A 144,179-nucleotide genomic window follows, 5' to 3' on the forward strand; every position below is an offset into this window, starting at 1 on the left:
TTTGTCCTTTTCATATGTGTTCATTTTTTTTAATTGTATCCTTTGGTATATATGGTTGTGACTATTTTCTTCCACTATTTGATCTGAGGAAGTGGGTCTGGCCCACGAAAGCTCAGCATCTAATAAACCATCTTGTTAGTCTTTAAAGTGCTACATAGTCCTGCATTTTGCTTCAGCATGTAAGAGTGATAGAGATTTGCATTACCAAGCTCCCTCCACTTCTCTGTGTGGAGATAGGGTACAGAAGTGGGGGGAGGAGAGACACCCTGACATCAGCACCCCTTCTTCTCTCCCTTCCTCACCCAGCACAGGAAGCAGGAGGCTCCCAGGGGGGCAGCTCCAAGGCACAGGGCAGGAGCAGTATGACAGTGGTGAGAGGAGCAACTGAAGTGCCAGTGCTTGATAGCCTCCCGACCAAACAAGTCAGGATCACCTGTCAGAGACTCCAAGATCTACCAGATCTACTGGTTGGTGACCACTGTACTAGCACATGAAAAGAAGGAAGTTATCTTATCAAGTGGAAGTTAGCACTGGTCCTCCACTTGATAAATAGCTCTCTTATTTTCATAAGCTGCGAGGAGTCCTGTGGCACCTTATAGACTAACTGAAGTGTCGGAGCATAAGTTTTCGTGGGAAAAGACCCACTTCGTCAGATGCATGTAGTGGAAATTTCCAGAGGCAGGTATAAATATGCAGGCCAGAATCAGGCTGGAGATGACAAGGTGGATCCAGTCAAGAAGGATGAGGCCCACTTCTAGCAGCTGATCTGGAGGTGTGAATTCCAAGAGAGGAGAAACTGCTTTTGTAGTTAGCGAGCCATTCACAGTCTTTGTTTAATCCAGAGTTGATTGTGTCAAACTTGAAGATGAACTGTAGCTCAGCAGTTTCTCTTTGAAGTCTGGTCCTGAAGTTTTTTTGCTGCAGGATGGGCTACCTTTAGATCTGCAATTGTGTGTCCAGGAAGATTGAAGTGTTCCCCTACAGGTTTTTGTATGTTGCCGTTCATAATATCTGATTTGTGTCCATTGATTCTTTTATGTAGGGACTGTCCAGTTTGGCCGATGTATATAGCAGTGGGGCATTGATGGCACATGATGGCATATATAATGTTAGTAGATGTGCAGTAGAATGAACCAGTGACAGTATGGCTGATCTGGTTAGGTCCTATGATGGTGTTGCTGGTGTATATATGTGGGCAGAGTTGGCACCGAGGTTTGTTGCATGGATTCGTTCCTGAGTTAGAGTTATTATGGTGCGGTGTGTAGTTGCTGGTGAGAATATACTTCAGGTTGGCGGGTTGTCTGTGGGCAAAGACTGGCCTACCTTCCAAGGCCTTTGAAAGCGAGGGATCATTGTCCAGGATGGGTTGAAGATCACTAATGATGCGTTGGAGAGGTTTTAGCTGAGGACTGTAGGTGATGGCCAGTGGTGTTCTGTTGGTTTCTTTCTTGGGCTTGGCCCATAGCAGGAGGCTTCTGAGTACACGTCTGGCTCTGTCAATCTGTCTCCTCATTTCCTCGTGTGGGTATCATAGTTTACAGAATACTTGTTGAAGATCTTGTAGGTGTAGGTCTCTGTCTGAGGGTTTGGAGCATATGCGGTTGTACCTCAGTGCTTGGCTGTAAAGATTGGATCGTGTGGTGTGTCCGGGATGGAAGCTGGAGGCATGCAGGTAAGCATAGCGGTCGGTAGGCTATTTTCATGTGCTAGTATATTTATGCCTCTATTATTTCCACTCCAGTGAGTCTGATGAAGTGGGTCTTTGTCCATGAAAGCTCTTATGCCCAAATAAATCTGTAAGTCTTTACCGTGCCACAGGACTCTGTGTACTTTTTGCAGACACAGACTAACCCGGCAACCCCTCTGATACTTGTCACAAGGCAAGTACATTTCCCTGAAGATCATTTGTGAAAAATAAATACAAAAGTAAATAAAATCCCATTTGGCACTGTCTAGAACTTATGCAGGGAATAAATTATTTCACAATAGCCATACTTCATCTGTCATGTTCCAGGTGTACGCATCTAAATGGAGCTGTATAGGAATATTTTTGAAGTATCTAATTACAAAGCTGCATCCTTGTTTAACTAATCCTCCCCTTCCCCCCCTCCCCCACTGGATATGGAGACATACAGAAGACAGCCGCTACCATGGAAAAACAGCCCTTTTTGCTCATCTGGTGACTGATCCTTGTTTACATAAGGAACTGGTGCCACACTTACTCAGCAAAATGTTAACATGCTTCTCCAGCATTCCCACAGCAAGCAGAAAAACCCAGTCTCACAAAAAGAAATGATACACTATACATGTTCCAGCTGTCCCTGACAGTCACCACTCAGATCCCTCCTACAGACTAAATGCTTCCCTTCTTTTCTATTTGGGTGTTATCAGCCCCTTTGCCTCCCACTTCCTTGAAGTATGAATCTGGTTTGTTAGAGGACAGTGTGCAGATTAAAGGCAGCAGGATTTATTCACAGCATAAACTGGCATCAAACCCTGTTTACGGGTAAGCACAGCAACACATCACACATGTTTGCACTTCTGTGCTGGGTTAGTAAGTGCATTCCTGAATGCACAATGCCAGTGAGTAAGCATTCCTGTTCAGTCTGTCATTCTGTGCCAATGAGTGGGGCCAAACGGCCAGCTACCTGCTTTTGAAAGATGGAGCCACTGTAATAATAAAAGAGGAAAACAGGTACTTGAACTTATGTCCCCATTGTGTTTGTGCTGGAAGAAACATGTCGCGTTTGTGAGCTGCACGTAGAGGGTGACCATTGTTGACACAGACAGTGAAGAATCTCACTTTGCCAAAAGCTGGCTTATGCTACAATAATATACAGGCATGATTTTGTCAGTTTCTTCCCCCAATTCACAAAAGTGGGAAAGCCAGAACTATGCAGGTAAATGCCACTGACCCTCTGAAGAGTAGCAGCAGTTCTCTCAGGTCAGACTTTCCATTTGGGACAGAAATTTGTGACAAAGATAGAGTTTCTTCATGCAATTGATTTTTTTACAGATGCATGAGTCTTGTGTTCTGAAACACGATAACAAACAGGGCAACCCTTTTTGATGAAAATCTCCTATCCTGCGCTCCTATCCTGTCCTAAGAGACAGCTCTGTCTCCTCTCGCCCACCCCCAGGCATCCACAAGCCAGAAACTGTCTGCTTCTGCTTCTTTTCTGGAATATATGTTCTGGAGAGCCTGGGTTTCTAGCCTTAAAGACCCCCCATGTGTGTTAGTATGGACTTGCCATTTTCTGCAGAGTGGCATTTTGCTGTGGGTGACTGGGTCAATGACCCTTAATGGGCAGCCATTACCCTTTTTATAGCAATACTGTGGTGATGGGGACCAGAGAAGTGCTTAAGGAGGGTTTTGAAACCCATTTTTTGACTTGCCTTAATTATTTTTCAGGTTTTGATATTTGATTCAAGACTGCTAATGTCCTTTTAAATGGCAGATGGCAAGAGTGATTTTGTGGTCTCAGTACAGTTCTCAGAGATCCATCAATAAAACTAGCTCAGCTGGGTTTAAGTAGCACCTTTGTCATCAAAAGTAGAGAAAGAAAAGAGATTATGTAGGCCAGGGACAATGACCTGTTTCACCAGTTCTGCTCTGAGACAATATCAGGAGTATCAGGCACCTTTCATTATCACTCACAAAGCCAAAAGCATGTCTCAAACTTTAGATGAAGTTTCTTATGCAAATATGAGGTATTTTCATTTAAAAAAAACCCCAAGAGACCTAAATGAAACATATAGGCTATGTCTAGACTGGCATGATTTTCCGGAAATGCTTTTAACGGAAAAGTTTTCCGTTAAAAGCATTTTCGGAACAGAGCGTCTAGATTGGCACGGACGCTTTTCCGCAAAAGCACTTTCGCCATTTTCACGATCGGGGCTTTTTTGCAGAAAACAAATCTGAGCTGCCTACACTGGCCCTTTTGCGCAAAAGTTTTGCACAAAAGGGACTTTTGCCCGAATGGGAGCAGCATAGTATTTCTGCAAAAAGCACTGATTTCTTACAGTAGGAAGTCAGTGCTTTTACGGAAATTCAAGAGGCCAGTGTGGACAGCTGGCAAGTTTTTCTGGAAAAGCAGCTGATTTTCCAGAAAAACTGGCCAGTCTAGACACAGCCACAATGTGCTTTGCTAGAGGAGCGTGTATGCTGCATGTATTTATAGGGCATCAGTGCTGGTTAAAAGGACTGGGAGTATCCTGAGTTTAACCTATATGTATTATACCAGTGTTTCTTAAACTTTAAAACAATATTTTTTTTGTTACTGAGGGAAAAAAGAATCAAAAAGGTCAAGGGGAAAGTTACGAAGCCAAAAAAAAGGCGGCCATTTTGAATTCTGTTGTTCTCTGTGGCACACCTCTTACTGCCTCGCGGCACACTGGTGTGCCACAGAACACAGTTTAAGTAACACTGCATTATCCCCTGTGCAGTAAATGCTACAAAATAGAGGATCACCTATAATACTGTTATGTTGGCTGGGTGAGAAAAACCTTGTTGAAACTGGCAAGTTTAACAGTCAACTTCCACTCAGACTAAAACTATGGGAATAATTAAATGCCCTTTGTTTAGAGATTGCAGAAACAAGGGGAGACACTATGTGAAACAATGGTCATAGGTAAATCTGCTCAGAAATGTGACTTCCTGGGAAGAGGACTTTCACAGTGAGCAGAATGGAAATGCAAGGTGTGGGACTGGTTTTGATTGTGGATGTGTGTGTATGAAAACATGGGCAGCAACATCACAAAAGAAGACAGAGAAGGCGCAAAGCCCCAAAGTGTATGGCCTAGTTCAGTGCTTCTCAACCTTTTTTTATAAAGTACTCCTTTAATAATTTTTAAATACTCCCTTTAAAAATATAAATACGCCCAATACCTCTAGCTTTCAGACACACAAATATTTTTTCTACCATTGCAACACATTTGTTTAAACAACTTAATTGTAGCCAGGCGAGTGATGAAATTTGTGTGTGTAAAAAGTACACAAATAATAAAGTGCTTAAAACTTAAAACAAAAATAATTCAGTTTTTTCCAAATTTCAGTTGCGTTGACGTACCCCCCAGGGTACTCATACCACTGGTTGAGAAACACTGGCCTAGTCTACACTATGCCCACCCCCTAACTGATCTAAGCTATGCATCTTCACTTATGTAGCTGAAGTTGACATGCTTACCGTGATGTGTTTTATGTGGTAAGGTTGTCAGGGGCTACTCTTGCATAGACTCCGGCTGCTCTTCTCATCCTGGTGAAGTACTGGAGTTGAGAGTACTCACAGATTGATTTATCACATGTAAGCAGACACGATAAATCAACCGCTGGTGGATCGACAGCTGCAGTGATCCACATGTACTGAAGGCAAGCCCTATCTACACAGCAAATTTAAAACAGACAAAAAGGGCCTGCAGGGGCTCAGCTGCAGGACGGGAAGGTCCCAAAGCTCAGGATCCAGCCTGAGCCAAGAAGTCTACATAATAATGGCAATGAAATAGTCTTCCTTACAGACCAGCCCTGCGAGCCTGAAGCAGGTGACTCATGTCAGCTGTGGGTATTTCTTTGCTGTGTAGGCATAACTGGAAACTGCTAGAGAACCCTTGGTAGCATGGCTGAGAAAAAGGCAAGGAAGGACTGCCAGAGTGAAAGGGTCTTAGAAGTTTGAGAAAAGAAACTGTTTCCTCCTGTATTTAGGGAAATACAACATTGTGTACATTTTGTATATAAAGGACCGAATCAAAGAAATATCTGACTTTATCATCAATTTCTTCTAATGGAAACAACCTGCACGACCCTAAACTTAACTAAATGTTTGGATCAAAAAGAGGGTAACAGTATATTTATTACAAACAATAGATACCAGAGAAAAGATCTAAGGAAGTGATCAAATCATAACTTAAAGCAATAGTAGAAAAATCCAAATTCTTACTTAGTACTGTTCATGACAGCAGCATTTTTAGTCTATCATCTTGCAGATGGCTGGTGTTCCAGCTCCACCTTCTCCCTCGAATATATGCCAATTATTGTTCTCCATATTTTTCCATTCAAGTCTTTATAAATGTTGGCAATATCTTGGAGCTATAATTTCTTTGACCTTTTTCTATCTGGTTCTAGGCCTGAGGATGGCTTGGAGACTGCACAGGTGTAGGGATAACATATTAATGTATTGAAAATGATTCCTCCAAATGGAAGTGACTCTCCATAATTTGTTCCCCACAATTTAGTGTTTAGATTTATTATTAATTCTTATTCTTATTATTATTATTATTTGTTAAGATTGTTAAATGTTTAGATTTATTATTATTATTGTCCCTTTAGAATATAATGTATTAGGTCATGTAACTTAGAACTGTTAAGAATATAATCCTATGTAACCAGAAACAGCCCCCCCCCCCCCCCCCCCCCCCCCCCCCCCCCCCCGTGCTCCAGGGCATGCTCAAGCTTGTGCAAGGGGCTGCTTGAAATTGACATTGCAGAGATACATTGTAACAATGCATTGTCAAGCCACTAACTCTGCTAATTGACGCCTGTTCTCTTTAAAACATTGTAACTTTACTCAGCACTCAGAGAATGTTTTAAGCAATACCACCCAGAAACTTTCTGTAACTACAACTTTTATTATTATACAAAATACTGTATGAATGTATGAGAGAGTGCTTGGATGATGAATGAATGGCTCTGAGAGGTGCCAGCCTGAGAATACAGCAACAAAGGGCTGAAGAAGGCGTCAGGTGCCAGTGCAACCAAAAGGTGTCAAGTGGAGAAACTGGAGGTCCACCCGATGAGATCACTGATGAGCACCTGGCAGCCACCCTGGAGACATCAGCATGATACAGCAATTTCCATAGACTGGCATAGGAAGAAATTCCTATAAGAACTGGACTAAAAAACTATGGAATCAGAGTCCAAGGTTCTGCTGCCAGCCTACCAGGAGCTTCAGATGCGCATCTGATCAGGACTTCGCTCCCCACTACCATCACTTGTGTACAGAGTACCTGGCCAGTATCCTGTCACAAGCAACTTCCAGGCTGGTAACTATACACAGAACTTGAATGAATGGATGTATGAATGAATGGTTTATATATATATATAAGTGTATAAGGGTTAAGTAGTGTTAGGAATAAGTAGTTAAACAACGTTGTTTGCTTCTATCTTTTCTTTATTTTTTATTATTATCTTTACAATAAATGTGGCTTTTTGCCTTATCCCCCTCATAAGATCCTGCTTGCTTTTATTTGGTACAACACAGGTAGATCTCTCTCTGCATCCTATCAGGCCCTCAGCTGCTTTAGGACATAGAGAGCTTCCCTTGTTTTTGTGCATGGCACTTATGACCATTTTTTTAAATATAATCTATTTCTTTATTCTCTTTGGATGAGAATTTGGCAGTGCACACTGCGTGACCATTGCAAGCCCCTCAGTATGTCTTCATTGCAACCGTTCTGGGCTCTTACTCAGATTTTGCCTTTAATTCCAATCCCATCCACACATATAGTTCTTACCAGAGTTAGTGGACTCTCAGCGCAGGCCATCTGGCATGTGGATCAATGTTCCTGCTAATCTTTTCCATCCACGTGTGGATTTTTTCCATCCATATGCGGAATATTTTTTTCTATGTGCACTGAGGCATGTGTGCATGTGCGCTACCAGTAGAAACAAAACCTAACTGTGGGTGCACTGCTAATCAGCTGGGTGGCATTTGAATTTCTCCTGGGCTGCCGCCCAAGCACACTGCTAACACAGAAAACTGAAGCAGATAAACTGTAGGTTAGAATCCTAGTTCCATTTTCATTTGGAGTGGTAACCCTCTCCCCTCCACTGTGGTGGGGATGCAGGTTAAATCACCTGAGTGTTGATAGTCATCTAAAATCTTTCCACAATTCCCTCTCAGAATTGCCCAAAAGGTCAGATACGTTCGCCACAGTTCATACTGGGAAAGAATAATAGAGTTGTTCCAGTTACTGAAGCACAGAGAATTGCAGGCTGTGTTCCCAGAAGCTCAGTGACACACATAGGGGAATGCAGCACCAGTGAAGACCTGGTAGCGCCATAGGCATGGGAACTTGCTGTGTGGAGAGCCGGAACTTGGGGATCCTTTGGTAAGTGGAGATGTGGCCTGAGTGAGGGAGCCCAGCTGAGGAGGAACAAGGTTGGTTGGGATTATCAAGGCAGGAAATGTGCAGTAATCATTCCCTTGGAAGAGTGGGGAGGCGGGTTTGGGACTGGTACACTCGGGTAGGAATCATGAGTTGTAGCAAGCAGTCTAGGGGAGAAGCAATGGACAGACCTGTATTCCTCTCCTAGCCATTGAAAAAATGGCAGCAGAGTTGTCCAATTCAAGGAGGATTTGGAGTAGCCACCCCAGGTCCTGTGCCTTGGAGGGCCCTGTGGGGCCCAGGAGACTAGCAGGGGGCCTGGTGCCTGCAACAGGGGTTGGACTCTCCCCCTCACTCATTGGTGGCATCAGGAAACAGAGCAACCCTGCCTTACTGCTGTCTGCTCCCCACGCCTCTCCTCTGACAGCCGTGTTGTCAGAGGAAAGGGGTGGGACTGCTTCTGCACTCACCAGTGGTGGGAAGTCGAGTGATGTGGCTGGGAGAGCAGAGCACACTGGGGCCAGGTTGCTCTGCTTCCTGCTGCTGGCAGTGAGCACGCCCCACCCCCCACTGCTAATCCTGTGGGCCATGTAGCTCAAGGAAGGAGGTTTTGGGGAACGGGTGAAATAGGGGTGGAGCAGGGCAGGAAGAGGTGGTGCTTAGGGCAGAGGGGTATGTTGTCCTCGACTCCTCACCCCCACCAAGGTCTGGCCCAAAGTGGCATCTGAGGCAGTGACTAGGAAAACTGCCTAGGACTGCTGAAAAAAAGGATTCTGTTATACCCTGAAAGTAGGGAACACTGAGTGAGCGAGCTAGAGGGCTGAATCATGAAGAAGATGCTCTGGTTCCTGGACCGAGATAGAGGCTGCAGGGAAAGAGAGAGATCTGGAGTGATGGTGTGCAACTGTGGGACTGGGCGTTGCCCAGCTGAGCTAATCCCCAGAGTGGCCAGGAGGAGGCGCCATACTGCAGTGAGTGGAGCACCCTCTGACAGGGGTTAGGTCAATTAGCAGGACCAATACAGTTGCGCTATAGTGCATTTGGTGAAAATGGGTACTTTCCTGTTAGCAGTTACTCCAGCTTGGCAAGAAGCAAAAGTTACGGTGGGAGAGCCTTTACTGCTGAGTGTACAGTTGTTAAATATTGGTTAACTGAATAGTCGATTAACCTCATGAATTCTTATTGGTTACTCAACTCTGGCCCCACTCCCAAGGAGCCCCCAATCATTCCATGAAGCTGCTATGTATCAGAAGCAGCAGCGCAGGGTGCCAGGCGGGAGCTGGTCCATGAGGGGAGCTAGTTTAAAAAACAGCTGTGCTGTTGCCCTGCGCTGCTGCCTCTGATACAGAGGGGGCTGAGCTCCCCGAACCCGTGTGAGCCAGAACTCAGCTAGGCTGCCTGCCTGCATGGCTTCTAATACACTTTTAAATGCAGAGCCACAGTAGGGGTAGGTCCCAGACTCGGAGTGATCCAGGACTGAGCCAGGCTGCTGGCCAGCCTGTTAAAAAAATATACCTGCAAATGCATGTAGTCTATAGCATTAACCTATAAGCTTTTGCTTACTGGTTAATTGACTACACTATTCCATCCCTAAGACAGTGCAAAAATTGCATTGCTCAGGGGAGAAGGGAGTGACAGAAATTATTTTGTCTGAGGCAGTAGTGTAAACATGCCCTTAGTGATGATTGCAGCACTACAGCACTTACACTGTATTGAGGTAAGCAATCTTTTCAGCAAACTCTTGAGTTCAGCAGTTTAAACAGAGCTGAAGTATTGCAAATAACCACTGCAAAAGCAGCGTACGTCTACACATTAACCAATAACCTAACGTTATTCCAAAATAACATAGTCCACATCTACCCTACAAGCAGTTATTTCAACATAATGTCAAATAATGTCGAGCTTATGCAGACACCTGTAACCCTCATTTTATGAGTAAGGGAAGTCGGAGGAAGAGTGCTCTTTCTTGGACTTCCTGCTGTGAAGACAGAGCCAATAAGCTATTTCGACTTAAGCTACGCAATTGACGTAGCTCAAGTTGCATAGCTGATTTCGGCTTTAACCCTGCTGTGCAGACATACTTTAACAGGGTTTATTTGATATTAAGAAATGGATGGCATTGTTAGCATGAAACTGGGAGGTTTTATCTTTTGGACCAAGTAAAGAGATTATATATAGTATGACACTGCTATCTAGTGGCAATTGAATGAAATACTACTCGGTGGCAGACTTTAGATAATACAGCAATGTGGCAGAAAATTATGATGACATAATCTGTTTCTGGTAATACATGTTAGCAAGTTGATGAAGGCCAATATGTCTGCATTTGGGAATTTAAAACCACTTATTTTAGTTGCCTATATGAGGAAGGAGTTAAGCATACACAGCTTATGGACTTCTAAAGGTGCTCAGCAATGCCTCAAATCACAGCTAGGTGGGGAGTCTAACATGGAAGTAAGTGCCTAATTTTGCAGATCCAAAGTTTGAAAATGTTGACACTAAAGTACAGTTCTCTCTCTCTCTTTCACACACACAAAAGTAGTTTTCTCTCTCTCTCTCTCTCTCTCTCTCTCACACACACACACACAAAATGCAGATTGAATGTGTAACACACACACACACACACACACACACACACACAAAATGCAGATTGAATGTGTAATCTGCTCAGGACTGACCACCCTATCTAGTGGGTGGAGCAGGATCATGGTTATGGTTCAGCATCACGGAGGTCATAGATACAGCTTCTGTGCTGAGGGTAAAGTCAGCATCCAGGAGTCCACAACAGATTGCTAATATGTATGATACTGTTCAGTCACTTGGTGGCCCTGTGGATAAGGAGTACATGAGGGAGCGAAGCCAAAGGTCAGAAACAGAACCGACCTGAAGGCTAATTCAGAGCCAAGGTGGAGGAGCCAAATCTTTGATTAGAACCAAAGTGAGTATTAGTTTCCAGGCAAAGTGGCAAAGCTTAGACTGAAGCAGACAGGAGTCAAGGCTGGAATGGAACTGGACGCAGAATGGAGCAAGGATCTGGAATAGGGTTGCTAACTTTATAATTGCACAAAACTGAACACTCATGTCCTGCTGGACTCCTTTTCTGAGGCCTCGACCCTGCTCACTCCATCCCTACCCTCACTCCCCCACTTTCACTAGACTGGGGTAGGGAGTGTGGTTGCAGGAGGGGGGTGAAGGCTCTAGCTTGGGATGGGACCAGAAATGAGGGGTTCAGGATGTGGTAGAGGGATCTGAACTGGGGCAGGTGGTTATGGTATAGGGGAGTGAAGGGTGTGGGCTCTGGGAGGGAGCTGGGGCTGGGAACTGAGGTGCAGGCTCTGGGGTGGAGCCAAGGATGAGGGTTTTGGGATGCAGGAGGAGGCTCTGGGCTGGGGGAGTTGAGATGTTCAGAGGGGGCTCTGGGCTGAAGTAGAGGGCTGGGGTGTTATAAAGAGGCCAGTGATCAGTTGTTTTCCAAATGCACAGAAGGTAAGACAAGAAGTGATGTATTTATTCTGTAGGAGGGAAGATTTAGGTTAGCTATGGGTGTGTGTGTGGAAGCTTTCTAACTATAAGGATAATTATGCACTAGAATAGCCTTCCAAAGGCAGTGGTGAAATCCCCTGGTTTTGGAAGCTGTTAAGAACAAGAAAGACAAACACCTGTTAGGGATTATCTAGGTTTACTTGGTCCTGCCTCAGAATAGGTGACTGGACTACATGATTCTCTGCTTACCTTATCTTCACAACACAGTTATGAAAGTTGGTGGCATTATTATCCTTATTTTACAGACAGGGAATTGGTACAAAGAGATGACCAAACGTTCTGAAAAGAAAAACATGGCTTATAATTGGGAAGTATTTAAGAGCATTTTACTGGATGCCCCAAAAGCCACAATGTCACAACTGACAAAGGCGGCTACACTGGTTAAAAAAACAACCTGACTCAGAGGGGAAGTGAAAGCAACTATTAAATGATCCGTGCACACGCACACAAAACAAATGGTAAAAAGAAGAATTTGATTGCAGTGTATATAAATTAGACGCTAGGAATTATAGAAAATCGATAAGGGATACAAAATACACAAGAAGAAATCTATGCCCAAAAGATTTAAGGACAAGAAAAAGGAATTTTAAGTATATCAGTAACAAAGGGAATCCCAACAATAGTATTGGTCTATTATTAAAATATATTGGTCGTTATTAGATGGAAATGGTAGAATTTCAATAGCAGGACAGAAGCATTCAATACATATTTCTGCTCCGTTTTGGGAAAAAGCTAGAAGACGTATTCATATCTGATGATGGAATAACTTCCATTGCAAGAGTCACTCAGGAAAATTTAAACATTAGCTATTAAAAGTAGATATTTTCAAATAAGCAGATAAGTGTAACTTGTATTCAAGAATGTCAAAACTACTGGACAGGTAGCTCTCTGGATTATGATTGCCTATGTTCAGTAAGTCTCAGAACACAAGAGGACTGGAAAAAAATTAATTTTGTGTCAATTATTTAAAAAGGACGAATAGGATGACCTAGGATAGGTCTATTAGCCTGACATCAATTGCAAGCAATATAATGGAATGTCTGAGGCAGGATTCATGAAGACTTAAAGGATGGTAATATAATTAATGCCAATCAATATGGATTTATGGAAAACAGATATTGTCAAATTAATGAGATTTTTTTATGAGATTACAAGTTTGCTTGATGAAAGTAATGGTGTTGATATAATATTCTGGTACCACAGGATGTTTCTCTCTAAGGGTATGTCTACACTACAAAGTTAGTTTGAACTAACGGACGTTAGTTCGAACTAACTTTCATAGGCGCTACACTAGTGCTCCATTAGTTCGAATTTAATTCGAACTAACGGAGCACTTAGTTCGAACTAGGAAAACCTCATTTTACGAGGATTAAACCTAGTTCGAACTAGGTAGTTCGAATTAAGGGGTGTGTAGCCCCTTAATTCGAACTAGTGGGAGGCTAGCCCTCCCCAGGTTTCCCTGGTGGCCACTCTGGCCAACACCAGGGAAACTCGTCTGCCTCGCTCCCGGCCCCGGCCCCCTTAAAGGGGCACGGGCTGGCTACGGTGCTCGTGCCAGGTGCAAGCCTGCCAGCACCCAGCCAGCAGACCCTGCACCTGGCATGGATCGAGCCACCCACCCGATGCCCCCCAGCCCTCCCCCTCTTCCCGGGACCAGGCTGGCGGCTCCTGGGAGCTTGCCTGGGACCGCAAGAGGCGGGCACCCGCCTGGGCTAGTGCAGACATTGTGGACTTTGTCCACGATCTCTGCACTAGGCACAGGAAAGTGGCCGGCTAGGGCAGGAGAGCTGCCAGCCTGGCCACCCAGGAGCAGGTGTGCAAGAGAATCAAGGGGGTCCACTGAGACCCCCGACCCTGAGCCCTGAGCTTACAATGGCCGTCCTGGGTCAGACCAAAGGTCCATCTAGCCCAGTAGCCTGTCTGCCGACAGCGGCCAACCCTAGGGACCCTGGAGGGGATGGACCGAAGACAGTGACCAAGCCATTTGTCTCGTGCCATCCCTCTCCAGCCTTCCACAAACTTTGGGCAGGGACACCACTCCTACCCTCTGGCTAATACCACTCCATGGACCCAATCTCCATGACTTGATCTCACTTCCCTTTAAACTCTGTTCTAGTTGTAGCCTTCACAGCCTCCTGCAGCAAGGAGTTCCACAGGTTGACTCTTTACTTTGTGAAGAACAACTTTCTGTTACTAGTTTGAAGCCTGCTACCCATTCCTTTCCTTTGGTGTCCTCTAGTCCTTCTTTATGGGAACTAATGAAGAACTTTTCTGTATGCACCCTCTCCACCCAACTCCTGCTTTTAGAGACCTCTATCCTGTCCCCCCTCCATCTCCTCTTTTTTAAGCTGAAAAGTCCCAGTCTCTTTAGCCTCTCTTCATATGGGACCTGTTCCCAACCCGATCATTTTAGTTGCCCTCCCCTCTCCCAGCCTCTCTCTTCCCCTCTCCCACCTCCTTTTCCCAGTCTCCCCCAGTTTTGTTCAATAAAGACAGATTCCATTTTGGAAAACACGTTATCTTTATTTTGTACATCAAGAAGAGGGGCTAGGGAAGGGTAAGTGGAAGGAGGTGAGGGAGGAATGTGGCACAAGCCCCCAATGGGGAGGACTGGGCTGGCTCTGCCGGCTTCTGGGGGTGGAAGCTCTCCTGCAGCCCCCCCAATTGTCCCCTCTCCCCAGATGGCAGCCTGCGGCAAGTGCAGCCGGTTTGATGGCTGAGTGGTGTGACGTGCCCAGTGTGGGTAGTCCGGGCAATCCAAGCCAGGACTGCTTTGCAAGTGGGGCACCCGAGAACTGTCTGTCCGGGGTGGGGGTCGGGACCCTTTAAGCACAGCCCTCAGCTAGCCTGAGACAGCATCTCTACGCTCTAAGTCCTCCTCTGATGCCCTGCCGGCACTGCTTCCGGCCATCCTTAAGCCCGGTTCAGGGTCCACTTAATGTGGACATGCTAGTTCGAATTAGCAAAACGCTAATTCAAACTAGTTTTTTAGTCTGGATCCGTTAGTTCGAATTAGCTTAGTTCGAATTAACGTTGTAGTGTAGGCATACCCTAATTTTTTACAGTCAGTATGGCAGACACAAAATAGTTAAAAAAAACTAGCTAACTGATCAATATAAAAATAAATTTGCAAATGGGGAATCGCCACTCAGAGGGCATGTTCCTCATGTGCTTCTGCAGGGATCAGTTCTTGGCCCTACGTTTTATAACATCTTTATTAATGAACTGAAAGAAAACACAAAATCATTACTGAACAAGTTTGCAGATGACACAAAGATGGGGCAAGTGATAAATAAGGAAGACAACAGGCCACTGAGAGCTATCTGGGTCGCTTGAGTAAGCTCAACACAAGCAAACAATATGCATTTCTAAATGGCCAAATGTAAAAGCAGACATCTTTGAACAAAGACTGGAAGCTATACTTATAGGATAGGAATTTCTATTGTCAGAAGCAGTGACACTTAAAAAGACTTGGAGGGAAAGGGTTGATTATAGTGAATAATCAGTTAAACATGAATTCCTATGTGATTCTGTGGCCAAAAATGGAATCACAGAACTGGAGGGAACCTCAAGAGATCATCAAGTTCAGTCCCCTGTACTCATGGCAGAATCAAGTGCCATGTACACCGTCTCTCGCAGGCATTTGTCTAACCTGCTCTTAAAAATCTCCAATGATGGAGATTCCATAATCTCCCTAGGCAATTTATTCCAGTGCTTAACCACCCTGGCAGGAAGTTTTTCCTAATGTCCTATTTAAACTTCCCTCGCTGCAATTTAAGTCCACAGGCAACTTTAATTCTATCACGTCCTAAGATCTGTAGCCTAGGGGTGAAGAAAGATATAATTTATATGGATATGGCTTGCCCATCTGACTAGAAGGTTCCAGGTTTGTCTTTCTTTCCCAAGTCACAAAGGTTGAGGGCTATAAAGCTCTATTTCTGGAGGTAGATCTGGGGGGCCACAACAGCAGCCACGATTACAATGAGGATAGTACCAAATTAAAACAATTTTTATTGTGACTGGTATTAAGATGTCAAACAATACAAAGTACACAGCACTGATTGCAAAGATAAATTCAATCACCCTCGAGGGTAGCATTAACAAAGTTTGGTTATATAATTATACTTATAAGCATACAGAAATAGTTACCTAGTATAATGCCATACTCACATACCCTCTCCAACGCGTTGGAAGGGCCAGCCTCCCTCTGCTGCTGGGACTTGGAAAGTATGGAAAACTTAGAAGCAGAGAAACTTAGAAAAAATAAGTAAAGTGAAGTGAAGCGCTTTGATGTGAAGGAGAAAAATACTTGAAGCTTTTTCCTGTCTCCCAACTACTGCCATAGCATTTTATGGGCCTCTTTCCATCATTAATACCCAATCTCTTATGGCCATAAACAGATTTCCGCATCCTGAGATTTTGTGGGTACACATACTTGATTGGATGGTGATATTGGGACATCTTTTGAATACAGGCAGTCCCCGGGTTACGTACAAGATAGGGACTGTAGGTTTGTTCTTAAGTTGAATCTGTATGTAAGTCGGAACTGGCGTCCAGATTCAGCCGCTGCTGAAACTGATCCGTTTCAACAGCGGCTGAATCTGGACACCAGTTCTGACTTACATACAGATTCAACTTAAGAACCCCAGGCATCCCCAAGTCAGCTGCTGCTGAAACTGATCAGTGGCTGATTCCAGGAAGCCCGGGGCAGGAGCTTCCTGTAGTCAGCCACTGGTCAGTTTCAGCAGCGGCTGACTTGGGGACGCCTGGGGCAGAGCAGCTGGGGTGCTGCCGGGTTGGTCCAGTAGCGCCAAGGAGCGGTGTTGCGGGACCAACCGGCAGCGCCCCACCTGCTCTACCACAGGCCCGGGGCTTTGCTCCACGTCTCCCTGGTCTGCTGGGGGGGCCACTAGCTGCGCCCCCCCCCCCCCCAGTAGACCAGGGACACGGGGAGCAAAGCTGCAGTGGCGGCGCGGGACTCCGCCGCCGCTGCTGCTTTGCTCCCAGTGCCTCTGGTCTGCTGGGGACTGTCTCCAGCAGACCAGGGACACCGGGAGCAAAGCCGCAGCGGCGGCGGAGTCTCGCGCCTCTGAGCCTTTGCCAGAGCAAAGCCTCAGAGGCGCAGGACCCCTCCGCCTCCCCGGCTTTGCTCCCGGTGTCCCTGGTCTGCTGGAGACGGTCCCCAGCAGACCAGGGGCACCTGGAGCAGCTTTTCTCGCCCCGGAGGTCGAGGTGGCGGGACTGCTGCGCTCTGGGCGGTCCCGCTGCCTGCGAGCTCCGGGGCGAGAAAGCCCCGTTCGTAAGTGCGGATCCGACATAAGTCGGATCCGCGTAACTTGGGGACTGCCTGTATACATGAATATGATCACTCTATGTCCCTCTTGGACCCGTTCCCTGTGTTCTGACCCAGCTGAAAATTTCGCCAAAAAGCCCTTTACAATTTCTAAAGAGATATTAAGGATATTCAATTTAATTTCTAAAAAGATATTAACCAATTCTTACTACACCACACTACACTACTGCTAAAGCCAACTTCATACAGGATAAAATTCCTGCAAGTCTTGCATTACTAACAAAATATAATAAAAGGGATAATATAGATCTGCAGGCTACAAGTCTGAGTGCTTAACTATGCAACCTGAGCATTACTTTAGTTTAAGTTTTTTAATGTTATGTCCTAAAAATAAATAAATAAATAAATAAATACATAAATAAACACACACACACACACACACACACACACAGAAATTCCATTCTGTGGCACCAATACTCAGCTGAGGTTATCAACATAACTCACAACACAATCTCTACTACTTGAGTAAGCGGTGACAGTAATTGGCTAAGAATATGGATCAAGAACTAGAAGGTGATAAGTTTACCACTTTGCCAGTGGGCTTCATGGATACATGTTGATAGCAAATGAATATAGAGACTAAGGAGTCCATGGTTCTAATTCAAATTCTGTAGGCCCAGGAATATGCTCCAAAGGCTACATGCCCTTCTCTCTCTAGGTTGCTTCTGTCCTTTCCCAACAATCCCAAACCATCTTGTGTTCTTGTCTTCTTCCTGGCTCCTCTGTGTGCACACGGAAGTCTCCTTGTTCTCACTAAAACAAAAGGAAAAACTATGTAGCACTCATAGGCGTGTGCAGCACATTTCATTAGGGTGTGCACCAGGGAATTTTATTTTTTATTTTTTTTAAAGGAGAACATTAACTGAATACTCAGTCATAAAGGACATACTGCGGGCGAACAGGGGCTTTCTATACATTTCTACATTCGGAGCTTATTGCATAATACAACAATCTATACTTTAACACTAAAAGAGCATATCATGGGATTAAATTAAAACACTAAGCTACTTTTTTTGAGACACTAGGGTGTGCCTGGGCACAGCTATGGTAGCACTTTAAAGACTAATAAGATAGTTTAATAGGTGATGAGCTTTCATGGGCCAGACCCACTTCCTCAGCTCATATTCTGGAAGAGAATTGTCATGACCATATATACCAAAGGAACACAATGAAAAAAGTGAACATTATTAAACTGACAAATCAGATTTAGTACAGGAGGTGGGGTGAGGGAGAGGGAGGGAAGGAATAGCTATTTACGAGCCAATGAATGGCTACCCAGGGGTGATAAGTGGGGAAGCTCTTTTTGTAATGGTTAAGGTAATTGGAGTCTTTGTTAAGGCCCATTCGTAAAGTGCCCAATTTAAGCATGAAAGAAAGTTCTGCAGTTTCCCTCTGTGATGGGGTGTTCACGTCTCTTTGAAGCAAGATGCATGCAGCGAGGCTGAAATGAAACACTAGCCCCTGTCTAGCGTGGCGCGCTGAGGCTCACAGCGTGACCCACACTGCGGGGCACAGGGCAGGACCTGACACCCGCCAAAGCCCAGCTCCCGCGTGAACGTCTCAACGTAACGAGGCGGGCGGGGGGAGAAAACAGTTCTGTGCCCCGCCCCCTTCTCAGCAACGGCTCCTCCCGCCCTCAGCTTCTTGCCCTGGCCTCGGTTCTGTCCCGCTGGGTTTGTGACCTGGAGGGGGGAGGGGCAAACAGGTCCTTCCCCCACCCCTCGGCTTCTTGCTAGGTTTGTCCCTCGCGCCAACGCTCCCGCTCACCCAGCGGGGATGAGCAGGCGTCCCTGCGCGCGCGCGCGCTCAACTCTACAGCGCATGCGCGCGCACGGATGGCCGGGTTCCCGGGCTGTCCGCCGCTCTCGGCGGCGCCTGCCCCTGAAGTCTCGCGATCTTGGCTGTGAGCGGGAGAAGGGGGCGGGGCCGCCTGGTGTTCGGGGGGGCGGTGGAGGGGCGGGGGGTCTTCAGCCCCTGAGCCGGTTGTCGACACAAGATGGACCCCAGCCCCGCCCGCTCCGACGGCGAGGAGCCCTCCACCTCCGCTGCCTCCTCGCGGGAGCCCAGCGACGAGGAGGTACCGCCTGGGGGGCGGGCGCGCGCCAGAGTCTGGGGATGGGGGCGCCCGGCTCCTCTGCCAGCCCCGTCCCAGGACCCGGCCGGCCGCAGGTCCCTGCCCCCCCCCCCCCTGCGGCTACAGTCCCCAGGCCCCTCCGTCACCCTCCCAACTCTCAGACCTAGATCTGTGCGGAGACGTGGGTTAGTCTGCGCCCACCTGTACCGCCATCCTGGCTGTGCCCCGCTCTGCGTCCCTCGGCCCCATCCGCACTCCCCGTGCCCCTGGCCCAGCTACCACCTGACCGCGCTGGCCCAGCCTGTCCTGTCTTGCGGTGCCCTCAGCCCATCCATTTACACTCCCCCACTCCTCCCCATATTGCCAGCAGGCCCAGCAGCCCTATCCAGCCTCCATACCGTCAGCCCTGTGACCCAGCCTCTGCCCCCTTTGTGCCTTCAGTCCCATCCCTGCTCCACTCCCTACTGTCCATTCATATCTCCACCCTGTTTGCTTACCCTGCCAATCACGTCCCTGCCCTTGCACCCAACCCATCTGTTACCCCTCCACACAGTGTGCCAGCCCCTCTATATCCCCCTGTGCAGTGTGCATCTCTACAGCCTCTCCCTGTCTGTCAGCCCTCCCCATGGGTACCACCAGTCTCATTTTATAGCCTGGAAAAAGGACTTTGCTCACCTTACCTAGCTGGGAACAGGTTACCTATATGCAGAGCCATTTAGTGAAGCCTTTGTAAACAGTTACTTTCTGGATGAGATGGAGGAAGGAATGTGGGGAAGTTTGAGCTATTGGGATACACTTTTGAAGATGAGTGGGAAGGGTATGATACTTCAGTCCGTCCCCCCATTGACCGACCGTTCAATGTAGCTGACTCAAAGGAGTAGGGAGTGGCTTGCCAGTGGCTGTTGGCTGGTTCTTGGCTCTCAGGTTCTTCTGTTATTCCTTTCACTCAAAGCTACTTTCTTCTGCACATGCAGTTTAAATTGCTTTCATAATCCACATCAAGCAGCTCCAAAGAGCATGTGTGACTCTTACCTCTTCCCTTCAGTTTTCTGCAGAGATAGCAAGCCAGGACTCTGAGTGCACATCTACATAGTCGGACTCTGCTACAGTTCAAAAGTGGAAGCCCCACAGGGAGCGCGGGGCTCTTGTACATTTCAAAAGCAGAATCACAGCAGAACTGGTGTGAGCAGAGACTGCTTCAGTCCCCACTTGCGCTGTATCCCGCTGTGCCTCTACCTCCCCTGCCCCCCACAGAGACAGTGCTGGGGGGAACTGGCTTTTAAGCTGGCTCTCTCCCAGCACCAGGTCTTGCTTCTCCCTGTGCTGCCTCTCTCTGATAGAGGCAGCAAAGTGGGGGACAGGACTAGTTGATTAGTTGCTTACAACCCTAGTAGAGAGAAGTAAAAAAACATGTCGTAGTAGTAATTAGTTGGCTGTGAACTGTGTAGTATGTATCTGGAACATTAAAACTAAGGAACAATAAGGCTACGTCTACACTGGCCCCTTTTCCGGAAGGGGCATGTAAATTTCACTAGTCGTCGTAGGGAAATCCGCGGGGGATTTAAATATCCCCCGCGGCATTTAAATAAAAATGTCCGCCGCTTTTTTCCGGCTTTTAAAAAAGCCGGAAAAGAGCGTCTAGACTGGCCCCGATCCTCCGGAAAAAGTGCCCTTTTCCGGAGGGTCTTATTCACTACGACGACTAGTGAAATTTACATGCCCCTTCCGGAAAAGGGGCCAGTGTAGACGTAGCCTAAAGGTGTTAGAAGTGTGAGCAAGGATTACCTACACTACAGGGTACAATTTGTGCTATGAAGTTTTCCATCTGTCAACTGGCAAAAAAATCCCTGACACAATGTTTAGATGGAATAGTAGAAGTTGATATATGCTACTGAGAGATTAAATATTGTATTAGTCTTGATTATGTGTAAGAAGGTCACATGTTTCTAACAAAACAAAGCTTGTTGCTGCTGTATAGCACTAGTTCATTTGGAATCATGAATAGCTGAGAAATGCAAAGCTACACCTCCTATAGATTTGACTTCAGCAAAGTGCCCCCAGAGCTGGATTGCAATTCAGATGCATAAGCAACATGTTAGTGTCTGGAAGTCTTAGGTAATGACAGACTGGGTTAGTATACTTTGTCATTATGCTGGTTATACTTTGTGTCACGTTAATGCGTTGTTGTAAATAGCAATTTCAATGCTTTTATTAACTTCATCTAATTTTCAATAGTCACCTGGAATAGATTTTTTTTTCTTATATATAAACTCTACCACATGGCAACTAGGTGGATAGTTTTTACATATGTACCTGCAAACATTCAGCATAGGAAAGGCAAAATAAAAAAACAACAAAAGCAGCAGTATTTCTTATACCTCCCCATGACTTGGTTAGGCATTTGGCTTAGTTTAGAATGTACTGTTGCACTTTCCCACTAGCCTAGAATGCTTTCCCATAGCCTAAAGCTAGCATCTTTGTTAATTAGATCCCTGGGGTTACGCAAGTTGCACTGTTAAAGTTGTGACATATTTGGAGACTCCTCCATGATACGGAATACTTAACTACACAGACTTTGAATATATTCTCTAAGGTAGTGGTACTCTACCTATTTATCATTGTGGGCTGCATATGCAGTTCTTTGTTATCTGGGCTACATCCACACAATAAATATGCTATCTGAATGGCCCTGAGGATGACTTATGTGGCAGGTTGAGAACCACTGCTCTATTGACTAGGAATGAATGAGTTTAATTGGTTAACCCATAAGCTAATGCTTATTGGTTACTGGCACTGGTTATTCTTTTCTAAGGGCTTCTGGGAGCTGAGACACCCCAGGCGCAAGAGCACCACCTCTGCAACCCCATGGGACAGGGAACCCAAGCAGCCCTGCATGGTTGGAAGCTAAGGCAGTCCCTGAGGCTGCGATTAACCCTGTAACTGATAGAAATCTTATCGGTTACATGATTAATATTTTTAAAAAATGTTTTACGTCCCTACTATGGATTGCCTTACAAGACAAGGCTTACTGGTATACAACATATCCTTTTATTAATAAAGGTGCTTGTATTGGCATTCTTTTTTTGCTATAGCTTTTATCAATTCCTTAAATGAACTAGAGATGTTAAATATCGGTTATTTGAATAGTTGAGTAACCTCATAAATTCCCTAGTCTATAGTCCCTGGGGATGAGGCTGGCAGCCAGAGTACTCTGTCCCTACTCCTGAGGAGCCCCCTGCAACTCCGTGCTGCTGACTTTATATCAGAGGCAGCAGGACAGGGTGCCAGGCGGGAGCTGGTCTGTGAGGGGAGCCAGTTTAAAAACCAGGTCCCCTTGTGAACTGCCGCGCTGCTGCCTCTGATACAGAGGCCATAGTGCGAGATGGCAGCACCCTATGTCCGGTGCGGGGTGCTGAACTCCCAGACCTGGCATGAGCTGGAACTGAGCTGGGCTACCTGACTCCTAATACATTTCAAATGCAGAGCTGCAGTGGGGGTAGGTCCCGAACCCAGCGTGAGCCAAGACTTAGCTAGGCTGCTGGCCAGAGTGCTAAAAAATGTACTGGCCTGGGCGGGGAGGGGAGAGAGGAGGGAGGAGAGATACATGTAGTTTATAGCATTAACCTATAAGCTTTGGTTTACTAGTTAATCAATTACACCAGTGGTCCCCAACCTTTTTAGGTTGCCGGGCGCCAGGGGGCGTGGCCGTTTGCCCGCCGGGCGCCAGAGGGCGGGGACCGGGGGCGGCCCCCCCATCCATGCGCCCGGGGGCGGGGCCCCCCCATAGCTGCGCGCCCGGGGGCGGGGCCCCCTCCAAGGGCCGCGCACCCGGGGCCGGCGCTCCCTGGCCCCCCCTCCCTCCCGCCAAGTGCCGAGCGCCCGGAGCCGGCGCTCCCCCCCCCTCCCGCCGAGTGCTGCGTGCCTGGAGCCGGCGCTCCCCCCCCCCCCCCGCCAAGTGCCGCGCGCCCGGAGCCGGCGCTCCCCCCCCCCCCCGCCGAGTGCCGCGCGCCCGGAGCCGGCGCTCCCCCCCCCCCCTCCAGCCGAGTGCCGCGTGCCCGGAGCCGGCTCTCCCCCCCCCTCCCGCTGAGTGCCGCGCGCCCGGAGCCGGCGCTCCCCCCCCCCCGCCGAGTGCCGAGTGCCCGGTGCTCTCCCTGCCAAGCGCGCTCCCCCCGCAAGCGCCCGTGCGCCATGTGCCCGGGGCCAGGCCAGCCCCAAGCACCTGGCGGGCGCATTGAAATGCCCCCGCGGGCGCCATGGCGCCCGCGGGCACCGTGTTGGGGACCACGGAATTACACTATTGTATCCCTGGAATGAACAGCACTTGTTTGCTGATAGAACTGTCTATATTAGGACTTCTGCTAGTATAGATTTTTAAAAAAATAAATAAATCAAACCTGTAACCCACATTACCATGCTAACAAAAGTTTCTGATATAGACCTGAATACATTCTGATATAGACCTGATTAGGGTATCAAGTATCAGAGGGGTAGCCATGTTAGTCTGAATCTGCAAAAGCGGTGAGGAGTCCTGTGGCACCTTATAGACTAACCGAAGTGTTGGAGCATAAGCTTTCGTGGGCAAAGACCCACTTCGTCAGATGCATGATATGTGGATGCGATTAGGGTATGTGCTTTTGCTGGATGGCCTAAAAGAAAGTATTTTTTTGTATTCAAGTAAAATAGAAAATGTGTATATTTCTAAATGTAACCAAAAGGCAAGTACAAACATGATTCTCACCCCCAACTTTCCAATGACCACCACAAACAAGGTACAATATCCTTATGCGAAGTATAGCACTCTCTGTCCCCTTTAAAGCTTCCAGAAAGGAGGTGTTGGAAAGTTAAAGGTACTCGGGACCATGATTCCACTTGACTTCTTTGTCTTCCACATCAGCTTCTGGAAGCCATAATGTGCTGTGTACTTGTTTCTCAACTGACACTCCTTACACAGCTTTCCTGTTATTTCTTGTCTGTCACACTTGCAATTCCCAGTTCTTTTTTTGCCCGTAGAAATCCAAAGGGACACTGAAATGGGTTTTGCAAGTTTCACTCTGCTGTTACTTATAAATTCTTGACCAGGAGAGAACTGGAGCTATCTTTCTTCAGATTTGGGAAGGCGATAGTGCATTAGTTTTCATTCATGGGATTTTTTTTATACATATAAAGGCTAAGCTATTTCTAACAAAGATCTTGAGTTCTTTAGAATTCTTTCTTTCCAGGAGAAGTGTCCTTCTCACTTGCAACTAGATAGATAAGTCACCTATATTTACCCATCTCATTTGTTCCCTATAAGAATTGCAGGAAGCATCTCAAATTTTCTACTATCATTTTCACTTTTGTCTATTAGGAGTACAGGTTTTCTGTAACAAGAAGATTGTGTCCAATATTAGTGTTTGACAATGGTTTTCTCATCAAAGTAGAGTAATGTTGTATTTACACTTGGTGTATCATTATTAATTATTTATTTTCTTTTCCCTAAGTGAGAGGTCATGATGTTCAAATTAATTATCTACAACAGGGGTTTGTGGTAGTCATATGTCATCGTTGTGGTATCCTGACAGGTCTCCTGGTCCATCAGTGATAACCATTTGCCTGTGTGTATGCGCCTTCTCTGTATTGTGTTAACTTTTCACAAGTAGTCGATACAGCAGATTCCAGGAGAGCACAAAATCAGATAAGGATCAAAGACACCAGGCCAGATTTATTGTCAAAGTACAGTAATAGTTGTCAGTAGATTCAACCGAACCACTATGCATGACAATGGAACAGCTTAGTTAGTGCCAGAAATATGACGCTACCCCCTCGCTGGACAAAGACAACTAACTTCCTTGGGGTACACAGGTGCAAACAAGATAGTATCACTCCTGACTTAACAGGTTGCTAACCTCTGTTGTACCATTACCTCGTACATCGGGTTCGATCACTATCTATCATGCTGTCAGTTGAGAACCTTCCTGAACTTGGGTTGGTATGTTCCTGTTATCTGTGGAGTGTGTGTTGGTACCCAGATGTTTCTTCATGAAGTGTTCTGTTACAGCCCCTCTAAAATGTGCTTATGGCCTGTGCTTAGTACCTCTTAGATATTAGTATTTCTGTAATATTGACCCTGTTCTTGCCAACTTCTTTGAGCAGGGCCTGCCTCTTGCTCACAGCTAAACTTCGCTTTATATTAGCAGAGTCTTGACAATTGTGGTATAGGCCTCAGCCCTTACACCAGGCCTGTGATACACGGGCTTATATTTCAGGCCTTCACCTTACTACATGGTTCTCCACTTTTTCTTTTCTGGGGCCCCCGCCAACATGCTATAAAAAACATCATGGCTCACCTGTGCCTCAGTAACTGATTTTCTGCATATAAAAGCCAGGGGTAGCGTTTGAGGGTCACAAGCATGGTAATAGCTTTTGGCCTCATGATACAGTGGCACCTATAAAGCCACATGGCTCTGGTTTTGGCTTCAGCCCCAAATGGTGGACTCAGGGGCCTGGGCTTCAGCTTTCTAGCTTGGGCCCCAGAAAACCTAGTGCTGGCCTTTCTTGGTGGCCTCCCTGAAAATGGATCACAGCCCCCCAAGGGGCCTCAGATTTCTGGTTGAGAACTACCAATCTATGAAACTGAAAAAATATTGAGTCTTTTATGGTAGATAAATATTTAATGCTACCTACTCATTAGTACCATGTTTATCTTGGGACCTGCAATGCAGAAGTTAAGTGTTAGTGGTTTACGAAGTACCATTTAAACTATTCCTTACTCACCCTCTACATTTACTTATGCCACTCTACACTCATTGGATTTTTTTGTAAATTTAGTAAAACAATTGAATACCCTCCAAAGCATTTGAAGTACTGAACTTGACATAATTAAGCAAAGCAGAGCAGTCTTACATTCATGCCCAAACGGAACAAGACATCCTTTAGCATAATTATGATTCTCCAGTTTGTGTTCTTAAAAACAGCTGGACATGTTTAGTTAGTTAAGCATTTTCAAGAGCTGAATAAATATCAGGCTACCTGAAAAGCAAGTGAAAATGGCACTTAGAGTTGAATGTTTCATCATTTCACAGATTTCAGTATGAAATTGGTTCCATTTACAAGCATTGGGGTTTTTAAGCTATCAGCATAGTTTTCTCTAGTTTTAATTCCCAGACCTTTAAAATGATTATACAGGATCTGACCAATGGTCCATCTAGCTCAGTGTCCTGTCTTCTGACCGTAGCCAATACCAGGTGCTTCAGAGAGAATGAACAGAACAATCACTGAGTGATCCATCCCCTCACAGTTTCTGGCAATCTGAGGCTAAAGACACTAAGAGTATGCAGTTGCATCCATGCCCATCCTGGCTAATAGTCATTGACAGGGCTCGACAAGTAATGCAGTCTACTCGCCCGTGGCAAGTAGATTGCAACCTGAAAGAGCCGGGTTTGGGTGATCTGCGCTTGCGCAGAACGATCTGCGCATGTGCAGATCGCTGGACAGCGCAGCTGGCAAGCAGGGCTCGCCGCGGTTTGGTGAGCCCTAGTCATTGAGGTACTTATTCTCCAGTTAGTTAAAAGTTAGTTCTTTTTTGAGCTCGGTCTCAGTTTTGGCTTTTACAACATCTCCTGGCAAAGCGTTTCACTTGTTGACTGCGAATTGTGTGAAGAAGTACTTCCTTTTGTTTGTTTTAAGCTGCTGCTTATTAATTTGAGTGACCCCTAGTTCCTGTGTTATGTGAAGGAGTAAATAACATTTCCTTATTCACTTTCTCTACACCAATCATAATTGTATAGTCCTCTATTCTATTCCCCCTCAGTCATCTCTTTTCAGAGTTTAAAAGTCACAGTCTTTTAAATCTTTTTGTACAGAAGCTGTTCCATACCCCTCATAATTTTTGTTGGCCTCCTCTATACAGTTTCTAATACCAGTATGTCTTTCTTAGAAACTCAGGGGTGGTGCCCCCTGCTCACTATGCTTGCCATCCCCCCTCTTTCAGGGTAGGCAGCCCTGGCCCTTCCCTGGCTTCCAGGGAGAGCCAAGTCAAGGTGTAGCAGCCCTGGCCTGCCCTTCCCCACTCTGACCACCAGTGGGGAGGAGGAGGAGGGGAGGCTTGGGCTGGATCAAGGCCGCCGCTGGCCCAGCTCTCTCCCTCCAGCTGCCGGGGGGTTGGGCTGGGCTGAGGTCACGCCTGGCTCATCCCTCTCCCTCTGATGGGGATGGAGAGGGAGAAGGGGGTATAGCACCTGGTCCTCTGTCTCTAGCTGAGAGTGGGGAGGCCATGGGGTTCTGGCTATGAGGGGCAAGGCTGCGAGAGTTCCATGAGCCCCCTCCCCTTGGACCACTGGTAATGCCACACATGTTGTGTGTATCCCCCTCCCCCACCTGAGCCTCTGCGCACCTGATCCCCCCCACTTGAGCCCCTGTGGCTCCCCCGCACTCCCACCTCCCCCCACCCAGGCCTCTGTGGCTCCCCTGCACCCGTACCTCCTCCCACTGAGCCCCTGTGGCTCCTGCACCTCCCCTCCCCAACCTCCCCCTCCCCAAGCTCCCATGGCTCCTGTTCGACCCCCCACCCTCCGCCCTGCACCCGAGCCCCTGCGGCTCCTGCATGCCCCCTTTCGCCCCCGGCTCCCGCTCACCTCTACTTCCCCACTCTGAACAGCGGAGGAGCCGTGTGGTTCAATTTAAATTCTGGCAGCCACGTACCCATGTGGCAGCTGCCAGAGGGATGCTCAGGGGCCTTGGCATGTTGTGGAGGAGTTATCCCTGGCCCATGCAGTGCGGAGGATCATGGGACGGGGATGGGTCAGAGTAGGTTAGCCGTGTGGCCTCTCCCAGGGGATGGAGGAAGCCGCATTCCACGGGAGCCATGCAGCTTGAAGCTCACGCTGCTCTAGGCCTCACAGTTTGGAGCATGGGGGTGGCCACATGGCTTGTGGCTCCCACGGACCATGGGAATGGGGAGGTCACGCGGCTGAGGGAGGAGGGAGGGGCTGCGGGATGTAGAGTGACACATGATGTCACTCTGTCGTCCTGCAGGAAAAACCTTTTTAAAGTATAATAAGAGAAGGTCACCAGATACACAGTCAGTATTCAATATAGAGATGTAAAGGGGTAACAAAAAACCTAGGTATAAATATGTATTTTAAACAATTCATAGGTATGGAAGACAATATATTAAAGCAAGGGATAATCAACAAGGGGCAATGCTTAAGATGTTTAATATAAAATCAAATAAATAGAACATTTACCCTTGGAATATACCTATTACTGTCTTTACTCAAATGTGTACATGTCTCTGTCCCACAGAGTGAAGTCTAACCAAATTTAATCTGTGTTTCTCGATGTATATGGTGGAGAGAAGTCTAATCTTTATCTCGGACCTTTCACTGTTCACTTAGTGGAGGGAAGGGGCAAGAGTACAGATCAGGTTCAGCTGCCAAAAATGTAAATAGGAATTTTATAATAGGAATCAGCCTGACAATTTTGGCCTTTTCTATGGGTAAACAAACCTTGCACTCACTACTTCCAGCATGAACTGTGGGATTATTAGTGAGGCAATACATAGGAAATTATATGGCTAATTCTTGGCTTTTATTTGATCTTTTATGCCTTTTATTGGCTGTTTCATGGATTTCAGGCTCTGATTAGAATGGATGATGCATTTTCTTTTCGTGCTGCTTTTTTTTTTTTTTATAATTTTTGATAATTTGGTGCTTTAATTTTTTTGTTTGATATTTAGGTATTATTTTAAAATTGAGGATTCTGATAGAATTTTTGAAGTCTGCACACTTTTAATTTGGCAACTCTGTTGCTTTAGTAGTTCAATGTATTGATATTAATGTTTAAAATTTGAATTTCAGAAAAATGATCCTCCTTTTCAACTGAAACTTCCTCCTAAGGCTTCTAAACCAGAAAAAGAAATTGATCCTGAATATGAAGAGAAGATGGTAAGTGTGATTTCATAGCATAACAGATGTCTAACTTTCTGTTTGAATGAGCTAAGCAGAGACAATAGGAGGAAACAAGAAATTGTAGACAGGATGTCAATGGGAGGGAAGGAAAATGGAATCAGGATAACGATATTAATTAAATACAATTCTTGCGATTAAAGTACATCTCTGTGTACAGATGAGTTTTCAAAGCTGGGAGATGGTTAATCATGAAACTGATTTGTTAGCCTAGGATTGAGGTATGCCCTTTGAAAGCCTATTTGGGTGCTGTTTAACCTGATACAAATACCAAGAATTTAACAAGGTCACATGGAAGATGAACAAGAAGAAGAAAATACTTGGCACACTTTTAAACTAGGCCAAATTCTAAAATGCACATGACAAAGGGGAGTGAAGTTGGGGGGGCAAGAGGAAAGAAGATATTAGCATCATGTGTTTTGTGTGGCATGAGTCCATGCAAACATTTTGTGCAGTTTTCAGAATGCAAAGGAAATAACTTCATAGCTCTGCATTTTTTATACACAAATCAAGAGTTTTCTCCTATTTAAGAAGTAAAAAACAAGAAGCTGGTGTTTGCGCACTATATCTCTGAAAACTCTACAGAATCCTAAATCAGGGCATACTCCACAACATAAAACTGCAAACTGTTATCCATACTGTCAAGTTAAAGGAACAAAGAATGCTGGTCAAGAAAATAGAAATATGGACATTAAGGGAGAAATCCATAGCAGAACACAAAAGACCCACTTCTGAATGTCACAGAATCAGATTTTGGTGGATGCCAGCGACCAATGGTCTGCTGCATTTTCATTAACGTTCTTCCAGAAACTGAGAAATCTGATGGACATGCCAGATGAGACAGGAACACTTACAGAGATTCCAGAGAGGCTTAGGGAAATAATTGTTTGGCTGAGCGAATACTTCATTTTAAGTGCTAAGCACAAGTCAAGGATTAGAAAGAAAATCAGTCCCCCAAAAGTACCACCCCTGTTTTGCAAGGGTATGAGGTTTGGATTCACTCTCTCCTAAATAGTTCCCTTCTGGGGCTCAGAAGCTGAGAGGAATATGCAAATAGCTTGTATTTTCAGTAGTAAGGAAATAAAGCAATAGAGCTGTGCTGTTATTAAGGGCGTGCATCCTGGAAAATATCCTCTAATCTTCAAAATTGTTTGCTATAAATCAGCTTCTCCGAAGATAAGACCATAAAGTGTGGCAGGCTTTGAGTTTGGTTTAGATCTGTGAGTTTGATTTAGACACCCCGACCCTGGACTACTTTATTTCTCTGTCCTCTTCAGAGGTGTTACCTGTAATAACTGGAGATTCAGTTGGCCTCGCAGGAAAGGATACTCCACTGGAGGTGGAAGTATAGTGCAGCACAGCTTACTTCCCTGCACGTCTTACCATCTATTCTGATTAGCAGTAGGATGAATTTGCGTAGCCTTAGCCCTGTCTCTTTTCTTGGGGCCTCATGTTAATATAGCTTCCCCCTGCAAGACTTAAGGGAGAACATTCTGGTGGACATTCTGGACATTCTGGTTGCCTTTGCTGCATGAGCTGGTGAAAAGTATCCTTGTTTGTCCTCCCTTGTATAGGGGTCAGGCAGAATCTAGCTCTCAGTAAAATATGTTGCCATCTCTAATTAGGTAATGTTTTCAGGTATATTAGAAGTGTATACCTCTATTTCCTCACAGGACAGGCATGAGCATCAGTAAATCCCCATAAAAATCCCAACCTTGTAGATCACTTCTAGAATATGCAGTTCTCCAGTCCAGTTGAGCTGTTCGTAACTGATAGTTGCAATCATTTTAGCAGCTGAGGGTTGCTGTATTTTGGGCTATTTTGCTGCCATGCTGCCACTAGCTATGCTGATTTCTGCCCGACACAGTGCCCCACTGTCAGTGTCTGATATTGCCCTCACCCTGCCCCTTGGGCAACATTTGCAGCACTCATGGAAGATGTTGCTGCTGTTGCCCCATAGTCCCTAACCCTTGCTGCCTTGCTCTGCTGTCATCTGCTCTGCAGTTTTTGTGGTGCCTTGTTCTGAGACTGTCAGTAAGGAGGCCGAGATTTATTATAGTTTTGCTTATAAAGGGCAGCTGATCCCTTCTGTGACCAGCTCATTTTCCCAAAGCCACCAAGGGTACAGTCACCACAGCCCACAGTAGCAATCTTCATATGTCCACTGCAGTTAGTCTAAAAACAGCTGAGATGATGGTGACACCTGTGATGGCACTTTGACGTTGTGGCTTAGGCCCTGAAGCCTAGGCAGGTTTTTGGTCTTGAAGACTGAGCACCAGCCCAAGCCATGACTTCGAAGTACTAACTGTCCAGGTACTTTTAGGGTGCTCTTGTGAGCTCCACAAATCCAAATCTATTGATCCAGGCTGTGTAGGCATCCCCCAAATGTCCATACTAGTGTCACTGCTGATCTGGGCTGGATTTGAGCCAGGAGATACTCTGTTTCCCATTTCCCATCCCCTCTGAATTTTTCAAGCTCACACTGATGTGACGTATCATTGAAGTGAGGAGAGGAGAATGGAAGCATAAGTGTGGGGTGTGCCAGTACATTTATATTCCTTTTGTGTGGTCATATGCACTGTTTATGGAATTCATTTGTTTAGAAAGAAGTCAGAAAGTAAAACTGTGGGAGCAAACATTTACAAATCTGATTTGATTCTTTATTTGTTGGAAGCGAATACTTGTGGGTAGTTATAAAATGGCATTATTGCTGTTTGCACATTATTATTCTGCATTGTATGAACATTGTATTTTTATATATATTTTATTTTTTAAAAGAGTAAAGCATATGTACATGAAACTATTAAAATTGCTCATGCCCCCTATAATAAAGATCTGTATACAAAAATAAATCAATAGTTATAAATTCAAGAGGGAATAAGAACTGATTTATAATGGTATTAGTACTGAGTTTTTTTAAGAAAGACTTGTTCTTATGTGATTGTTAAATTGCTTGCCATCATGATTGGAACTGTTTTTATGTGAAACGTATATTGCCCTCATGTGGCAAAAAGGATGTATCAGCATCTTTTAAGGTTTATTTTTTTAATCATGCTCTCTTAATACCACTGATAACCTGCTATTGTTCATACCTAACAGCTACCCAGCTCTTCTTCAGAGGAAATTCAGTAGTTTATGTATTGATATACTAATTTATGTTTTTACTTTAGTATTTGAAACAAACACGTATTGAGAGGTTAGAGGATTTCACAAAAACTGTTTTAAGTTGCGTAATTTTATAAAAACACTGTTTAAAAACTGACAGGGAAATTATATGGTGTTGCTGTCTTTAAAAACTGTTATACAACTGTTATTTATAGTCTGTTAAATACAGTGTAACAGCTATGACTCATGGACTTAGAAATGTTTAGAGGCTGAAGATGCTCCAGCTGAAGTCCAACAGCAAAATTAATTCACTTAATAGGAGCAGAATTGTACATTGATTGATTTTTAGTTTTTGGAATAGTAACATATTACTTAGTCTCTGCAAACATTTCTCAAGTGGAATCTTGATCACAATAACTTAAATGGGTAGTTTTGCCGTTGACATTCGTGGGACCAGATTTCATCCCTCTCAGTAAATAAAAAAAAAATTTTTTTGGTCCATGTCACGTGTGTATCATTTGTTGGGTGTTCTCCTGCTGAGCTGGCTTGACAGGACGATTGCTATAGTTTCTAAGTTGCTTGTTCTAACATAAATTTGTTGGAGAGGAAAATATGCACATTTTTTCTTCTTTTTGTTTTGTGACTTAGAAAACAGATCGGGCAAAAAGATTTGAATTTCTCTTGAAGCAGACGGAACTTTTTGCACATTTTATTCAGCCTGCAGCACAGAAATCTCCAACTTCGCCACTGAAAGTCAAATTGGGACGACCACGGATAAAAAAAGATGAAAAACAGAGTTTACTTTCAGCTGGGGAGTATGTTTTCATCTCTTTCAACGTCAAAGTTCAGACATTTTATTTTTTAAACAAATTATGTATTTTTATTGTCTGACTTTTAAATTGCAGTTGAAAAATTGCGGCTTAAGTATGTTAGAACTCTTTGAAAAAACTATTGTAATACCTAGCTCAATAAGAGAAAATGTGTGTGTTGTGGGAGACTTTTCTCCTTCATTTTGGGTTTTTTTTATATGAGGCACTTACATGCTATTTTGAACAGTTTTTAAAAAAATTGAATCATTTTTAGTAATCATCCAAGCATTTATTTTTGAAATTCAGCTTTTAAAAGAATTTTTTTCTTATCCTGCCACATGTACTGATCAAGTGGCAAATTGTGGGGCCCTAGTCCATAAGTATGGTCTGCTCCTCCATCCACCTGGAGAATTTTTGCTTCCTCCTTGCACAGTACAATCATTTCTCTGAAGGAAAGAGCTGGCTTTCAGCCTAAATAATTCAGAGGTGAAATGAATATCTGGGAATAATTGCTTAATGATAAACTGGTTCTATAAAATAGCAGGTGACATAATATAGACTAACTGTATCGACAGTGATTTCTATCCTAATGTACTGTTTTCTGAAAAATGTAGTCAGGTTATATTCCAACAGCTCTGTTGATGAAAAGATTTAAAATCCAAATTTGTGCAAACTTTCTCTTTCTTCAGTTATCGTCACAGACGCACTGAGCAAGAGGAAGATGAAGAGCTACTGTCTGAGAGTCGAAAAACATCTAATGTGTGCGTTCGATTTGAGGAGTCTCCTTCATGTGAGTATCCATGTTGGATACATTTCTGTTTGTTTTGATTGATTTAAGTAAGATCTCATAAAAACAGATCACAGTAAAATTAAATTTTTCTAGTTAGAGGAATCTTACATTTGCAGATGTGAAAGGAGGAACCCTAAGAGATTACCAGGTTAGAGGGCTGAACTGGATGATCTCCTTGTATGAGAATGGTGTTAATGGAATTCTGGCAGATGAAATGGTAAGCAGCAAGCTTTTGGAATTTACACTGAGTAATTATTCTATTTTGATCTCTTTTTGTGTACGTATGTGATCCTTATTAGTCCAGGCTCTTTCTGCTTGGATTTACATTGCATGCTTTGTGCACTATTTTACTCGAACAGGAAGAAATACATGAAGTGATAAACTTTCTCAAGTAGGCTGTTGCTTTTTACCCTTTAGACTAGTTACTGTATATATAGTTATAAGCTGATGTTTATTTTTGAGCATAATATATGCATAGTGGACACTGGTTTTTATTGTTTTTAGAGATTTAAGACTGTCAAGGAGCAGATATTTGACAATTAGCTAAATACCTGCTCCTTAACATTCTTAATCCATATAAAGAATTTGTATCAATTACACGATTAGTCGATAAGGGGAGATGCAGTGTGGGTGGCTCTTGGAGCTGGGACTGTGCAGTCCTGGCTCCCGCCGACTCCAAGACAGCTGTGGCTCTGCATTTTAAATATAGTAAGAACCTGGAGGCTCTTACTACACATTTAAAATGCGGAGCCACAGTGCAGGTGGCCTCTGTGCTCTTACTGCATTAAAAATGCAGAGCTGCAGTGCAGGTGGCTTCCAGAGCTGGTGCAAGTCCCTGCTAGCACCGGCTCTGGAACTGTTGTAGCTATGCCTCCCCTATCTCTTCCCTCCCCTGTGCACTTTTAAGCTGGCTTCTCCCAGCACTGGCTCTTGCTCCCTCCATCCCTTTGCTGCCTAAGCTTATTGGGTAGTCGATTCACTACTCGACTACCTGATTACATCCCTAATATAGATATGTCTAAAAAAATTAAGCAAAGATAGAAATTATTCGCTCATGATGCTGTCCAGAAGAAATATGTCATACCGGATTTGTTAACTAACTTAGGATGCAACTGTTGCTGCAAAAAAAATGTTTTTCTTTGTATTGGTCATTGAAAAATTGTTATGCTCAATATATTTTATTTTGTGGCATTGAGTAAATTTTTTCTACTAGATCTTTAAAAAAATAATTCCTCCATTGAAGTTGTTAACTTCCAAGAAACAATTTAATATTGCAGAAGTGTATGTATAACATATAGCTCACTTGAATCAACTGTAAGTCCCTATTAGCAGAGTGTGTCCTATGATTAGGGCAATTGGGATCTTGCTATAATATTCCTATTTTGGTTGTTTGTTTCATTCTTGGGTATCCACTACATAGGCAAAATTTTTGTCTGGATAGGTCACGTTGGAGTTTACCATCTGTCCCACTGGTCTGCTTTCCCATTAACATCTGCATAAGTTACTAAAATTGGTATTACACTTGTGTATAGAAGAAGGACTAGATTTCTCTGGTCCTCATCCAACTCCCATTAAAGTCAATGAGCCTTTCCATTGACATCAATGGCAATTGGATTGGGCCCTAGGAGAGAATATATTTTGTTCTATCTTAGCTTCAGCAAATTAGGTCACTTTTTATTCTTTCCACTTCTTACGTGATTAATGCGCCCTTTCTGTATAAGTGAAAGGATCTTCATAATAGATGCAATTTAATTAACAGCAAAATAAGTTTTTGTATAATTCAAACAAGACTTTCAAAATATTAAAGGCATTTTAATTTTTTTATTGAACTTTGTTCTGAGCCATCCTGTGACTTAACATTGAGAGTCCCTAGAATATAATTATATACAATGGAACTCTCTTATAAAACTTTTTTTTTCACAAAACGACTGGATTCAGGTTTGTAATTTGGATATTACTAATGGGGACCGCGTCCTCTGCTCGCTATACTCCCCTGCCCCCTTCTCGCTGGAAGCTGTCACTTCACTGAGAGAGCCTGTTGTTGCTGATGGCTTGATGACATCATTCTGTCACCTGGCGGAAACATCCGGGAAGAACTTTTTTATATATATAGAGAGATAATACATTGAAGCAGCTTGAGTTTTTAATTTATTTCTGTTGCAGACTTGCACTGTATGCATTCCATTAAAAACAGTTTCAGCAGCAGCATTAAATAATTGGAAAATAGTTTTGATGTCCTTAATGTGATGAAACTTCATTTCTTTTTTTTTCTTTGCTAATATAGGGTCTTGGTAAAACATTGCAAACAATAGCATTGTTAGGCTACCTGAAGCATTACCGAAACATTCCCGGGCCACATATGGTCCTGGTTCCAAAATCAACTTTACACAATTGGATGAATGAATTTAAACGCTGGGTTCCATCTTTACGTGCGGTTTGTCTTATTGGAGACAAGGATGCCAGAGTAAGTGAACAGCTGAAAGCTATTTTGCTATGCATGTCAAAAACTGGTGTTCCAGGAAATACAATTGTTTGAAGTAGTTTTTTTGGCTGCAGAAAAAATAGCATTTAACAGTCTTATCATGAGGGAGATGTCATAGGAAATGTTAAAGCAGAATAACAGACAGGTATTTAACTGTAAAGAAATGTATGAACATTATAACCCACTTGCCAAACTCCTTCCCCTGTTGGTTTCACTTTTCTCTGTTGATTATTGCACTTTTGTATTCCCTTTGTCCCTTCTGATTATTTTCTTTACTTTTCAGCCTTGTTTCCACCTTCCCTTTGCCTTCTTTCTCTAGTGGTTGCTCTCTTCACCTTTTCTGGGCTGCCATTATTCTTAAGTGTAATGGTATGATGTTATGAGGAAAACTTTACTGAAGATGGAAAGATGTCTTAATATCTGTTTGACTGGTGCCCAACGCATGTTGATGGGCACAATACAAATACTTAGATTATAGAATCTCTGAAGGGAACTGGTGGAAGATTTATTATTTGTATAATTTAAAATTATACTGAACAGAGTAAACTTGGTGAATCATAGCATCAGTAGCTCTGCTATAGTTCAGGTTGAAAGTTTGCTTACTGTTTAAGAGACAATTAAATGCTCTAAAACCCATATGCTGACTTAATTTGAAATTCACTATTTCATGGAGTGAGGCTTAGTTAATACTTCAGAGTTGGGAATGTTTGAGTTCTACAAACTGACATTTTATAAAATTGTCTGGTCCTTGTAATATGTGAACAGGTAGACATCTGAGGTTCAAACTATCATCTTGTATTCTTCATATGACCTTCAGCCACTCCACTCTGCCTTTGAGTAATGGGGGTGATTATGATGAAGAAATTATTAAAAATAAGTTTAAAACTACAGATCAGCATGTTAATAGCTTAAACCAAAGAGAATGAAATGCTCATGGTCAGCAAGACAATGGCTCCGTTAACACCCAAGAGTTTTCAGACACTGTAACTTCAGTGACTACAGGTGTGAACTGCACTTAAGTGCAAGTCTTTGCTTGAACCTGGGCTCAAACCTAACCCACCCATTGTGTCTACACACACTGCAATTGCACTAAGCCAGGATCCCAGGAATCCGAAGGGATAGAGGTCTGAGTTCAAGCGAAGCAGAGACCCAGGGTCTGAGCCCTGTTGCTTTGCATATAGGCTTGGCTCAGGTCCTGAGAGTCAGCCAGAAGTATCCTGTAATTTTATGGGACAACTTCCTTAGTCCTCTCTATCCCAACAATCTGCAGTTAGCTGTGTTGAAAATGGTTGTCTTTCTTACCCCTGCCCTTTGCAAATCTCAGCAGCTTAGGTCTGCCCATTCTCTGCTGAGCTCTGTTCTGTGAGCACACTAGCAAAGAGCCACCTGGGTTTTTAATAGCAAACCAATCAAGCCTTTTGCAAAGTGAGCTACTTCCTGGTAACATGCACAATATCGCCAACTTTAAGAGATCAATCATAATGAATCAGACCCCCCCCCAAATATCATGACATTATATTTAAAAAAATTCTATTATTTTTTAGTCACTTTTTATTTTTTGAACTCCCTCTACCCATTCCCAGATTGTGTTCTTGTGACAGTTGGTGTTGCCTTTTCACTGGTTCTGGATTAAGGGGATTTTGCTTCCCAGCTGCAGGAGCTCTCACCCCCAAATCTGCCAGTCTTTTGCCCAGCAATTAATCCTGCTCCCCTTCAATTCCTCTCTCCTCACTGGGCCATAGTTCAGCCCTCCCAGTCTTACCTCTGTTTCTCTTAGGTTTCTTCCTCTTCCCTAGGCCTGGGGAGAGGGGACCCCACACAAGGGTGGAGTTTTGGAAGGGTAGAAGAGGATGCTGCCATGCGCTCCTGGATGTGGATTGCTTTTCATCCCATTCCACGGACTATCAGGGAGTGAGGGGAAAGAACTTGCATTCCGTGCATGCCTCTTACACCTGCCATCATCTTCTCTATGCTGTGTTCAGCAGTGGGGAAGGGTATCCGGCTCACCCTTGCCCTAGTGCTGTTGCCTTTGGGGAAAGGAGAAGCCAGAGCTGGCCAGAAAAGTGGGGATGTAGAGGTGGGAATGGAGGGGGGGGCCTTCAGCTATATCTCCCAGTTCTTCTTCAAGTGCTTGCTCATGTGCATTTCTATTAGGTGTGCACGCTGCGTGCACGGATTCCAGAGCCTTTTTTCCCCAGCAGTATCTGTCGGACCAGTAGGGAGCCCCCTAGAGTGGCTCTGGCATAATGGTGAATAAGTACCCCTGCTGGCCCTCCACTCCCTCAGTTCCTTCTTACCGCCCATGATGGTAGCTGGACGGTCTTTGTCATTCTGACTTTGCATCCAGCATATACATAGTTGTCTTTGTAGTTAGTTATTTGAAGTGTAAAGTTAGCAGTTAGTTAGTGTTGTCCTTATAATTATCTCTTCCCTCTGGGGAAGGGTTATGCCAAGTCCACAGAATTTCAAGTCTTGCGCGACTTGTGCTAAACCTATGCCCTGCGGGAACCCCCATGACTCCTGTCTAAAGTGTCTGGGGGAGCCCTGCACGAAGAAGGAAAGTGATTCCCATCTAAAGCTGCTCCTCATGGAGTCCGCGCTAGAGCTGGTGTTGGAAGGGGTACCAGCGGTAAGGAGCGCACTGGAGTCAATGCGCAAATCCTCCACAGCACCAGTACCTACCTCAGCACCGCAGAAGACCATGGCTCCGAGGCACTGCTCTCAATCCCCAGTACTGAAGAAGAGGAGGCAGCACAGGAGAAGATCCATGGGGAAGCAGGGCACAGGGCATGACATCGAGACCATACCCTGGCAGAGGGCTCGGCACCTGGATGCTTCTGGTCCCTCCAGGCACCGCCAAGGAGTCCAGTTCAAGAGAGGACCCTCCAAATAGTCAGGTCGTCAATCCCTGAGACCTTCTATGCTATGAGGGAGCTTATAGAGCTCACCGCCTCGCTAATCTCCCCCCAGCACTGGATTTGGCGCCGTATCAGGCAAGACACTTGTTGTAGATGAGTCATCCTGCCTCGGCACCAATGACCTTAGTGGCACAGGGAACCTCTCTGGCACCGGGGTCCTTGTTGGCACTGGGAACCTCTTCCACACCAGTGGCCTTGCTGGTACCAGGAAACGCTATGGCACTGGTGGCCTTGTTGTCACCAATGTCAGTGTTGGTGCCAGAGGGATTGACCTCTTCAGCACCGGGAAGGTTGGTACTGGGAGACAGGAGGATCTGGCCAATGCTGATGGCACCGTATCAGAGTGCACCAGCCACTTTGCCACCGATGCTGATGACACCTCCTGCTCTGGTTCATTGAAACAAACCGGAGTCGATGGCACAGCACCGGCCCTGGTACCTCTCTTAGGCACCTTTGACGTCGCCACTGTGGTTGGCATCAAACTATTCATCAGAGTTCAATGTGGAATTGGTGTGGTCTGGTGCATCTTCCTGCAGATCCTCCCTGCAGCACTGTTTCTGGCATCAGGGGTACTAGCCCCATCAGGTGTGGCTACCTTTGATGCAACCACAATGGCCCTTTTGGACCCCCGGGCCTATAACTAAATGCAGGGCCTGATGCCACCCAACAAGAGCTCTGGATTGTTACATTCCAGGGGTACGCCATCAGTGACCCTTCAGTCCAGGGCCCCCACCTCAGAGTATAGAGGCAGCCTACAGAGGGACGTGCCATGTTCTCAGGCCGAGGGTGAAGGAGCTCAAGACCAGCCCCAGTCCCTGTCCACCTCCCAAGTGGCAGAGCCACTCCAAGACCAGTCTGCAATAAGGGAGTCCTCCATTGTCCTCTCCTGATGAGGCCCTAGCTGACCTTGCCCCGTTCATGCCCTCCATGGATGATAGGGCCCACCAGGAACTGCTACACAGATTGGCAGATCCCATGGTGGATATTTTGTCTTCTGATGCACCACGGGGGCTGGTGTTGCCACTTAATAAGACTGTGTCTAAGATTACCACCAATTTGTGGCAGACGCTGGCATCAATCATGCCTACTCAGAAAGGAATGGAGAGGTGTTATTTTGTCCCCCAGACCGGGCATGAGCATTTATGCGCTCTGGTGGTCCAGTGGCAGGGCAGAAGGAGAGGCAGGGTCAACTGGTACCTACCCTTAAAAGCAGGTCGAAAAAATTGGACCTTCTGGGCAGGAAGGTGTATGCCATGGAAGGTCTTCAGCTGCACATTGCTAATCAACTGGCAATGTTAAGCAGGTATGCATTTAATACCTGGATGGCAGTGGATAAGTTTAAAGAACGCCTGCTACAAGACTCCTGCCAGAAGTTCACAGAGCTGACGGAAGAGGGTAGGGTCATCTCCCCACAGCGTTGCAGGCCGCACTGGATGCGGCAGACTCAGCAGCACACATGATGGCCATGGGTGTTGTGATACTCCGTGGGGCCTAGTTGCAGGTCTCTGTCATACCTTCTGAAGTGCAGAATACACTGCAGGACTTACTGTTTGAGGGGAAGGATCTATTCTCTCACCAAATGAACGCCAGACTACCTAGTCTGAAGGACTTTAGGGTCACGCTTAGGTCTCTGGGGATTCAGGCCCCAGCCCCGCAGAGGAAGTCCTATAATTCTAGTCTGCACGGGAGGCCTTCTTACCAAGGCTACAGGCTCAACCAAGCAAGGCTCAGGCCTCAAAATACTGAAACAAAAAACAGGACTATGTAGCACTATAAAGACTAACAAGATGGTTTATTAGGTGTGTAAAGGGAGGGGGGAGGACACTCACCCCCTCCCTAATCCCAAAAGGTTTGTGGGGTAGGGCTTGCCCGCGTTCAGTCCACAGAGGGGCTCCCCGCTACCCCTTTCCCTTTACTCTCGGCCAATACGGCGTAGTAGGTTTCCCTTATGCTAGGGTCACCCTGTTATGGATGGAACCCTCTTACTTAAACCCTGGGGCCTTCCACATGCCCAGTCCCCGCGGTCCGCCAAGTCCAGCTCCCTCTGGTCCGGTGGATCCACCTCAGGCGGGCTCCCCACCCTGGAGTCCCACGTCACCTGTTGGCTCCTTGGCGGTTGGGGTCGGGCCAGCTCAGGTGCGAGTTCTCCCCAGCGGTCCTCAGTTCGCTCCTCCGAGCATCGGAAGGTTGTTGGGACGCTCCTGGGTCCGTCTGCCACGGACATCCCCGGCGCGGTTCATCGGCCGCCCCCGAGGCCTCCGCGCCCCCTCCTCGGCGTCTCCTGCCCAGGTCTTCCACCGGCGGCCGCTGTCTTCCGCCCGCGGGTCAGTTCTCCCCCCCCCCCCCCCCCAGGTGTGCCGGTGCCGCATTTAAAAGCAGACACCGGCTTGCTGCGCATGTGCGGCAATACAGCCGGCGCTCCTCCGGCTCTCCGCTTGCGGTGCGAGCTGCCGGCGCTAGTGACGGGGCCGGCCCGTCACAAGGTGATGAGCTTTCGTGGGCCAGACCCACTTCCTCAGATCAAATAGTGGAAGAAAATTGTCACAACCATATATACCAAAGGATAAAATTAAAAAAAATGAACACATATGAAAAGGACAAATCAAATTTCAGAACAGAAGTGGGATGGGGGGGAGGTAAATGTCTGTGAGCTAATGATATTAGAAGTGATAATTGGGGGAGCTATCTGTGTAATGGGGAAGATAATTAGAGTCTTTGTTCAAACCTAAGTGTAAAGTGTCAAATTTGAGCATGAATGACAGTTCAGAGGATTCTCTTTCAAGTATATTCTTAAAAGGCCTTTGAAGCAGTATGCAGGTAATCAAGTCTTTGAGACAATGTCCTTTCTGGTCGAAATGTCAAGAAACTGTTTTGTCTTTGTGATCCCGTCTAATATCTGTTTTGTGGACATTGCCAGATGAATACCTAGAAACCATCTACTTCAAGACAGACCCAAGAAAACCAACAATAGTACACCACTTGTCATCACCTACAGCCCGCAACTTAAACCTGTCCAACACATTATCAATAAATTACAGCCTATACTGGAACAGGATACTAAACTCTGAGAGGCTCTGGGAGACAGATTCATAGTCTCCTATAGACAACCATCTAACCTCAAGATGATTCTTACCAACAACCACAGGACATACCATACTAATACCAACCCTGGTACCTTCCCTTGCAACAAACCCCGTTGCCAACTTTGTCCACATATTCACTCTGCTGATACCATTATTGGATCTAACCAAGTGAGTTATAAGATCAAGAACACATATTCCTGCTCACCCAGAAATATAATTTATGCTATCATGTGCCGAAAGTGTCTGTCTGCTATGTACATTGGACAAACGTCTCAGACACTTCGCCAAAGGATCAATGCCCACAAAACAGATATTAGAGAGCATCAAAATTTCTTGCTATTTCAACCAGAAATGACATTGTCTCAAAGACTTGATTACCTGCATCCTGGTTTCACGAGGCATACCTGTGCCGATCAAGAAAGGCTTCTTTGTCGGCGCGTCGCGTCCAGACTGCCCCGATCTGCCGACAAACAGCTGATCGGCAGAGCGGGGCAGCCATTTAAATTTAAATGAAGCCGCAATTATTTTAATTGCGGCTTCATTTCCCTCTGCCGATCTGGCTAATCTACATGCCTCCGTCGACGGAGGCATGGAGTTTAGACGTACCCATTGTGGCAGTGGCAGGTAGCGTAACTCTGTGTCCTGGTTTACATTTGTGTTGCCTGAGCTCTGTATATTTCCTGATTTTTCAGGGATTTAAGTTGAGCTTTCTCATGCTAGAAATGTACAAGGCATCACTGGAAACCATTAGCTCTATATTAACACAATATTTGGACATTTAGTATACAGGATTGTAGAGAACATTCCCTTGTGCCTAGTAGGTTTTTCCCTCAAAGCATATTGAATAAGTTCATTAGTTGGATGTGTCTCATTTAACTATTTCACTGATCACTTAACAGGAAATATTATTTATTAGAACATAAGAAGTGATCCCTCCCCTGTGACTAATTTCCAGCTTCTGACATACAGAGGCTAGGAACACCATTCCTGCCCATCCTGGCTAATAAGTATTAATGGACCTATCCTCAATTAAAATTAGTAAACACCCACTGAGTTGAATGGGGACAATTTATTCCTTTCATCCTAATTCCATCTGATGATCAGTTTTTGCCCTGAAACACGAGATTGAAAACTTTGAATTAGTATAACTCTAGGTATTGTTTTCCATATGTGCTTAATTTTGGTAGCCTTTGTTTCAATAATATTGGCAGACATAAGTGGCATTGAGCTCCAAATAAGTTATGCATGTTGTTACTTAATATCTTTTAATTAATAGATATTTATTTTACATTAGGCTGCTTTTATCCGTGATGTTATGATGCCTGGAGAGTGGGATGTTTGCGTTACCTCATATGAAATGGTAATTAAGGAGAAATCTGTTTTCAAAAAGTTTAACTGGAGATACTTGGTGATAGATGAAGCCCACAGAATAAAGAATGAAAAATCTAAGGTAAACTTCTGTTTCAGTGTTTTTCTAACCTTTGCTTATGCATTTTGTAGCAAACTTTTTTCAAATTTTAAATTATATTTGAGCCACATTCAAATGCATCTTTTGAAAATAATAGCTTGATTTTTTTGGGACTTTCATTTCAGAGCTACTGAGTACATGGTGCTCTCAAAAGTAATGGATGCTCTGGATTTTTGATAATTTGGCCTTATATGTTTAAGCCACAAGTAAAAAATATCATTTATGATTTTTTTCTAGCTTTCTGAGATTGTTCGTGAATTCAAGACAACAAATCGGTTGCTATTGACAGGAACACCTTTACAAAACAACCTCCATGAACTGTGGGCATTACTCAACTTTCTTTTACCCGATGTCTTCAATTCTGCAGATGTAAGCCAAGATTTGATACATATACTAGCAGACTTGCCTGGGTTCTTCAGAGTACGAGGCTGGTGGTGTGTGTGTGTAGGGTGCGGGGGTACAGGACTCAGGGAAGGGCCTTGGGGATGTGTGTGTGAGGGTGGGGGGGAGTGCAGGAGGCTGGGTGTGAAAGGGGTATGAGAGTGAGAGTTGGGAGGTGAAGAGGGGCTCAAGGCTGGGGATCCATCTGGCATGGGCCTTTTTCTCCCCCTAGTTCCCCCAGCTACCCAGGGACCTTTTTTCTCTCTCTCTCTCTCTCTGGCACTGCAGCCAAGGGCTGGGAGTAGGGGAAAAGTTTGTAGGAAGGGGGGCTACTTATTCGATCTGCTGGCAGACAAGATGGTGGAGCTCCAACTCTACTGGCCACTCCCTTGGAGGTATGGGTGCCCTCAGTGAGCACTCTGCAGCATAGTTCTCCCCTGCGGGCTCGTTGTCTGTAGTTGTGACTTTCATATCGTATCTCTCTAAAAAGCAGTTCCTCCCTTTGCAAGTTATGGAAAACTCTCCTTTTCCTAGAGTTCCAATTGTTCTGGCACTACCAAAACCTGACCATGCTTTAAATTACGAGAAGAGGAAGCTGCATACTGAATTTGGTGGCCTTAACTCTTAACGTTTAGGAGGAGTTCTTGAACAAACAGACTCGCAGACAGACACACACAGATAGATGCATTCTCTCTCTCTCTCTCTCTCTCTCTCTCTCTCTCTCTCTCTCTCTCTCTCTCTCTCTCTCTCTCTATGTATATATATATATATATACAATGTAATTCTGATCTATTCTGCAGACAGAAAGGATTTAGAGTGGCCTGGGACTTGGGATATGCCGATTCAATCCTTTGTTCCATTACAGACTTTCTGTGTGACCATGGGCAAATTTTAGTCTTTTTATGTCAGCTCCTTAATTCTCAATATTGTTGAGAAGATAAATATATTAACGATTATGAAGTGCTCAGACACTATGATAATTGATGCTTTATCAGTATATGAGATAAATATTTTTAAAAATCATGGAATCACTCTTTCTTCTACCTATTATTTTAATTTGGTTAGAGCCAGTTGAAATTCTTCTATCAGAAAGTTTTAGTTTGGTAAAATACAGTTCCTTCTTTATTCTGAGAGGGAAGAGAATGAATTTTTATGCCATCTTAATACTGTCAAAATCCAAATTTTGGTAGTTTTCTTACAAACTGAGGGCCCAATTCTGCAAATGCTCAGCTGTTGTCTAGACTAAGATTTAAATGTTTGATGTTGGCCAACACATGTGAACCAGGACATTTTAAAATTGCCTTGTATACATAGACTAATAAGACGTTTCTGTTGACATGTGTTGGCTCATACCTTTAAATCCTAATCTAGACAAGGCTTTAGGGTCTGTTTCGCTAAGATTTTGCTTCCTTGTGTAACATTTAAACATGTGCCAAGAGGATGTAAAATGCTATTAAAGTGGATAACATTTAATTGATTTGATCTTTGCTTATATTACTTTTGCTTACAAATGTGAGTTTAAACCAGTTTTGTATATCTGTTGAACATGTAATTTGCATTGCATGCTTTTTTACTTGGAATTAGCTATCCCTTCCTTTGCTTTTTTTTCTGTTACTTTCCTCATCTCTCTGTTAAGTTTGATGCAGTTACTTCCATTGTTCTTGCTTCATGTCACTATCTGATCTCACTTTTTATAGTCCCGTTTCCTTATCCTTCCCCCAGCTTTTCATTGTGCAGCCTGATTTGATTCACTAAGATAGGCATTCAGATGTTACAGTGGTAAGCCTCATATAAACTCCTAGGTGGAAAAGGGCAGGCATTTCTGTTAAAAATAGGTGGTAATGTTCTATTTTACTAATGGAGTTATTCAGCTGGCTCAAAAAGTTTATGGATGCTGTTAAACTTACTGAGAATAATGGCGTGTGTCTTCTCTCACTCCATTGACTGCATTTTTACATCACTATGAGAGAATGTCAACCATAATGTTATGAAATTTAACACCTGGTTAAATGTAAATTTAAAAGCACAGTCACAGGTGTAAAGTGTCCATAAACGGCGACAAGACTAGTTAAAAAAAATTACAGATGCTCAAGTTAAACATATTCCACAGTAAGAGAATTCCACCAGGGCTAAACAGCAGAGTAAAACAGGTAATGAGAGAGGGGGGAAAAAAAGGCATTTTTAAAAACTGGAAGTCAAATCCTGATGAAGAAAATAGAAAGGAGTATAAACTCTGGCCAATCAAGTGTAAAAGTATAATTAGGCAGGCCAAAACCAAATGGGCAAAGCAAATAGCAAAATACACAAAGTAGCAGCAAATTTTGTTTTAAGTACATCATCATATAATATAGTCCCCATCTATAAAAAGGGAAATAAGAACAACCCAGGAAACTACAGACCAGTCAGTTTAACGTCTGTACCAGGGAAGATAATGGAGCAAGTAATTAAGGAATTAATCTGCAAACATCTGGAATATAATAATGTGATAAACAGTATGGATTTATAAAGAACAAATCCATGTCAAACCAAGCTGATAGGATGACAAATCTTGTGGATAGGGAAGAAGCGGTGGACCTGGTATACCGAGACTTTAGTAAAGCTTTTGATACAGTCTCACATGATCTTCTTATCAGAAAACTAGGGAAATACAACCTAAATGGAACTGCTATAAGGTGGATGCATAACTGGCTGGATAACCATTCTCAGAGAGTAGTTACTAATGGTTCACAGTCATGCTGAAAGGATATAACACTTGGGGTTCTGCGGGGGCCTGTTTTGGGACCGGTTCTGTGCGATATCTTCGTCAACGATTTAGATCACGGTATAGAGAGTACACTTATTAAGTTTGCAGATGATACCAAGCTGAGACGGGTTCCAAGTGCTTTGGAGGACAGGGTAATAATTCTAAATGATCTGGACAAACTGGAGAAATGGTCTGAGGAAAATAGCATGAAGTTTAATAAGGACAGATGCAAAGTACTCCACTTTGGAAGGAACAATCCGCTTTACACATACAGAATGTGAAATGACTGTCCAGGAAGGAGTACTGCAGAAAGGAATCTAGGGGTCATAGTGGACCAAAAGCTAAATATGAGTCAACAGTGTAACACTGTTGCGTAAAAGGCACATGATTCTTCGATACATTAACAGGAGTGCTGTGAGTGAGGCACAAGAAGTAATTCTTCTGTTCTACTCTGCATTGATTATGTCTCAGTTCGAGTTTTGTGTCCAGTTCTGGGCACCATATTTCAAGAAAGATGTGCAGAAATTAGAGAAGTTCCAGAGAAGAGAAACAAAAATGATTAAAGGTTTAGAAAACATGAGCTATGAGGGAAGACTGAAAGAATTGAGCTTGTTTTGTTTAGAAAAGAGAGGACATGATAGCAGTTTTCAAGTATCTAAAAGGGTGTTACAAGAAGGAGGGAGAAAAATTGTTCTCCTTGAACTCAGTTAATAGGACAAGAAGCAAATGGGCTTAAATTGCAGTAAGGGAGGCTTTGGTTGGATATTAGGAAAAACTTCTTACCTGTCAGCGTGGTTAAACACTGGAATAATTGCCTAGGGAGGTTGTGGAATCTCCATTACTGGAGATAGAGCAGGTTGGATAGACATCTATTAGGGATGTGTTGCCAGCAAGAATAAGTCTGAGGTCTGACACTGGGTTCTCAAAGTACAAAAAACACTACACAGGTATCTGTCAAACTCAAGCAGTTTATTTCCTGACAGCTATCAGCTGTGCCCCTTAACTAAAAGAACAACATGATAGGAAAAGCGGCATTTCTTACATCCCTTCGGCTAGCCGGAAACACCATTTCGGCTGCAGATGAAGTGGGAAACTGTCTCAGCTTCTGAGGCACCAGTACTCAAAGCCCATCGGTGAGGTTCAATTGCTGTGCTCTGGTGGAGCTTTAAATACTGTTTTCTTGCCTTGTTTTGCAGTTTGGAAATTTCCATGGGTTACTCATTACGTGCTGATAGGGGCTTAGCTGTTAGTTATTGATCTGGTTCTCATCTAGTTCTGCTTGTTCTTTGGCCCTGTTTACATGATCAGTATGTTAGGGTAAACAGAGTTGTTTATATGTTCTTGCCCTTTACCCTTATCTTATACTTGTTCTTGCTATACTGGCAACAGTGCTTATCTTAAATGGCGTATGTTCCCAAAGACTTGCATCTGGCTCATCAGAAAAAGGGAAAAAAAGGAGGGGAGGGAAAGAATGCAGGCCTCACCACCCCTAAACTAGCACATACAAAGTTCTTCTGCAATTGATCCCTACAGGATGATCTAGATCAGGGGTGGCCAACCCATTACAGATGAAGAGCCAAAATAGTGGTGGATACAGTGCAAAGAGCCAAGGGAAAAATGTTGTTGAGCAAAAAAAAAAAAAATCCCCCCCAGCCACTGTTTGGTTGAGGGGGGAAAAAAAAAAGCCCCGGCTGCCACGTTTGGTTGAGGGGAAAAAAAAGATTCAGGAACATGGAACAGCTTCCATACAAGGAGATATTTTTGTAAAAAAAAAAAGTACCTACTTAAGGGGTGTGTGTGGTAGAGGTTTATAAAATCATGAATGACATGGGGAAAGTAAATAGGGGAGTGGGACTAAATAACAGGAAATGGATTACTGAAAATGGTCCTGTTCTGCTCCGTCTCTCTGAAGCATCTTGCCACTGTCAGAGAGCACCTACTGTATTATATGGGTTATTGGTCTGATCCAATATGGTTGTTCTTATGTTCCCATATGTGTCTGTTGTTAGTGAAATTAAAGGTGAAACTATACATACTTAAAATATTTTGTTTTTTCTACAGGACTTTGACTCATGGTTTGATACTAAAAATTGTCTTGGTGATCAAAAACTTGTAGAAAGACTTCACGCAGTAAGTAATAGCGATGGTAATATATTGCTACAAAATAAATTTAAAACAAAATCTAATTTTTGTCTAATTTTTCCTCCATTTACTATAAAATGTATTGTGGGAAACTTACATAAATATTAGGAATGTGAAGGACTAGTCAACTGATAAGCAAATGCTTATTGGATAGTTGACAGGCTAGTCGACTAGTCACTTCTCCCGCCCTTGCTGCCTCTATCAGAAAGAGGCAGCCAAAGGGATGGGGAAAGAAGAGGAAGTACTTCAAAGCAGCAGTGCCATGTGGAGCCTGGGGCCAGCTGGGATGTCCCCAGGCTGCACCCGGCACTTCAAAGTGGCAGTGCTGCGTAGTGCCTGGATCAGCTGGGGACTCCCCCACTGACCCTGGGCTCCATGCGGTGCTGCCACTTTGAAACGCTTCATGGAGCCTGATGCTGGGTTTCCTGAAGCATTTCAAAGCGGCAGCACTGCACAGAGCCCGGTGTCAATGGAGAAGTCCCCAGCCGATCCCAGGCTCCACAGAGTGCTGCCACTTTGAAATGCCGTGAGGAGCGTGACACCAGGCTCCCCGTGGCATTTCAAAGTGGCAGCACTGAACAAAGCTCGGGGTCAGTTGGGAATCCCCAGCAGACTCTGGGCTCCACGCGGCGCTTTTGCCTTTGAAGTGTAGCAGCAGCCCAAGGGGTGCTGCTACACTTCAAAGGCAAAGGCCTCCTATTGACTAATCGAGGTGTCGATGCAAAATGCATTGACTAGTCAATTAGTCAATTACTCAAGCTTTAACATTCCTAATAAATATTTGTATTCTCCCTCTCCTCTGCCTTCTGATGTTGGAGCTGAGTTACCAAATTTATAAATTGCAATTGACCCTGTTGCAGTAGCCCAAAAATCTGTAGAAGAGGCTCTTGGGGAGGGGGAAATAATATAATCTGAGGTTTCTCTTGGGGGCCAAAATGAAGACAATGTTTATCTTCCCTTATCTCAGTCCTTGTCCTCCTCTCACCCACTCTTCATCCTGATCTGTCCCGTTCTTACTCTATCCTTGAGGGTATGTCTAAATTACATGCCTCTGCCTACAGAGGCATGTAAACTAGGCTACCCAACATAGTCAAAGAAGCCGGGATTTAAATATCTCCGGCTTCATTAAAATAAACATGGCCGCCGCACTGTGCCATCTCAGCTGATCGTCGGCACAGCACGCGAGTCAAGACACGAATTAGTCAACAGAGGAAGCCTTTGTCGACTGCTCCTGTAAACCTTGTTTCACGAGGCATAAAGGAGTGGTCGACAAAGGCTTCTCCTTTCGACTTTCTGAAGTTAGCACTGAGATATTCTACAGCAGCCTTTCTAAAGTCCTTCTCACTCCCTTCTAGCTGTTGGAACCAGTGGGCAGCTTAATTTTTCACTCGGATGATGCCTGCTGCAGTATTGGTCTGATGGGGTCATGATGGGAGCAATATGAGTTGCTCAGTATTTGAACTGAGCAAATGCTGCAGAATCAAGCTGATTAATCTCTCATTTGAAACAGGCTTGTTTTTAAAAATAGTTTTCACAGATACGTTATTTTTTAGGTTTTGAAGCCTTTTTTGTTACGTCGCATAAAAGCTGAGGTAGAAAAGAGTTTGCCTCCAAAAAAGGAAGTAAAGATTTACCTTGGGCTCAGCAAAATGCAGAGAGAATGGTGAGTTATTTACATTAATGTAAACATGCATTAATTTAGAAATTATAATTAAGTACATTATATTAGTCTTATATTATTTTTCTTTGTTTTTGCAGCCGTGTCTCTACAATAAGTTTGCTCAGCATATATAGGGACTTAGAAAATTAGAAAAATCAATTAATTATAAATCAATTAATTTGAAATATTTGTATCTGCTAGTTTAAAACATATATTGAAACTGAAAGGGAGTAGAGAAAAAATGGATATTTATCTTTTCAGTTTTTTTTTTTAAAGGTGTGCATTTAATTAAAATTTGTGTGTAGTTAGTTTCATTCTTGATGCACAGTGGAACTACCTGAGTTACGTGCTAGCATGCTGACCTGACTTTCCTGGCCTGCTTTTAGGGGGCAGCTTTCATGAATGTTCTTCCCTATTACCTGCCAAAAGGATATTTACAGAAACTGAAATAGAGCTAATTCTAAAACAGAAGCATGAAGCAATTGTGCACAGGTGTGAAATGGAAAAGGGGGTTGGATTCTTTTTTCAGCCATTTCTTTTTATGTTGTTTTCAAAGATAGTGATGGGAAAACAAGAATTTCTAAAGATCAGACCCAGAGGTCCATCTAATCCAAATCTAACACAGTGGCCGTAACTGGATGCTTCAGAACAAATGCAAGAAACCCTATAGCTGATAATTATAGAATAACCTGTTTATAAGGGAATTTTTTTTAGTCAGATGTTGATTTGTGTACTGGAGCATGAGAATTTATATTCCTTTTAATTTTTGTCAAATTGTACATAATGTAAAAGTGAAGGTTTTCATTATCCATCTTATAAGCAAACAAAAAAACCAAGTAACTACAGGACATCTTAGAGACTACTTGTGTTTTTAAATGTGCAAAAATTAGAAGCTGCACATTTCTTATTTATTGCCTATAAAACTTCAGGTATACAAGGATCCTGATGAAAGATATTGATATTCTAAATTCCGCTGGGAAAATGGATAAGATGCGGCTGTTGAATATTCTGATGCAGTTGCGAAAGTGTTGTAACCATCCATACCTATTTGATGGTGCTGAACCTGGACCTCCTTACACTACTGACACGCATCTTGTCAATAACAGTGGTAAAATGGTAGCTCTGGATAAACTGCTAGCAAAACTCAAAGAACAGGGTGAGTGTAATCTATAGGACAGCAGCTATATAAAGAATATTAATAAATACAATGGTCCAGCTTAAAAATCGTTTCCACCTACAAGTCTTAATTGTTACAAACTAAAAGGGTATTGTGGCGTTTCGAAGTGGCAGGCAAGATCTAGAGGAAGAGAACTTCACAGAAAGGAAGTGATGAAGAGGGGTAAGGTCGGAGGGAAAAAATGAAGTGAAGAAATAATGAAAGTTAAGGAAAATGAAAATAGAATAAAAAGCCATTTAAAAGCTGGGAAATTTGGGAGATGAGAAAGGTATAGGTCAGAGGAGAAACCAGACCTTCTGACCACCTATCAGGTTGATATGGCAGAGAAATTTCCATAAGAGTTGACAAGAACTGGAGAGCCAATCCCTGTTTAGAGTGTCAATATATATGGTTGTATAGACTGACTGGAGTCATAGAAGATTTGAAAAAAAAGTCCATATTTTAGATTGTTTATTCAAGCGCCAAACATTTGGGGTCTCTTCCAACACTGCTTTTAACATGTATTGAAAAGGGAATTTTGTGTGATACAGTTTGTGCAAAATAGGAGTTTAAAATCAGTTACTGAAAAAGAAGCTTAAAAAATAGAACCATTTGAATAAACTGATCGGTTAGGGAGGAATATTGTGTAAACGTGCTATTGCATTTCACATTAATTCTTTGTGTGCATCTAACATTTTCCTGTTTGGTTCTGTGATAAGATTTATATTAAAATTAGTTGGTTTTCTGTACCAATCTGCCAGGCTCCAGAGTTCTCGTTTTCAGTCAAATGACCCGCTTACTGGATATTTTGGAGGATTATTGCATGTGGCGTGGATATGAATACTGCCGACTAGATGGACAGACACCACATGAAGAAAGAGAGGTGAGAGAGAGATGTTAGCAAGAGCTACTTAATTATTTAAGCGGGTTATTTAGGGTTGGACAAAATCTGCCATTGGATACCTGCTTGCAATTTGAAAGTGAAGTCTGTAGATTTGACCAAGGACTAACTTGAGGTCTGCTACAGTTCTACTAACTCTTTAAAAAAAAAAACAAAAAAAAACCGGAGGCAATATTAATTTACTCTGAATATGTTTAACTTTTAGAAATATAGACATGTGGGCTGAAATTCAGTAGTTAACTTGAGGCACATACGTACAGTAATTGGTTGGGAACGTAGGTCCCAACCCTTCAGTTTTAAATAATGTTGTAAGCTATTGTGTCTGCACAGAGCTTCATGGACTTCTGGGGCTCCATCTTTGTATTTTAAACCACAAGGACAGAGCCACAGCGTAGGACTTGTGGGGCTTTACTTTTTTATGATGCTGAAACATTTCATTAGATTGATTGAGTGATTATTTGGTTTGCCTTTGCAAACCTGGCCTTTTAAACTTATTGGTATGGTGTATGGACACCAGAGAATGTTACTAATAAAATCATTTATTTCAGGATTCTGCTATCTTAATGAGTTTGTTTTCTTTTAGGAAGCAATAGACACCTTTAATGCTCCCAACAGCAGCAAATTCATTTTTATGCTCAGTACCAGGGCAGGGGGCCTGGGGATTAACTTGGCAACTGCTGATGTGGTTATTCTCTATGATTCAGACTGGAATCCACAGGTAGATCTGCAGGCTATGGTGAGTAATCTTTTAATATGTTTCAAGGTTCCCTCTTCCTCCTCCCTACCCCATTATCTCTGTACAATAATAGATATGATAGAACTCAAATGCTTATAAAGGAATGTAATGGTAGTGCTTTTCCAGATTTGCAGCTTTGTTATAGTAGTAGTGTGGATTAAAAGTAGGAGGGGAAAGAAAGGTGCTATATTAGTATAATGCAGGAGAGCATAAGAGCTAGTGATGGAGGCTTTAAAAGGAATCAAATATAAAATACTAGCTGGACTTACCTGGCGTTGCCCGGGAAACCGGAGGAACAAAATTTAGAAAAGCAGAAGCTGGTCCTGCCAGCCTCCAGCCACACCGCAGCTGCCAGTGCCTGACATCTGGCTATTATGGCAGCCCCCCGTGCTTTTCTAAAGCTGCATAAAGCAAAATCTCTGACTCAAAAAAGAGGCATTACAATGTTGAGAATCAGCGCTATTTGACTTGGCAATCTTAGATACAAAAGTCACAATAGAAACTATGTCTCTGTTTTCTTCCCATGTCATGAGTCTTGGAGCCATTAAAAGCACAGTGGAAGGGAGAGCCCCCAAATCACCATGGCTTGTTTCCCCACCAATGCTGGAAGCATATGGAGGCCCCTCTTCAATAGTGCAATGTTTTGCTTCCTATCAGGTGGTGTTTTTGCTAATTATCCTTGTAGAAGTTGATGTTTTTTGGTAGGGAAGTAGGGGATAGGCATGCTGGGTCTGCAAATTCTCATCCAAGAGCTGAGTATAGGGATGCCTCAATCAATGGGGCTGGCCCTACTGAATCTGAGAGATTTCAAGGCAACACCTCAAACTCTTCTCCCATCTCTTTTGATGAAACGATGAGTCAACTACCTGAGCCTGCTGGCACCTCTGTATTCCCTCCTCCAGCACCACCCCGTTGACCAGCTGTCCCTCCCATGGACTGCATCTCTCACCATCCCCCCCCCACCCCCCCCAAGGATCATCCAATATTAAACCCAGGACCAGTGCCCAGATTTGAGAGATCCCCCTCCCCCGTCTTGGATTAATTTCTCACCCACCCAGCATCATCCAGTGCTGCCCCTTGGGCCAGTGTCCCTCAAAGGAGACCCCCCCTCCCCGCCATGGGCTTCATTTCTCACTCCCTCCCTGCAGGATTGTTCAGCCCCACTTCCTTCATCCCCCTACAATCCTGCCCTCCCCCCACTCGCCTCCAACAGTCCAGCCCCACCCCCCCTACAATCCTGCCCTCACCCCACTGGCCCCCAATGGTCCAGACCTCCCCTCCCCCCACTCACTCCCAACGGTCCAGCCCCCCTGGATCAGCCAGCCCCCCAACGATACAGCCCCCCTAATCCTGCCCTACCCTCCACTCGCCCCCAATGGTCCAGCCAGCCCAGTCCAGCCCCCCCCCATTCATTCCCCCCCACCTCTGGGTCCCCAATGTGCCTCCTTCAGGACATTTTTTCAAAGTGGCAGCTGAGCAGTAATACCAGCCCCGCCACCTCTGCATAGAACGAGCCCTGGCAGCAACCCGCCCGCCCATTGGTCAGCCGCCGGGCCCCAAGCCAATCTCAGTATTGAAGAGGGGCCTCCATATGCTTCCAGCAATGGCGGGGAAGCTGCTTCTCTTTGCACTGCCAAGCTCCGTGCAGCCCCGGGGAGAAGCGTCGGTCTCTCATCTCTTCCCTCCCACAGTATCTTAAAACCTTCTCCTGAAGTAAAGGTTATCCCATGGAAAGTTTGGTTGCGGTAGGTCTTATAGTGTCCCAAGTTATTAGAGTACAAACATGCTCCTTTAGGGTATGTCTACACTACAGCACTAATTCGAACTAACTTAATTCAAATTAGTTAATTCGAACTAAGCTAATTCGAACTAGTGCATCTAGACCTAAAAACTAGTTCGAATTAGCGTTTTGCTAATTCAAACTAGCATGTCCACATGGAGTGGACCCTGAACCAAAGTTAAGGCTGGCCGGAAGCAGTGCCGGCAGGGCATCAGATTAGGACTTAGAGCGTGGAGCTGCTGTCTCAGGCTAGCCGAGGGCTGTGCTTAAAGGGACCCGACCCTCAGCCCGGACAGACAGTTCTCAGGGGTTCCCCGCTCGCTTGTCTAACTCGATGAAGGACAGCAAAGCAGTCCTGGCTTGGAGTGCCCTGAATGCCCACACTCGGCACATCACAGCACTCGGCCATCAGCCTGGCTGCACTTGTTGCAGGCTGCCATCCGGAGGGAGTGGGGTCAATCGGGGGGCTGCAGGAGAGCTTCCACCCCGAGGAGCCCGCAGAGCCACCCCAGTCCTCCCCATCGGGGGCTCGTACCCCATTCCTCCCTCACCTCCTTCCACTTACCCCTCCCTAGCCCCCCTTCCTGATGTACAAAATAAAGGACATGTGTGTTCAAAAATAGAAACTCTCTTTATTGAACAAAACTCGGGGAGACTGGGAAAAGGAGCTGGGAGAGGGGAGGGCAACTAAAATGATCAGGGGTTTGGAACGGGTCCCATATGAAGAGAGGCTAAAGAGACTGGGACTTCTCAGCTTAGAAAAGAGGAGACTGAGGGGGGATATGATAAAGGTCTATAAAAGCACGAGTGGTGTGGAAAGGGTGCATAAAGAAAAGTTCTTCATTAGTTCCCATAATAAAAGGACTAGAGGACACCAAATGAAATGAATGGGTAGCAGGCTTCAAACTAATAATAGAAAGTTCTTCTTCACAAAGCAAATAGTCAACCTGTGGAACTCCTTGCTGCAGGAGGCCGTGAAGGCTAGAACTAGAACAGAGTTTAAAGAGAAGTTAGATAAATTCATGGAGGCTGGGTCCATGGAGTGCTATTATCCAGGGGATAGAAATGGTGTCCCTGGCCTCTGTTTTGGAAGGCTGGAGATGGATGGCACGGGACAAATGGCTTGGTCATTGTCTTCGGTCCATCCCCTCCGGGGTAGCTGGTGTTGGCCGCTGTTGGCAGACAGGCTACTGGGCTAGATGGACTTTTGGTCTGACCCAGTACGGCCGTTCTAAGCTCAGGGCTCAGGGTCGGGAGTCTCAGTGGACCACCTTGATTTTCATGCAAACCTGCTCCTGGGTGGCCAGGCTGGCAGCTATCCTGCCCTAGACAGCCACGTTCCTGTGCCTCGTGCGGAGGTCGTGGATGAGGTCCACAATCTCCGCACTAGACGAGGCGGGCACCCGCCTCTTGCGACCCCGGGCAGGCTCCTGGGAGCCGTCAGTCTGGTCCCGGGAAGAGGCGGAGGGCTGGGTGGCAGTGGGTGGCTGGTTCGTGACGTGCCAGGTGCAGGGTCTGCTGGCTGGGTGTTGGCAGGCTTGTACCTGGCACGGGCACCGTAGCCAGACCGTGCCCCTTTAAGGTGTCCGGGGCCGGGAGGGGGGCAGAAGAGTTTCCCTGGTGGTGCCCAGAGTGGCCACCAGGAAAAGCTGGGGAGGGTTAGCCTCCCACTAGTTAGAATTAAGTGGCTACACAGCCCTTAATACCAACTACTTAATTCGAACTAGGCGTTAGTCCTCGTAGAATGAGATTTACCTAGTTCGAATTAAGCGCTCCGCTAGTTCGAATTAAGTTCGAACTAGCGGTTTGTATGTGTAGCGCCTATGAAAGTTAATTCGAACTAACGTCTGTTAGTTAGAATTAACTTAGTGTAGACATACCCTCTTATATTAGATTAGACTAATATAATAATTCTATATTCTATTGTATTTTAGGGATTTTTAAGTGGTCTAATCACTTTACTATTTAATTACAAGTAGAAAAAACATATCTAACTCTCTCTGGAGCTGAGTGTGGGATTTGCCATTTCTATCCTATTGTATGATGTTCTTATTTATTATTGTTTATTTCAGCCCTTTTTCCACATTTGGGGCCTGACCCTAAAAATATATTAACTTCCAGGAGTCTGATTTTAGTGTAATACAATCCAGAATTCTTATACCAATGACTTATACAGGACAATGTAGCACTTTAAAGACTAACAAGATGGTTTATTAGATGATGAGCTTTCGTGGGCCAGACCCACTTCCTCAGATCAAATAGTGGAAGAAAATAGTCACAACCATATATACCAAAGGATACAATTAAAAAAAATGAACACATATGAAAGGGACAAATCACATTTCAGAACAGGAGTGGGGTGCGGGGGGGGGGGGGGGGAGAAAGGAAGGAAGGTAAGTGTCTGTGAATTGATGATATTAGAGGTCGGGAGAGTGGGATGTTTGTGAGCTAATGGTATTAGAGGTGATAATTGGGGAAGCTATCTTGGTAATGGGTAAGATAGTTTGAGTGTTTGTTCATTCCTTCCCGGAGAGTGTCGAATTTTAACATGAATGACAGTTCAGAGGATTCCCTTTCAAGTGCAGATGTAAAAGGTCTTTGTAGCAGAATGCAGGTGGTTAAGTCATTGAGAGAGTGTCCTTTCTGGTTAAAATGGCAAGAAACTGTTTTTTCTTTGTGATCTTGTCTGATATCTGTTTTGTGGACATTAATCCTTTGGCGAAGTGTCTGAGATGTTTGTCCAATGTACACAGCAGATGGACACTTTCGGCACATGATAGCATAAATTATATTTCTGGATGCGCAGGAATATGTGTTCTTGATCTTATAACTCACTTGGTTAGGTCCAATAATGGTATCAGCAGAAGACCACTAAAGCAGATCTTTAAAACTAGAACAGAACAACAGATTTCTTCATATTTGTTTTCCTGTTGTATTTGTAATTCGTGTGAACTTTCCATACAGAATCACTGCATTATTTGCTAGACTAGATACAATACAATATTCAGTTATACCGATGTAATTCCAGAGTAATTCTGATTTCAGTTCATTAGCTCTAGATTTTTAAAGGTGTATCTGAGATCAGTCAGAACTTTGTCAGTATGTATAAATATTGCACGAATAGTGATTTAAAAAAAGCAGTCCGATGAAATAATACTTAATAGTAAATTGGAAGCCTAGAAAACAATCTATAATAATTTCAAGTTAGACACTTCCTCTGATGCTTGTGCTAAAATATTTCAGCCAAATTCCTGCTATGTTACTATTATCTAATAGGTTTTTTACTTTATTTGTGTAGGATCGTGCTCACCGCATTGGTCAAAAGAAGCCAGTTCGTGTATTCCGACTTATCACCGACAATACTGTTGAAGACAGGATTGTAGAAAGAGCAGAGCTAAAATTGAGGCTGGACTCTATAGTTATACAACAAGGTATCAAATACTGTGTACACATCTGGAGATAGAATTTGGTTAATTAACTTTGCACAGGGTTAAATAACCATGCAAAATGTAAGACACTAAAGAATCAGGCCTGATGTGAATAATATTGGAATATTAATTGAAGCTAAGATGGCAAGCAGCTGTTTAAAGGCTTGATTCTTCACTTCTTACTCAGGTTGCGCTTTCTTTGACATTAATGGGAGTTTTACCAGAGTAAAGTGTGCAAGAATAAAGAGTGCATCTACTCCTAAGAAAATGAAATAGTAAAATCTAAATAGCTATTGAGTAAGGCTTCTCTGAATATGCATACTATAAAAAAAGGGTATGTTCTAAGACCATTACAGTACAGCAGGCACACATTTATGTACACTTTTGTAATTTATTTAACTAAAACTATATTGCAGTTTCAGCTGAAGCCCAGTGTACTACAGGCAGTCCCCAGGTTATGTACAAGATAGGGACTATAGGTTTGTTCTTAAGTTGAATTTGTATGTAAGTCGGAACTGGCTCCAGATTCAGCCGCTGCTGCTGAAACTGACCAGGGGCTGACTACAGGAAACTGGAGGCAGAATTGCTCTGCCCCCAGCTTCCTGGAATCAGCCACTGATCAGTTTCAACAGCAGCTGAATCTCGAGCCTGGGACAGAACAGCTGGGCTGCCAGGTTTGTCCCTGCAGGACCAGCCTGGTAGCACCCCAGTTGCTCTACCCCAGGGTCCACAACAAAAGCCTGGTCTGCTGGGGGGGAGGGAGGTTGCACTAGCTGCGCCCCCCCTCAGCAGACCAGGGACACGGGGAGCAAAGCCTCAGAGGCGCGGGACCCCACCACCGCTGCGGCTTTGCTCCCGGTGTCCCTGGTCTGCTGGAGACGGTCCCCAGCATATCAGGGACACCCGGAGCAAAGCCGGGGAGGCGGAGGGGTCCCGCACCTCTGAGGCTTTGCTGTGGCAAAGCCGGGGAGGCGCGGGACCCCTCCGCCTCCCCGGCTTTGCTCCAGGTGTCCCTGGTCTGCTGGAGACGGTCCCCAGCAGACCAGGGGCACCCAGAGCAGCTTTTCTCGCCCCGGAGGTCGAGGTGGCGGGACCGCTGTGCTCTGGGCGGTCCCGCTGTCTGCGAGCTCCGGGGCGAGAGAGCCCCGTTTGTAAGTGCTTGTCTAACTTGGGGACTGCCTGTACTCCTCTTTCTGTGTGGCTAAATGGGAGGCTGGTGATAGAAACAGCCTTTCTAGATGGAAAGGGTGTTTTAGGTTGGGCTTGAAACGGGGAAGGGTTGAGCACGTTGGTTTAAAGCATTCAATATATTTCTAATGCTAGGAAGACTCATAGACCAGCAGTCTAACAAACTAGGAAAAGATGAAATGCTTCAAATGATCCGGCATGGAGCCACACATGTTTTTGCTTCCAAGGACAGTGAGCTGACTGAGGAAGATATCACCACCATTTTAGAAAGAGGCGAAAAAAAGGTGAGAACATAGGTTCACATGGAATTTGGAACATAACTGTAAAAAGAAAGAGTTCAGAATCACCAAATCTGTTAAAATGTAAGTCTTGTTTTATTTCTCATCCACAAAAAGCAATCTGACAAGATTTGTATTTATTGTACTAGCAGCTATCTGTTGCTTCTCTTTATAATAGGAAATAGCTTTGAAGGGAAAAATCTGGAGGTCTGTTTAGTTATGCTATCATTTCCTGCTTCTCAGTAAGTTACCTGAATATGCTACAATCTCTAGTCTTTCATAAGATATTTTTAAGGTCCCTCAAAAAAAGCAGTGAAATTCATATCCTCCAGCCCCCCAAAATGGATAAAATGTTAAGTTTTAACACAGTTGCTTCATTAAATAAGCTTTTTAGAAATGTGTATTGTTGAATTATTTCTTAGAAATCCTATGACCGTTCTAACAGATGTAAGATCTTTTTGAAACACTACATGTGCTAATGAACTACCATTTCAGCTCAGAAGATTTGTACATAAATGTTGAAATTATTTGGTACCAGCATAATGTTTGAGATGTTGGGCCAAATCATAATGAAATACTAAACGTAGCTTATTAGGAGGTGTCAGTGCATGAGAGAAAAGGACAGGAATAAAAGGAATACTTCAGGTCCTACTGAAGGAACGGGCACTAATACCCATGGAAGTAAACAAAAAGGGAGAAAATTTGAGAGCAAAGCTAATTTTTAGAGTCTTAATATAGAATTTAAAACATCTTAGTTGCATTAATAACGGTAACTTAATTTTATCTGTCTTATTTTAGACCGCTGAAATGAATGAACGTTTGCAAAAAATGGGAGAGAGCTCTCTAAGGAACTTCACTATGGACACAGAGATGAGTTTATACAACTTTGAAGGTGAAGATTATAGAGAAAAACAGAAGGTAACTTTTTCTCATATGTGTAGCAGTGTGATAACTTTAATTACAATCATGGCTGAATCATGTTTTCACAAGTATAAAATATTTCATTAGCAATGCTATAGCTCAAAATAAGAAGCAAGGAATTCACTTACAAAAATGTACTTTGTTTTTCTAAAATTTTGCTCTATGACAATATTAAAAAAATTGATCAGGTTCATCTATCAAAAAATTGTCTCTGTATAAACATCCATTATAGAAGATGAAAGCTACTATTGCCCAAATCTTGTAGCTCTAACTGAGACAAAACTTCCATTATGCCTCATTGTTCTTGGAATTACCTGTGTAATTGTGATAAAAATTACACCCATTGACTTCAAAAGAAAATGGGCCAGATTCTCCCTTGCATTAGGGTGGTTTTGCACTACTCCAGTAGTGTATAGGTTTCTTACAACTGTTTAGCTGGCCACAAGAGGACCATCCCAGCATAAGGGTGTTGTTCAGTGATGCACTGGAACAAGCCAGCTCAACCAGCACTCATAGTGGTATCAGTTATGCAGGACCTGTTTTTATGGTTACAGTTAATTCACACATTTGTTGGTATCATTTGGTGATTACTTAAGAGCTTGGCTGTGATAGATATTTGGAAATATATTTTAGTCACACTAACAAATTCTTGAACATAGCATGAGGCTTTGGAAATGCAAAGATATTGGTACGGGCAGAATCTTGCCTTCTTGTAGAGCTCCACTTTGTGGAGCTTTGTAGACGTGCCAGGATCTATCCATGTAGATGTCATTGCAGGTGCAGAACCTAAAACAGTAATGAGTATGTCAGATCTCTTTGAACTGTGTTCACTGTTTGAAAATATGGTGGAAAAATACAACTTGCTAATACAAAGTTCTGTTGTGCTCTCTGCCCCACCTCCATACCCCTGTGAGATCTTTTGGTATGTTTGTTGAAAATGCGTTCATCAGAATTTGTCTCTTAGTAAGATAACCTGTAGTAGCATTGTGAAGGATAAGAGGTGTGCTGTCCTTGTTAAAATCCTGAGGCCTGTGTTCCTTGTTCAAAATGGTCCCACCAGCGCTGCCACCATATCAAGGCTGTTCCTCACTCTGGCACTTCAAGTGCAGAAGTTGGGGGCCCTGAAGAGATCTTAAAAATACATTGCCTCTACAGACTTCTGCTTACAAGCTCCCCAAGGTCACTGATTAGGTTAGTTAAACAGAGGAAGTTAGTTAAACAGAAATTAAAAAGTATAATGTTAAAAGCAAGATCCCTGCAAGCTGCGTAGAGACTTTTGAAAGACACCATAATAGAGGTCCAACTTAAATATATACCCCAGATTAAAAAACACAGTAAGAGAACCAAAAAAGTGCCACCTTGACTTAACAATCAAGTAAAAGAAGGCATTGTTTAAAAAGTGGAAGTTAAATTTTAGTGAGGAAAATAGAAAGGAGCATAAACTTTGTCAAATTAAGTGTAAAATATAATAAGGAAAGGAAAAAAGAGTTTGAAGAAAAGCTAGCCAAAAACTCAAAAAGTAATAGCAAAATGTTTTTAAGTACATCAGAAGCAGGAAGCCTGCTAAACAAGTAGTGGATCAAGATGCTTACGGAGCACTCAAAGACGATAAGGTCATTACGGAGAAACTAAATGAATTCTTTGCTTCAGTCTTCACGGCTGAGGATATTAGGGAGCTTCCCAAACCTGAGCCATTCTTTTTAGGTGACAAATCTGAGGAATAGTCCCAGATTGAGGTGTCATTAGAGGAGGTTTTGGAACAAATCGATAAACTTAACAGTAACAAGTCACCAGATGACATTCACCCAAGGGTTCGAAAGAACTTAAATGTGAAATTGCAGAACTATTAACTGTGGTTTGTAACCTATGCTTCTGTACCTAATGACTTGGTGATAGCTAATGTGATGCCAATATTTAAAAAAGGGCTTTAGAGGTGATACTGGCGATTACAGACTGGTAAGTCTAACATCTTTACTGGGCAAAGTAGTTGAAACCATAGTTAAGAATGGAATTGTCAGATACATAGATGAACATAATTTGTTGGGTAAAAGTCAGTATGGCTTCTGTAAAGGGAAATCATGCCGTACTAATCTACTAGACTTCTTTGAGGGGGGGTCAACAAGCATGAGGACATGGGGGTCCAATAGATATCGTGTGCTTGGATTTCCAGAAAGCCTTTGACAAAGTCCCTCACCAAAGGCTCTTAAGTAAAGTTAGTTGTCATGGATAAGAGGGAAGGTCCTCTCATGGATTAATAACTAGTTAAAAGACAGGAAACAAAGGGTAGGAATAAATGGTTAGTTTTCAGAATGGAGAGAGGTAACTAGTGGTGCCCCCTCAAAGACTGGTACTGGGACCAATCATATTTATCCTATTTATAAATGATCTGGAGAAAGGGTTAAACAGTGAGGTGGCAAAATTTGCAGCTGATACTAAACTACTCAAGATAGATAAGACCAAAGCAGACTATGAAGAACTTCAAAAGGATCTCACAAAATTAGGTGATTGGGCAACAAAATGGCAAATGAATTTTAATGTTGATAAATGCAAAGTAATGCATATTAGAAAAAATAATCCCAACTATACATACAAAATGATGGAGACTGATTTAACTATGACCACTCAAGAGAGAGATCTTGGAGTCGTTGTGGCTAGTTCTCTGAAAACATTGGCTCCAATGTGCAATGGCAGTCAAAAAAGCAAACAGAATGTTAGGAATCATTAAAAAGGGGATAGAAAATAAGACAGAGAATATTGTATTGCCTTTATATAAATCCATGGTACGCCCACATCTTGAATACTATGTACAGATGTGGTCACCTCATCTCAATAAAGATATATTGGTATTGGAAAAGGTTCAGAAACGGTCAACAAAAATGATAAAGGGTTTGGAATGGGTCCCCTATGAAGAGAGATTAAAAAGATTTGGACTTTTCAGTTTAGAAAAGAGGAGAGTAAGGCGTGATATGATAGAGATCTGTAAAATCATGACAGGTATGGAGAAAATGAATAAGGAAAAGTTATTTACTTGTTCCCATAACATAAGAACCAGGGTCACCAAGTAAAATTAATAGGTAGCAGGTTTTAAAACAAACAAAAAAGGATTTTTTTTCTTCATTTAGTACACAATCAACCTGTGGAACTCCTTGCCAGAGGATGTTGTGAAAACTAAGACTTTAACAGAGTTAAAAAAAAGGTCTAGATAAATTCATGGAGATTAGGTCCATCAATACTTAGTAGCCAAAATGGGTAGGAATGGTGTTCTTAGCCTCTGTTTGTCAGAGGCAGGAAATGGATGAAAGGAGGGGGATCACTTGGTGATTACTTGTTCTGTTCACTCCCTTTGGTCTGACCCAGTATGGCTGTTCTTATGTTATGTTCTTATTCCCTGACCTTGGGAGGTAGCTGCCACCACTGTGAGTGTGAGTGTAAGAGAGAGAAAAGGGAGAGAGAGAGAGAGAGAGAAAGCAGAAGAAGCAGCAGAAGGAGAAGCAAAAGAAGAAGCCCTTTCTTCTTGAACCCAGGAAGAAATCACTTAGGATCTCCTTCCATAAGGGTTCCCCAAGCTCTTCTACCATAAGAGAGCTTGAAAAAAGAAATGGTAATCTCTGATAGCTGACCTCTCAGTCTTAGGCATGCATACACAGACCACCTATTACCTTCCAAGACACAAGAATCAAATCATAACCTTCAAAAGGGTGATTTTATTAACAAAACAAAAATATATACTTGGTAAAGCACACTAGGTTGCTAGGGGTTATAAAGCAACTGAGGAAAGAACAAATTAAAATACAGAATTTCATACCTAGGATTCATCTTAAAGTAACAGTGTATGGGGGAAAGGGAGACATGGACTTAGTACAGAGAAGTTTAACCAAATACAAGAACTTGATTGTGTCTAAAGAGACATGTCTAAAGAGACATTTCCTATCTACTCACATATCTGTGCTTCAGGGTCCATTTTCATGTTCAGTATTCTTTGTAGGCATGCCTGGTTCAATTATTTTTGTTCCCCCAGCTCCTGACTTAAACTCACACAAAGGGGGAAAAAACAAGCAGTGTTCCTTTCAATTTAAATCTCAACATCTTCTACCATTGGTTCTCCTGGCTCCTTGTCAACATCTCCAAGCTACCTGAGTTTAACCTGTTAGTCACCGAATACAGAGATGCCCAGAAAAAAAGGACATTACTCTTTCTATCCATCACAAGCATCTTAAATAGTCAACCCAAACTGACAACAATAATCACCTTTTTAATGATTTTTAGGAAGATGGAGTTATTTAAACTGTTTTTTTGTTTGTATGTAGCTGAGTATGATGGAATGGATAGAGCCTCCGAAAAGAGAGCGCAAAGCTAACTATGCAGTGGATGCATATTTTAGAGAAGCATTGCGTGTCAGTGAACCGAAAGTTCCAAAGGTAACATAATATATATTAGATTTTTAATCTATACAATTTGTAGTAAAATCCACATATGTGTTTTACAGTATAAAATGTCACTTCTGTCTGAACAATGGTAACTGAAAGGAATAGAAAATTGTGTAACTGTATTAATGTATGTGTATTTTTAAAGGCTCCACGACCCCCCAAACAGCCGAATATTCAGGATTTCCAGTTTTTTCCACCACGATTGTTTGAGCTTCTGGAAAAAGAAATTCTTTATTATCGTAAGACTATAGGTTATAAGGTAATAATGTCCTTTCTTTTATTTCAAATGAATGAAATGTATTAGCATCAGTGTATCCAGATTTGTTGTAATAGTGAGAATTGCTAAATTCTTAAGACAAATGAAAGTACTAAAGTCATTTTAATAGGTAATTTAGAGGCTTTCTAGCTGTCCTATATTTGTGCAGAATTATTATGTTTTTCCATAGAAACATGAAATAATATGAGGTTTTTTGTGCACACATAGCTTTTCCCTTTACTGAGAACCACACCGAGGCTACAACTAGACTGCAAGCTTCTTTCAGAAGAAGCTTTTCCAGAGGAGATCTTCCTTTTTTCTTTGTTTTGTTTTTTTTGAAAGATAACGACCAATCACCACATCTGTAACATTGTATCTCCCCTGAGTATATGACTTAGAAAAGGAAGTACAATGGGGAGTCTCCTCTAAAGTTAAATATAATTAAAAACACATTATAGGGGGTCTTGCACAAGAAACCCCTGTTGTCTGTCCACACACGCCTTTTTGCACAAGAGCTCTTGCGCAAAAAGGCTAATTCCTTGTAGAAAGAGGAATAACTCTTGCGCAAAAAGCCCTGTTTTTTGACGATCTACTGTACTTGTGCAAAATTGCACTTGTAATGTGGATGCTCAGCGAGCTTTTGTGCCAAAACAGATGTTTTTGTGCAAAAACTCTTCAGTGTAGATGTAGCCCTTGTGTGAGAGGGTCGAACAATAACATTTTTTAAAAACACTTGGCTCTTAAGCCATAATGGGGGTGAGGTGGGCAGGGGAGTAATGTCTAAATTCTTCTATTCACACTGGAAAGAAAATAGTTAAGTGTCATTGTCTGCTTTAGTTCCTAATCACTTGAGAATGTACTTTTATCATTTTCATGGGATCTAACAGCACTTATCATAGATCGGAATTGCTTTACTCTTAAGGAACTTAATTAACTTAGATCCTTTGATTACTAACCAGTGAGGTTTAACATTACTCTTCAGTGAAACAAGAGCCCATCAGCCAAGAAAAAGCAAATGTCGATGAATGACTTATAGTTGGTAATATATACCTTGCCTGAAGGGACAATATTTTCAACCTCAACATTTCTGTAAACTATAAATGCAGCTGGGGGAAAAAAATGGTTCCAGTAGCTATGTACTGTAGTATGTTTCAATTTTTTTTCTACCAGTATGTCAAGGTATCAGAAACATTTCTTTTTGTAACTAATGCTCAGTGGTGAGGATGGCATCAATCCTATCAAGCTTAACTTTCTAGAGTAAACTAGCAGATTTGTCTGCTGTTGCTCAACTCTGTAACTAAATTAAGTTATTTTTTAAAATACAGGAAAATTTACATGCTTTATTTAAATGACTGTATTTTTCAAAAATAGTGTTATTTATTTATTTTTTTTAAAAAGCAACGCTTTTTTTGTGACAGTATTGACTAGTACCTCCAGTCAGCGCTTACCTGGAAAGAATGGAGCGTACCGGCACCTCTGTAATGCAAATGGCTGACAATCGACTGGGCTTCGTATGTCTTAAAAGGGCAATGCTTTCTCCTTTTTTTTTCTCACAACTTTTCCCTTGAAGTACTGGCATTTTTTTTTTAACTTTTACAAAAAAGCACTAAAAAAAGGGATTGTTAACATTTTTCCATTTAATTATTTTTAGTAATTTTTTAAAAATGGGAATGACATCAAGGGTATTTTCTTCATCCCTATAAACTCTTCTTATTCGCTATGTTTTAACAACAAAACAAACTAACAAAAAAAAAGGGCTATTGTTAATTTGGTTTCTAATAACATTTTCTTCTAGTTTTCAAATCTTAAGCATAGATTTATCTGTGCCAAAATAGAGCACTACTCCAAATTTCTCCATTTTATCTCTTTTTTCTTGTTGTAAGGTTTATTGAAAAGCAATCCTATTCCAAGTTCATCCTGTTTTTCTGTCTCATCTTGGTTCAGTCCAGGAGTAAAAATAACTTAATTTTATTACAGGTACTGTTGCATTGCAATCCCGCCCCCATGGAACCCCTCTGGGCAGGAGGTTGGGGTGGGGGTGGTTGTGATATAACAGTACCTTTAAGAAATTTAAATATGGGGTGGAGTGGAGGGGAGGGGGGGCTCAAGACGGGCTTGGGATGTGAGGGGTTCAAGTTAGAGGGCTGTGTGTGTGGGGGGGTGCAGAAATCAGTGTTGGGGGATGAGGGAGGGGCTCAGGGCTGGGGATGTGGGGTTGGTGCAAGAGTCAGGGTTCGGGGAGAAAGGAGGAGTTCAGGCCAGGGGCCGGAGATATGGGGGATGCTGTAGTCGGCAGTGGGGCTGGGAGTTTTGGGGGTGTTGGAGTCAGGGCAGGTTGGTGTATGTGGGTGGGTGGGTGGAGTGCAGGGGGGTTGAAGCTGCTTGCTGTTACCCTTCCTGTCCTTGTCAGGGAGTGAGAACAAAGTGCACAGCATGTCTGACCCTGGTCCTCCCCAGCCAGAATGAGAGGAATGCAGCAAACTGTTCACTTTCCTCTCCCTCCCTGACAGTGAGGAAGGGGAACAGAAAGCAAGCAGTTCCATTCCAGGCACGTCACCTTTATCCTGGCAAAACCAAAACCTTACAGTACTTTAAATGTTGACAAGAGGAAGCTGTATACCGAAATTGGTGGTCCTAGCTCTTACTGTTTAGGAGGAGTTCTTGAACGGATAAACAGATGGACAACTCTCTAATATCTAGTAGATTGTAAAGTGAGATTGATATGAGTATGCATAGCTGTTCTTTTCTTCTTGTTTATCCTTTTATTGCTGATTTTAGGTCCCTAGGAACCCTGACCTTCCAAATGCAGCTCAGGTACAAAAAGAGGAACAAAAGAAGATTGATGAGTCTGCACCTCATACTCCAGAAGAAACTGAAGAAAAAGAAAAGCTGCTTACGCAAGTAAAAAAATAAAAGCTGAAGTATTTAATGCATAGCGTTTCATCAAAAGATGACTATTAAAAATATGCATGCCAGACTGCAATGTTTATAAAAATGGCAGTTTACATTTTTCATTCAGTATTGTATACAGTAAAACAAAACTGTTAAAATGTGATGGAATTAACCTCCCTGCCTACACAAAATGGTTATGTGTAATGAAAAATATCCCTCCAGTCTAAATGCAGCAATCTTTTAAACTAAAGACATTTAAATAATGATTTACTCTATCCATCTTGTTGGTTGTATTTAACTAAAAATCATCAGGTGGGAAAGAGGGAAAGGAGACTAAAGACTTAAGTAAGGAAACCAAAACCACAGAATATGGAAGGGGAGAGAGGACAAGAGAAACAGGGTAAAGAGTGAGGAGAGAGAACTGATCATCAGATTGAGCAATGTAAGGATTTTTTAATATGTTTTGTATTTCTTTTAACGAAGTAATATACTTCCAAAGTCTATGTAATGTATATCTGTAATTTAAATTTGGATTTCTGGTGGTATAAATAAAATCAGAATCCTTTGGTATTGTACCTTTACCATACATGAGTTTTTGTGCTCCTATCCGGGACCAAATTTTACCCTTTATGCCTCTTTAGTCCTTATTGAAGCAAACATGTCATTAAAGAGTATTTTACTTTTGCTTGATTCAATACCAGGAAAGTGCTTCAGGAATTTGATGCACAGGTTTCTTGTTTTTTTACTCTGTTTACTTAATCTTTGTGTTAGGTCAGTGTTTCTCAGAGTGGTCTACATATCCACTCTGAGAAAGCTGCTACCGGGCCGCTCCGGTTTGTTTGCTTACTGGCTCCGCAGCCACGGAACCTTGCGTCTCCTGTTGGCTGTGGTTCACAGTTTGCAGCCAAGGGGAGCGGTGAGGCTTTGTGGCTGTGGAGCAGTAAGTAAACAAACCAGAGCGGCCCGGTAGCAGCTTTCTCAGAGTTGGTCCGTGGACCACTTTGAGAAACACTGCATTAGGTGTACATATGCAGTAGCGATGCCATGAGTTAATAGCTGAGTTGCAGCACAATAGCAGTTTCTTTAAAGACTTTCTACATGGCACTAAGTATCATTGAATTTGTATATGACATCTCTTAGAATCACGGAGATGGCTGTGTTTTGGAAAAGGTGGCCCTTGGTTCTTCCCAAAGATTTCTTGATGTAGTCATAGATTTTAGTATGGAAGGGACCATTCTGACAATCTGGTTGAATTCCTACATAATACAAGCTATAGGACTTCCATGAATTAATTACTGTTTAAAGTCCAGTAGTGGTTGTGGTTGAATTAGAGCATATCTTCTAGTAAAAAATCCAGTCTTGACTTATAACATTTTGAGTGATGGAAAATCCACCACTATCCTTGGAAGTTGTAGTAGTGGTTTAAAAAAAAGCACTTTATTTTTAGACTGCATATGTCTAGCTTCAATTTGGGGCCATTTAATCTTGTTACACCTTTCGTCTGCTTGATTGAAAAGCTATTGATCAAATTTCTGTTTTTCCCATTCTTAATATATTTATTACAACCTTGAATGTGTGTGGAGGGGCTGTATTTGAGTGAGGCGCTTTAGCTGTCATCTTCCATGGTTATCCCATTCTGAAATTTAATTTGCCTATATTATATATTAAATCAAGGCTATTCTACTTGCTTGATTCACATAAATCTTCTTGATGAAATCAGTGGAACTGTTTGTGTGAGTAAAGGAAGCTAGATTTGGCCCATAGAGAATATTTTATGTTACCCACTTACGGGTTTTTTGTTTGTTTGTTTGCAAAACATGTTTTTCTTCATTACATTTAAGATAGGACGTGTAACATTATTTTTAAAATATATAATAATTTTTATATTATATAAAATTAGTTGAATCATGCTGTTATACAGTTGAATTAGTTGAATCATGTTGTTATACAGATACCGGTTGTATATACCATCTCTGAAAATACTGCATTCTTTCCTCACAATCCCACAAACCATAGGGTCTATTTTCACCAAATTTTTGGGGTCCTCAGGTCTCAATGGATTCTTCTTATCCAATAATTGCCATTCTCTTGAATATCTGCAAGTGATGCCCCAATTTACATAGTGGATGCATTCCCAGTCTTGTGGATTTTTCACTATGTTTTAACCCTACCCACTCTTGCTAAAGATGATTTTTAAAAATCGTCTCACAGGAAAGGCAAATGTCTTAACATGGCCTGATAAGACATGGTCTAAATTAAATCTTATTCATCTTGACCAAATGAGATCAATACCCTGATACCTGAACACTGGTCCTGATGATCTGGTGTATTAATAATTGATTATTTAGGAGTAGAGTATGTCTGAAAGATTATAGTTTTATACTCTAGAAAACCTAGTCTTCATGGCTTTGTATATGAGGGAGATTCCCAAACCTGAGCCATCCTCTTTAGGTGACAAATGTGAGGAACTGTCCTAGATTGAGGTGTCAATAGAGAAGGTTTTGGAACAAAATTATAAATAGTAATAAGTCACCAAGATCAGATGTATTCACCCAAGAGTTCTGAAGAAACTCAAATGTGAAATTTCAGAACGAATAACTGTAGACTGTAACCTATCATTTAAATCAGTTTCTGTAACAAATGACTGGAAGATAGCTAATGTAATTCCAATTTTTAAAAAGACTTCAAGGGTGATCCTGGCACCTGACTTCAGTATTGGGTAATTGGTTAACATATGCAGATAGCCACTCAAAATAGTAAAGAACATAGACATGTCAATGAACATAATTTGTTGGGGAAGAGTCAACATGGTTTTTGTAAAGGAAAACTGTGTCTCACCAATTATTAAAACATGTTGAGGGAGTCAGCAGGCATGTGGATAAGTATACTTAGAGACTTTAAGAAAGCCTTTGGCATGGTCCCTCTGCAAAGTCTCTAAAGCAAATTAAGCTGCCATGAGCTAAGAGTGAAGGTCCTCTTTTGGATTGGCAACTGGTTAAAAGATAGGAAACAAACAGTAAGAATAATCAGTTTTTAAAATGGAGAGGCGTAAATAGTGGTGTCCTTCAGGTATCTGTTCTGAGGCCAATCCTATTCAACATATTCATAAATGATCTGGAAAAAGGAGTAAGCAGTGTGGTGGCAACATTTGCAGTGACTACCGAAGATAATTAAATCCCAGGCAGACTGCAAAGAGCTACAAAAGGAGCTCTCAAAACTGGGTGAATGGGCAGCAAAATGGCAAATAAAGTTTAATGTTGAGAAATCCAAAGTAATGCACAATGGAAAACATAATCACAACTATACATTTAAAATGACAGGGTCTAAATTAGCTGTTAACGCTCAAGAGATCTTGGAGTCATTAAGGATGGTTCTCTGAAAACATCCACTCCAGTGTGCAGCAGCAGTCAAAAAAGTGAACAGAATGTTGTCAATCATTAAGAAAGATAGATAATAAAACAAAAATATCATATTGCCTCTAATAAATCCATGGTATGCCCACATCTTGACTACTGAGTGCAGATTTGGTCAGCCCATCTCGAAAAAGATGCATTGGAATTGGAAATGTCTCAGAAAAGCGCAACAAAATGATTGGAGTTATGGAACAGCTTGTGTTTGAGGGGAGAGTAATAAGACTGGGACTTTTCAGCTTGTAAAAGAGACAGTTAAGGTGGGGACATATTAGAGGTTTATTAAATTATGACTGGTGTGGAGAAAGTAGACAAATAAGTGTGCTATTTACTCCTCATAACACAAGAACTAGGGGTCACCAAATGAAATTAATAGCCAATTTGTTTAAAACAAATAAAAGGAAGAATTTCTTCCACAACACACAGTGGAACTCTGTGCTAGAGGATGTTGTGATGGCCAAGATTTAACAGGATTAAAAAAAGAACTAGATAAATTAATGATTATTAGCAAGGATGGGCAGCCTCTGTTTGTTAGAAGCTGGTAATGAGCATCATGGAGTGGATCACTTGCTGATTACCTGTTCATTCCCTGTGGGGCACTTGATACTGGCCACTTTCACAAAACAGACCTTTAGTCTGACCCATTATTGCCATTCTTATGCTCTTATGATGAGAAATGGGCATATTGTACCAAAGGTACTGCAGTCTAATGGACAGAGAATCAATGCTGCTTTATTTGTCTGGACTGTGTAGATGGTCTCAGGATACTAGAGTGATAAAGTAGGAGAGGAAATACCTTTTATTATTTATCTTTTACCTTTTTTAGAAAAGATTTGCATAGCCACAGGTTTTGGGGTTTTCTTTGGTTTTTCTACTCACAACTTCAGGTTCAGTAGTATAAAAATGTATGCCTTTGCTGATGTAGCCATCAGTACTAGCATCAGCATTTAAAAAAGAATTCTGTATTGTGATTATAGGACTGTTTTATACAGATTCCAAAGTTGTGGACTGAGCCTGTTCATTTGGAGAATCCACAATTTTTTCTTATTTGTGAATGGTATTTCTCTGATTAAATAAGTGCAGTGCAATACAGACCACCCATCAGGCTTGTCGGGAGATTTTTTGCTTACTCTTTTTGTTGTCCTTGTCCCAAAACCAATGTATCATCTTGAATGATGATCTTATGCACTGTATCTCATCTAGCTGTTTCGTAGTTTTGTTTCCATTCTTACATTGCATAACTGACTTGCTGTTTGACAGTGTTATAGAGTTTCCATTTGATTGCATCTTGTCAGGACACAGAAGATCTTTTCTTAGTATACTTCTGCTTCCATCCAGGTGTGCCTAATTCATGGTTTTTAAGTATTCTAAGTAATTGCTACTGTGTTTGGTGTTTAGGTGGTCAGGTGATTTTCAAAGGCACCAGAAGTGGTGCTCCCCAAACTTCTGTCATTTTATGTCTTGTTTGTGCCTACTGAAGTGTGAGCTAAATGAAAATCCATTAGGATGTGGATTGAGCTTTTTTTTCTTTGGAGAAATACCATTTACAGGTAAGAAAAAAATTGTTCTTACTGATGCAGTGAGAGGTTATGCATAAAAATAACTCACCAGAGATTTTTATGACTGAGTAATAAACCCTGGATAATAGTTTATGGAAATCCTGAAAGACCATTAACCACTGTAATTATTATGTGACACAGTACTGAAGCATTAACAATTGGAGTAAATGGTACATTCCAAGACAAAAGTTCTAGCAACATTTTTCCACCTGTACTCCATAATAACGTCTTTATTTCTCTGCTCTCAGGGTTTTACAAACTGGAACAAAAGAGACTTTAATCAGTTTATTAAAGCTAATGAGAAATATGGCCGTGATGATATAGATAATATTGCCCGTGAGGTGGAAGGAAAATCACCAGAGGAAGTCATAGAGTATTCAGGTTTGCTAACTTCAAATATATCTTTTAACATTACAAGCATATTTTGTCATATGATTTTTGAAATTACAAAGTGGGGAGTTTGGAAGAATGTGAAGTGTTAAAAGAATATTGCCTTTTAGAAAACGTGAAGTACGGGTGTGAATTATGCTGTGAAATCACCTTTATTTATTCTTATTCTGCACTAACTGATTCAGTATCGTCGTACAAGGGCTGACTTGTTTGGGTTTTTTTTTTGGTGTGGGTCTTCAGTTTTCTTGGCAGTGATTACAGAGCTGACATCGCCTACTATGGGTATGTCTATTTGGCTATAGATAGACAGCCAAATAGAGCTCTGAGGTAAATAAAGGCTGTTCTGTTGAACTAAATTAAATTGCGCCCATTTACTTCAAAGTTGAATTTGGCCCATATTGAGAATGCTTTCAACACTGGTGTAAGCAAAGTAGGTGCATATGTCAGAACTGAATGAAACAAATAAAAAAGAACAGATTATTTAATTTATACTGTTAGTATAGTATTCTGATATAGCAGATTGAGCCCTTTAAGAAAAAAAATGCAGGTCAACAGCTCTGAACATTTTCCTCAAAATGACAGTACTGCATAAATTGATGTATGAAATCAGGCCCTCTTGCTTGTGGCAAAGAACACAAAAATGTTTTCCTTTTATTTCCTTGAGCATCCCTCCGTTCACCTCTCCTAACATCTTATGCTTTAGTGTTCTTCCTGTACTCAAAGAAGGCTGGACTAAAGTCTCTCCAGAGCTTTTTTTTAAGTAGTTATTGGATTGGTGGATGTCACAAAGAAGACTCCAAGAATGAGTTAATGTGCTCTAGACCCTGCTGACCTAAGAAAGAGGACAAGTGAAAGACCAAAAATTGGTTCCTTCACATGGCAATATGTTACACTGCCACTAGACTACCAGTCTCCGCTATTATTGATATAAAATGTACCAGGAATGTAAAATCCCATTTACAATGTTAAGCAGTTAAACTGTATGATAACCAGTTAACTAGCCCGCCGTGTCACACGAAGTGGTCCCCTGAAGTGGTCCCATGCTGCTCTGGCCAGGCTGGGCTAAGCCCACCGCACAATGGACAGGGGGCTACTTCGGCTATGGCATGCCGGACAGAACCCACTGTGCTGTAGTCAAGGGGCTACTTTGCTTGTGCTGGGCAGAGCCCATTGCATCGTGGGTGAAGGGCTGCTACGGCCAGGCTGAGTGCTGGTTAACTGGTTATCCCGGTAAACATGCTACTAAGGTGAATGCAGTCTCACATGACCATCTTATCAGTAAACTGGGGAAATACAACCTAGATAGACCTAAAGCAAGGTGGGTGCTAGTGTTCCCTCTAAGATTTTCCATCTGTGAGCAGAGTGAGTTTTGTCTTATGCACTAATATTGAGATCATGTGCGTTTGTTTGGATGTGTGCCACCGTTGCACCCATTACTTACTAACAAATATCTGTATCTATATATAAAATGTTATGGAAGAAAGAATACTAAAATGGCTCTTTCCCAGTCACAAAGGATAAAAAGAGCTGTTAAATCAGAACTTTAACCCATGCATCCTTATTATTATGGTTGATCCTAAGTGCTAATGTACTGTATTTGTCCCGCAATCTGCTTGTTGACCAACCCTGCAATTCGGCATTTATGCTGCAGATGTGATTTAATCCTGGCATCAAAAATTTCTTTAGTCTGAAAAAAAAAATCCCTTATTCAAGCTAGAAAGAAACCAAAACAAAGCAGGAAATTTTTCAGTTTCAAAAAAGTTTGCCAAAACCCCCCTCTTCCCACTAGACACTTTGGGGAAAAGCTGCAGCCTACAGCCCTTGGCATGATGACCTATCTCAGCTCCGTGGGGCTGCTGCAGCAACATTATCTAAACTCCTACCTTCTTCCCTTAGGATAGGTCCTGAGCACATTTCTCCTCCTTGCAAAGCAGTGCCCAAACCCTCCTGATCAAAATGCTGGAACATCATCAGCAGCCTCTGCTGTCTCTTTGTGTCCCTCCCCCCCCCCCCCCCCGCCCCATTTTCTTTAGGGGATCAGCTCATCTTTTTCCATTTAAGGTCTGCAGCCTGCACCTCTCTCCAATCTTTTCCTGCTCTCTGTGGTGGGCTTGGGCTCCTCCATTCCTCCTTGTCTGCCTGGCTGCTGGGAAGAAGCCTCCCCACAGAAGAGACACAGACCAAGCACAAGCAGGCAGCAGCAGCAGGCCCTGCTGCAATGTAACTTTCTCTGCTATTCCTCTGCCTGTACCTCCATCCCTTTCTCTCCCCATCCCCTGAGGAATCTTTGGGGGTGGAGCTTGAGTGGGGCTTCCTTACTGATGCTTCTCTGGAGAGTTTGACACTCACTCGCCTGTGCCCTCCATGCAGCTGCTGCACCTGTAGTGGGGGCCCTGCACAGTGAGACGGGGGCAGTGGCAGGGGAAGGCAGCCGCATGCCCTGCCTATTGGAAGCCCATTGCGTGGCCGCCTCCCTGCACCCACAGGCACAGCCCCCTGCCAGCTGCATGGGGCCATGCGAGCCTCCCAGCCCTGTTTGCCCCATGCTGCCGCCAGGCTACTCCCTCGGGGGCAGGGAGAGAAGTTCCCCACAAGCCTCTGGCACAGCTGGTCAGTGCCTGCCTCTCATGGCTTACCGGCTGCCCTGAGCCAGGCGCTGCTGTCTGGCTGGTGCCTTCCCAGTCCTGGGAGAGCTGCCTGCTCTGCTGCAGCTGGCGGAACGCCTCACCCAGACTTGGAGCTGGCTAGTGGGTACCTGCCCAACACACGTAGCACCGTCTCTGGGCCCAGCCAGGGCTGCCACTGCCACCCAACTTGCAGTTCCAGCTCTGGCCTCAGCCTGGGCTGCCGAAGCTGCTGACACGCAGCTCGGGCTCTGGACCGCCCCTGCTGTCCAACATGCGGCTCTGGCCCTGGCCAGGGTTGCTGGAGCAGCTGCCGCCCGCCATGCGGCTCACATCTCCAGACTTGGGGAAGGTTTTAAGCATGGGCCACGGCTGCGTGGTACCTGCCCTGCTGCTCCTGAGAGGGGGCAGACGCCTTCTACCCCTCCCTGGAGCCCCGCCATGGAGCAGCTGAGCAGCCACTGTGCAGCTCTGCCTAGGAGGTGGGCGGGAGGCAAATTTTTGGTGAGCACCTGCTCAGGCATGCACCTTAGAGGGGATAGTGGTATGTGCATAACTGGCTGGATAACCTTTCTCAGGGAGGTTATTAACGGTTCACAAACATGCTGGAAGGGCATAACAAGTGGGGTTCTGCAAGGTTCTGTTTTGGGACCGGTTCTGTTCAATATCTTCATTAATTATTTAGATATTAGCATAGAGAGTACACTTATTAAGTTTGCAGATGATACCAAGCTGTGAGGGGTTCCAAGTGCTTTGGAGGATAGGGTCATAACTCAAAATGATCTGGACAATCTGCGTAAATAGGATGAAGTTTAATAAGGACAAATGCAAAGTAGTCCTGGGCACGACATTTCAAGAAAGAGGTGGAGAAATTAGAGAAGATCCAGAGAAGAGCAACAAAAATTATTAAAGGTCTAGAAGACATGACCTGTGAAGGAAGACTAAAAGAACTGGGCTTGTTTAATTTAGAAAAGAGAAGACTGAGAGGGGGCATGATAGCAGTTTTCAAGTATCTAAAAGGGTGTTACAAGGAGGAGGGAGAAAAATTGTTCTCCTTGGCCTCTGATGATAGGGCAAGAAGCAATGGGCTTAAATTGCAGCAAGGTAGGTTTAGGTTGGACATTAGGAAAAACTTCCCAACTGTGAGGATGATTCAACACTGGAATAAATTGCCTAGAGAGGTTGTGGAATCTCTGTCGCTGGAGATATTTAAGAGCAGGTTGGTTATACATTTATCAGGGATGATCAAGATGGTCCTGCCATGATGGCAGAGGGCTGGACTGGTGATACCTTGAGGTCTTTTCCAGTTCTAGCATTCTATGATTCTAGGAATAAGTACTGGGTAACAGTTAACCGTAATATGTACTCTGTTAAATAGACAGGGTTGTGCAAGATTTTATCCACACAGACCTTATTAAAGTACATAAACTAAACTCCGTGCAATGAGTTATTTGAGGCTCACCTCTGAAGATAGTGATAAACACTAATGCATCTTTTTTTTCTAGATAGCCTAGTTAAATAGTGTTTGGTAAATGTTCAAATATCATGGAACAGAAACTCTGTATTATTTAATATTAGACTGTTTCACTACGGAACTCTTTATCCAAACAAAGTCGTAACAAAAAGATTATTTTGCAGATTGAATGTTTTTGTTCTTTTAGCTGTTTTTTGGGAACGTTGCAATGAACTGCAGGACATTGAGAGGATTATGGCTCAGATTGAACGAGGAGAGGCAAGAATCCAACGAAGGATCAGTATCAAGAAAGCTCTGGATGCCAAAGTAACAGTTGCAATTTTTGTTCTTTTAATCAATCTTGCTATTAATTTTCTAGTATTATCTTTTGCTTGCCATTAAAGTTGAATAAAGTGTTGTTTAGTTCTCTATAGAAAGAAAACATTTGGGTAGCATTGGTGTTTTCCACACCGAAGTTGGCTAGATTTCAGTAGAGGAGGGGGGTGATCACTGTGTATAGTTTAAATAGTTTATAAACATTTATAAAGCTTTTGGGGGGGGGGGAAGCAGAATAAAAATATGGTTTATGACAACAAAAACATTTCACTTATACTTCTGGTAACAATGAAATGGTAAAGTCTTAATTTAGTGTTGTACATCCACCAATAATGTCTTATTTTTGTTTTGCATTCAGATTGCAAGGTATAAAGCCCCTTTTCATCAGCTGCGTATTCAGTATGGAACAAACAAAGGCAAAAACTACACAGAAGAAGAAGATAGATTCTTGATATGCATGTTACACAAGATGGGCTTTGACAAAGAAAATGTCTATGAAGAACTAAGGCAGTGTGTACGCAATGCTCCCCAGTTCAGATTTGATTGGTTTATCAAATCTAGAACTGCTATGGTAAGTACAAACATCAGTTACATATGGCTTAGACTTTGTAGATAATGTTTCATGTTTCTTTAAGTGAACTATGTGGAATTTGGATCTGTACCAGAACACTGAATTGTGGGAAACAGGTATGAGAGTGGTCATTTTGGTCTATGTTCTCACCACCAGTTCCTAGCATAAGATACGGTGCCCTTTTTCTCAGCACAGCTAAACAATGCTTTTCAATTAAATTGAAACAAACAGATTACAAAATCTGGCAAGCCTGAGTCTCATGTCAGCCAAAGAGATTAATGCAAAGATAAACATGCCCTTACAAATCTGTTGTATGTTCATTCCACACTAAAAATAAATAATCCAAACAATGTATCTGTAAGTAGTCTTACATTGAATCACTTTTCAGAATTAGCTGACAGGCTATCAAAAGCGGAAGAGAATTTGATGTAATATAAAATAGCATTTCATTATTTTTTTACAATACTTTATATCTTGTATTTGTATTTCAGGACTAAAATGAGAAACCAGTTGTATCTTTTATAGTAGGTAAAACTTGAAGAATTCTGTAATGTAATCCTTTAAAAAAAGTTATGACAATGAACCTAGATCATATTACAATAGACTATTTTGTGACTAGTTGGATAATAAATTAGAGATGTAATCCCTAAAAGCCAGTTCTACCAGCACCGTCTCCACAGTGCCACCTGCCTGCCCCCCACCCATGCGCTACTGTGGCTCTTACTACATTTAAAATGCAGAGCCACAGTGAGGGGAGCTCCTGGATTCGGTGCAAGCCAGGACTGAGTTGGGCTTGCTCAATCCTGGCTCACGCTCTATCGGGGACCTACCCCCACTGTGTCTCTACAGTTTAAATGTAGTAGGAGCCAGGCTGTCTGTGCGTCCAGCTTCTACTACATTTAAACTGCAGAGCTGCAGCAGAGATCGCTTCTGGACCAGGCTTAAGCCTGGACTGAGTGCCTTCCCTTATTGACTAATCATGTAGCCCGTAGAAATTGTATCGACTACACCATTAGCCAATTACCCAGCTCTTAACATCCTTATCATAAATCAGACAGACAGTATAAAGTGGACTAAGGTATCAGTTAAATTGATACTCTTCATTTTAGTTGTATTCTCTTTTCAAGCTAGAGAATGCAGCTATTCTACTTGAATTTACTTACTGCTGGGGAAGACTTGCTGAGTACAAATAACAAATATCTGTTCACCTCAGAGTAGAGTACAGGCAGTCCCCGAGTTACGCGGATCCGACTTATGTCGGATCCGCAGTTACAAACAGCACTTTTCTCGCCCCGGAGGACGGGAGCGGCGGGACACCCAGATGAGCTGCGGTCCCGCCACCCGCGTCCTCCGGGGCGAGAAAAGCTGCTCCCCGTCTCCCTGGTCTGCTGGTCAGACGAGGGAGATGCGGAGCAAAGCCGTGGAGGACGCCCGCAGCGGGACAGCCCAGGCGCGCTGCGGCTGTATCGCTGCGGGCGTCCTCCGAGGCTTTGCTCCCCGTCTCCCTGGTCAGCTAGTGTCCCCTTCTCCCCCAGCAGACCAGGCTTTTCTGCCCACAACTGGGGTAGAGCAGCTGGGGCGCTGCTGGGTTGGTCCCGCAGCGCTGCTCCTCGGCGCTACTGGACCAACCCGGCAGCACCCCACCTGCTCTGCCGCAGGCGTCCTGATTCAGCCGCTGCTAGTCAGTTTCAGCAGCGGCTGAATCAGGACGCCTGGGGCAGAGCAGCTGGGGTGCTGCTGGGTTGGTCCAGTAGCGCCGAGGAGCGGCTCTACTGGAGCAACCCAGCAGCACCCTAGTTGCTCTGCCCCAGGCGTCCCCAAGTCAGCCGCTGCTGAAACTGATCAGTGGCTGACTACAGGAAGCCCGAGGCAGAGTTGCTCTGTCCCCGGCTTCCTGGAATCAGCCACTGATCAGTTTCAGCAGCAGCTGACTTGGGGACGCCTGGGGTTCTTAAGTTGATTGTGTATGTAAGTCAGAACTGGCATCCAGATTCAGCCGCTGTTGAAACTGATCAGTTTCAGCAGCGGCTGAATCTGGACGCCAGTTCCGACTTACATACAGATTCAACTTAAGAACAAACCTACAGTCCCTATCTTGTACGTAACCCGGGGACTGCCTGTAGTGTAATTGTATGCAACTGTAGTCTTGGTCCTTTAGTCTTCATTTGGGCACAAGTGCCATTGACTTGAGTGAGAGATTGCCTGAGTAAATGTTGCAGGATAAGGCCCAATATATTTTTTAAAAACACATATGATTATTTTAATGAAATATTTTTACGAAGATGAGGTCACAACTTTTAAAATAGATTTTCATCTCATTTTAGTTGTTTTCAAACAGAGCTTGGTAAGCTTGGACACAACAGTTTCTTGGTCATAGTCCATATTGTCCTTGCACTAATGTACAGGTTGGACCTCCCTGATTTGGCACCCTTGGGACCTAACTGGTCCCAGATGAGGGATTTTTCTGGACCAAGCCCTCCTGCTGCCAGCCCTACCCCCTGCTCTGCTCCTCCCACCGGGCTTTCTGGCTCCACCTGCATGAGCTGCATGGCGGGTTTTCCAGCTCCCAGTCTCCACCACACACGCACGCACACGGCTCCTGGCCACCCAACCCCTTTAGCATGTTGGACTCTGCTCTTGCTGGACCAGAGAGTTCTGGTTTATAGAGGCGCAACCTGTAATTGTTTGGAGGAAGACACGGGGGGATGTAATCACTGGTATCTGTCTCTCCCATAATGACTCTTGTGTCCCTTTGAATTGAAACTCTCCAAAAGGGGGCAGGGAGCAGAATTGCTTGATAAAAGTGAAAGGAGCACATCACACAGTGTATATTGAAACTCTGCCTGGCCTCCATACCTGTTTTCCAGAGCAGATCATTGACTAGATGCTACAGTATGACCAAATTAAATTAGTATAGTTCTATATGCAAATCTTGATTGTTCCCTTTTTTACATATTCTAGTTATTGCAAGCAAACCTAATGTTCCTTGTTCATGCATCACCATTAGGATTTATTTATAAAATACTCATCCAAGGTTTTGAACATAGCACAGAAAAATTAGAAGTACATTTAAGTAGGAAAAGGACCATAAATGTCCTTTGTTCAAAAATAGACCTCAACTGCTGCTTATAATTACACACCAAAAGTGGCCTGTTTTGACATACCAACTACCAACATTTCCTATCCCTGTATTTCGCAGCCCCTCAATTTTCTCTCTAGCCCCTTGATTACCTTCCAAATCTGCCCTTATTAACTAATGGGCAATACCATTTTTACAAACTTAAATTTCCTTTTCAGGTAGTGTTGGATTTTAAATCTATAAACATACAGGGTCACATCTATTGTATCTTATTTACTCAGCCAAGTTATTTTTAAGAGCCTGTTAATCTTCTGTGGGTAAATTCATCAGAGGTTAATGCATGGGTGGGCAATAATTTTTGGTGGGGGGCCACTCCAAAATTTTGGAAAGTGGTCAAGGATCACACTTTTCTGTGGAGGAGGTGGGGGTTGGGTACAGAAGGGTGCACAGGGCAAGGAACTGGGGTGCAGGAGACAGGAAGTCTGAGAGGGAATCTGGGTAAAGAAGGGGGTTGTGACCTGGAACAGGGGATTGGGGTGTAGGACCAAGGAGGGTGTGTGGGTGCAGGAGAGTATTCTGGCTTGGGGAGGGTTATGGGAAGAGGTACAGAGTCTGGGAGGGAGTTGTGTCATGGGGTATAGGGGTGCAGAGGGTTTGGATGGTGACCTAGAGGAGGGAGCTGGAGGGCAGGAGGGGCTGGGGTGCCAGAGGCAGGTTTTGGCTTGGAGGCACTTACCTAAGCGTTCCAGGCTAGCAGCTCTGCAGCACCCGCAAGGCAGGCTGGGCTCCCTGCCTGTTGTAGCCCTAGACTGCTTGAAATTGCAGGTAGTTCCCTTCATGTGGTTTTCAATTCCTAGAGGGAGGAGAAGCTTGCGCTGCCCCATCTGCCAGGCCAGTCTCTCAGCTCCTATTGGCTGGTTGTTTCTGGCCAACAGGAGCTGAGGATTGGCCTGGGGGTGAGGAGATTACCCGAAGCCTCCTTTTCCCTCCAGAGTAGAGAGCCACAGGGAGCAGCCCTGTGCTTAAAACAGCAGCTGCTGTGTGCCTGAGGGTCCTGGCAGGGTAGTCCGCGGGCCAGATCCGGTGGCTTGGAGGGACAGATTCAGCCTGCAAGAGGTATGTTGCCTACCCCTGGGTTAAAGCACGAATTTTATTATATAGTTTATTGTTCTCCCCTGGGGAGAGGAATAAGTGGCCACACAATGGGGGAGAAATGTAGGGAGGGGTCTCTGTCATAAATTGAAGGTCCAAAAACATAGTGTATATTTTGGTTTAGGTCTTCTCTTTCAAATTAGTCTATTAAAATTAGTTTATTACATTGATTATTCAACTATTATAATACTTACAGTAATGCCTGAGTACACAGGAGTTATAACAATATACAGTGAACACAGACACAGTCATCGATAATGTTTGGGCTGCAAGACCCTCTCAAGTTACAAACAATTCATAATATAATACAGCTAAATCTTTTTAGAGCTAATTACTATTTCTAACATTTATTAGTTTACAGCCTCTCTCCGAGTTACGAACGAGTTACGGACCAAACACTTGGCCGTAACTTGATCTGTTCGTAACTTGGACCCCATTGAGTTATATGTGACCGCGCTGTTCGTAAGCGCGGGTTGCGTTCGTAGCTTGGGGATCGCTCCGTGGGAGCTTTGGTCATAAGTGCGAACGGTCGTAACTTGACCGTTCGCAACTCGGGGAGGCGAGTTGAGTTCTTAATCGCTCAAACCTCTCTCAGGGTATGTCTACACTACAAAGTTAATTTGAACTAACAAACGTTAGTTCGAATTAACTTTCATAGGTCCTACACGTGCAAACCACTAGTTCGAACTTAATTCGAACTAGGTAAACCTCATTCTACGAGGACTAACGCCTAGTTCGAATTAAGTAGTTCGAATTAAGGGCTGTGTAGCCACTTAATTCGAACTAGTGGGAGGCTAGCCCTTCCCAGCTTGCCCTGGTGGCCACTCTGGGCACAACCAGGGAAATTCTTCTGCCCCCCTCCCGGCCCCGGAGCCCTTAAAGGGGCACGGTCTGGCTACGGTGCCCGTGCCAGGTGCAAGCCTGCCAGCACCCAGCCAGCAGACCCTGCACCTGGCACGGCACGAGCCAGCCACCCGCTGCCACCCAGCCCTCCCCCTCTTCCCGGGACCAGGCTGGCAGCTCCCAGGAGCCTGCCCGGGGCCGTAAGAGGCGGGCGCCCGCCTGGTCTAGTGCAGAGATCGTGGACCTCATCCAGGTTTGGGGGGAGGCCTCCAACGTCCACGACCTCCGCACTAGGCACAGGAAAGTGGCCGTCTAGGGCAGGATAGCTGCCAGCCTGGCCGCCAAAGGCCACATGCGAACCCAGGAGCAGGTTTGCATGAAAATCAAGGTGATCCAGTGAGACCCCAGACCCTGAGCTTAGAACATAAGAACGGCCATACTGGGTCAGACCAAAGGTCCATCAAGCCCAGTAGCCTGTCTGCCTACAGCGGCCAACACCAGCTACCCCGGAGGGGATGGACCAAAGAGAATGACCAAGCCATTTGTCTCGTGCCATCCATCTCCAGCCATCCACAAACAGAGGCCAGGGACACCGTTCCTACCCCCTGGCTAATAGCACTCCATGGACCCAACCTCCATGACTCTATCTAACTTCTCTTTAAAAACTCTATTATAGTTCTAGCCTTCACAGCCTCCTGTGGCAAGGAGTTCCACAGGTTGACTCTTTGCTTTGTGAAGCAGAAATTTCTGTTATTATTTTGAAGCCTGCTACCCATTCATTTCATTTGGTGTCCTCTAGTCCTTCTATTATGGGAAGGACTTTTCTTTATGCACCCTCTCCACACCACTCATGATTTTATAGACCTCTATCATATCCCCCCTCAGTCTCCTCTTTTCCAAACTGAAAAGTCCCAGTCACTTTAGCCTCTCCTCATATGGGACCTGTTCCAAACCCCTGATCATTTTAGTTGCCTTTTTCGGCACCCTTTCCAAGGCCAAAATATCTTTTCTGGGGTGAGGAGATCACATCTGTACACAGTACTGAAGATGTGGGCGTACCATAGTTTTATACTTCTCCTCCTCCTTCTTCCCCTGGCTTCTCCCTTCCAGCTCCCTCCTCGCAGGTTTCCCCCTCCCCTCTCCCAGCCTCTCTCTTCCCCTCTCCCACTTCCTTTTCCCAGTCTCCCCAGAGGTTAATCCCCCCCTCCGCCCAGTTTTGTTAAACAAAGAGAGTTTCTATTTTTGAACACATGTGCTTTATTTTTTACATCAGGAAGGGGGGCTAGGGAGGGGGTAAGTGGAAGGAGGTGAGGGAGGAATGGGGTACGAGCCCCCAATGGGGAGGACTGGGGTGGCTCTTCAGGCTCCTCGGGGTGGAAGCTCTCCTGCAGGGTCTCCTGGATCCTGACAGCCCCCCGATTGACCCACCCGGATGACAGCCTGCGGCAAGTGCAGCCGGGCTGATGGCCAAGTGCTGTGATGTGCCGAGTGTGGGCACTCTGGGCACTCCAAGACAGGACCGCTTTGCTGTCCCTCATCGAGGTAGACAAGCAAGCGGGGAACCCTGAGAACTGTCTGTCCGGGGTGGGGCTCGGGTCGCTTTAAGCACAGCCCTCGGCTAGCCTGAGACAGCAGTTCCACATTCTAAGTCGTAACTTGATGCCCTGCTGGCACTTCTTCCGGCGAGCCTTAACTTCAGACTAGTTTTTAAGTCTAGATGCACTAATTCGAATTAGTGCTGTAGTGTAGACATACCCCCAGATGCATGACAAAATGCGTAGGGAATCATTAGTGATGATTGTAGTTTCTTTGTGCAACAAAAATCCTGATTTTTGTTAAAAGTATCATTTTTATTTTATTTTGCAATTTATAGCCAAACGTGTAGTAAGAAAGGTCGGCAAGACAGTTTAATTCTGAAAAGGACTGTTACACATCTTTCCAAGGAAAACTTCACTGTGTCTTACCAGCCACTAGATGTCTCTTGAATTCCATATAAACAACCTAACTTTCCTCCATCTTCTCTTTCCTGTTCATTTCCTTCTGAATATTTCTCTTCAGAAAACAAATATAAATTCTGTTGCATTTCTTTATTCCAAAAGCAAATGGTCTACCCAGTACAAGTTCACTAACAGAGTTAAAGCTTCTATAAAATGATAGTTTTTCTTATCTGCCCAAAGACTTAAAGTGTTCAGGATTAGTAATTATTATCTTTCTCTTTATTTTATTTGTGTCCATGCATCAGGAATGGAAAATATCATGACCTTCTGAATCAGTGTTATTCTCACAAAGCCGTAATTTGTGCCTGTTCTCTGAATCTCTTTTTCTGCATTTCTCTAGGGGAAGAGCTCTCTGCCTGTCCAAGACCTTTGGACTGACAGACAGCCTGTTTTCTGTGAATAAAGGAGGTAGTCCAGACTTGTCCACATACCCTTTGGCTTGACTATGCCCTTTTGTTCTCATGATAGATTCTCTGTCTTTTGGTGCAAGCAGTGTTTGTCCTTTCTACATTGCAATCTTGATTTTTGTAGCTATGACAAGAGGGAACAAGAAGAAGAATCAAACAATCTTGAGGGAAAGGCTCTACTGCCCCTTGCTCATTTACATTAACTTGACTCCCTGTAAAAAAAAATAAATGAATTGTTGCGTATTAGAACTCTTGAGATTGAAGACAGAATTCACTTTCAGTAGACGCATCCAATATCCCGACAGAAGCTTGTCTGCATGAGACAATCAGATGGCATACATATCCCTGTTTTGGTGTCAGACAACCTTGCCACATTGTACATCAACAGAAAGAATTACTTTTATATGGTTATGCAGCATTGGTGCACTGGAGACACTTCACGGACATTGTCTGTGGGGTGGTCAGGGAAAGTGTATGACACTTGTATTTTTCAGAACACAGGAATGTTCAGAAAGCTTCAAGAAGGGACTTTCTTTCACAACTGACAGATTACCATTGGTAATGTTGAAGTTCCAGTAGTAATACTCAGAGACTCCTTACTCCCTTGGCTCATGGAGCTGTATACCAGACACTTCAACAGCATCAAGTTAAAAATCAGCTACCCATTTACCAGGGGCAGAATGACTGTTAAATATGCTTTTTGGTAGATTGATGGGATGCTGGTGGTGTTTACTCACAAGACTGGATCTCAGGGGGGGAAAAATCCCAGTAGTTGTAGCTGCCTATTATAATAATCCCTGAAACAGAGGAGAAAAGCTGCTGAGGGAGTGGAAATGGAGTGGCTGTCTACTGAATTTGAAAAGCCATACTCAAGGACTGTTAGAAGCACTCAACACAGAACTATACAACTCTGGTAGGCTTTGGAGCACTTTAACAGTAAGCCACAGTTATGTGTTCTCGTAGACTGTACTGTATTTGGCTCTGCTGTTTTTGGGCCTGATAGAAATGTGTGTGGTGCTATATATGAATATAACACTCCCAACGCACCTATTAATTTTGTGGTGTTTGCTGCATACTTACAATTATTGCATCATTTGTCACTGATCCTGTGAATTGTGATACTGTATTTTCAGAAGTCGGTGCTTTCAAAACTACTAGGCTGTTTGCAGCATATGTTGTGAATGAATAAAGATGAATTATTTTTCAAATAATAGAATTTTATTCCATAACATAAACAGTGCAAAGAAATATCTGTGAAGTTTTCAGACTTAACAAATTAATGGATGGAACTAAGAAGGGATAGAACTCTTATGTTCATTTTACGAACATATACAAAACCCGTGGAAGAATTCTGTGCCAAATGTTTAAAATTTTGTGGACAATATTTTAAAATTCTTCAAAATTCTGTATATTTTGTGTGTCAGAATAACACAACATAATCACTCCAGTTTCAATTATTTTCGTAATTTTATTACAAAATACCCCATCAGTAAGTAGTTCTGTAACAATATAGACAATGAAAAAGATTCAGGAAATATGTTTTGACAAGTAGATTCCTTACTAGGCATATTAACACAGAACTTTAAGTAACAATTAATTTAAATCTCAGTACTTATTTCCTGTACCTCTCAGAAGCAGTGCAAAGGCTTGGGGGAATAAGGTGTAATGGGGAAGCTGAGGGAGAAGGAAGTAAATGCTGGGAAGGCGACTGGATGTGAACTTGGAGGGTTGTTGGTGGGAAAAAGTATGGAACAGGTTTCTGTGTGTGGTGGGGGATTGTTAGGGAGCTACCCCCATGAAGACCCTGGCTGACCCTTAGGCTCTCTGATTTAGTCAGGCACAACTGTCCCTGTGTCCCTCACTGCCCTGTCCTAATTTGGCTCTGTGTCCCCACGCAGCCACCCTCCTGCCCTGAATTCCATCTGTTCCTGCGCTTCCACTTAGCCACCCACTGCAGTGGCTGAGTAGGCAGCAGTTTCTATCCTCCATTCTGTCCTTGCCATAGAAATGCCTCCACAAGGCCTGTTGGGTGGGCATGAAGCAGTGGAGGCAGATGAGTTCTTTCCCTCTCTCTTGAATAGATGGAGGCAGATGCACACATGGAAGGATACCTTGTGTGCACAGATTGGGTGGGAAGGAACAAGACCCCAGCCTAAGTAATTTGAATCCGAAATAGGGCCTGATGCTACTGACCAATTTACCACTGATTTATAGTTGGGTTGGGAAAATAGTGCTGGATGCTATTTTTAAAGCATCTCTCTCTCCTTCAGCATTTTAGCATGACAGTCTTAGTAGGAACCCACCTTATGGGAGCCAGGGATGCCTATATATAAATTAGACCATCTCTGAGATTTCTGTAAATAACAGGATTTTTGAGCCACAAAGGTGCTGTAACCTCATCCCCAGTTGTGCTGAGGGTCTTGTTATAGTGTTTTATGGATAGTTGTTTTATGGCAGCTCACCTCCCTTACTTGTACACCTGGAAACTCTGGGAGGGATTTATGCTTATTTGAGTATACATGTTTAGAAGCTCCCTCTGGGGCAGCATAGCTCAATATTGAATTTTTACTCAGTTGCACCAATGGCATGGCATAATGTGTAGCCCGAAGACATCATGTAACAAAATGGGTGGTCAGAAGATTTTTCTTCTGATTGCATGAATTCTGCTAGTTTTTTACATATCTTTCTAATCAGATATTTAATTTCCTCCCTTGTAGCCTTTATAGTTGAACAGCTTAAGTAAATGTTGTGTGATGCTCTCAAAATAGAATTAAATAGTAACAATTTTAATATTGGCAATTCAGTAGAATTTCATTCTTTTCATTGCAGTATCAAAAAGGGTGATAGTCCAAATGAAGCGATTCCTCCTTGGATTATGAACATAGGTTTGACGTATGCCATGTCAGTGCAGTTCTTAGCAGGTGCTTGATTCAGTGTCTGACGCTGAGGTTGTACCATCTTTTAAAGTCAGGTTGGGCACACAAATGCGATATGCAATTCCTTTGCCCTTTCTTATTCGCTTGACCCTGACTTTCAACGAGAAGTTATTCAGGCCTTCTGTCACTCAGACTTAAGCAATGCTAGTGTCTAGAATTTTCCGTGCACAGAAAATATAACATGGAATCTTTAATCTCTTTGACTATACTGATACTTTCTGTGCTTTTTGTATTGCAATTGTATGATTACTGACTGATATAGAAAAGTGGGTATTGACTATTAATAATGACCCATCTACTATAAATATCACTTCACTATGTAGTGCTCAGTCCAAGCATAGTGGCATGCACATAAGTTTTCAGTGTCTTTTAACATGTAAAATGGGAAATGTAAAAAAATTATTTAGGTGCCTTTTCTAGTTATACCGAAGAAACTGCAAAAGGGGCTGTGTGACAGAAAAAGTGCTATAAGTAGTCCAAAACATTGTCTTCATTTTTTTCCCTACATGCTGTGTTAATTAGATAATCAAAATATCTACACAGATACTGCATTGCAGAAAGATTCTCAGATTGGTAGATCTGTTTTGTGTACATTATTTCTATGACAAGGATCCAGTTCTTTCCCAGTTTTCTTGCTTTGTATTATTTAAAAATTGTGAATGAACGTAATGCCCTCAAAATGAGGGATTTCTCATGCTGGCTTGAGGCAGGCATAGCATAGACAGAGCTATGCATATTTAGCCATAGTTAATACCCCACTCTCTGGACATAGCATACCATTGTAGTTCCACTCCCGAGTCAGCCATGTAAAGACTAGTGGGTTAGTGATGTGAACATCCAGCGATTTGACTAATAATTTTTCACTCTTGATCTAAGTTCAGACTTAAATCCAAGTCCTCAGATGTGAAGGGTTAGTGGACTAATGTACAGTGCCTTGTAGCTCCTTTGCTTTTTCTTAATTTTTTTAATACATAGTATTGATATTACCATGTTATCTATTTTTTGCAGTCTTAAGTTATTCAGAAACGATGTTGTATTTTATTGATAAAATGTCTTGTTTTTATTTCCCATTTTAAAATTGTCTTTTAGCAGTTTCATAGTTTCATTGGTGGTGGTGCGTTTTTTTCATTTATGGTTCAGACTCTATAGTCAGATTTAAAGACATAAAGTCGTTTTATAAAGACATCTCTCTTTAGTTTTGTTGTCTCCAAGAGAGTGAATCTGTGGAGAGCTGCATGCATCAGGGAAATTGGTATTATCTGTAGTTGGAGTTTATATGATGGTTATGTCTATCCACTTCCATATCCCTTCCTAGGTGTGATGGGGTACACACTGCACTTCTATGTATTCAGTCTCTTGGCCACCCTCCTCACAGACTCAGGGTGCTCCAGGCTGGTGAACATATGTGCTCTTTATGTCCATTTCCCACCACCAATTTCCTATTCTATTCTGGCTATTTACAGTGGCTCAGCCTAACATGGGCCTGGCTAGCAACAGAGACACAGGTTCCTACCTCTCCCTGATCCTCCCTTCCCTCCTGGTCTCTGCTTTCCTTTTACTCACTTTCAGCCTTTTGGCTCCTGCATAATGAGACTGGCAGGTGCATTCAGTAATTAGACAAACGAATGCTATTTACTCAGCCCCAATCTATTTCCCCTGATTGGGGCTGGGTGGCAGAAGCTGAATGAAACTTCCTCAGCAGCACCCTGCCACAATAGGTTATTGTCCTGTATTTAACACAATAGCACAATAAGCTGTAGCTTTTTTCAGTTATATAAACCACTTGAGATAACTTTCATGGCTATATATGAGGACTTTCAAGAAAGTATTGGTTTCTGCAGGAGGTTATGAGATTCCTCCCACAACTACACCCCACCAAATGACTGATAAACAGATGAATAAGAATAAAATACTCTCTAGTCACAAGCAAGACTAGAACACACAGGATCCACTCAGTGCTGCTCTGTGAGGAACAAAAGCGGTCACGAGGCACTCTTCGTCGGAGAATCTTTGTGCTTCAGAAGATACCATCACATACAGAGAACCTTCCTCCACCTGAAAAATAAGAGGGCTGTTACAAACCGCTCCGTCTGAAATGGCCATCTATTGGCTACAGAAGACTTTGTGTACCTGAAGTGCTAGGAGTCAGGGTTCTGCTACAGAGGTTAAAATGCGGGTTCTTCCTCCCCTTTTCATAAATCAGCAGGCTTCCACAAATTTGTCAGTATCCACAGGAAAAAAGGTAAAACCCTAAATGTTTGGCTGCTTCCCATTCTGATACCACAGATATGCTCAAATGTTGTTGGCCTCTCTCCCACCATCTTAGAGTATCCCTTGTTGCCTTATATTTGGAGCTAGCAAGCTATCTCAACTAGATCTTCAGTGATGCCATGTCCTCTGCAGTAGCTATTTGCCTCAGCCTCCTACTACTTTGTCTAACCACAGAGGTTAGTTACCTTGTAGACACAAGAAGGACAAAATCCACCATTATTCATGGTGGAAAATGCGCTGTTTCTAGGTTAAGAAACTTGACAGACCTCCTTTTCCATATCCATAGATTTGCTGCCTTCAGGAAGTCTGTTCTGAATGTTGGGTTATCAGACTCTCTCATTCAGGAAGGCAGACTTCCTGGAGATGGCATGGAGGGAAAAACCAATCCAGTAAATAAAAAACTAAAAGCAAAGCTAAGGGTGTGTCTAGACTACAGAGTTTTGTCGACAAAAGTGGACTTTTGTCAACAAAACTATACCTGCGTCTACACTACTGCTGAGTTCTGTCGCCATAACGTCGACAGAACTCAGCAGTTTTGTCGACGCTGGTAAACCTCATTTTACGAGGCATAACACCTTCTGTCGACAGAAGGTGTTATTGCATATAGGGTTGTGTCTAGACTACAGGGTTTTGTTGACAAAGCAACTTGCTTTGTCGACAGAACTGAATGTAGTCTAGACGCTCTTTGTCGACAGAAGCTTTGTCGACAGTATCTGTCGACAAAACTTCTGTCAACAAAAGCCTGTAGTCTAGACGTACCCTTAGACTCCCAACCTGGAAGACAGAAGATCATGTCATTTTTAAAATCTATTTGTTGTAGGTCTGCGTACTACAATAATTAATTGAACTCGGAAAATCTTTGGGAAAATCTGTATTCCTCTACCATGCATACCTTTGATTGTTCATTACACACTTACTCATGGGAGGATGGGGACAGAATGACCTCCGTCATCTCACTTTTTTTTTTGTAATATAGTATAGAATTTAAAGTATAGTATAGAATTTCTTTATTATAGAATTTCTCTCTCCTCTGTGAAGCCCAATAAATGTTTTAATTTTACCTGTTAATTTCTCATGCTTCTCCCTGTTCCTCCACAAATGCAATAAACAAGAACATCCAGCTCATTTGAAAAAGTAGATACAGGTATTATTTATAGCGCTAAAACATTCAAAAGGTTTCAGGGCAGTCTTACCTCTCAAATGGCTAAACTGCTTTTAGAAGAATAAAAAATTCCATTTAGAATAGCTTGAGCCTGAGTAACAGCTGTTCAAAAGGGAGCTTTTTTTAGCATCCATAGGTCTTCTAGACACATCTCCATATAGCCATGCATTGTATCTTTTTGTGTTTGATAGTTCTGATGAACAGTCCACTTTTGTACACAGACCATCCTTTCAGTCTCGCCACAGCTCTGTGAAGTTAAAGATTCTAACCGAAATAGGAGCTATTATTCATAAGGATTCAAGAGGTTCGTGGTCTGTTATATTCAGATAATTGGCTAGTAAAATCCAAATCTCTGATGAAAGCCCAGATTGTGGCTCAAGTGTGCTTTTTGGGTTTACTGTTGTATCTTCTCACAAATCTTCACAAGTGCTGTAGAACTATCTTGAACTTGTCCATCTGGGAAGTCAGTTCAGTACGGAAGAAAGGTATGTGTACTGTCTCAGAAAGCTTTAGAAAATTTGCAGTAATGATCAGAATGTTCTTTCAGTCTCTTGTATATCAACGAAATAAATCCTTTAGCTATTTGGCTTAATTGCTCCTTTTGCTAAATTTAAAACATTGGTCCTAGCTTCACATAGGCTATGTCTACACTACTGGGCCTTATCGGAGAAAGGTACGCAAATTGCGCTCTGCAATTTGCATACCTTTTTCTGATAGATTTTTCAGAAGACTGTTTTCCAAAATTTGGCCTGTCTGCATAGGGCCAAATTTCGGAAAAACCCCTCTTTCGGAAGAGCCCTTCTTCCTCATGGGAGGAGGAAGACAGGGCTTCTGAAAGAACACATCTGCTCTTCCGAAAAAAAAAAAAGCAGAAGAGCCAGACGCATTCCCTGGACACGGTGGAGTTTTGGTATCCCAGAAAAACCCCATAGACTAAACATAGCCAGAGAATCTTTGCTTTTTCTCTCCACTGAAACCAAATCTTGCCTGTGCGGGAGAATCTAGCCCTCCGTTCCAGAGAGTATGAGGAAACCTCCGGTAAGAATCCCACTCATTTCCTCTAAGAAGTTTCAGTAACATCACAATTTGACCTTGCAACCCCAATATATTTTTATGGGGAACCCTCATGAGCCAGTTTTCTGTGCATGGCAAGGGGCAAAGAGAAATAAACACTTTGATCTGTAAAATGGGGATAATAATGCTTATCTTTTTGCATGCTTTGGCTCTTCAGATTGTAATCTCTTGCCATAGCAGCACTTTCTCTCACTTACTTAGCTGGCTTCCTGTCTCTTACCATTATCACCTCACCTTCAAAAACCTGTATACATAATTCCCTACTTCCTTCATCTTTCAGCTCATGTTATGTTTTTCATAAATTTGAAATAGTCTCTGGCTTCCTATCTTGGAAGCTCCCAATAAAATCTTCCTTCATATCCTCCCGGGAACCCATTTCTATCATGAATCCTTCATTTCTTACACGTCTTACCAGAAATCATTTTGCAGTTATATGTGAAATCCTATTTCTTGTCTTCTATTCACGTTATCTGTTTTAAACTGTAAGTTCTTTAGAGCAGGGGACACAGAGTCATATAAACTGTTTATAAAGAAACTTTTTAATGATGATCAAATTAGTAGAGTACTCATGTTAAGATATTCTACTATTGACTTAATGGCAGTTACATTTTTATCACTTCATGAATCCTTGTGCTAATGCTTACAGAGCATCCTACTGCTAATACAGGAACATATAGCAAGAAACAGAGCCAAATTAATCTATGTTGGATGCATAGGGACGCATTATTTTAGTAGTATATGAAGAAATACCCTTCAAATCATAACCATGCATCAAGATGCTTTCAAATAAACAATAAAGGGCCAAGTTATCAAAAGAGCTCATTCCCATTTCAGCACTTAAATGAACTGGGCAGAAATTCAAGACTGTTCAGTACCCATCAATTCCCATAATTCTTGATGGAACCTGAACAATATGGTAATATAGTTCGTGTTGTCGTCATCGAGAACTTCTGAAAATATGTCTCCGGATGTTTTGAAATTCATAGTGAGTTTCAGTGTTTATTGTGATGCAGAATTTAATGTTTGATTATTACCTTTCTTAGGAATTCCAAAGACGCTGCAATACTCTCATATCCTTGATAGAAAAAGAAAATATGGAAATAGAAGAAAAAGAGAGAGCTGAAAAGAAAAAAAGGGGAACAAAAGTTCCAGCGGTAAATTTATCAGCATTTGCTTATCTCTTAATGGGGAATGATTCAACATTTATTGATTTGTGTAGTTAGAATAAAGTGTGAAGTAAGGTAATTGTTTTGAAGAAATCAGAGGTTACAAAACTGTTAGAGATTATACAGGTACCATAGATGTCCATCTGTCTCTCCTGGGAAATTTAGTTAGCAAGTCCTGAAGATCAGAATTTTAGGTCTTTGATTCCCTTTAAAGGGTATCCATATAGGTAGCATAGAGATATGTCTTCTGAAAGAGTGTGCATTCCTTGAGAAGATATTCCCTCTCCCAACACCCTAATAAGATGTAAGTAGGTAGTATTACATCTACTATATATTTGAGAGAATTTGTGCATCAGTGTTTCTGTCTGTCTATCCATCTGCAAGTTCATTTGTTCAAGAAGTCCTCCTAAATGGCAAGAGCTAGTTTAGTATGCAACTTCCTTTTATCATAACTTAAAGCAAGGTAAGGTTTTGGTTGTGCCAGAACAATGGGCTGTAACTGGAATTTGATTGTGGGACCAGGACAGCTATAATCTCATTGGACTACCAGGGATCAGGAGTGAAGAAAGAGAAGCTGTCAACAATTTATTTCAGAGAATTTGTCTGTTTTGTCTGCAACGGCCATGGACAGGTGCGTCTCACCTGGCCCTAAGCTGCTGTAGTGAGAGACGACTGGGGTTGTCCTCTCTTCCTGGGGCAGCCTGCATACTGAACCCTTCACTACCAGCCCCCCTCCAGAACAATGATTTAAAGAAGAAAAACAAACGTATTTGAATTAAGGACCTGAGCAACACCGAGTAAATCTTCTAGTAAACTATATAGGACTTTACTTTAACCTCACATATGTATCTATCTGTAAAACACTAGTTACTGGAGGACATAAGTAATTAATTAAATAGTTCTTCAGATGAATTCATTAGAACAAGCAAAACCACATGCACAAACCTGAACCAATAAAACTTTTTGTGTAGTAAAATACTGCTCATCATGAAAGGCCCTTGTGCTTATTTCAACTTTAACTTCATATATGTGTGTGTGTGTGGGGGACCTTGTTTGCCCTCTGTTGTGCTCTTTTGCCTTCTAGTATGAATAGGAATGATTGTAATATACATTGCATTGTAAACTAGAGCCTCTGTCTTCAGATTGAATAGTGATATCATTCTAAAATTTAATATAGTCATAATATATTTAACAACATGTGCTCATATTTTTTAACATTTGAAAAATAAGCTGTTTATTTTTGTTTAGTCGCAGAAAAGAAAAGCAGATTCAGCAACAGAGAACTCTGGAAAGAAAGATGCTAAGAAAGTGAAGTCGTAAAGTGGAGAAACTGAATGCGAAATATAAAACTGCCACATTTTTTTTCCATCGACAAATGTTAATTGCCAGCTTCTGTGTATTCATGGTACTCTCAGAAAAATGTCATTGTTTAATTTTTGCAAATTTTGTATATTATACAATGCCTTTCTTTACTTAAATAATGTGTAGCTTTATATTTTGTGCATTCCAGTACTTTGGTGCAATGGTTTTCAACCTGTGCTCTGTGTCCCCTTAGTGTCCCCAAATTAAGGGGTCATTGAAAGGTTGTCATTACCATAGAACAATAGTTTTCAACCTCTGGTCTGCCGATATTGGAGGCGGGGGCGGTATGCAGACTATGTCTAAGATTTCCAAAGAGGTCCACACCACCATTTGAAATTTTTTAGGGGTTTGCAAATGAAAAAAGGTTGAAAACCATTGCTTTTAATGTATCGTATTTTGTGAATTATATGTCTTCAGCAAAATTCACTCAGTCCTTGTTCTTTGAAGCTTGTGCTGAGGTTTTAGCTTTTATATGTTTTATATGCTGCTGCTTTAAAAGAAAACCTAGATTCTATAGCTGTATTGTTGTTTCATACTTTAAATTTATATGGCTGTCGGAAAATAAATTGAATTAAAGTGATTTGAGGAGAAATATACTCTCGTCCACTGTTTTGTTATGCATTATATATAAGTTCTGCCTGCTCTGTAGTATGTGAATATTAGCCTAACAACTTTGTCTTCATGGTCAGCCAAATACCGGTTGAACCTTTCTGGTCTGAGGTCCAACATGATTTTGGTTAGCCAGATGTCCACTTATCATGGGTGTGGCCAAATTTCCAGCAATCCCATAAAGTTTGTTTATAGCTACCAGTCCTGGCTCTCTGTGTTCTGTGCTGTTGTTTAGCTTTAATTTACCCATAAATGTCTTCTGTGAGCCCAATAAGCAATGGAAGTATCGGTAATGCTTCTAGACAATATTGACCTCCTGTAGTTCACAAATTCTCTGGTTCGGCACCAGTCAGGTCCTGAGGGTGCAGGACTAGAAAGATATTGATTCTCCACTGATGTGCCTCTGTGGAATTTACTATCAACTGAGTTGCCATTGCTGTCAGGTCATCTCTGCAAGGCTGTTGACCAGTCCTTCTCAGCAAAGGCACTTCTCTCCACTACAACTCAAATTTGAGACGATTCAGGATAAAATGTATATTATTTTTGGTTAAGCTTTTGAAAGTTTTTATTGGCTTGATTCATGTTTGGTAGTAGGACACAAGTCAATTACTGAGGCTTGTATGTTGCAAGATTTACACTTTTAAAATCTATTTATTGATGTAAAATGCCTAGATCATAACCCCACTAATATGATGATGAGTTAATAACAAAGACAGCTTTGTGATGGCTATCAATATGTTTCTAATGTAATCCAACTGGGCCCCAAAAGATAAGTGCTCTAAGACAAGGAAAGTAACTTTTCAAACAACATTCTTTTATGCTAGAGCAATAGACATGCTACTTCTACCAGATTTTCCCTACAAGTCAGGAATGAATTACATAGGCTGAAAAATAAACTTTGTTCATAGTGCAAGACTCCTCATTTATAGTAGCTCTTCAGCTCCCATGTCACAACTCTCTTGCCCAAAGCTCTAAAAATAAATAGAAAGGTGTGGGGGGGAGGGTGGAAGAGCGAGGTGAATGATCTGAAGAATCAATTGAATTTCTGGTGATTTAGGTGGCTAAATCTGAAGCCGCGTTCCATTGCTGCAACATTGCTGAATCAGGAGAATAGTTAGCATTTTTAGTCTTGCAATGAGAAAAGTATCTCTCCATTTACTACACATTACTTGGTTTCATTTATATATTTTTGCATGGCCAATTTGTTAACATGTGATTGGATGGCAAACTGTCAGGCAATTGAGATGCTAATATCTGGAACTCTTCTCCTTTCGTATGGTGGTCTTTGCATTGCTTGCCACATGCTCATTTTTCTTGACTGAAGTGGTATACCAGCTTAATAGCACAAGATTGTGCAGTTGTTCTAGAGATTATCTTCCTGATCAGACAGTTCAGTTTCTCTAAAGAATGATAGTTGTTCCAAGAAAGGAATTTTGTTATATATTATATTTTATAGTTCTTGGTTAGATTAATGTGTTCTCAAAGTCTGTGGTTCAACATCACTTTTATATTATGAACTAGTTCCTCAGAATATTGAGTCTCCCCATCCATCATGTCCCACAGTGATAACTAAAGAAAATTGGCAATACCTGCTGGCCAGGATTAAATAAAATGAGTCCTTTTTCCTTTTGTTTTGGTTGCAGAGATGTATGCAATATGCACCTAGCAATAGCTAAATGATGTGCTTCAGGGACTCAAATTTAGATGGATTGAATTAAAGGAATTGTCCTGCTTTTTCTTAGATAAAAATCGAAACATGAATAACTTGTATTACGTTCAGTTCTTATGAGGAACATTTGAAAATTCGGAGCCATAAAATAAAGTAAAATTAAATAAGTGGTGTGATAGAGAAACAATGCAGTGCCATCTTAGGAGTTTCAGGAATGACTTCAGGTCTGAGCAGGTGTCTGTAATTGATGTGTGTTATGGAGGTATTCATTTGCCTTTGGGAAAGGAATATAAATGCAATTGTTTAGCACCTTCCACAGCTCAGGATATGCATGTGATAAGGAGAGCGGGGTACAGGGAAAGGTCCAGCACTTACATTTCTGGAAGGGAAAAGAACAGATTTAATGTTTTAAACTGATTATACTGAATCCTTGAATTTGTTTTGATTTTGGTCCCAGATTAGAGACTTCTGCAACAAAAATGTTACCCAACTAGTAATATATCATGCCAAAATTCAAGCTCTTGTACTACTACAAACAAAGAGTGAGGAAACTGTACTCATCCATTCTGATAATTATTTTATGGTATTGGGAAATCAGGAATTCACAATTTGCATTAGTGTATGTATATATCACATAGGAAATTGCTCTTGTGATGAATTAGTATTGCTTGTCTGATTTGTTGTTAATGTTACATAGAGAGACACAAATAAGAATCCAGTTCTCTTTGAAATGTGGAGCAAATGATACAGTATAAGCAAATTAATCAGAACCCCTTCAGTGTCATGATGGAAGTAACCTTTAGGCAACATGCTGTGGCAAGTGCTTTGTCAAGATAGACAGAGACTATTCACAGGATTGCACAAAGGCTTTTCGTGCAGATGTATGCTGCTTGTCCATGTGTAATGAAAGGATTGAGTAAATTCAGTGATCACTAAATAATTCAAAGCTATAGAAGAAACATGGATCTTGTGTGCTGATAAGACATCTGAAACTTTGCAGCCTGCAGTGGATTCTGCAGGATGCAAAAACACAGATACATATTGGTATAGACATCTGTCTTGGTTTTCCATAGATTACCGGCTTGCTCCTGCTAAGAGCTGAGCACTCTTGTCTCCATCCAGCAAAACAGTGTGAATAGTCCCAGTGACATCAATGAATTTACTCGTACTTAAATGTAAACATGTACATCAGTGTTTTGCTAGCTTAGGGCCAGTGTGTTCAGTGTTTTTCAGAGTCAAACTCTGAAGAGGAGACCCATTCCTGATGAAAGACGTAAGGCCTGTCTCCATTGTGTGGCAGTGCTCAACAGAAGGGTATACATTGTAGAGCAGGGCTACTCAACGCGCAACCCATGGGCCGCTTGTGGTGCAGTTTGGGTTTATGTGGGGCTCAACACATGGCCCGTGGGTGGGATCCTTTGAACATGGCCTCCACTGGGAACATGCTTCACAGTGGTGAGGCGTCTCCCAGGTGAGCATTGAAAGATGCAAGGGGATGGGCTGGCTGGAACAGATGAGTACAGGGTGTTGGCATTTTTAGCCCCCAGGGAGGAGGTGCCGGGAGCACCAGGGCATTATGGGAAGTGCTTTGTATTCATGCCCATCAATGTGAAAGAAGCTACCTGCATATATTTGCATATATATGCAACAACACTTAAGTTGCGGCCCTCGGCATGTGCTGTGAGTATCATTGTGGCCCCCGAGGCTTGCAAAGTTGAATAGCCTTGTTGTAGAGTATTGAAAAGAGTTACTCTCTAGTTGTCCCTTGTACACCCTGCTGATGTATTAAAAGGTACCTAGTGCAAATTGATGTAATCCAGTAGTGTGTTAACATGCACCTAGTACCTTTTTAGAGTTTTTCGGGATCTGCATGGGCAGTCAGAGCACAACACTTAGGAGTTCTGTATAGCTGATGCCCCTCTGGTGTGCACTGCTGAACCATATAGATAAGCCTTTAAATTGAACTCAGTTTATACATTCTGATGTGCAATGTATTATTTCTGTACACATGCATAATGTCTAAATTTTCATTTTAGGATTAAAAGGAGAATTATGCTGCGGTGTTGACTCAAAGGTATCAGTACATACAGTATCATTCCAATTCAGGTTTGTCTTCTAAAATGTTTACAATATCTAATATTTTTTGTTTATATAAAACCCGAAGGTGAAATTATATACCAATAGGGCAAGGGTAGGCAAAAGGGCTTCTGTAGGCCAGATCTGGCCTGCCAAGTGGGTGGATACGGCCTGTGGAGGCCCTGCTGCGGCCCTGCTCCCAGTCCAATTATCGCATGGGGGTGGGAAAGCGTGTGAAGCCTCCTCCTGCCCTGTTAGGAGCATGTGGCGCTTTGAAATGCTGAACGCTGCTTGCAGAGCGGCGGGGGAGAGTGGAGGAGGCTTTGCGCACTCCCTTGTCCCCAGACCAATCAGGACCTGCGGGTGCGGGAGCTACATGAAGCTTCCTTCACCCTGCCCCGGCCCTGCGAGGAGCTCGCGGCACTTCAAAATACAGGCAGTCCCCGAGTTACGCGGATCTGACTTACATCGGATCCGTACTTACGAACTGGGCTTTTCTCGCCCCAGAGGATGCGGGCGGCGAGACCGCCCAGACGCACCGCGGTCCCGCCGCCCACATCCTCCGGGGCGAGGAAAGCTGCTCCGCGTCTCCCTGGTCTGCTGGGCTGGGGGGGCCAGCAGACTAGGGAGACGCGGGGCAAAGACGCGGAGGATCTGAGCGGGACCGTGGCGCGTCTGGGCGGTCCCGCCGCCCGGCTCCTCCGTGGCTTTGCTCCGCATCTCCCTGGTCTGCTGCCCCCCCCCCCCCCCAGCAGACCAGGGAGACGCGGACCGCCCAGACGCGCCGCAGTCTCGCTGCCCGGGTCCTCCGCAGCTTTGCTCCGCGTCTCCCTGGTCTGCTGGGGGCGGGGAGGGGATGCACCTAGTGCGCTCCTCCCCCCCCCTCCCCCCCGTGGACCAGGCTTTTCTCGCGGACGCCTGTGGTAGAGCAGCTGGGGCGCTGCCGGTTGGACCCGCAGGGGCGCTACTGGACCAACCCGGCAGCACCCCAGCTGCTCTGCCACAGGCGTCCTAATTTAGCCGCTGCTGGTCAGTTTCAGCAGCGGCTGAATCAGGACACCTGGGGCAGAGCAGCTGGGGTGCTGCTGGGTTGGTCCAGTAGCGCCGAGAAGCGGCGCTACTGGACCAACCCAGCAGCACCCCAGCTGCTCTGCCCCATGCGTCTCCCAAGTCAGCCGCTGCTGAAACTGACCAGCGGCTGACTACAGGAAGCCCGAGGCAGAGTTGCTCTGCCCCGGGCTTCCTGGAATCAGCCGCTGATCAGTTTCAGCAGCAGCTGACTTGGGGACACCTGGGGTAGAGCAGCTGGGGTGCTGCCGGGTTGGTCCCTGCAGCGCCGAGGTGCGGCGCTGCGGGGACCTACCTGGCAGCGCCCCAGCTGCTCTGTCCCAGGCGTCCAGATTCAGCTGCTGTTGAAACTGATCAGCGGCTGATTCCAGGAAGCCCGAGGCAGAGAAACTCTGCCTCGGGCTTCCTGTAGTCAGCTGCTGGTCAGTTTCAGCAGCAGCTGAATCTGGACGCCAGTTCCGACTTAAGTACAAAATCAACTTAAGTACAAACCTACAGTCCCTATCTTGTATGTAATCCGGGGACTGCCTGTACCACGTGCTTCTTCCAGGGTGGGAGGAGGCCTAGAGCGCTCCCCCGCCCCCAGAGTCTGATTGGCCTGGGGGTGGGGGAGCATGCCAAGCCTCTTCTAGGGCAAGGGTGCCTAATAGTAAGGCAGGGAAAGGGGCTCTTCCACCCCCCTGACCAATCATTGTCCAGGGGTGGGGTAGTCCTGCCCCTTCCCATTTAGACTCTGCCCCTTCCAGGGTGGCCTGGGGCTACTTCAAAAATTGTTGAAGTGGCCCTTGGGCAAAAATTATTGCCCACCCCTGCAATAGGGGCTTTCAGCCAGAGTGCTAAGAATGACTGAATATTTTAAATCTATTTTTTAAAATTAATATATTAACTTGACTACAAGATAGACGCTGGTTTGCCAGCATTGGAAAATGAAGAACCTGCTTTATTCATTGAACAGATCAGTTTTCTCAAAGGCAATATCAAGGCAAGCTTTCCTATGCATTTTTTTCAATGTTCTTTTTCAGAATGAGCCCACCTCTAGAGAGCAGAAAGTGATTAATGTGTTTAATCTCCAATAATATCTTTTCAGGAGAAAGCAAATCATACTAATTTAAGGACCACTCCCCCTAACCCCATGCTCACTGAATCAAAGGAAGGGCTTACTTTTAAAAAAGATGATACATACAGTACATGGTTTCTCTTTAGAGTCACAAATTATAATTTTATTTTGTCTACTTTCAGCTATTGAAAATTATTCCCCTTTCATGATATCTATGTAAATTGTAAATACCCTTTTTTGTGGATCTTTTAATTCATTAAAGTAATTCCAAGAAAATCACACTATTTAAAGTAGGAGCTGACTTTTCAGTCTTCACACAATAGGAGTTTTGTGTGAAGTTTAGGACTTTACTCTTCACAGCAAAAGTTGTGAACTGTTAAGTTTATATATGCAAATGATGCAAAATATGGCTCACACAGATTGCAAAAGCTGCATGAAATCTGATGACAATTTCAAAGAATATTTTCATGTCTTTAAGAAATAATCAGTCTATGATTTTAAATAACCATAACATTTAGTCTTTCTTGCTAAAGCAATGTCTCTATCTTAATTTGGGGACCTTCAAGAAGTTTATCTAGCAAATTTTTAATTAGGCTTCAGTCAAACTGAGGGACTGTTTGTAAAACATTTTATAGTGAGGTCAGCAACATTGTAAATTATAGAATTGGGAAACGGTATGCTTTCTGTACATATTTATGTGTATGTCAATAGGTAGTTCCTCTATGCACTATATATAAGATTTGACCATTAAGCTAGTATTACTCTTTATTCTTTTGTTAAATTAGTTCTTCAGCAATGAATGCATAAGTAGACTGAGCTCAGATTCTATAGTAATGGGCATAATATAAGAACTAGAATAGAAAGAATAAAGGAGCATTTTCAGCTATTATCTGGAATTGACAATAATATTTGTTTTCTTAAAGTGAAAATATTTCTCATAAGTAAACTGAGGTATTCACCTTGAAAAGGAAGACTTAGTAGTGATTGAGGCTGCTAATTAGCAGTGTTCACAAGGCCAAAGTGGGGGTGTTTAAGGTTAGGCACCTAAACCCATCTTTTCATGAACTGGTGGCCAGTATTTCAGAGGTGTTGAGCAATTAGAACCTCCATTAGCTTCCAGGCAAGCGAGGAATGAAAAATGGAATGAAAATGGAACTGAGAAATCAGCCCTGTCATTCATGTGCTAAAATTTGGCTTTATGCTTCTAGGTTTGAAAATATATGTCTGTAGGGCATGATCCAGCCTATTGAAGTCTATGGGAATCTTTCAATTTATTTGAACAGGTTGTAGGTTAGATCCTTGATGCAATTTTATTTAAATACTAAGTACAAAAGGAGTAAAAGGCCTATCTGAAATAGATCAGTCTCAATGTAGGGTCTGTTCACTACACAGAAACCATCCCAAGTGATACCTTTGTTGGCAATTTGAACAAAAAGGCAAAAGGTTTAAACTGTGAAACAATTAGTCACCTCCAGGTCAGGGTAGGTGCACATGTAGGGATGTTTTGAGTTCAATCCTTGAAGAGGCCATTTAGGGCTTTGGGGCAAAAATCTGTCAGGGATGGTACTTGGACCTGCTGTGAAGGCAGGGGACTGGACTCAATCTCCATTAATTTTAGTCTGTGCTCTCATTGAGCAATGAATTGAGGCCTTCACTCCAAGTATCTTTAAAGAGTGCTAAATTCAACTGAAATTTAAAGTAATTAAAATTCAAGTCCTTTGCCTTCAGATAAGTGCAGCTACTGTTGAAGATACTGAGAGATGCACCTTCAAATAAGCTTAAGCTTCAAGACTATAGTGGTTTATTTAGACTATTAAATACATTTTTGCTTTTTTGGGTAAGCTGCTGTAGCTTCTCTGTCACCAGTGCAGGTGTGAGGCATGGCCAGCTTCCATGACATTACCAGATTAGATATAGGTAGGGCCTTATTAAATTTGGGGCCATGAAGAACATGTTACAGACAGGGAAATGTACTTCTGTGCTGCTGTCTGCAGTGCTGGGCAGCCAGAGAGTGGTGGCTGCTGACTGAAGATCCAGCTCTGCATGCAGCAGTTCAGAAGCAGGGGTAGCAATACTATATTATGTCATCCTTACTTCTGTGTTGGTGCTGGCCTCAGAGGTGTGTGTCTGGGCAACCAGCAGCAGTACAGAAAAGGTTGAAATACCATAGTGCCCACCAATAAACTTGTGACCCCCCTAGACCTTTTTGGATCAGGACTTTTACAATTACAACACCACGACATTTCAGATTTAAATAGCTGAAATCATGAAACTTACCATTTTTAACATTTTATGACTGTGCAATTGAAAAAAACAGACCATGAAACTGGTTGGGCCCTAGCCATAGGAAGTAGGTTAAACTCCCACATCGTATCACAACAATACTAAAATACTCAGGCTGTGACTACATTGGTATGATTTTGCTGCAAAGTTCTTGCGCAAGACGTTCTAATGTATGAAATCAGTGCTTCTGGCGCAAGAACTATGATGCTCCCTCTCAGGAGTAAGCCCTCCTCCGCAACTGTTCTTGCGCAAGAGGCCAGTGTAGACAGACAACATGAATTTCTTGCGCAAGAAAGCCTGATGGCTAAAATGGCCATTGGAGCTTTCTTGTGCAAGAGAGCGTCTACGCTGGCACGGATGCTCTTGGGCAAAAGCACATCTCTTGCGCAAAGGCACATGCCAGTGTAGACACTCCCTTGTGCAAATACTTTAACGCAAGAACTCTTGCGTTAGAGTATTTGTGCAAGAACATGCCAATGTAGATGTAGCCTCTGTGTATTTGTCTAGATTCCTTCTGTGTAGGCAACCATATAACACAATGCAGATTTTCCTCCAAATCTGCAGGTTGTTTTCAGTAGGGAATGCTAGCTTACCAATGTTTATTAGCCAAAGCTCATACAAAATCCTAAAATAGAGAGAGGTGTCACAAAGAGTTTGTTTAACTCTTCTAGGCAGTGATACCAAAAATCTGCACCCATTTAATTTGTTAAAAAGATCCATAGTAGGCCCACTGCTTAGTGAGGAGGGAGAAGCAGTAACAGGGAACTTGGAAATGGCGGAGATGCTCAATGACTTCTTTGTTTCGGTCTTCACCGAGAAGTCTGGAGGTGTGCCTAACGTAGTGAATACAAGCAGAGAGAGGGTAAGTTTAGAAGATAGGATACACAAAGAACAAGTTAAAAATCACGTAGGAAAGTTAGATGTCAGCAAGTCACCAGGTCCTGATGAAATGCATCCCAGGATACTCAAGGAGCTGATAGAGGAGGTATCTGAGCCTTTAGCTATGATCTTTGAAAAATCATGGCAGACAGGGGAAATTCCAGAAGACTGGAAAAGGGCAAATATTGTGCCCATCTATAAAAAGGGGAATAAGAACAACCCAGGAAACTACAGACCGGTCAGTTTAACGTCTGTCCCAGGGAAGATAATGGAGCAGGTAATTAAGGAAATCATATGCAAACACTTGGAAGGTAATAAAGTGATAGGGAATAGCCAGCATGGGTTTGTGAAGAACAAGTCATGCCAAACTAATCTGATAGCTTTCTTTGATAAGATAACAAGCCTTGTGGATAAGGGAGAAGCAGTGGATGTCATATACCTAGACTTTAGTAAGGCATTTGATACGGTCTCGCATGATATTCTTATTGATAAACTAGGCAAATATAACTTAGATAGGGCCACGATAAGGTGGGTGCATAATTGGCTGGATAACCGTAGTCAGAGAGTTGTTGTTAACGGTTCTAAATCCTGCTGGAAAGGGATAACAAGTGGAGTTCCTCAAGGGTCTGTTTTGGGACCCGTACTGTTCAATATCTTCATCAATGATGTAGATATTGGGATAGAGAGTACGCTTATTAAGTTTGCAGATGATACCAAACTGGGTGGGGTTGCAACTTCTTTGGAGGATAGGGACATAATTCAAAATGACCTTAGCAAGTTAGAGAAATGGTCAGAGGTAAACAGGATGAGGTTTAATAAGGAGAAATGCAAAGTGCTCCACTTAGGAAGGAACAATCAGTTCCATACATACAAGATGGGAAGCGACTGTCTAGGAAGGAGCATGGCGGAAAGGGATCTAGGGGTCATAGTGGACCACAAGTTGAATATGAGCCAACAGTGTGATGCTGTTGCAAAAAAAGCAAATATGATTCTAGGTTGTATCAACAGGTGTGTTGTAAGCAAAACTCGTGAAGTCATTCTGCCGCTCTACTCTGCACTAGTTAGGCCTCAGCTGGAGTACTGTGTCCAGTTCTGGGCGCCACATTTCAAGAAAGATGTGGAGAAATTGGAAAGGGTACAGAGAAGAGCGACAAGAATGATTAAAGGTTTAGAGAACATGACCTATGAAGCCAGGCTTCATGAACTGGGCTTGTTTAGTTTGGAAAAAAGAAGATTAAGGGGGGACATGATAGCGGTTTTCAAATATCTAAAAGGGTGTTACAAGGAGGAAGGAGAAAATTTGTTCCTCTTGGTTTCTGAGGACAGGACAAGGAGTAATGGGCTTAAAGTGCAGCAGGGGAGGTTTAGATTGGACATTAGGAAAAAATTCCTAACTGTCAGGGTGGTCAAATATTGGAATAAATTGCCAAGGGAGGTGGTGGAATCTCCCTCTCTGGAGATATTTAAGAACAGGTTAGATAGACATCTGTCAGGGATGGTGTAGACGGAGCTTGATCCTGCCTTGAGGGCGGGGGGCTGGACTCGATGACCTCTCGAGGTCCCTTCCAGTCCTATTATTCTATGATTCTATGATAGTATATTTTCAAGTTATTCGCTGATGCGGCACCTCCATAAAATGCTCCAAACTTCTCCACAGCCAGCCTTGAGTGATTTTTCTCACACTATATTCATACCAACTCAACTGACCACTTGGTGGCAGGATTCTGTGCGTAGAGCAGACACTGGTAAACATCCCTAGAAGGTTTTGGAATCTATAGAATTTTGGGTTTGTACAACTTATTTTTGTATTGATGGCCTAAGAATCCTGCAAAAGTGGGAATAAATAAAAAGATTACCCTTTCAAAACAAAATGTTCTGGCAACACTTTATAGCTTATGTAGGCAGCTGTCCCTGAAATAATTTTACCTGTGTTTCCCTTACAAAGTGATTTTATTGGGCTCTTAAATTCACCTTGCCGTGATTCACATTGCACAATTCACATCTAGCAGAGGTACAAGAAACTCTGGTGTTAAAAAATCCTATCGAACTTGGTCAGACTATAGTTTATGTTCATATCCACAGTGAGGATTTTTAGTTTTTGTGATACTTGCTGATAATGAAGTGCTTTTTTGCACTAAGACTTAGAGACACATTATTCCACGGGTCTGCAGATTTTATCTTGAAAACAAAAGGGAAATCAATTTCAGCAAATACAGTTGTTGCCTTTTTATTAGGTTAAGTTACTCAATGTAAATTACTGTTCTGAATTTATGTGCTAGATCAATAGGTGTAATTATTGATTTAGGTTTCACAAAGCAAAAAATGAAAAAATTAGTCTTTCCTGACTGGTTTTTTTTAATAGCATATCACAGAGCCTATTCAGAGTAAATTATTTGCTCATATACCTAAAAGATAGAAATACAAACACAAGGCCAAACTTAGGCTTACTTACCTCTTATACATTTTCTTAGAAAACAAGAGTCCCTAGATAACCCATTGGCATGCTTATGAATTCAGAAACTCTCCTAGAAAAATGATCAATGGGACCTAGAGGGCTGAAGGGTTCATTATATGGACATGGGACCAGATTCTCCATTGTCTTGCACTACAACTGGGTGAAAAACATTCAATTTTTTCATTGAAAAATTTGAAATTTTGTGACTAGTGCCATGTTGCACTGTATCTAGTTTATCCTAGTGTAAAATGGCTTCAAGCTTGAGCCGCACTTTGCCCATGCCAGTGATGCAAACCTAGTGGATTTGGCCCAGTTTTGTGCACAGGTGTGAATGTTAACATTCTGCTTTGGCAACAATTGTTATTCACTGTGTATAGGTATCAATGCAGGACAGGGGAGATTCGGAGCCAGATTCAACAATGTGGTCCAGCTGCTTTGCACCCTTCTGCTCACATAAAGCATCTGTAAAGCCAGCTCACTCCGACTGAGGAGCCAGATTTATGGCTGCTTTGCATCACAACATGGTCACAGCATATCAGTTAGTCTGGCTTTGTAGTACCAAGGCAGTAATATAAAGATAATGGATCTGGTTCTTGTGTCTATTTTATGCCAGTGTAATTCTGTTAGGGCATGTCTACACCAGGAAATTATTTCAAAATAACTAAATTTGAAATAACTCCTGAAATAACAAAATCGAAATAGCATGTCCCCACTACAGGGGAGCCTCGAAATTAGTCTGAGGCAAGCTCCGTTAATGTGGAGGTGCTATCTCGACTTAAAGCCCCAGAAGAACTGGGAAGTAATTACTTAGAATTACTCTGGGGAGTAGCTATTTTGAAATAGCAGCAGTGGAGCATCCACACTAATGCTATTTAGAAATAACTATTTTGAAATAAGCATTATTCCCCAAGAAAAGCAGGAGTACCGGTTTCGAGATAACTAGCCCCTTATTTCAAAATAACAGGCTTGGTAGTGTGGACACTCTGCTTATTATTCGAAATAAGGGGGGTTATTTCAGAATAACTCCTTAGGGTAAACCAGGACTTAGAGGAGTTGCTCACGAGCGTAAGAGATATAACAAAGAGATGGTTCCAGAGCAGTGTAAAGGAACTTTGGCCAGGTCTACATTACCACTTCGGTATAACTTACACAGTTCAGGAATGTGAACAAAGCCATCACTCTGAGCTATGTAAATTACACCAACCTAAGCACCTTTGTGCATGGTGCTATGTCAGCAAGAGAGCCCACTGACGTAGCTGCTTCCACTTGCAAAGGTAGAGTTGTTATGCCTATGGGAGAGCTCTCTCCCTTTGGCATAAAAGGTGTCTTCACGAGATGCAAAAGAGTAACAAAAGCGTTTGAACGCTAATCTTTGCCTTGGTTGCAGAGATTGATATCAAGGGGCTAAGGTTCAATGAAGCACTAAAAAACAGTTCCAGAAGCTGTGCACCTGACATGCAAGAAATAGTATTTGTGACTCCATAAATAGCACTCTACTTTCTGCAGGAAAACTAATTCAGATTAGCCATAGAGGGTGCCGCGTTGCTGCAGATAGAAAACTGACTTCTGGAAAAGCAGAAGGTAACCTGAACTCTAATTTATTTTTAAGTTAGTCTCTAAGAGTATGTCTACACTACCACCCTGGTTCGAACTAGGGTGGTAATGTAGGCAACCGGAGTTGCAAATGAAGCCCGGGATTTGAATTTCCCGGGCTTCATTTGCATGTTGCCGGGCGCCGCCATTTTTAAATGTCCGCTAGTTCGGACTCCGTGCCGCGCAGCTACACGCGGCACGGAGTCCGAACTAGCGGACATTTAAAAATGATGGCGCCCGGCAAGATGCAAATGAAGCCCGGGAAATTCAAATCCCGGGCTTCATTTGCAACTCCGGTTGCCTACATTACCACCCTAGTTCGAACTAGGGTGGTAGTGTAGACATACCCTAAGTCTAAGATGCTACAGGACCACTTGTTTTTAAGCAATTTTTTTTTTTAGTTAGAACTCTGACACATTTGTAAAACTGTGGTGCTGCAACTTAATTCCAAACCAGATGATACATCATCTCTTCCTAAATTTCCCCAGCAGCTACAACTGGATATGGTGTCTTGGACACTTCTTGCTCTGAGCCCCATAATTTAGTTTTGCTGTGAGCTATTTAACAACTACTAAATGCCACCAAAGAGGTGGCTGTGATTCTTGTATACCCATCACCTTCTATATTGGTAAGTTGTGAAGCTTCAGTGGCTGCCTGTTGCTTTCAACGTTAAATTTAAGGGATTAATTTTACCCTGTAAGTCAGGACTGGGAAAAATACCCTCCACGGGCCGGATCCAGCCTGCCAAGCCACCGGATCCAGCCTGCGGATGCAGCAGGTAGCCTTAGGCAGACTCTCTGCCTGCCCACCACACACTGCTGAGAAAAGTGGCCATTGCAGGGTTCTGTTTGTACAGCTATGAGCCTATGGGAGGGAGGAGAGGCTTTATCCACTGCTCCTGCCCCCAGTATAATCCCATTGGCTGGTTTCTCCCCTTCCCTCAGGCTTGTAGCTCTTCAAAAACCACATGGCTCCTGTAGTCAGTGTGGGGGCAGGGCAGGCAGGGCATCTGCTTGAGAAGTCATGCAGGTAAGTCTCCCAGCCAGAGCCTGCCTCTGGCACCCCAATCCTTTAACCTCCTACTTCACATAACCCAAACCCTCTGCCCCCTCCTACTCCTATATCCCCTCCCAGATCCTGCACCTCAATCCCCTGCCCCAGGTCACAGCCCTCTCCTGTCCTAGGTCACAATCCAAATCCTCTGTCCCCCCTTCAGCACCACTACTCCATCCTCTACCCCTCCTCCTGCACCCATATACCCTTCCATATCCTGTACCCTGATCCCCTGCTCTAGGTCACAACCCAAACCCCTGCACTCCCTCTTACATCCCAGTCCCCTGCCCCAGGTCATAACTCCCTCTTGCCCTAGATCACAGCCCAAACCCCTCCACCTCCTCCTGCTCTCTAGTCCCCTTCCCCAGGACACAACCCCCACCTTGCCCAAGGTCATAACCCAAACAGCTGCATCCCAGTCCCCTAATCCAGGTCACAACTGCCTCCTTCACCCAAACTCCCTCCCAGACTCCACACCCCTTCCTGCACCCCAATCCCTTACTGCAAGCTCCCTTCTGCACCCAACCTCCATCCCAGACCACTCACCTCCATTAATATGGAAGAGTGTGGCCCTTGACCACTTTCCAAATTCTTGGAGTGGTCCCCCATCAAAAATTTTTGCCTACCCCTGCTAAGTGATCTAGGAAAATCTTACCAGTGAGACTGTCTGTACCCTCATGCAATGCTGCTGCAGCTGTGCTTAATAGAATTGCTTGTGTGGAACCTCCTTTGGTTTATAAAGGAAGAGGCTGTCAATAGAATCATCGAATACTAGAACTGGAAGCAACCTCAAGAGGTCATCAAGTCCAGTCCCCTGCCTTCACAGCAGGACAAAACACCATCATCTCTGATAGATGCCTATCTAACCTGCTCTTAAATATCTACAATGATGGAGTTTCCACAACCTCCCTGGGCAGAAAACAGTAATCTGCCACTTTGTCGGTCACCCCAGTCAAACCTCTTCTAAAGGGGCAGAGGCAGGATTTGAACCAGGAAATCCAAGGATCTACTGTGTAAGAAAGCACCCAGCCACTGGGTTTTTAGCTTTCCATATACCCTGTAGAATCTTTAGCTTTTTTGCCCACATGCACCCAGGTCATCGGTATAAGTGCAATGCAATTCTGGAATTCAATTCCCCATATCAAGTCCAAACAGTTTGACTCATCTAACACTTGAAAATGTTGCAAGGTGTGTATTTTTGAATAGGCTTTTGGAGAAGCCAAAGGGGTGATTTTTGCCTTGAGAATTGTCGGTAATGTCTTGAGATTGCGGATGATTTCTTTCACAGGTTGTATGGTGAGGTTCCAAATATATTCTGATTAAAATGTATAGTATATTGGGAAGATAAGCCTTCTAGAGCAGGGCGAGTGCCTGCAACCTGGGCTCAGAACTTTTGTAAGGTGATCTAACCCCAGTAAATAAAAGTTTATAAAGTGTTCTGAGATCTCCAGTGGAGAATTGCTATAGAAAATATTGCTATTAATCATTAGAACTTGTAATACAAGTTGAGTAATTACAATATTTTTGCCCCTTTCATTGGCCTCACTCAGTGGGCTCTTAAAAAGAGAGCAAAATAAGGAGACTAATTGAAGACAGAGTGCCCTTGATCAAATAGGGAGAGAGCCCAGTTGGCAGGAAGCCTATCAAAATAAGACAAACCAGAATAGTCAGTTTTGTCAGATGGGGTCTGCATTCTTGCTAGAGATCAGAGGATTCTGCATCAATCATGGCAGCAGTTTGTGCAGGTTATAAATAGCAGGTCCTCTACACAAAGGCTGCTTGCTCACTGTGTGCATATATGTAGCCGAATCTCTGATATAGATAGATGGATAGCTATCATGATGTATGACAGAGATCCAGTTATATTGAAGGGAAAGGGGTACATGAATCACTATGGAGTATGCAAGTATGTAGGTCAATGGGAATTGCTATACATGGCCCCGTGTGAAGGTGACCATATTTTCAACACAGAAAAAATGTCCTTAAAACAATGTGTGCATGTGTTGTTGCTGCCAGGTTCTGACTCTGTGGCAACATACGGATAATTTCTCAGAATGACAACTCCTCCAGAAAATGTTAAACTCATTGGCAGCAGTGTCATGAAGCACTGCACAAATGTTGGGGGTAGCTTTCACTTTGGGCAAAAAACCAGCTTTGATAGCGTATGAACCCATTCAACTTTGGGATTGTAAGGTTTTTGGGGTGGGGTCCATATGCTGCTCTGTTTGCCTGGTGCTTCCTAACATGGGGCCCCAGTCCGGGCTGGTTCCTTGGCATTACTGTAATAAACATGGTTAAAAGTTAATTTTTGCTTTGTCGCAATCACTGTTCACACTGGATTCTCAATCCACTGACTGTTTCCACCTAGTAAGCGCAGTGAATTCAAATTAAGGCAGCAATCCCTTTCAAAGGAAAAAAAATTAAGTTATAAAATGCAAATGCATAAAAATGAAAAGCTGCACTACGTCAGGTGTCCCAAACGAAGTTCCTGGAACAATAGGATATCACAAAATAATCCAAGATTGTCCCATAACTTGGTACCTATGATCATGGTATTACATTGGAGCTGTCTAATGTACACTTCCATATCTCGATTCTATGTTGGCAGGCTCCTGGGCAGCTTTTCCTTGCACCCTCACTATATTTGCAGCACCATGGAAGGAAGCTCGTTCCCCCCGCCTGCTTCCTAAAGAAAGCTAGAGCTTGTGTCATAATGAAATCAGAGATGAGTTTTGGGTTTTAAGAATCTTCAGCTCTCTCCTTCATACTGTGGAAGAGGCATCTGTACAAGTAGCAGACATAATAATAAATGCCATGGGAGAGTGCAGGAGGCTCGGGATAAGCTAGTTGAGGCCTGGCTGCTGTGCTGCTGCTGAATGGTGATTGATGTTTGGTGCAACTTGGGAGGGGATGAGTGCAAAAGTGAGGTTTAACCTCTTTTCCATGTACCAGTCTCGGAGCTGTCTAAGGGTTGGTCCAATTCCCACTGAAACTTAGAGCAGTCTCCGGGCTACTGTAAGTTGTTCCTGCTGCCAATGTTCACAAGAGATTATAGTGACAATGGATTTGTGTGGGATGCCCCAGCCATATCCTGGCCATGTGCCCTGTACTGGTAGCTGTCTATCACCATGGGCCTGGCTAAATACACCCAAGTGCATCCTTGGTGTGCATCCTGGGTGCTTCTGGAGCAGCACATAGTAGACTTGACCTACCAGGGAGTCGAGCCCAATATCTTCAGAATGGTCAGTGCATTGAGTAAATTATCAAATTTAGTGGCACTTGACATTAACACAACTATAGCGCAGAATGGAACCAAGTAAAACCCCAGCTCCTAACACCCATTTACTTTGAGAACATTTGGAATTGGGAGCATGGTCATACCAGAAGATTTTAAGCAGAACTTCTCAGTGATTTTGAGAAGTGGATTCTGATTCTGGATGGCATGATATAGTGTGGAAATGCAGACTGTGCAGCTGGCCCCATTCCTGAGGGACTGAACCAAAACCTTGTAGCCAAACTCCTCTGAAAGTAGTTTCCTGCTCTGTTGTGTTAGCTTTAGGCTGAATTTAGCAGGGTGTCATTGTTGTAAAACTGGTGTCACTAAAGTGGAGAATTGGGCCCTTTGGGTCCTGGGTCCACCTCTAAGGGTGCATCTACACAGCAAAGTTATTTCGGAATAACAGCCGTTATTCTGAAATAACTATGCAAGCGTCTACACAGCAATTCTGTTATTTCTAAATTATTTCGAAATAACAGACGTCTTATTCCAACTTCTGTAAACCTCATTCTACGAAGAATAATGCCTATTCCGAAATAGCTATTTAGAACTAAGGCGTGTAGACACTCCACTTCTGCTATTTCGAAATAGCCCCTCACCAGGTTTACATGAGGGAAACCTGGCTCAGACTAATTTTGAGGCTTCCCTGCAGTGTAGATGTGCTATTTCGAAATAAGCTATTTTGGAATAACTATTCTGGAATAGCTTATTCCAAAATAACTGTGCAGTTTAGAGATAGCCTCAGTGATATCATTATCAGGCTTGACCTCAAATAAAAACTTTAAATATTAATCAATCCTTTCAGTACCAGGCCCACATGCACCTGAGTTGAAAAACATATGGCTGCAGATGTGCAAGATAGGCACTGTATCCTCAGTGATGTAACAAAAAAGGGTTTCCTGTGCAACTGGCTATGGGCGCAGTTACGTGAAATCTCACAAAGGTGTGGAACTACACAAGTAAAATCAGTGGCGCTGCAGCTGGTGATGGCCTGGTGGATTTTGGCCCACAGTTTTTATGTTCTGATTCTGCAGGCTGCTTCCCATTGCACTAGGAATCAGTGTATTTCTAGCTCTGCAACTTTGCTGCTTGGTGACCTTGAGAAATTCCTGTCTGTTCCTGGTTTCCCTCCCACTCCTCCTCTTACCTCTTCATCTACAGTGTAAATTCCTTGTGGGCAGAGACTAAGTCTCGCTATGTGTTTGTATTGTGCCTGGTACAATGGGACCCATATCTCATTGGGGGCCTCTAGGCTATACTGGAAAATTAATAATAATAAAATAAGCTTCTCGGCAGGCAGCTCTGGCGCTGAGTAATTTACAGGACTGGGATCTGAGGTACTAATCCCAAGGGGGGCAATTAACAGTTTTTTCCTGTTGAATAGATGATGTGTCTGTAGAATTATTAGTGAATTAGAATCCAAATGCAGAATTAGTGAATGTCACAAAAAGACACAAATGAATCCTCATTCCATTTAAAAAAGCCCTTAGTAGAATTGTATAGCTTTCCAAAGGAAAGGAAAGATTGTTTCACTAATTTACTTAACACAATCACTCCATAAACAACTCATCATTTTAGATTACTTCTGTTAGAGAGCACTGTATTTAAGTGCTGAGAACTGACACTTGAAAATGAAACAAGGTTGCAAATAATGGAAAAATTGAAGATGTATTTTATACCTTGCTTCCAAAAATCATAAGGTCTCATAAATACAGTCTCTAAAAATGTCCGTGGAAGAGTTAACATAACTGTACAAGCAATAAGCCTGACCTTTCAGTGTAATTTATTTTAGATTTGCTCAATCCTTTTTTTATTAAAACTAGCACATCTGAAGCAGAATTAAATCCTATTATACCAGCTCTGTGATCATATCAATTTTTCTCTGCCATCAGTGCACTTTATTAAAAGTTACTTTATTCCAAATAGGCTAACACAATCAGGATAGTAGATCAGCTTTTGTAATCTGGTGAAGAAGCATGTGGCTGCTGTCGTGGGCAATGGTGGAAGTTTCTGTAAATTGCATCTGGTTTTGAACCTAAAATTCCCATGTGAGACAGTAACTTTGTACAATCTGGAAAGAAAAAAGACGTTACTGTAACTGGACCCACATTGGTGCCAGGGTTTACTTATGTGGCTGCAATTGCAGCATCTAGTTTTGCTGTTATGTTAGCAAAATTGCCCAACAAATCAAGGGCCAGATCCTGTGTGTGCTGATTGCCTTCTGTGGGGAGCTGAGTGCTCTCGGTTCCCTGGAGATGCAAAGTCTTATTCTTTAAAAAAAAACAAAAAAACAAAAAAACAAAAAAACCTCTCAGTTACACCTGGCAGATGTCCCTGTCCACATGGATTTGAGGTACATGAGTGGATCTAGTAGCTTAACTATGCTCTGGTTATTTTACCTGTACAGACATGTGACAGTAGTGCAAATCCCAGTATAAATATTCTACACTGGAGTAAAATGGTGCTGTGGTGGCTTAGCCCCCTGTCAAATATATCCAGTATAAAAAGGCCCTTAGATGTCCAAGGTAATAATTATACATATAAATTGTGTACATGCTTCCAGTGAGTTTGATTTGTTGAGGTAGACTGCAAGAAGTTCAGGGTTACCCTTGATGGATTCTATCCAGTATTAGAACATATCTACACTATAGGTGTGAAGTTTTCACACTTCCAAATGATATAGTTATGTCAATCTAACTTTTAAGTGTAAACCAAGCCTTAATCTCCTGGTTGCAATGTCTGGCACAATTCCTCTAAAAAGCAAAGTGTAGGTAACAAGAAACAGCCTGTGTGGCTTCATGCAAATGGAAATCCATCGAGGCTGATAATGAAGAAGGAAGAAGCCAACTATTAGTGGCCTGAACTAATGAGCTGAAGGCTCCGCTAAACACTAGTGCAAAACAGCCCAAGTAGTGCAGAGCTCATAAATTATGACCTCATCAGTGGATTCGGTGCAGTTTAGTGGGGCAACTGTTGAGAAGTTCACCACCTTGCAGAAACACTAAGCTGTCAGTCTGGTGGTGTCTTTTGAATCTCTTTGGGCCCATGTGATCAGGTAAAATCTCCAGAGCAGCTGCTGTGTTCTCCCCTCGCTTCCCGGAGAGGTTGGAAGCAGCGTTTACAAAGCCTTCAGGCAGCGCAGTTGGAGAGCAGATTTTTTGTGACAGAAAGGGCAAGGCCACTTTTTATTATATATCTGAAGGGAGAAAACTATTAGTCACTGAGGATTGCTGAGAAATCAGCAGTTTAAAGAAACAGATGCCTTATGTGATTCCTATAAAACAGACACCAGGAGACCTATTAGGGTAAGTATTTATTATGCGTATAAATGTATATGGTCTGTGGACTATGTTGAAGTGTTCCATGAAAGAATGAAAACTGAACAGAATTCAACTATATTTAGAGAATAGATTTCCAAAGGAATCTGCATCTCTATTCAAAACTTTTTAGAGGTCTATAAATGAAAAAAAGGTTGAGAACTTCTGATAATATACTATTCACCACTCATGGATTGCCGTGTCAGGGGAATCCTTAACTTCCCCACCCAGACAGTCTCTACGCCAAAGGATAAATGAACAAAATCAGACATCAGGAAAGGTAAACACATAAACCTGTAAGGGAACACTTTAACCTGCCTGGATATTCAGTAGTGGATTTAAAAATCGCCATCCTTCTATAAAAGAACTTTAAAACCTGATTACAAAGGGAGATAGCTGAACTGGAATTCATTTGCAAATTCAATATAATCAATTTAGGACTGAATGAGGATCTTAACAGGTTAACTCAGTACAAAGGCAATTTCCCCTCTCTCATTATTCACATCTGCACATCAAATGCTGTGACTGAGACACATCCATCCTGACTTGATTAGCCTCATTAACACTGGTTCTGCACTTGACAAGTAACTTCTTTTGTTGTTCTTATATATATCCCTGCCTCTGTATTTTCCACTCCAACTCATCTGATGAGTTTTACCCATGAAAGCTTATGTCCTAATCATTCTGTAAGTCTCAGAAGGCATGTCTACACCGCAAGCCTGTTATTTCAAAATAATTTCAAAATAAGGGGCTTTTTACTCCGAATTCTGTAATTCTCATTTTCATGAGGAGTAACGCCTAGTTTGAAATAGTTATATCAAAATAGGGTGTGTGTAGCCAGCTCACCTTGGGTTTTTTGAAATAAGTGGCCTCCAGAGATTCTTACAGGTGCCCTGGTACCGACTCTTTCAGGACTCTATAGTTCCCCTTCCCCTGTGGCCCTTAAAGCTGCAGCCACGGAGGAAAGGGCTTGTGGCACAAAGCAGACTCTGCTAGCCCTGTGCCACACGCCAGCAGCCATCACTGCCTTGCTTGCTGCTATGGCAGATCCCTGTGCTCCCAATGAGTCTCTCATGGTTACGAGGGAGCTGGCAGCCACCATGGAAGCCCCTGACCGAGGGCAAAAGGGGAGGGTTCCCTCATGGACCGAAGCGGAGATCTTGGATGGATCGAGATCTGGGGGGATCAGTCTAACCTCCAGGACCTCCATAGCAGATGGTGACATGCCAATGTCTATGGCTGGATGGCTGACAGCCTGGTCCAGAGAGGGCACAGCCAGGTGAGAATGAAGATTAAGGAGCTGAGGCAGGCCTACACCATGGCCAGGGAAAGAAGTTCCCGGTCAGGAGTGGCAACCCAAACCTGCCACTTCTACGCCCCCCGGATGGCTTCACCTCCCCCTCCTTGTCATTGATGCCAGCCTGGACACACCTGCCATCAGCCTCCATGAGGGCTGTGGAGGAGGACAACGAGGAGGAGGAGGAACAGGAGGAAGAGGAAGAGGCCAGCATCAGCAGCATGCCCGCCAGTCTGGTGGTCAGCCTGTTCCTGGATCCGGTACCCCCCGCGCAGGGTGTCACCCAAGGGTCAGATGAAGCCAGGGGCGGCCCATCAGGTGAGTTGCATTCATTTCCCAAGACACACCTGGTGAGAGGTGGCAAGCGGAGAGGATCTGTGTGCTCCTCACTTGGCCTTCTCAGCCTGGGGATTGCACAGCAGCCTGTGCAAGTGAATTACATGGAGCACCAATCCAGAGCACACAGCCACAATGAGGCTGCCACACAGGAATCCTGTGCTCCTGCTCACAGGGTTTCTGGAGAGGCCTGCCTTACTCCTGACCCTGTGCTGGGAAGCCTTCCCACCACAAGCCATCACTAAGGAGGCAGGGGCCAAAGACAGAGAGAGAGAGACACACACACACTCTCTCTCTCTCTCTCTCTCTCTCTGCCTCTCTCTTCAGTATCTGCCCCTGAGCAAGTGTGGCAAGGAAAGAGACACTGAGCCCCTGCCTGAGGAGCCTGCTGGGAGGGGGAAGAAGCAGAGGGGATCTCAGCAGCACCTTCCCATGCCTGCTTGTCCCTGGGACATGGAGGTATTGAGGTTTCTAGACTGCATCCCTCTGTCGACAGAGAGATGTAGATTAAGCACATCAAAATTGCTAATGAAGCAGGGATTTAAATATCCTGCACCTCATTACCATAAATATGGCTGCTGCTTTTTTCAAAACGGAGTTTTTTTAAAAAAAAGGCAGTCTAGACATGGATCTGTTGAAAATAAAGCCTTTTTCGACAGATCCTGTAAACCTCATTTTTTTGAGGAATACAGGATCTGTTGAAAAGGGCTTTATTTTCAACAGATCTGCGTCTAGACTGCCGTTTTTTTAAAAAAAACCTCAGTTTCGGAAAAAAAAACTGTGGCCATGTTTATGCTAATGAGGCGTGGGATATTTAAATCCCTGTTTCATTAGCAATTTTGATGTGCTTCATTTGCATCCCTCTGTCGACAGGGATGCAGTCTGGACGTAACTTTAGTGATGCCAATCTCTCTCCTTTTCTGCTCCTTCCTTGATGCACTGGGTCTCACATACCTGGGCCTGAGACTTTGGCTCAGATGTTTTCATCTGCTTTGGGCTGTTAATGAATGTTACTGGGACCTAGAGAAAGAGCAACTGTTTCCCCCTGGGATCACTAGGACAACTATGAATCTGTCCTCAGAAACTTTCCAGCTCAAATTGGGAAACAACAAATTGGGAGACAATAAATATACTAAATGTTGAAGTGTTATTACTCATGTGAATAAAGGTGACTCAGTATGTGAATTGGATGCAAAATCTGGCATTAATGCCTCATTACTGCTATATTTTTCGGGTTTCTATTTGTAGCTGCCCCTTCCAGGTAGAATTTGTCTTTTCTAGCTCACCTGGAAAGTGATCAGAATTGTCTGTGGTCTCCAATACATATTTCTTTAAAACAACAGTTATTTATAGATATAGACTTGTTGGCAGTGAATCAAGCCTTGTTTCTGGCACATTTTCTTGGGTGGTAGCTGCCTATTAGAACATTCATTTTGAAAGGAATTTAATGCTTGTGAGAAATACTCAGTTGACAAACCCTGGAGCCTGAAATAACTTGTTTAACCCCAGATCAGATACAATACTGCCAGCAAAAGGGGAAGTTTCCCCACACCACCCTGCCAACATGCATCAATGCTATCCTGAAAAGAAATGGAGAAGAATCATCACTCACATTGCTTATCTAGTCCTTGGCCTAACAGCTAAAAGGCTCATAAGGTTGTCGGTTGCAATGTAGACACAACCACAGAAACTCATATTACACAGACCATTGAACAGCCATTAGATGTTAAAAGTTTTAAGTTACTGCCAACATAGGCTGGATTTGAACCAGTGACCTAGAGGTGAAATGCATTTTACAATATTTCATTACCACTTCCCTTGAGATCTGTCTTCAGAACGTTTACTTTCTTCCTGAAGAGTACTTTTCTTCAGCAAAGAGCAAATTAATCTTCCGCTGAGACTAATGCTCTGTCTTATAAGCAAACACAATTTTCAAATGTAGAAGGAATGTTTCAAAATGCTTTTTTTTTGCTTCCATCATTTCAAGTCATACTAAAAATAATTCTTTGTACTCACACAGTTATGTTTTCCATGCACAAGGATCCAAACATGTACTGTCAGCCTTGGTAACTTCAAAGTTAAATTAAAGAAAACAAAAAAGAAAAAACCCTGGGAGATAGAAAACAATGATTCTCTCTGACTCTATAAGGGAATTCCTTCACCTGCAATTCCCTCAAAGAACTGCTCCCTTGTAAACAGGCAGGCTGACTTTCATATGGAAAGTGAGGTAGTTGAAAAACAGAAAAAGTTTTTTTCTACATGTACCATGTGTAGCAGTTTACAAGTTCAAAACACATTAACTAAGGAATCAAGTACTGTCATCAGTATGCCAGGTCTGCTTACCTCTGTTTCAGAATTCAGTAGTCAGTCCAGGGAAGAATTCAGGCAAAAACAGAGACAATGGACTGATTCTGTCTGTAAATCAGCAGAAGACTGATATATTCAGCATTAAGAGTTGTATTCTCAGCAGGCATAAACTGACAAAGCTCCATTAAAAGTCAATGGAGCCCCATCAATTTATTTTGTCTGTTAAATATCTGGTTCTATACTGGCAAGGTCTAAAAATGCTAAACTCATAGGGCTAGAAGAGACCTTGAGAGGTCATCTGTGCTGAGGTAGTACCAAGAAAATCTAGACCGGCCATGACAGGTGTTTCTCCAACCCGTTCTTAATTTTCCAATAACGGAGATTACACAACCTCCACTGGAAGTCTAATTTTGTGCTTTTCTGTCCTTACAGTTAGAAAGTTTCCCCCTAATATCTAAGCTAAATCTCCCTTGTGGCAGATTAAGCCCCCTACTTCTTGTCCTTCCTTCATTGGGCATGGAGAACAATTGATCATTCTCCTTTTTCTAACAGTCTTGAACACATTTGAAGACTGTTACTGGTGCCTCTCAGTATTTTCTTAACCTTTCCTCTTAGGTCAGGTTTCCTAAACCTTTTATCATTTTTGCTGCTCCTCTCTGGACTCTTTCCAGTTTGTCCCCAGCATTTATAAAGTGTGGTGCCCAGAACTGAATACAGTACTCCATCTGAGGCCTCGCTAGTACTGAGGAGAGAAGGAAAAATGCCTCCCATATCTTACAAATGGCACTGCTGTTACACGTTGGACTATTGGCCCTTTTCACAACTGTGTCACAGTGTTGACTCATACTCAAGGTGTGATCCATTATAACTCCCAGTTTCAGCAGTATTGCCATTTTGCCAAGGGCTCGGCATTAAGGGTGTTAAGTATTGAGTACATGGCTAATTGTGCGCTCGCTACAATTTGTATCGAGAACACGATTAGTTGATAAGGAGCCGCTGGGGCTCTGCAGTTTAAATGTAGTAGGAGCTGGGCATGCAGGCAGCCTGGCTCCTACTTCGTTTAAACTGCAGACCTACAGTGGGGGTAGGTCCAGGACCCAGCGCAAGCCGGGACTGCTTCAGTCCTGGCTCGCACCGGGTCCAGACCGCTACGGCTTTGCCTTTTAAATGTAGTAAGAGCTACCTGGCTCCCACCACACTGTGGAGATGGTACTGGGGGGAACCGGCTTTTAAGCCAGCTCCCCCTAGCACTGACTCCTGCTCCCCCCCCTTGCTGCCTCTGACATAGAAGCAAAAAGGGGGAGGGAAATGCAAGTAGTAGACTCGACTACCCGATAAGCCTATTTGACTACTCTTTTACATCCGTACTTGCCATATTGTAGATGTGCATTTGTTTTTTTTCTTACTTAGTAATTTGCACATGTCTTCACTGAATTACATTCTATCTAGCCATCCTATTCAGTAGAGTGTTCTTTATTGCAGGACCTGCTCTATGAACAGAGCCCTAGTTTACTGACCTTGAGATCCAATATCCTTTTAGTCAAGCATTTGTTTGGCTGTGGATCCTTGCAGAGGAGGGTTATCTTATAGTTTTTGGTGGCAGTATAGGAAGAGGGAGCTACTTGTATCTCTGTGCTTTTTTGTCACATGCCCTGAGTCCATGATGATGGGTGCTTTAAAATAATAAACTAAATACCTATGTCAGTGTGCAAGGAGGAGACAGTTGAGGGATTTATTTGAATGCATTGGAACCTGTTTATCATTAGTGGACGCTGTTGAATTTTTCTTAATCAATGTTAAATCCACCCTTACAATTGATTTGGGCATAATTAGCTTGGGTGAAGACCAACAATGTAAATGGAAATGAGAGACTGAAGCACAGCCTCCAGTTCAACAGGCAGAAGATTCTCTCAAAGGTATTTGCAGAGGGGGTTATGGTCTCATGCATCAGTTACTTGGCTATGTACGCTAGCACTGTCTGGGTTTTTTGCTTTTGTTTGTTCTGTAACTGGGCACGGATACTATGTTACCACGAGTCTACTCACATTCTGTTCCATGAGATCATTAGTCTATTAGCTTGTTTGCAGCTGTTATTTTTGGAGAGTTCTGTACTGAAACAACTTTCCTTTCCGGTTTCATTGTTCTATATTTTGTGTATTTCCTTCATGTACATGTTTTTGGATCTGCTGTTGGCTTTTGAATTCTTGCAGAGCTCCACCCCAATCATTTTTAACTCTTTTGCATCTGGCTCAGAACTACTTTATAACTTCTCTGACTCTCTCTCTCTCCATGGCTGGGCAGAATCTTTAGCTATTTTCTGCCTCCCCCTCCCCCCATGCTATGGAAAAAGCTTTCCTGGAATGCCGTGGCTTTTTACTTTCTTGGTCCTTTACAGAGCGCAAAGTGACTACTAAGTGGATGTGATATGCACGTGCAACCCACTGGTCCATGCGTGTGACAGGTCTCTGCTATTTCTGATCCACAGACAAGTGTGGTACAGTCTAGCTACGGTGCCTTGACTCTTTATCTCAAGCTGAAGCAGTTAATAGGTTTAGTTAAAAAGATCCCTAGTTGAGTCCCTGGTGTGCCAGCCAATATGGTGGCTGTCATGCTACCCTGCTGACATGGCTGTTGTACGACCACTTTGCTCTGGTATAATTGGCTACATGAGCTGTAAGAGCTATAAGGCAACAGAGCATCAGGCTCATTATTTTCCTTAAACATGTTTTCAAATGAATTTAATGCTGGTAAAATGTTGAAAGCTAATGAGTGATTTCCCTAATTTATCCCCTGTGCAGATACAGCAGAGGCAGTACAACCTCCCCATATAGTGCCCCAGCCATTTTCAACCTTTTTTCGTTTGTGGACCCCTAACAATTTTCAGATGGAGGTGTGGACCTCTTGGGAAACCTTAGACATAGTCTGCAGGTCCCAAGCAATCCACAGATGCTGGTTGAAAACCATTATAGCTACCCCATGTGATAGGATCCCTGCAGAAAATTGCTACTCTGCAGACAGCCCAGTGGTGTACCTCTAGGCCCTCATTCTGATCTTGCTTACATCAGGAGTGTAAACAGGAATTACTCCACTGAAATCACATGAGGCACCCACCCACCGTCCTTCTAATTTTTTCCATCCACATGTTGAATAAATGTTGTAATGTGCACCAAGACATGTGCAGATGTGCACCACCAACAGAAACACATGCTGCTGGCTGTGGAAACTCTGCTATTCAGCAGGATGGCATTTTAATCTCTCTTGGGTGGACACCCAATACATAGCTTATAGGTAACCTTGGTATCCATGTGTAAAATTGGTGTAATAGAAATATAGTCTGGCATGGCAGTCTGAAGGGGAAGAGAAAACCTGATAGCAGCCCAGAGCAAGGTCATGCCCTTGTAGCCAAGAAAGCTAACGGCATATTAGGGTGAATTAGGAGGAGCATTGCCAGCAGGTGTAGAGAGGTGATTGTTCCGTTTTACTCAGCACTGGTGAGGCCACATCTAGAGTATTGTGTCCAATTCTGGGCCCCCCATTACAGAAAGGATGTGGATGCATTGGAGAAAGTCCAGTGGAGGGCAACAAAAATTATCAGGGGACTGGAGCACACAATTTATGAGGCAAGGCTGAGGGAGTTGGGTCTGTTTAGTCTGCAGAAGAGAAGAATGAGGGGAGATTTGATAGCAGCCTTTAACTACCAGAAGGTGGGTTCCATAGAGAATGGAGAGAGGCTGTTCTCAGTTGTAACAGATGGCAGAATGAGGAGCAATGGTCTCAAGTTGCAGTGGGGGAGGTCCAGGTTGGATATTAGGAAAAACTATTTCACTAGGAGGGTGGTGAAGTATGGGAATGGGTTCCCTAGGAAGATGGTGGAATTTCCATCCCGAGGGTTACATCTACATTGCGCTCTCTCGCGCAAGAACATATGCAAGTGAGGCGCAGCGATGAATATAAGCGGCAGAACGGCTCTTGCGCAAGAGGGGGTTTTTGTGCAAGAAGGAGCAGTGTAGACTGCTCCTTCTTGCGCAAAAGCCCCTTGCACAAAATGGCGGCGCATTAAGTATGCAAATGAGGCACGGTGATATTCTTCGTCTCACCTCATTTGCATATGTTCTTGCACAAGAGAGCGCAATATGGAAGTAGCCTAGAGGTTTTAAAGTCCCAGATTGACAAAACCCTGGCTGGGATGATTTAGTTCAGGTTGGTCCTGCTTTGGGCAGGGGGTGGGACTTGATCACCTCCTGAGGTCCCTTCCAGCCCTAGGGTTCTATGATTCTAATGTGCTGAAGGTGAGTGGGACAGAGAAAGGAGAAGGGGAACACTTCAGAGGGTAACAGGAAAATGCAGTTGAACAACAAGGTGAGGATAATTATTTATCATTCATCTTCAGTTTAGTTGGGCCCCTGGTCCCACCTATACCTGTCACGTTCTCCATTCTGGGCGGGATATCCTGCACTCATTGGAGAACCTTCTGGGGCAGACGCTTAGCTCGTGTTGCTATCATGGCTCTCCACCAGCGTGGCTTGGGTTTTATCAGGTGTGTGGACATACTGAATGCATTGAGGAACAATGGTTCGGGAAGATCAGAAGAACCATCCCTGTAAAATAAGGGACAGGTCCTATTTCCAGGCAGCAGCAGCAGTGTAAAGGAAAGCAATATATTGAATGGCTATAATTTCAACTAAGACACTGTTGATGGGTGTGAGCAGGCTGAAAAATATATTGAAGCCCACCAGCTCAGAGACCTTCTGTTAGGCCTTTGGGGAGAAGAACCAGAGAGCAATGTGAAAAGCAGTTAACACACTAAAGTGTGAGAGCACAGCCTAACAGCACTTGAGACAATATGGCCCTGTAAAGAGATGGCAGAGGATAATTCTCCCATCCTTGCTGAGATACTTTGACTCACAATAGAAGTTCACCAATTGATTTCAGAGTGAGCAACGTTGCTGCTTTCCAGGCTGCATACATTTAACGTGGCCTTTTATTCCTTCCTACAGCCACCTTTGCAATGAACCGCTCTGTAGGAAAGCAAATGCCACAGAGACAGCACGGCTCAGAGCAAGGAAGAAGAGTGTCAACAGAGATAATCTGCCCAGGATTTAGAAAACTAGAGACTCGAGAAAGATCTTTCAATTCCTTTACCAAATGAAAACATGAGCCATGTTCCAGATCCATAGTGGCTGTTAACCATTGTAGCTGGCTGAGGCTGTGAGCTATGTAGATTTCCAATTAAAATTCCATTTTCCTGTATTTTTAGTCAAAATATGTAGGGCCTTTGGAGACAGGAACCATGGCAGCAACCACAGTTCCTACTCATCTCAACAATTCCTCACTGTCTTTTTTTCTGCCTCTTCTTTTCTGGGTCTTTTAATAATAATAAAAGGCTTTTAATTGTGCATTTGCCATGGTACTAAGCACGCTGAGGGCTCTGTGAAACTCCATACCTTGTTTAAAGCTGACTGATGGTGGACGTTTACAGGGTCATATTAACACCATTAACTCTTTTTGGGAGCATTCATTTAATCAAAACTACTGCAGCTCCTTGAGCACAGCCAAATCTGGGACACCACTTTTCAGATAGATTTCTTGGGAAATCATCTGCCCTCTGAGGGAAAGAGAAAGCAGCACAGCATGCTGCCCTCACTCTCACACATGCTCAGGGGTGTGTAGGCCAATTTTACAAGATGTTAACTGGTGGAAAAAACCCACAAAATTCAAGCACAATTATGTCCTTGAGGCACAGAGTTTGTTCTAATGTCAATCCATACTTAAGCAAATACAAGAACTCTGTGGGCTCGTTTGTGCATGGAAATTAATCCAGAATAATGTAGGAAGTGAATTTAAAGTGGATTAACTATTTCTAATTAACTGCTTGTATGTATGCACTGACTCCAGAATAAGAATGATTTGTTCTGAATTAATTTAATTCAAATGGATTAAGATAATTTGGAATAAAGGTTTTTTATTTTGGAATAAGAGCATCCTCACATGGATTTAATCAGGACTGGCTACACTGGGGATAACTCCCGATGCAAACAAGCCCTATACAGTAATGACTACTGTCTTCTTAGTAACACAACTCAATCTGCATTTGTTACCCAATTTATTATTTTCTGTGAAGTGATAGCAAGTTAAAAGGCTAAAAGCATGGATTCCAGGAAATGAAAACAAATGCTACTTAGAACACAAAAATATAAATTAACTGAGAGAAGGAAATAAAGTATATTGAAAGCAGATTAGTATAAAGAACTGTAGATGCTTGGATTGCTTTACCAACTAGTCAATTAGAGTCAATTATTGTCCTTAAACTCTTGGCACCATCTTTAGTATGCATGCACTGTATCCAATTTAGTTTGCACTGTTCATGGGTTTAAAAATTTCTCTCTGTGACTGAAATGTTCTAGCCAGAGACACCATGAAAGTGCCAGGCATTAAGTATATCACAATTGCAATTCTTCTGACTGGAACCTGATTTGATTCAGTTGAAAATGACTCTAGAGTATTGGATTTACGGTTCATTTAACAAGTGCTGTAGATGTCAATACATTAGTGTAAATCTGATGCAGGTTGTAATTTGGTTTCTAATGAGGTTCCCAAGCAGTATCCTACTATGAAAAATGGGACATTCTTCAGTGGAGCACAAAGTACACCTGTCTGAACACAGATGTTATCAGAGGTCTTATCACTTAACTTTCTGGGAGGAGAGCAGCGTTATGTCTTGCAATGGACTTTAAAAATGCCTGAGGCTGTGAGAAAGGTAGAAACATAGATTAGGAGATATGAAAGAGTGCTGCTTAGGAGTTTTATTTTAATTATAGATTTAGATTACAGCTCATCCTCAAAGGTCCTGAGTGGGCTGTTATTCTGGACATAGAACACCCGCTAAATTCAATACAACTGCAGCATTGGGTGTCATAAGAGCAACAACTCTCAAGCCATTTTATGCATTTTTGTAAGATTCTCATCCTATTTTAATGCTTGGTTCCCAAATTGTTTTATTTTTCGCACCTCCCCCTGGAATGGGCTCCGCAGAACACTGCCATTCATGGACTACTCTTTGAGAAGCAGCATGCTAGAGATAAGCCAGGAGAGAAAAGACCACAAAATCTTGCAGTAATCACCAGAATACATGCTCTGCCTTTGTATTCTCTAAACCAGAGGAACTTCTGGGACGAATGAATGTGGCAGGTGAGAGCGGTGCAGATAATCCTTTGGGGGAAAGGCTCTGTGACTGAGTAGCTAATGCTCTGATCTCAGTTCCATTCACATCTCTACTACAGAAATATGGTGTGAACTTAAGTGAGTCCTGGGGCTTTCCCTGTGACTGAAATGTTCTAGCTGCAGTTTCCCCTTGCACCTTTCATCTTCTGGACAACAGACTTCTTGAGACCTCAGGGCCTGTCTCTTACTATGCAGTAAGTACTGATGGGCCCCTAGACTCTGCTATAGTAATAAGTAGCTACGTTTGTGAAGGTCACAATTCTACAAACACTTACCTATAAGCTTACCTTGAAGTGTATGAGTGGTGCCAATGATTGAATTGAATTACTTATGTACATAAAGTTAAACACAGACATAAAGCTTCCAAAGATCAGAGGCCTAAATCTTGGCTTTTGCTCCTATAATCAGTTCTGGAGATGTCATTGAGACTACTCAAATGTGTAGAATTACTCATGTGGTAGTGTTTGTAGGGACAAGCCCTTAAATTTCAACCAGTTCTCAGTTTTTCCTTTATTCTGACTATATGACAGTCTTGGTCAAAAAATTGAGGGGGATGAATTCTTCATAGCAATGGTGATGAAAAATGTACCTGTTTTAGAAATGAACGTAGTTAGGGAGCTAGCCTGGGACTTATTTTTGTCCTGGGTTCCATTCTGTGTTCTGCCCCAGACTTCTTGTGTGGCCTTGGCCAAGTCACTTAGTCTCCCTGTGCCTCAGTTCCCATTTATAAAATGGGAATGATGGGACATCCCTTCCTCTCAGGGGTGTTTTGTGGATAAATACATTAATGATTGTCAGGCAATCAGTACTATGGGGATGGGGACCATACAAATGTTATATATTGCCAGGTTTAACCATTAATGTTTGGTCCTTGAAAAATAAACTTTATTTCCCATGGTGCTCTACTTTGTTGAAAGGTGGCTGGAGGAGATCAGTGAGCCAAAACCTTTCTTTAAAGATTTTTTTCTATATCTTCACTACATGTAAAGAAGAGAGGACCCATAGGTCTTCCTTCAATTCTATACCAATGATTGTATACAATGCAGACCTCCCTTCTCCCAATAAGGACCTTCCTTAGTGACTGCTTGGTCTGGACTAGTTATATCACTGCATAGTTCCTCTCTTAGGGGGACATTTTTTCCAGCATGCCTTTCTGGGTACTGAACCATTAAATGTGTGTAACTTTAGCACCGTTGTGGCCATGATGGAGTCTGTTTTGCAGGCAGCTCTGGCCAAGAATAGGTGCTTGCAGGAATTCCACAAACAGGAAATGTTCTTTTCACTCAAGAGGCACCTGTTTCAACCCTCCCTCTCCCCCTCCCAGAGTGAACACAGACCCACCCCCAGATGAATACAGTGAATACAGGAAAGAAAAAAACAAGACAGGGAAAGATGGGGGAGCAGTAAATCAGGGTTGCATTTGATACTAGGCCAGTGGTACCACCGTCTGAAAGGGCAGACACCAAGCAATGTGTCTACACTGAGAGGTCAGGAGCCCTGGGAAGCACTTGCCTTACCATGAGGTGAACTGAGACGGCCGCCTCAGGTGCCAGACTGTGTGTGGTGGGGGGGTGGGGAGGGCACTAGGACCCAGAATATAGAAAATTGTGTCTGCTGCTGGTGCAGTGAGGGGAGCATGGGGGCATCATTTGAGCTCCCCGCCTCAGGTGCCAAAATGTTGTGGGCTGGTCCTGGGGTTTCAGTCCAGGGGTGATGCTTGGGTGCCATATGCATGAGATGTAGGGGCCAGGGGAGTGCTGCAGCACCCTCAGGTGTTGGGCATCTGGGCTCCACATTCCTGCCCCCTGGGGTACCAGCAGCTAGAACTGCTGCTGCCTGGGTTTTCTGCTTCTGGCCCCAGATCCCGTTTGGCTGCAGGTCCTGCTCGGCCATTGGGCTCACCTCAGCAGGCCCCAGAGTTCCAGTGAGCCATCGGCCCAGTTCCTGAAGGCTCTGGTGCTGGCCCCAGGGTCCCAGCCACCAGCTCCACATACAAGGTCCTAGCCACTAGCCCCAGCTCTGGTGTGTGTGTGTGTGTGTGTGTGTGTGTGTGTGTGTAGCTCAGCACCCGCACTCCACCATTGGGAGCTCCTGGTCGTCATTAGCACCAGTAAACTTTCCTCAGCAAACCCCTCTGGTGACCTCTTCTGCTACTCTCTACAAAGTGACCGAGAGCAACATCATGCTCCAACACAAGGGTCAAGTTTTAAAATTTCTCCTGGCATCATGATTATCCATCTGGTCTGTGGGGACTTCTAGGCATCCTTCAGAGCTGGTGGAAAAAGGGCAGACCCTAATAATGTGTCTACATTCAATGGTCAGGTGTCCTGGGCAAAGTTTCAGTCCAGTGGTGATGCTTGGGTGCCATATGCATGAGACGTAGGGGGCGAGGGGAGTGCTGCAACACCCTCAGGTTTGGGGCATTTAGGCTCCGTCCATCCAGGTGGAATTTTGTAAATTTTAATCCGACCTCCCATTTTTTGGTTGAAATTTAGAATTTTGACAGCTGTTTTAATCCCAAATCCCAAATTTCAACTAGCCTGCTAGGTGCATGCAAAGCAGGAAGAAATAGTCAAAAAATAGTTTAAAATGTTTGGGTTTTTTTTGGCAGTGGTAAAAATGCAACATATCACCAAAAATGTATGTTGCCAATTTGAAGAAGGTTGACGAGCACTATTTGTTTTCAATTATTTTCACTCCCTGCTTCCTAGAGCCTGGTTCAGAGGAAGTTTAGGATTTCTAGTAGATACTTTTTGTAACGGTAACTGCAGGTTATCGATTTCTGGATTGTTTAAATTTTGGGGGAGGCGAGGGGACAATAATGTTTCAAGAGATGACTGTTCTATAACAAAATCCAAACTGCAGAAATGTCTCATTTATTATAAAGGCTTACAACTAGCTGGAAAATGTAGTCCTTCCTGTATTAAGCTGATTCCACTGGGATCACAGATGACTAAACTACTGATCAATGTAAATGAAGGTATCAAAATGTGGCCCCATAGAATAAAGAGACATGGGCTATGTCTATATTGCATCCCTCTTGGACAAAAGCCTATGCAAATGAAGTGCGGATTAGTATATTGCCACACTTCATTTGCATAATTAATTAGGGGCCATTTTTGCACAAGAGGCTTTTGCACAAAAAGGAGCTGTGTAGATGGCTCCGTTTTGCACAAAAAACTCCTCTCGTACAAGAGCCGTTTTCCTCATTTTTTTTTTTCAGGAAGAACGGCTCTTGTGCAAGAGGGGTTTTTTTGTGCAAAAAGGAGCCGCCTACACAGCTCCTTTTTACGCAAAACCCTCTTGCGCAAAAATGGCCCCTAATTAATTATGCAAATGAAGCATGGAAATATGCTAATCTGTGCTTCATTTGCATAAGCTTTTGTGCAAGAGGGATGCAATGTACACGTAGCCACGGCTAAGGGATTTTCATGATCAGGCCCTCACTTGTTTTACTCCCCTCTTGCTTGCTCCTCAAGCACTGCCATCTTGAACAGCCTTCCACTTCCTCCCAATTAATTTAAAATCTCAGCTGATTTTCCTCCTTTGCTGTTGACTGTGTTAAGGGCTAGATGCTGCACCAGTCCTTAACAAGCAGTAGTGGATGGCATGCACATTTGTGTCCTGCATAAAATAAAGATGAACTTTCCTACTCATTCCAGCAGCAGAAACTTCATTTTATCACATTTACTCTCACCCATTTCTGTTGTTTTCTCTGACGTGCTTAATTGCTGGCTTCAAATGACAGTACATTGGGAGTTGTGCGTGTGTGTGTGTATGAAACACCAGTGGTTTTGTTTGTCAGCCTTTGCGCTGGCATGGGGCTCTTAGAAAAAATATATTTCCACAATTGTTGTGGGGCAAAACTAAAATGAGTTCACTTACTGGTTGAAGGTGGGTGTAGATCTCAGGAAATGAGACAATGGGCATGCCTCACAAGTCATAGTTGTGTGATCTCCAGAAATGTCTGCTTGTCACAGCCCTTTACACTGTAGCTGCAGATTTAACTTTTTGAATGGGACATACTTGTCTGCATAGCACATACAAGGGGGTGGACAGCTTCTGTGGGCTCTCGGACAAGGTGTGTGTGGGATACTGGCTCCATGCCCTGGGCAGCAGTCCCATTTCCCGTCCCTCTCCCCCTCACCCTCCCGCATTGGGTGGGTCTGAGTTATAACACAAACCCTGAATCTATGCTGCCATTTCTCAGACTCAGTTCCTTGTCTCCTTTGTAACACAAGAGCTGAAGATCCAAAGAGAGGTGGCAGATAATGGCTGAGCCATCTTCTTGCAATAAATTACTGGTGTTTGAGCTTCATTTTGCATTGACCTTCGGATGTACTGGGTAGATGGAAAAAGTTGGAAGATCTATCTTAAGCAATTATTCAGACTGGGCTGTAGAACACAGAAAAGTGCAAGCCTACTTTGACTTTGAGAATTTATTAAATATTAAGCTTAAAATATCTGCACTACTTATCATACTTTGCTAGAGTGAAACACTGTATGTATTTATAGATCTCCCAAGTCAACTGAGCCAATAGAATCTCAATCTGTTTATATTCTGGCGTCACAGTTGAACAGTTGTGTTATCTATAGCCATCTCCAAAGTAATCAATTTAGAAGCAGCAGCATTTGCTGCAAAAGCACTGGGAAATCAATATGATCATTGGGAGTGGCTATGCCCTATAACAATTTCTATGCAAATTTCTGTGCCTAGTCCTAATGTCATTAACAGCTGCTAATGAGTGGTATTTCATGGGAGAAAGTAATTCTTTTCAGCAAAGTCAGAGGCTCAGTTTGCCCCTTCAATCTGGTTTAGCTGATAGAGACAGTGTAAGATGGCAAGACAGTGAAAGCTGATGGACAAAGATTGCTCACTATCTCAAAGTGCTTGGACTAAAGGTAGCATGGACATGCCCACAGATAGACACTGTGGAACGGATTCTAAGCTGTTTACACTGGTATGAATCCAGGTCCCTCCACCTCATGTTGCTATAGGGGACTAGAATCTGGCCCTGGCTGAGCAGGGCTTTCACTAATATATTTTGCAGACTCTTGAGTGTTCACTCTGAAATGAGCTGAGGTTCCTACTTCCTATTATTGTGTGTGTTGCCTTTCTCCCCAAGGATGACTTAAATGTCAGGGTATTTACCTATTGTTTTTCATAAACCTTCTGAAGTGACAATACACTTTCGATGAATGGCTTAATCGCCTTTCATGTGGGCAGCTTGATGCAATTAAAGGAAGACACTGTGCAAATATTCCCCAAGGAACGGAATCTCTAAGAAGCCTGCATGCAGCTTGTAAGCATTAGCTTTATTATCGTATTGTATTTTCCTATTTAGTAACTGCAGCAGTAGTTTGCAATAAATGGCTTGATTGTCGATCTGTCCCAGCTCTGGTGGCACATAGTGGCCCCTGAGTATATGAACACAGTATTGGATCAGTACCAGCTCCAGAGAGAAGAGTGTCACCTATGCTTGCTGCAGCACTATGGAGCTCAGCGGTGCTGGGTAAATCTAGGGCTGGGGTAAGACTGCATGAGACTCTGCCAACAGTCCCTGTAGGAGCCAAGCCCCCCCCACAGTGGGCAGCCCCCCCCCACTCTCATGGGCAGTCTATGCCCCCTCACCACAGGCAGCCCATGGCCTGCCCCCTCCCTGAGTGTGAGCAGCCTGCTTTGGCATCCCCAGAACATGGGCGGTCTGCACCCTAAGCACATGCTGCCAGTAGCTCGCCCCCCAGAGCATGGGTGACCCATGGCCCAGTCCCCCTGGAGCACAGGTGCCCTACAGCCCAGCCCCCCATTGGCCCAGCCTTTCCCCCAGCACAGAGAAGGCAGGCAGGTGGGTGGCTCCCCAACCCCAGCCTCCCTGGCTCCAGAGCATGGAGAGGACTAGCAGTGCAGAGCTGAAGTCAGGAGACTGAGGGAGCCATGCTGAAGTGGCGTGGCGTGTGAGTGGGGCCAGCTAGGCAGTTTGGGACGGCATTGACTTCCCCTGTCTCTTATACCTGCCCTCCTTCCTTGGAGGTAGAAGATACACATACTGATGATCTTGTCTAATAGTAAGTAGCTGGAAAGATCTGACAGGGAATCTGTACCAACATTGCCAACCCCAAATGTGCAAAACCCACAAGGCATGCACAGAAAAGTGAAGAGTTTTCAAAACAATAAAACCCCAGACACGTTGTGTTCTTGTTTTTAAGTCCTTGGGCTCAAGTTTTCAAATGTTTCTATGCAGCCATGAAGGAAATTTGGTTTTCTGAGAGTATGGGCTAATTTAATCACATGAATCTAAAAGCTGTAATTTAAAGAAAAATAGCAGGTATCTTGAGCCTGGTGCAGGTTGTGCCTCTAAAATCTGGAATTCTCTGGTCTGGCAACATCCATGGTCCAGCATGACCATGGATGTTCCAGGACTAGAGAGTCCTGGTGCATTGCAGGGTTGGGGGTCTGGGCACCAGCCCACGGCTCAGCTGGGTTGTGAGTGGGTAGCCAGTAGCTGGCCCACAGTTCAGCTGGGCTGCAAAGAGTGTGGGGGCAGGGAGCTGGCATGCAGCTCAGGTGAGCTGCAGGAGAGGGCATGTGGCTCAACTGGTCTTCTGGGAGGCGGAGGAGGCAGGAAGCCAGGGTGGGGCTCAGCTGGTCTGGGGAGGGGCTGGAATCGGGCGTGGGGCTCAGAGTAGGTCTACACTACAGAGTTTTGTCAGAAAAAAGCTGTTTTTCCCACAAAATTTGAGGTTTGTCCACATTGCAATTGTGTTCTTCCGCAAGAAAATTGAAAGAACAGAGGGGTTTTCTGGCATTGGTAATCCTCATTCTATGAGGAAGAAGCCTTTTTGTGAAACAGCTCTTTTGCAAAAAGGCGTGTGTGGATGAGGAAGAGGGAGGTCTTTCGGAAGAAGAGGAAAGAGGAAAAAGCACAGGTGCCCTGGTGGCCAATCCATCCATAGCAATCACAGCTTACATGTGAGAGAGCGTCCAGTCAGTCTGGATGCTCTCTTTTGAAAAAGCAGATCACTTTTTTGATGCACTTTTGCAGTGTGGATGTGCTCTTTCAGAAGATCTCTTCCAAAACAAGCTTCTTCCAAAAGAAGCCTGCAGTCTAAACATATCCTCAATTGGGCTCCGGGGAGAGGCATCGCGGGGCCCTGAAATGATCTCTCCCTGTCCAGTAAAATCCCTCATCAGGGATCAATCAGGTCCCGAGGGTGCTGGGTCAGGGAGGTCCAACCTGTACTAAAATTGTGAGTTAGCGCCATTGGCTTCTCTGCTTATTTTTACCCCATAAACCAGATTGACAGCAATATTTTGTTAAACAAATGAATGTTAAAAGTTATTTTTTTCTTGTAAACCTAGATGTCCCAGTGTTTCATCAGCAATTCTGCTTTGTGGTTATATGAAAAACTTTCTGCTTACAGGTACATCTACTTTCTATTCTACAACTTAGAGAAAGCCATCAGAAAAATCTTAAAAACTTACTTAATGAAGCCTTTTAAATGCTCATCTTGCGCTTTTGAGTGAAGTGCAATTTATATTTCATAAAAGTAGAAGCTGAGCAGCAAGCTGTAAGTAATTATCATATAATTAAATATCTACTATGAAAGAAATGAAAACTCGGCTACTTGCTGGCTTCCGTGACTAGGTTATACAATCACAAATTAAATTATATTTCCTTGCCTCATGAATGCCCAGAAGGGCATTACCCCAGTTTGGAGAGAGACCTCTGAGAATGTAAGTAACATTGGCTTGGAGATAAGGTTTATCACACTAGTGAACTCTACATTCCAAGGAACAGACTACATGTAAATCTGACAGGCCTTCAGTTCTACAAATGCAGACAGCCATACTAATAGCTTTTCTTGAAGTGCTTATGAAACAAACATAGTATAGTGTTAATGGTGAAGAAATTGTCTAATATGGACAATAGCAGGAAACAGAGGGAAATATGTTTCACAGACAGATGAAGAGTTCCTAATCCTACAAAGTGCTCTGCAAGGATAATAGCTAATTTATATACAGTATATGCAACATCATAGACTACAATGGGATGCTGTCCTGGCATGATATATAGAATCAGTCTTTCTTAAGCAGGGAGGCATTTCTTAAAAGCCAAACAAATACGAATACAGACATGAACAGAGAAAAACAAAGGTTTTATCTGAGCATCATCTCTTTTCTTTACCAGGATCCCTGCCCGGCCTGGAGTTCTGAATGGCACACAGACACAGCTAGCAGCTGAGTAGTATACTGCAGATAAACATATTATTACATACATTGGATAAAAGTCTGATCATATGTTTTGATGGAGTGGAATGAAGAGGGCATGCACAGTTCTTTCAATTGTTCTCCAAGGTCCCAGTTTGTGGTGGTGTTAGTCTCTAGCTGTTATAGTAGCAAAGAAGCCCTTCAGAACATGACCTGAGTTTGCAGTGTGCCTAAAACAATAGATTTGAAGTGTGACATGCCCCCTTCATTTCACTAGGGATTCATGCTGTTGATTTCATTGTCAACATGGTGGTTTCACTGCTATCAAAGTAAAAGAAAGGAAGGCAAGTATATTGTACATGTCCTTTGGTTACTCATTTTGGTAGCATTTATGGTTGGAAGGGGTGCGACTGATTTCCTTTTTCCTGAGAAGGGAAGGAAGCACTCCATTTTTAGATGTTGGAAAACACTGGCTCAAGCTGAACTCTTCTAGCTTCAGAAAGTGTAGCAATAGCAGGGTCACTGATTTATAACAAAAATGAATTTATTGTGGAGATAAATGAAACTTCTTCCTTCACATGGCATAGTAAGGGCTGTTCTTTCTCTAACTGGCTACAGGGCAAACACTTTCACATTATTAATATATGTTTTACCTTGATAGACGCATGTAAAATGTATGCCTTCTTCGCAACGCATTGTTAAGCATGAGCTTTGGACCGTGTTGAATTTTGATAAGTTCCGTATCCAGTTTGGATGGAATGTCAGACCCAAACAAGAGTCAGTCATGTAAGCTCTAATATTGTCCCTGCTAAAGGGGATTCTCTTAGGGTATGTCTACACTACCACCCTAGTTCGAACTAGGGTGGTAATGTAGTCAACCGGAGTTGCAAATGAAGCCCGGGATTTGAATTTCCTGGGCTTCATTTGCATGTTGCCGGGCGCCGCCATTTTTAAATGTCCGCTAGTTTGGACTCTGTGCCCCGCGGCTACACGCGGCACGAACTAGGTAGTTTGGACTAGGCTTCCTATTCCGAGCTACCGTTACTCCTTACAGATCATGTGTTAGGGGAACTAAGCTTCTGGAACTGAACTGCCGAAGTTTTATCTACACTTATGGTTATGTAACTTCTGGATGCCTCCAGTGTGTCGTATAGTGAGAGCCATAAATCCTAATTGGCTGTAGTATGTAGGAGAATGATGACAGTATAGTAGCTTCCATTTATGTTTTGTCAAGGGGACATAACTGAAGTTGTCTTTGCTTTCTTGTTCTCTCTTTTTGTTAGCTATTTAACCTTGACTTCTGGCTGTATTTTCCCCCTATCTCATTACATTTCTCCATTATACATTATTTGGTTTGGTTACAGTCACTAGACTTTAACTGCTCTGACATATTAATTTTAAGGGCATAAATGACTTCATTAAAATAATGTCCTTCAAATAAATTCACTTGGCACTGCTATTGGAAGTGGACAAAGGCACACATGTAAAGCATCAGATCCTTCATGCTAATGATGTATTGTGAAAACAATACACTAAATTATGTATGTAAAAACTTCTAAGCTTTTCGAAGTAAACTGTGTACCCTACATATTTTGGAGGCTAGTGTTATCCAGAAAGTAGCTCAGTGATTTGCACAAGCACCAGAGACTTCATCTGCAATTTGATTTTAGTCAAATGGTTTTGGTATTTTATTTGTTTTAGGATCTTTCTTAACTCATGTTATTTTTAGAATCTCTGCTTAGAGCATGTTGTTTGTGTACAATAAATACCTTCCCGTCACAAATCTGAAACAAGAAGGGATATTGCCTTGCAGATTTTGATGTTTGAAACTACAAGGGTAAGGGAGGTAGACATAGTTAGAACAGATGATTGGGAGTCACAGCTGGTGTGTTCTGTTCTCAGTTTTGCCCCAAAGTTATGTTAAACTTTCTGAATTATTCCCCAGCTGGCTCTTTGCATTCTGAGTGGGGGTGGAGGCAAAGATGGTCAGCACAAATCAAACATGCTGTAACTTGTATTAGTTTGCCTGGCTTTCTAGGCATGGTTCTATCTCCCTGGGTACTTACTTAGGGTACCCTTTGTCACCATACTGTCTGAGCACCAGACACTCACCAATGGATTTAGCTTCACACAACCCTTTGAGGTAGGCAAGTATCATCCGCATATTACAGATAGAAAACTGAGGCACAAGGGAGATCTAGTGGGTTGCTCTCAATAATTTAGGGAGTCTGCCTGAGGTGGCAACTGAATCCATGTCTTCTGAGTCCCAGTTCAGTGTGCTGTCCACTCGACCATTTTTGCTTTTCTTTCATCAGCTGAGGATCAGTGGAGGGTGTTATCTTCTGGCTCCACCCCTTTTTACCTCCATGCAGCCCACAGCTGGGAAGGATGAAGGAGTCTGGGATAGAGCTGTGTTACCAGCACAAAGAAACTGGAGCAGGTCCCAATGACTAGACCAGACTTCAGGTACTCCAGATTTACACTAGTGTAATTCAAAGAATGTGGTTGATGGAATATTTCTGTCTACTCTTCAAGATGGGTCTGTTAACATCCCTCAGAGGCCTCTGAGTATCTTCTTTAATCAGCCAGTTTATACCAGTAAAGTGCCTTCGGCTCCTCAGAGGAAAGGTGTAGCAAAATACTACTCACTGTTGGTGCAGAGTATGCAACGGTGTGTCTGTACTAGAAGAAAGATGTGTTTTTACAGTGTGATAGCTAATACATTACAAAATCATCCTGGAGACAGGACAAGTTGTAGTTTGACCTCAGTGTAGCTGGTTGAGAAGAACCCAGGATGCAACCACAACTTGCCCCATCAGTACTAGGATTTGCAACCTATTGCCTAGCGCAACATTGTTTCTTTGTATACAAAAGGCTTAAATAGTTCCCCCCTAGATTCAGAAGTACAGACACATAACCAGAGGTGTACGTGTCATCCTGCGTCAGAATGATAATCATTTCCTAAAAAAATAAAGTTTAAAACTGAAGTGAACACAAGTTGAAAGTAATTTCCTGAGCCTGTAAAAGTGTAAAGGAAAGTGCCTGAACATGATCTGAAGTGGGGACTGTGAACGTGGGAAATAGACAGTGTTAATAAAAGGACACACACTTCAGTGTGGTGCTGTGACTATACTAGATTAGTAGACAGTCCTAGAATCATATGCTGGAAGCAAGTTTCAATTAAACAAGCATACTCCATATAACATTGAATCCTAGCTGGATAAATGGGTTTTGTTTTTACCAGGAAGTCACTTGATCAGGTGGTAATAAAACTGTCACAGTTTCCATTTTGACTGAAGCTGAGATGTAGAGGATTCATTTCAATATCTAAATCTATTTGGGGATTGGGGTGAGATATCTGTGCCTTTGCTGGCTGAGGAATTAGACTTTTGTTCAATGGGTTTTATGTTCTTGACCCTATATCTCTGCCCTTAAAAAGCAGTCATGTTTAAAATCCACTGTAATGCAATAAGCCTGAGCTTCAGTTTAGTGTCTGCTGTGCTTGTAGCCATTATAATGCTGTACTGATGGTAGCCTCTGTTAAAGAAATGAACCTGCATAATGTAAACATGGACCTTTTGGGGGGCATTATTAAAATTTTACCTGATGAAGTGGAGATAATTTTTCATGTATCCCAACTATCTTTTGACATTCTGCTGTGGTACAGTGTAGCTGGTCTCTTTTCCTTCCTTCTTACTCATCCACACAGCTCTTTCAGCAAGGAGCAACTGTTTCTTTTCAGACACAGCTTTTATTTTTTGCAGAAATAATTGAAAACTCTTACTATGAACACCACTGACTACTAGTTTCTCCATAGTAGTTGAATAGTTCCAGAATTGTTGCCTTGTTTCAGTCCCAGGAAAGGAACATTATTAGAGATGAGAACAAGCTGAACTCTAGAATTGAATTTTCCAGAAGTTTGGAGGGATCTAGCCAATGAAAGATGGCCCAGTTAAGGACACCGAGCTGGGATTTTGGAGATCTTGATTCAGTTCTCCACAGACTTCCTGAGCTTTTTCAGGCAAGACACTTTTCCACTTTAGGCCTCAGTTCTTCATCTGTAAAAGTGTGTTAATAGTACTTTCTACCTCACAGGGATGTTCTGGGGATAAATCCATTAAAGATTATGTGGCACTCCAACATTATAGTAACAGGGCCACATAAGTAACTTGGAACAGTGGCTCTCAAATTTCTAGACTGCTTTACCCTTTCAGGAGTCTAATTTGTCTTGTGTACCCCCAAGTTTCACATCACCTGAAACCATATGTTCACAAAATCAGACATTTTTCATTTATCCCGACCATCTTTTGATATTCTGCTGTGGTCCAGTGTAGCTGGTGTCTTTTGGAGTACTGTGTCCAGTTCTGGGCACCACATTTCAAGAAAGATGTGGAGAAATTGGAGCGGCTCCAGGGAAGAGCCACAAAAAGGATTAAAGGTTTAGAAAACATGAGCTATGAGGCAAGGCTGAAAGAATTGGGCTTGTTTAGTTCGGAAAGGAGAAGACTGAGAGGGGACATGATAGAGGTTTTCAAGTATCTAAAAGGATGTCACGGGGGGAGGGGGAATTGTTCTACTTGGCCTCTGAAGATAGAACAAGAAGCAAATGGGCTTAAGCTGCAGCAAGGGAGGTTGAGGTTGGACATTAGACTGGAATAAATTGCCTGAGGAGGTTGTGGGATCTCCATCTCTGGAGATATTCAAGAGCAGATAAGAGAGACATCTATCAGGGATGATCTAGAGGGTGCTGGGTCCTCAGGCGACTGGACTCGATGACCTCTCGAGGTCCCTTGTATTGTCTGATAAAAATACAGAAGTGTCACAGCCCACTGTTCCTGAACAATTGCTGACTTTCTTATTTTTACCATAAAGTCATAAAATAGATCACTTGGAATATAATCTTGCATTTAGTGTAAAGTTATATAGAGCAGTAGAAACAAGTTGTTGTCTGTATGACGTTTTACTTTGTACTGATGTCACCAGTGCATTTTATGTAGCTTGCTATAAAGCTAGACAACTGTCTAAATGAGTTGAAGTACCCCCAGAAGCCCCAGGGGTTGAGAACTACTGCCGTAGGTATGGACTATTTTTCAAATGAGCATCTCTACAGAATGCATCTTCTCAGGACCAAAACCAGAACCAACCATAATGCATAGGGTTGCCACATGTCTTGTTTTCAAAAGTTTAGTTCATGGTGCAGTGGGGCTAAGGCAGGGTCCCTGCCTGCCCTGGCTCATCATGGAAGGAGCTGGCGTATCCCAGATAATGCAGATAATGGGAGCTGCCAGGGCAGTTCACACCTTGCAGAGCCGCCTGGCCCCAACATGCCAGACACTTGCAAAAGCCATGGCAAGCCAGGGCAGACAGGGAGCCTGCCCTTGTCCCACTATACCACTGACCAGGAGCTACCTGAGATAAGTGGCACCCGACTGGAGCCCAAACCCTCTCCTGCCCCCAACCCTGTGTTCCTCAGGCCAATGCCGTATCCCCTAAGCCACTCCAGAACCCACCCCACCTTCCTACCTTCAGTCCCAGCCCTGAGACTCCTCCTGTACCCAAACTCCTTGCTAAAACCCAAATTCTACCTCAGGCTGGAGCTCTCTGCTGCATTGTGAATCCTTCATTTCTGTCCCTCTGGGTTCACATCTCCACTTGGAGCCTTCACTCCCTCCTGCACACCAACCCCCCCTGCACCAGTCCGGTGAAAGGGAAGGAGGGAGGGTGAGAGTGAGCAACAGAGGGGGGAAGATGGACTGAGTGGGGTGTGGGCCCTCAGAAGGGACAGGGCAGAGCAGTGTGCCTGACAGACTCACTGGGCCCCTGGGCAAGGCAGGGTGCGGGTGATGCTCTGCACCTCAGAAGGGGCAGGACCTCTGGCAGAAGGGGCGGGATTGGGGTTAGCCTCCCATGGCACGTGGGGTTCTGGTGGCAATTTAAAGGGCCTGAGGCTCCAACTACTGTCTCAGTATTGACAGCTGGCAGCCCCGGACCCTTTTGAATCACTGGACCCCAGGGCAGTTGTTCAATTTGCCTCCCACATTAGAAAGTTGACAACCCTAGTCCTGCCCTATTCCTTGTCCAGAGGACCAGGCCCAGAACATGTGGAGGGGAAAAAACCAAAAGTGCTGATGGGGGAGAGCAGCCCAGGGCGAAGAAAGGGAATAAAAATGCAGTGGGCTGACAAAAAGAAAACTGGATGAGGAATTGCCGAGAGTGGTGTGAGGGGATATGATGAGGACTAATGGGATATAATGTGAGGAAGAGGCTGAATATTGGGAAAGGACTATTAATGGTGAGATCAACTCTTCTCCTCAAAGGAAGTGGTAGCAGCTGGCCCGCCACCTGGCAGGTGAGAAAAGAGGCAATCGCCCCAGGGCCTGGTATTTCAAAGGGGCTTGGGGCTTGCGGCCACCACCACTGTTGTTATTGCAGCAGAGGCTGGAACCTCAGGGTCCTTTGAATTGCTGCTGGTGTGATTCACCATGCTGGGTGCTCGGCACGCTCTGAGGGCTGGAGAGGGGGACCCAGCACCATACTCCAGGAGGCACTAAGGACTGACTGCCTTCAGACCCACCCCTTCCAGGAGTGTGGAACCTGGCCTCCTCACATCTTGCTGTCAGCCCCGCTGGGTAGCAGCCCTATTGCTTGAGTTAGTTTCTGCTAACAAGAGGTCTAGGACTGAAGACTCAGAACTGAGCCATCCTGGCAACTAGTGAGGTACTGGACTAGGACAGCAGGGAATGTTGCAGGTTGAGTGTGAGGAGGACTAGACCTGGACTACGAGGGACTGAGGAGTATTGCATAGGTGTGAGGGGGAGGTGAGCCACCCCGGTGCTCAGCTCAAAGCAGCATAAGTCCTTAGCCCTTCTCTTACCTGAACGCACCTTTCCTCACCAACAATAATACTGCAGTTGAATGGATTATTTGGGGGAAATTTGATTTTTGTTTTAAAAAGCTGTGGCTTCTAGCAGCCCCTTATATATTGCAGCAAACAGGGTGATATCCAGCCTTGGGCAGAGAAATGGCACAAGGTAGTGTTTGCTTGTAACTGAATGTCTCAACAGTACCTTACACACAGGCCCTGCCTGCAAGGAAGTGAAATTTCACTCAGACTGGCTTTTAA

At 43.3% G+C, this 144,179-nt stretch overlaps 1 protein-coding gene across 1 annotated transcript; it reads left to right on the forward strand.

The window, feature by feature from the left end:
* Window positions 1–18,913: 18,913 nt before the first annotated feature.
* Window positions 18,914–96,946, forward strand: SMARCA1 (SNF2 related chromatin remodeling ATPase 1). Its single transcript, XM_075940968.1, has 24 exons — window positions 18,914–19,073; window positions 28,907–28,993; window positions 32,768–32,934; window positions 33,618–33,718; window positions 33,835–33,935; window positions 36,003–36,182; window positions 43,496–43,651; window positions 43,907–44,038; window positions 48,855–48,923; window positions 50,489–50,598; window positions 51,525–51,751; window positions 52,513–52,634; window positions 53,236–53,388; window positions 58,467–58,599; window positions 59,920–60,068; window positions 60,861–60,980; window positions 65,291–65,401; window positions 65,556–65,669; window positions 68,445–68,567; window positions 73,776–73,908; window positions 78,203–78,321; window positions 78,689–78,901; window positions 94,866–94,976; window positions 96,237–96,946. The coding sequence occupies exons 1-24, from the start codon at window positions 18,993–18,995 to the stop codon at window positions 96,306–96,308; spliced, it is 3,084 nt and encodes a 1,027-aa protein (XP_075797083.1). The 5' UTR covers window positions 18,914–18,992; the 3' UTR covers window positions 96,309–96,946.
* The last annotated feature ends 47,233 nt before the right edge of the window (window positions 96,947–144,179 follow it).

Source organism: Pelodiscus sinensis, chromosome 13, assembly GCF_049634645.1.
Source record: "Pelodiscus sinensis isolate JC-2024 chromosome 13, ASM4963464v1, whole genome shotgun sequence".
NCBI lineage: Eukaryota > Metazoa > Chordata > Testudines > Trionychidae > Pelodiscus > Pelodiscus sinensis.

Excerpts from the sequence above, each read along its gene's own strand:
- SMARCA1 (XM_075940968.1), top strand. The coding sequence starts at position 18,993 with ATGGACCCCAGCCCCGCCCGCTCCGACGGCGAGGAGCCCTCCACCTCC. Across the intron at positions 53,389-58,466 it reads AGGTAGATCTGCAGGCTATG|GATCGTGCTCACCGCATTGG; the intron begins GTGAGTAATCTT and ends TTATTTGTGTAG. Across the intron at positions 65,670-68,444 it reads GTAAGACTATAGGTTATAAG|GTCCCTAGGAACCCTGACCT; the intron begins GTAATAATGTCC and ends TGCTGATTTTAG.